The sequence below is a fragment of the Thamnophis elegans genome, chromosome 5 (genome assembly GCF_009769535.1).
Source record: "Thamnophis elegans isolate rThaEle1 chromosome 5, rThaEle1.pri, whole genome shotgun sequence".
Taxonomy (NCBI): Eukaryota; Metazoa; Chordata; class Lepidosauria; order Squamata; family Colubridae; genus Thamnophis; species Thamnophis elegans.
Window position 1 is genome coordinate 78195970 of NC_045545.1, and position 144179 is coordinate 78340148.

At 42.1% G+C, this 144179-nt stretch overlaps 1 protein-coding gene across 1 annotated transcript; it reads right to left on the bottom strand.

Moving 5' to 3' along the window:
- Positions 1-21920: 21920 nt before the first annotated feature.
- LOC116508734 (opsin-5-like) lies at positions 21921-55650 on the bottom strand. Its single transcript, XM_032217385.1, has 5 exons — positions 55563-55650; positions 45438-45600; positions 42832-42959; positions 26893-27221; positions 21921-22508 (listed from the first exon to the last, which is right to left on the bottom strand). Exons 1-5 carry the CDS (start codon positions 55648-55650, stop codon positions 21921-21923), a joined length of 1296 nt encoding a protein of 431 aa, XP_032073276.1.
- Positions 55651-144179: the final 88529 nt, after the last annotated feature.

A 144179-nucleotide genomic window follows, 5' to 3' on the forward strand; every position in this document is an offset into this window, starting at 1 on the left:
TTATTAGGTTTAGGCTTGGGGTCGCCTTTCGTCTTGAGCAAATTAGTAATAGGGAGCGCAATCTGAGCAAAAGAGGGAATGAATTGACGGTAAAAATTAGCGAACCCTAAAAATTTTTGCAATTGCTTACGAGTTTTGGGCGCGTCCCATTCAGTGACCGCCTTCACTTTTTCAGGGTCCATTTCAATGCCATCAGGGGAGATGCGGTAGCCCAGATAGTCAATTTTAGTTTGGTGAAACTCACACTTAGACAATTTGGCATAAAGGTCAGCGGCACGGAGTTTCTTCAGAACAGTGCGCACCAGATTGACGTGGTGGTCGTAAGTGCGGGTATAAACGAGGATATCGTCCAGGTATACGATAATGCCCTTGTAGAGATGATCGTGCAAGATCTCATTAATAAGTTGCATGAAAACAGCAGGAGCCCCTTGTAGGCCAAAAGGCATAACCCGGAACTGGAAACAACCAAGAGGGCAGTTGAAAGCAGTTTTCCATTCGTCCCCTTCCTTAATGCGTACTCTATAGTAAGCTTCTCGCAGGTCCAATTTAGTGAAGATGCGGCCCTTCCCTAGTTGCGCCAACAAGTCTTTCATTAATGGGAGTGGGTAGAGGTTCTGAGTTGAGACCGCGTTAAGATTTCGAAAATCACAGCATAAACGAAGAGAACCATCTTTTTTCTCACGAAACAGTACAGGGGCAGCCACTTTGGGGCGGGCTGGTTCAATGAAACCACGTTTCAAATTTTTGTCAATGAAAGAATGCATCTCCTCCATTTCCCTGGGCGACATGGAGTAAATCCGGGGTTTAGGGAGCTTAACCCCGGGTAAAATGTCTATGGAGCAATCAGTAGGCCTGTGGGGGGGCAGAATGTCCGAAGATTGTTCGCTGAAAACGTCCTTAAGATCCAGATATTCTTTCGGAATTTTCTCCTCTCCTGCAATTCTCTCCTGCCCTCTAGCGGCCACTTCAGGGGCGTCAGTGATAGGTTGGTCCGGAGAGCCCTCCCCCACTGGAGGCACCTTCGATCGAACGCGTAAGCGGCCTGTCCGCCAATTTATGTGAGGGTTCCACTTCCGGAGCCATGGGATGCCCAAAATGAGTGGCCTGTCCATGCCAGGTGCGACCACAAAAGAGATTAATTCAGTATGGGTACCCATCCTCATTTCCAAAGGCTCAGTAAAAAAATGGGCGCCCCCCCCCCGCAATGGAGCCGTCTATTTGGCAAAATACAATTGGGGTTTTTAAAGTGCGTAATTTGAGGCCTAATTTCTCCACCATGGCGGGATTGATCATGGATCGGGAACAGCCTGAATCAAGTAAAGCCAGGAGGGTGGCAGGTTTCCCTTCAGGGGGAACTTTTAACTCAATAGGGATTAGCAGGGGCCCCTTGTGTGAACTCACCCAGTGAGGCGATGTGTCGTCATCGGAATCTTCCGAAGAAGAGGAGTTAGCGTCCGCGTCTCCCTCTAATGGTTGGACCAAAGGAGGGGGGTTGGAGTCCCCAGCGAAAGCTGTTTCCTTCTTCTTCTTTTCAGGGCCTCTGCCAGACTTTTCCTCACATTTGGGAGGGAGTTGAGCAGAGAGAGGTAATTTAGCGCGACATTCGGGAGCGGTGTGCCCTAATTTTCCACAACGAAAGCATGTTACACGCTTGGAGAGGCCTGAAGAGGGCCCCCTCGCTTCACCTCGTCGTTTGAAGAGCGATTGAGTGGCTGGAGGGGGGAAGGGCTTGGCAGCCCTCTCTTTCCGCTTCCTTCTTTCCTCTTTAGCATAACGGAGACGGATTAGGTCGAGTTCAGCGTCCGCTGCATGCTCAAACCAAGTGATTAAACATCTCGGCAGGTTACGATTGACACATTGCTGATAAATGTCTTCATTCAATCCTTCAGCAAATCTGTCCAGAAGGGCGTCCTCCCCCCAGCCTCTCATGTATTGGGAAAGACACTGGAATTCCTGGATGTATTGGGCGACAGGTCTATCGTCTTGTTCAAAGGTTAAAAACTTCAATTTGTTCCGCTTCTCAGTTAAGGGGTCATCAAAACGTTGGCGGAAAGCCTCCATAAAGCGGTTGAAATTCCCCAAGAGGGGGGAGGCAGACATATGCAACGCAGTTGACCATGTAGCCGCCTCACCATCTAATGACAAAAGAACCATCCTGACTCTCATGATGTCAGTTTCAAAGTCCCGGCCATAAATCTCCATGTAGTTAAACACTTGCATAAGAAAAGAAGGCAGGCTAGCAGAATCACCATGGTAACGGACGGGCAAGGGAGGGATTTTAGCCATCCGATGTCGTCGGGGGGGAGGCCCTCCTTGATCAGCAAAACCTCTAGCCGCAGGGGGTGAAGCAGGCCGAGGGGGAGGGGGAGATGTCGGGCGTGGGTAACGTTGCCAATTTCTCCAGTCTCTTTCCTCCTCCCCCCGTCTTCCCTCCAAATATGTTTGACCCCAATAATCAGGTAATGGACTGCGCTGGGGTTTTCTCATGGGTCCCTGGAGCTGGTAGCTTCTGCATTCTTCATCACCTCCCCTTCTGTCCCCAAAGTACCTGTGGCTCCAATAGTCAGGGAACTCACTCGTCTGGGGTTTTCTCCCGGCACCCGGCTCCAGTGAAGCTTGTCGGGGTGGTCTTTGGGTGAGCCCAGCATTCCAGCTTGTCTCTGTCTCTCTTTGTCCCACCGAAGTTGACCATCGGGGTGGGGGCGGAGGGTCAGGCTGGCTGGAAATTTGCAGTTGAAATAAATCTTCGTGCAAGGATAAGTCAGGCGGGCTGGGCTCGTGTAGAGAAAGGTCGGGAGGCCCTAGTTCACGGGAGTCCGCACCTCCCACGGCCCCCTCCTCCTCTCTGATCGGAGAAGACATTATCTCCCTTCTCGGTAGACGAAAAATCTCCTGGAAAGGGGTTAATTAAGTAGACTTTGCTTCTTGTCAGGCATCACTCCACTCCATAATTAGGAAAGAAGACTAAGAGATTCCATGGATTGGAAATCAAAAGTACTTTTACTAATTATAAATGGTAAGCGAGCAGTTGCGAAGCAAAGTCTACTTAATTAGGCGCGAAAGCAATTGATATATAGAATAGCCCGTCCCCCCCCCCTTAGCTCCAGTCCAATCATAAGTCCTTCAAGTGTCAGGTGTGAGATAACTTCAAAAAGACAGGCCGAACGATGGAATGTCTAGGCCGTTGATGCAGGCGGGAAACACATAGGCATGCGCAATCCCAACGACTGGTACATCCTAGAACCTTCCTCCAGCACATCAATTAACCCCTCCCAAATACCAACCCCCCCTTCCCGTTTCATGGCAGCTGAAGCAACAGCAAGGCAGAAGCTGACAGGTAGCTAATTATTGAAGACACTGAAGTGATGTTTTCAATATTCCCCCAACACAAGTCTTACTATACCTCTGAGGATGATGAAGTGACAAAGCACAGGACCTTCCCAGCTATCTTTGGCTAATGCAGGAAGGCCCTCACCTCTCCAGTTCCTTGGTTTAGAAGTAGAAGTAGAATAACATTCAAATAACACTTTGAATGTACACTAATTGGCATATATTAAAATGAAAGTTCATTGCGTGCAGTTCTCAAAGGGTCACCACCTCCAATATACTACATACATAAATGTGACATAATAAGCAAGCAAGCAAGCAAACAAACAAACAAACAAACAAATAAAGTATGCATATACCCACATATATTATATGACACAGAGAAACAATACAGTCTGGTTTGGAAGTTGTACATGTACATGGCGAGAAAAACGAATCCTATGAGTTTACCAGATGGGTGGCATAGGGAACAAAGCCGTTACAGTATCTGGTAGACCTGATAGAAATACTTAGAAACTTCCTCCCAGAGGAGAGCCACAGAAACCTACCATTAAATGGATGTGTGGGGTCTCTAACAATGCTTTGAGCTCTAAGCGCCTAGCGCTTATAAGCAGTCTCCTGAATAACGGGAAATGAGCTTCCTATAATCTTCTTAGTTGTCCTTACCACTCTCTGCATGGACTTTCTATCTGCCACCAAACCAGACATCGGTGCAGTTTGCTAACATGCTCTCAGTCATGCCTCAGTAAAAAGTGGCCAGGACAGAAGGAGAAAGACGTGCTCTCTTCATCCGATGCAGGAAATGCAGATGCTGGTTTGCACACTTCACTAAGGATGATATGTGGAGGGACCAATTCAGATTGTTAGCACAGGTAGCCCTCAACTTAATGGCCACAATTGAGCCCCAAATTTTTATTGCTAAGTAATATATTTGTTAAGTGAATTTTGCCCATTTTATGATCTTTCTTGCCACAGCTGTTAAGAGAATCATTGCAGTTGTCAAGTTAGTAACATGGTTGTTAAGTGAATCTGTTTCCCTATGGACTTTGCTTGTAAGAAGGTTGCAAAAGGTGATCACATGATCCTCATTTATGCAAGCGTCATAAATATGAGTCAGTTACCAAGCGTCCAAGTTTTCATCATGTAATCATGGGGGGGGGGGGCTGCAAGGGTCATAAATGTGAAAAATGGACATAAATCACTTTTTCAGTGTCATCGTAACTTTGAATGATCACATCTATGATGATTCTTGGTCGTCCAGCTCAGGGTTGTCCAAAGGTGTTTTTTCAAGAGGTAACTGGACTTTCTAGTTTTTCTTTGAAGATGTTTCGTTTCTCATCCAAGAAGAAGGAGAAGCTTCTTAGATGAGAAGCGGAACATCTTCAAAGGTTTTTTTTTGGGGGGGGGGAAATCCTTTTGAATGCTCACTAAATGAACTGTTGTAAGTCATCCATCACATCATACTTGCCAGTGAGGCTGCTGATATTCCACACAGAAGATTTTTATAGATCCCTTCCTAGATCCCTGCACAACGCTGTCCTGTCATGTGATGGATCTCTGTTCTGACCAAGGCTTCCTGAGAGCATGAAGCAAACTCCTTGTCCTGACAAAAAAAACCTTTTATTAATTTACTATGAATTCTGCTCATTCACATCCAGCAAAGTCTTTCGAGGGAGGATTTACAGTCACAGACCTTATCTGGCTTGGAGAGCTGCCAGGCTGATATCTGCAAAACTTGGCAAGGAGTGTCGGAGAGTCATAACCAATTAAGTGAACTAATTGTCTCCTGCAAACTCCATTCCCCTTTCACTCCTCTTTTATGCTCCTGTTCGTCTACCTCACTGATATCTGACTCTGAAGGCAGCTGATAGCTGGCGTACGGCTCTGGCCCCCTCTCTGCCTCCGACACAGAGCCCTCATCAGAGCCTTCCCCAGACTCCAGTCCTGGCCCATATTCCTCCCCAACCTCCTCACTGTCCGAATCTGCTGCCAGCTCTGCTGGAAGGCCACAAGAATCTGTGACAATCTTCTGACCCTTCTTTATGATCTGCCAGCATGACTGCTCACAAGCTTGTGTATTCCATGCCAATGGTGATTTGTACAACCCCAGTTGCACAAATTATGATTAGTGGCCAGGTTTCATGCTGTCAGTGTCTAATCTCATGGTGTAAAAAGCTTCCTCTGTTTTTCACCATTTGTTTTTGATCAGCTGGTAACTCAGCACTAAGCTTATCCATACTAAAGAATGATTTTCTGGCAAACATCAAGGGGAACATAAATACCAGGGATACCTCTTCTTTAAAGAAGAAAAATTGTAAGATTAACCAATCTTTCTCCTGATGAAAAGCAGAAGTGTGATTTATCATCCACAAATGCAACCACAGGCTGAACATGTCTTATAAACTTAGCCAGGTAGGAAGGAAATGTGAATAATTTGTTATGAAGAAATTACACAGTGATTCGTTGAAGTGTAAATGCCAACCAACTTTCTATTGCAAGGATGGCTCAGGGCCCTTCCCACAGTTCAACAGAATTGCTCTCCAGCTAACTATGAGCTGGTAGAAAAGCAAATGGGCATAGATTTTTCTGGCCTCAAAGGAGAACGGTATCTTCATTTTCCAGGCAGGAAAAGCTGGTTCCCACAAATAGTCAACCTCAGAAAAATACCTGTCAGTCACAGCCCTCCTGTGACCCAGATTCAGAGTTCCCACAGCTGTCCCACTCCCTTGATCACATGATCACATTTTGGGTGCTTGGCAACCAACCTGAATTTGTCTGTTTATAGAGTCCTGTAGTGTTTTTAACCATGATGTACATTTTTTTTTTGCCAGCAAAAATAAATAAATACCCACTGTGCTTTCATTTAACAAATGCCCGCAAAAAGGTTGTAAAATTGGATCTGGTTACCTAATGACCTGCTGAACAAGTGGCATGATTTATGACCATAATTCCGGGTTCATTTATGGTAATAAGTCAAGCACTTCCTGCATTAAAAGTCTATTCCAAAATATTGTGTCATCTCAATAATTTAAAATAGATAATATTATTAGGAAACTTTGTATCTCTGCTAGAAAAGGGAAGCGTATAGAAAACCAATTACGAGTTTGATGATGCTAAAACCAAGCTCAGCTACTATGCATAACTGGCCCTACCCAGTAGTGGGATTCAAAAATCTTAATGCCGGTTCTGTGGGCGTGGCTTGGTGGGCATGGCTTGGTGGGCGTGGCAGGGGAAGGATACTGCAAAATTCTCATTCCCTCCCCACTCCAGGGGAGTACTTGTAGGGTTTGCTCATAGGGTCGGTTTAAGCCCTCCAGAGCCTTCAGGGAAGCCTCCTGAAAGTCCCTGAAGGCTCCGGAAGACTAAAAACGACCCTACGGACAAACCATAGGAAGGCCTCTGAAGGCTACGGAGGGCTTAAACTGGCCATACGAACAAACCAGAAGTCTGTTCCCGAATTTCTGGTTTGCCCGTAGGGCAGTTCTTTGTGCTCTGGAGGTTTTAGGGAAGCTCCTGAAGCTTCCGGGGGGCCTCCCGAGAGGGATGAGGGAGGCTGTTTTTGCCCTCCTCAGGCTCCTCTAAAGCCTCTGGAACCTGGGGAGGGCAAAAAAAGCATGCAAAAAATGGAGGGTTGCACCTGTCATGTGTGCATGCACACTGGGGGGGTCATTCATTGCATTATGGGTGTGGCACCCCCTTGCACGACCCCTCTGCACTCCCTCCACTTTTGGCACACAAGCCAAAAAAGGTTCATCATCACTGGGGTAGGGTGTTCTATTGCTGAAATTGTTTTTCCTGCAATCAAGATTAGAATTATATAGCCATCCCTGTCACAAAAATGTGACTCTGAATGGCGTACAACATAGCAACGATTTAAAACATCGTAACAACCTAAAACAGCCAGAGATAAATAAAAAAAAGCTTCAGCCACACTGCAGGGTTAGTCACTGAACAGCTGATTGGTCTGCTAGCCATTATGGGCCAGCTTTGCTGTCAGTCAGGTTGCAAAATTCCAGAAAATGTAACGACCAGCTTTTTGCAGGCTGGTCTGGGCCTGCTCCAGTACACCCATTTGCACAGATCAATCCTTAAATTGTCACATCTGTCCTTAAAAGCAAGAGCGCTGCGTTGAATATTGCATCGCTTAACGTCTCTGAGTCTGAATGCTTATAGCTTTTCTCCTGCGCGGGGTGTCCTTCGGTCTGCTGGATTGGCACTGCGGTAGGGAATAGCTCCCCTTCCCCCCATCTCCTGGAGCAGAGAATGAAATGGTCCACAGCAGGCCAAGACCACGTGGCGTGGAGACTGCAGGGGTGAGAGTAGCTGATGATCTCCTATTAAGGAGATCCTATCTGTCAGAGCGGATGGTCTGTTCTGCTCACTGATTCTGGAGAAAGCTGCAAAATGCTTCAGTCTTTTTGCCCAAAAAGCAAGTTGAACTTGTCAACTCAGGAGTTTGCTTCCTTGCCTAATGGGCAAGTGATTTCACTTCATCAAGGCTCACTGATGAAGGGTTACAAGGGTGGCCCAGCATCTGCAGATGGGTCTACGGGCTCAGATTAGTCGCTGTGTGAAAGGAACGAAAGAGATGGTGGAGAAGAGAAGGAAGCTGTGCCTCTGGATGGCTGTTATGGAAGACAACCACCATGGGAGGCATTAGGCTTTATAAAATCATCTCGACATTCAGGCAGTACTGAGTAGTCATTGCTGGGCCAAATGGGGACAACTACATTTGATAGTATTTGCTAGCCTTGCTCCAATGGGGAGGCACCATGATTCTAATGTGGGACAGACTGCTTCCAAATTTGGATAATGAATTGACAAATGTGGCCATTTTGATCCCAAATGAAGGAGTAGATAGCTGGGGCATTGGAATAGAGGAGCAGCCAGCTCTTTTGTCTTTTTCAGAGAGGTGCTTTGTAGCCGCCACTCAATGTGAAGTCTGTCCTTACTATTTTTATATCACAGTGATAGCGAACCTCTGGCATGCCAGAAATGCCATGCAGAGCCTTCTCTCCTGGCATGCCAGCCATCGCCTTTTGCTCTGCCAGGTTTTGGAAGACCAGGTGACCGGCGCGCATGGGCACACTGGAAACCGGAAGCTCAGCTCTTCAGAAACTGCTCTTCCGGTTTCCAGCACTCCCCCATGTGTGCGCCGGGGAACTGCTCTTCTGGTTTCCGACACTCTTCCGTATCTTCGCTGGGGAGGTACTCTTCCAGTTTCCGGCGCTCCCTTGCCCGTGTGCAAGCTCCTGTTTCGGCACTTGGGGCTGAAAAGGTTTGCCAACATTGTTATATCAGTACTATGATGGCTAGAGAGCTCTAAAAGGCACTATAAATTACTAGCTGGGATTCACTGCTTTCTTTCTTTCTTTCTTTCTTTCTTTCCTTCCTTCCTTCCTTCCTTCCTTCCTTCCTTCCTTCCTTCCTTCTTTCTTTCTTTCCTTCCTTCTTCTACCTTAATCATCAAATCACATGTTCATTCTTTTTATTTTTATGCAAAAAGTCCACAAGAGGTTTCTAGTTACCAATAAATGTAGGTAGTGTCTTTTCTCTATCAAATAAGTTAATTTATCCATCTCAGCAAGACCTGTGAATTTTGTTCATAGTGGATATTGAACCTTTCCTTCTCTATGCTTATAATCATATCATCTCAGTAATCATATATTGAAATAAACTTCCATGGCTTTAAAAAAAAACCTGTTTATCTATTACTCCTTAAAAGTTAAATTCTGGATTTAGTTAATTATTAATCTTTAAAACCCAGAGTTTTAAAGCACGCACATGCTTTCAGAAGCTGTGGATGCTCCAATACTTGAGGTTTGGAAGACGAGATTGGACAACTGTTCGTCTGAAATGGTATAGGTTTTCCTGCTTGAGCAGGGGGCTGGACTAGAGGACCTCCAAGGTCCCTTCCTGTTATTCTGTTACACCTTCAATGTTTTCCCAAAGATGCTTTTTCTGGAGGCAAGTGGACTTTCTTGTTTTTTCTTTTGAATTCAATGTTCAGTGTTCATAAAAAATGGTTTGAGTCTTCAATCCAGTAGTGGGCTACGACCACTACGCCCCGGTACGGGTGTACCGGTGCCTGCCGGGAGCACCAGGTACCATTCCGGTACAGAGCTACGGAGGCCCCACCTGCCCGCCCACGCTCCTTACCAGTATTTGAGGTTTTGGGGGCTTCCGTGCATGTGCACGGAGAGGAGGGTGCGCGACACTCCGCCGAGCAGCTGGAGCCTTGCGGGCGCTAAGTACACATGTGCGTGCTGTTTGCGTGTGTACACATGCTGTGCACATTCATGTGGTGGAGGCCTGGCCCCGTTGCACCATACCGGTGATCCGGAACCCACCACTGCTTCAATCCCATGGTTGGGGCCACCATCTTAATTTTTTAAATCTCTCCTGCAAAAGAGGGGGGGGGGACTGTTTAAAACCCATGACCTACCCGGATGGAATTTGAAGTGTCTTAACTTTTTAGTGCCTTGACTTCCACTTTATCTGTCCTGTTTTCTCTTCTTCCCACCAGTCTTGTTTGACAAGCTCCAGGGTTCTTCTTCTTCTTCTTCTTCTTTTTTTTTTGCCTCTGTCAACTGTTTATTTACATTTGACTTAGCTGTTCCACTTATCTCTGCTGTTACACCTTGATCTATTTGCCTCCCTCAGGATGTATTTAAGCTGCACTAATCGAGGAGGCACTGAATTTACCATGACTTGGCTTTGAAGGATCCCTGCCTTGGTTTGAGCTGTGAATGGCTTTTCTCTGCTGAACCCTTTCGCAGGCAATTGCTTTGCTCTTGGCAAGTCTTTTCTTCTTGTTTTGGAAGACCCCAGACCAGATATTCCGCTATTGATGCCTTGCATTTCTCTCCTAGAGTGATATTCAGAGCATGCTTCAAGTATGTAGGGATGATCGCCAGTGGTGGGTTTCATATTTTGTTATCATCGGTTCGCCCCGCGCGTGCCCCTTTTGCAGGCACACATGCCCCTTCCGCACATGTGCCCGGCCTTCCGCGCATATACTTTGCTCGCATGTGCACCTTTCACACATGTGTCTGGTCTTCCATGCATGCACTTTGCTTGCATGTGCACCTTTCATGCATGCACTCAGTTTTCTGTGCATGCACTTTGCTCGCATGTGCACCTTTCATGCATGTGCCTGGTCTTCTGCACATGCACTTTGCTTGCATGTGCGCCTTTCATGCATGTGCCTGGTGTTCCACGCATGCACTTTGCTTGCATGTATGCCTTTCACACATGTGCCTGGTTTTCTGCGCATGCACTTTGCTCACATGTGCGCCTTTCATGCATGTGCCCAGTCTTCCATGCATGCGCTTTACTCATGTGTGTGCCTTTCATGCATGCGCCTGGCCTAAATAGGATGGCATAATGCCGGGGCAGGTGGACCCACATGTGATTTCTGCTACCGGTTCGCGTGAACCGGTCCAAACCGGCTGAATACCACCTCTGATAATCACATCATCCTTCATCATTTGTCCAGTTTGAAGTCTTCTTAAATTGGTGGCTATTCCAGTGCAAAAGAATCATAGACTTCTCTCAGGGTGAAAAAGTCAACGTTTTGAGTCCAGGTTCTCCAGAAAACAAGGTCTCCGTGTTGGCCTCATCCTGTACATTAGGAATGGGCAACCTGAAACACATGGACTTCATGGAGCCTCCAATAGCTCCTGCCCAAGATGGCGAGACACAAATTCAGAACCCATGAAGCTTTATACAAGCAAAACTAATATGATAAGCTTTGTAGAACCCATTAATTGGACTCCTTATGGACATCCAACCTCACCAAATGCAGAATGGTGATTTGAAATGTTACAGATACAGTATAAAGCACCGTCTGTAGAAAAGGCAGAGCACCCCTTTTTCTTTCTTTCTTTTTTGGCACTAGGAGGTCTCTGTGGGCATAGACGTTGCATCTCTGATAAATCAATAAGCAGTGGAAGACAGTGGAAGAGAAGTAGAGGTTTAATTGTCCTTCTGTAGTGATCTCGGTTGCACTGAAGTCCATGATGTGGAAAAGAAGCTTTTTGTTAATTCAAGAATAGCAATAATGGTCAAGGATAGACATTGTGGTGGGTTACTTGTCAGGTGAGAATATTTCAACAATGGCCCCCAGCAGGAAAATCAGTTGCTTTTCATATGTGTAAACCCCCTTGAAATCATTGATAAAAGTTCATGCACGAAGGTTTCCAATATAACATATAAAACAGTCCAGGGGCTAGATCTGTGGATGTACATTTTAATTTCCCATAGTTGGTATGCTTGGTTGGTATGGGGTGAAGCCATCTACAAAGATTATCTAAGTTACAAAATTATTTATTTCTAGGTTGAATCTCTCCTTGATTAGTTTCCATCATTTGAATATTCCATATACTGCAATATTCATGTATTTCTTGCTTCAAAATAATGGGGAGCCATACCGGCTTGCTCCGAAACAGCTGACATTTTCTGCCAATTTGACATTCGTATTGTTTTCTTATTGCTACCTAATAATACAGTTGCTGGCTATACCATTTTTAAAATTCTCTGTTAAAGTAAGGGATATTTCCTCTCTTCAATGACTGGAAAGTTGAAAGTTTAATACTTCCTGATCTGATCAAAGTAGACTTTCCAGTTGACTGGGGGGAGGAGGGGGGGGAAAGGAAGTGTGCCTGCTTCCTTGCCTTAAACTGCACTTTAATGTTTGGAAAGCAAACACAGAAACACGGTTGAGAGACCGCCTGCTGCCAATTACCTCCCAAAGACCCATTAGATCACACAGAGCAGGCCTCCTCCAGGTTCCGTCTACCAGCCAATGTCATCTGGCTACTACCCAGGGGAGGGCCTTCTCTGTGGCGGCTCCGGCCCTTTGGAATGAACTCCCCGCAGAGATTTGGACCCTCACCTCTCTCCAGGCCTTCCGAAAAGCCGTTAAAACCTGGCTGTGTCGGCAGGCCTGGGGTCGATGAGTTCCCTTCCCCTCTCGAATCGTGTGGCTGTTGGTTGTTTTTAAATACCCTGTACTTTGTAGTTGTTGTGTTTTCCCCTTCCCCTCCTTGGGTTTGTGAGCCGCCCTGAGTCCCGCCGGGAATAGGGCGGCATATAAATAAAATGAAAACTCAAAACTCAAAAACAGAAGTTTCTCCCACTGACTGATCAGCCTTCTCCCACCATTGGCTCTGTCTCTGGTTACTGTGAAAGGCACAGCTACAGGGGCAAGTTGAAAAATGGACTCTCCTGGAATCTGAGCTTCATTAGTCATTGATATGCAGCCAAGACACTGAAGCTATTCTCAGTTCAGGTAAAATGAAGATTTGGTCATTCTGGGGATGAAAGGAGTCATTTGTGGAGAATATGAATTTGTCTCCCAACCTTCAGGTATGCTCCCGGTTGCGGCATTGCTGAGAACTGCTCTGTCCTCCCTTCTCCTTGAGATGGTGTTATTAAGTGTAGAAATTGAAACCTTCTCATATTCTTATGCCCCAAAGGCTCTTTTGTCAGCACTTCTGTTCATTCACTCAGCAGAAGGTGGAGTTCAGCAAACAGACATACACTTAACCAAACCAATGGCAAATCGTTTTGCACAAGCAGATTTATTTTGGAGAAAAAGGTACCATTTCTGCACAACAATTGAGTTCATAAGCAGAGATATTCATACAGGGTTTGGGTTGGATTATTTATTCATGTGGCAGGGGTGGGTAGTGCTGTAGATTTGGCAGCTGTAGCCCTTGATATTTTAACAGTGGCCACGGTGTAGTCTGGAGCGAGGAATTCAAGTTTTGGGTTGGGATTTCCAGCTTATAGAGAGTGTAAAAAAGCACCTGCAAACAGTTGGAATTTGCTCTTGTTTGTTTGCTTGCTAGCTATAGTGATTTCACAGTATTTTGTTCTTTGCATAGCACCAATAAGATTTGAAGCCTAGAACAACTTGTTTAAACCCAGCTTTCTGTTTATGTGGGAATCTCCGGGAAACAGGTTAGATGGCTGGTTAGATGTCTAAGGTCCCAATTGTGCAAAACCTTGCATGTGCGCTTATATTTGTCATACGGACCCAGCGTTGGGATAAGGAATATTGAGGTCCTGAACTAAATAATACTCTGGGATCTCACATCTATCCTATTTTTCTGTCTGGAATGGATTCCCTGTTGTGCGATTATGAAACAGTTCTGGGGGATGGAAGTAACATTTCCCCTTCAGTAAATTGCAAGGAACCACATACAGAGAGAAAGATGCTCCACACACAGCGTAGCTGGATTGCACAAGCCGAAAATTACCTATGTAACTTTTACATCGACCACCGAATCAGGCCTACCATATTACAGTTGGGTACGTCCTTGTAGCTGGTGAGCTGCTATACCTGAACATCTGGAGTTCTACATACAGGTGAAAAGCAGAGAATCCCAACTCTTGTGATTCAGGAATGGATGTAAGTACACAGGGTCAACATCTGGATTGCAACCCATTAATTTTATCCACACAAAACAGAGTTGCCAGCTTATTTGCTTTGACTGCCACAGACTGACCTACGGTCAGTGGGCAGTTAATTCTGGGTTCCATTCATTTTCTGGCCATGCCAACTACTTCTGCCCAATTTTACTGTATATACAGGCCAGCTCTAACCCTTAGGCACTGCAGCAGTAGACAAGATTCTTTCATATCAAGAGCCCTTTAGGACTCTATTCATCAGCAAACAAAGGCTGGTTGGCTAATATAGCCTTATGAAGTTGTTTCTGTGGATCCCAGTAAGACACATTATGGTAGTACAGTTGGCAATGTGTATGCAACTCTGCAAAATATGGACTTATTTGCTTATTTGCACATGCTCATGCACCCTATGTGTATAACAACAGAGAATCTGGTGCGCCCATTTGCATTATAATTCTGGAAATCTGAGACAAATTGGAAGTCCCAGCCCATTTTGTTCATGTGCCCCACTCACATAAAAGCCATGTGCTAGTTAAAATTGCAAACTAGCTGAGACTACCCGTCAGACCAATGCCTCTGCCACATTTTGCATGGCTCATGCTTTGCCATGCTTGCTAGAGCTATGACCAGTATTGCCATGTTAAAAAGGTATGCTTATACTGTACATCTAAGAAAGCTCCCACCATCCAGATGGATCCCAAAGTGCTTTGCGAGCCTCTGAGCGATTCGCTGATTTTTGTGCGTTTGGTTGTTCAAATAACACAGCGATCGCTTTTGCAAACACTGCAGAAGTAGGGTCACTTCTGGACTAAAGTGCAGCAACTGTCCAACAACTCAGAGCAAGGGCTACATGCTAGGTTTTAAGGACAGCAAGCAAGGAAGAATACTCTACCCAATGGAAATTGCACAAGAAAATTTCAGGCACAAAGCATCTAAATGGCAGCTAGGGATTCAGTGAAGACGCCAGCACAAATACATGAAGTGCTTGCAATATTTTGGTCTTCCTCTTTTCAGCCTAAATGAGACTAAAGCACGCAAGAGATATCATGAGGAGAAGTACAGCTCAGAAAGGGAATATATCAAGCAATCATAGCTAGGCAAACATTTTACTTTTGATCTGTTACCTTCAGGAATGGCTCTGGGAGTGAGAGGTGCAGCTCTAAGGACTAATTTGAACAGATTCATCACTAGGGTTGCCAAGTAACCTAGCACCAACATCCAGAAAATTGGTATCAGTTTATTTAGCATTAAACCTGATCTATACAGAACAACCATCAAATTTGCGCACAGCATAAGTCTTTACTGCATAGGAGGTAAATATTTTATATGGCTTTTTGAGATCTACTTTTCTAATTGCAGTTGAAGACAAAGAGATTATGCTGTGTGATGGTTTGAAAAGTTGGCAACTCTAGCTATTAGTCTTATTTTTGCACACACATCAAGGCTGCGGTTAATCATACCATGATAAATTTTAGCAATTAAGTTTCAAGCCACAAGGGTCTGTAGTTTGCATTCATATGGCAAACTTCAGTTTGAAGAATGCAACTGCTCGTACCTCCCAACTGATGGAAATTTACAATTCTGTCTCATGCAAGGACATATGCATTGGAGACAACCCACAACAATTCGGACTTTTTGTTGGGTGGTCAGTCCCAATCATTTTTCTCGGTACCGATGCCAACAAGGTGTGACCCAGAACCGTGACCCGACAAATGCGCGCCCAACAAATGCGCGCCGACAAAACCACCAAAATGGTGAAGTCGAAAGCATGCCCACTAAAGCGTGCCAACAAAACCGCGCCCACAAAAGCGCGATTAGGGTTTTTAAGGTTAGGATTAGGGTTAGGGTTAGGGTTAGGGTTGTTAATGTTGTTACCATTGTTTTCGCAATATTTTCTATGGCACGCTTTTGTCGGCGTGCATTTGTTGACGCACTTTAGTGGGCGCGCTTTCGATTTTGCCGTTTTGTTGCGGCGGTTTTGTTGGCGTGCATTTGTCGGGCGTGCATTTGTCGGTGAACCACCCGGAACAGCTCCCTACTTCAGTTGCAAACCTCATCAGTTAACCCTGTGGTGTCTTAAAGAGCCTTCCTAATTCGGAAACTTTTCTCAACTAATCAAGCACATCCAATGTTATCATTCTGTGTTTTGTCTCCCACACCCCTACTTTGGATTATATGTTTGCATAAATGTTGCTTTTGCAGAGAGGGGGTGCAGTAGCACATTCACCTAGCTAAGAACTGAAATGGCTAGCAAATGCCCAATAATATAATATCGTGGTCGGCCCTTCCTGGGAGTGTTAAGGTAAGGACTCCACGGGTGGTGTAAATTATGCCTCTCTGCTGTAAACAGCGAAGGAGGAGATGATGGTCTCCATCATCTTAGGTTTCCACACATGTTGCTTTATCTGGTAGATTTCTTCCCAGAAGCAAAAGCCATTGTAGCTCATATGTGTGTTGTTTTTCTGTATCCCTTCATCTTGTCTTCCTTGGATGTTGCTGTTCCTCTGACATTATCTCCCCATGAAGAGTAATGCTTCAGTGAAGCAGAGGAGATTACTTGCCAACAGTAACGTGCTTATGGATTTTGTGCTTGGTGCCCCAGTTATACAAGAGGAAAGCACTTCAGATATTGTCTGGTTTTTCTTTCTTCCCCCTCCCCTGGAGTGGCTCCCACTGAGAAGTTTGGTTTCTTTTGTTTTTTTGTTTCAACAAACTTCATTTCCTCCCCTTAGCTTTACCCCACGCTGAATGAATACTGTGAATGTAATCAAGTGGAAGTGAAGGCAGATCATTTTGAGGAGGTCTTAATTCAGTGGGAGGGTTACATGCTTTGCATGCAGAAAATCCCAGGTTTCATCCCCGGTGTTTCTGATTAAAATGGTCTCAGGTGATGGGGAAAAAATAATCTTTCCCTGAGACCTGGAGAGCTGCTGCCAGTCGAAGTGGACAGTACTGGGTTGGATGGTCCAATGATCTGACGTAGCATAAAACAGCTTCAGAAATTCTCCAAGGCATTGTAGGTTGGTGTGCCATTGGATGACTTTTTATGACTCTGCAGCTCTTCTTGACACAAAAATGTGTGAAAGTCGCACTTTTGATGCCAGGTATTTGTAGTTATAAGAGGGAGACTAAATCTCTCCTCCAGTAAGTCTGCAGTGGAAAGCCTACTTTAAGACAAGCTGTTTGTTCCCTGGCTAAATATTCCCTTTCCTCTGACTTTGGTGCTCAACAAAAAGGTACAGAACCAACTTTCTTCTCCAGGAATTCACACACACAATAACAGCATCTGTATCTGGACAGAATGAGGGGGGAATCAGATTATATAGAATACAGAAAGACAAGTGATTTGAAATGTATTTGAATATAATTAGCTCAGGTTGGTAGTTGAGCTATTGGTCTGAGCTCTGAGTTTGGCAATTTGGTTGCAAACATTTCATCACCATTCAAGAAGACATCATCAGTGTGCTTTGAATTGTGCTCGTCTGATGAGCACAATTCAAAGCACACTGATGATGCCTTCTCAAATAGTGATGAAGCATTTGCAACAAATTGCCAAACTTGGAGCGCTGACCAATAGCCCAGACAAGTAATTTATCCTATGCTGTGGAAAATATATATAGAGAAGAAGTACAGCTAGGGTGATGTGAGAAACCATTTTTTTCTTATGATTCAATGCAGACAAAAGTTTTCTTTTGCACACATTCCTATTAGAGGTCTTGGGTGAACTGCCATTATGAAATGGCACATCTGTCAGCTAGACCAGGGATTTCCAAACTTGGCAATTTTAAGACTTGTGAACTTCGACTCCCAGAATTCCTCAGTCAGGCATACTGTTAGATGTGGACTTGCTGGCTGGGGAATTCTGGGAGTTGAAGTCCACAAGTCTTAAAATTGTCAAGTTTGGAGACTTCTGATCTAGATCCATTTTTCCAAAATAAGTACCAGTAATATAATAAACCCATTCATTTTGCAATGGCAGCGTGTAATAGATTACTCACTGTAAGCCAATTTTGATAGACTTTTTAGGACAAAAGAGATGTGCAAAAATCCAGGAGAATTATTGTGACCCAAATTGTTCTAATTCTAATTAACAAGTTGGATATTAATTGGCAGTAGGCTAGATGGGTAGACCAATCCTCTACCCTGTTATAAAGCAATTCCATATGCTTCACTAAAACCAACAGTTTTAGAGATACCCTTAAGGACAATAAATATTTCCTCTGGATTCCTCAAAAGCTTCCTTGACACTCTCCCTTGATAAACTCAAGATGGGAGACAGTTACCAGGAGGAAAGACAGCTACAGCTACTAAATTTGTTCAGTAACAAATAACTCCAAGGGGAAAAATAAATTACGATGGACCAGAGATGAGAAACACCTTCACTACAGAAGGGAGGTGAAAATCTCATCTGGTTATTGTGACTTCTTCTACCTTTCAGCAGTCCAGCACTGAAAAGAGAGGCTGACCAAGGTTGGATTGAGAGTGGTTGGCATTTTTTTTACTATGAATGTAACACATATAGTGCTTAGTAGAAATAGGCTGAAGTGAAATTTGGTTGAGAATTAATTTTTTGGCATTGTTACACTGGATGTAGGCTCCAGACAAATGCTGGACCACTGTAGCTAGTTTATATTTTCACACCAAACCGTACAATAAAACTTAGAGATGGATAATCCTAACATTTGCTCTTCTGAGCCCTGGCATGTGCTGAACCAAATTGGATGCAGATAATACCATGATCAGAAGTGTTGGTCTCTGCTCTACTGTCAAAATAGCGATTATATTTTTTAAAAAGCAGAAACTAGATGTTGGATGTAACAGCTGACCAAAATCAGCAGCTCCATGTTTCTAGCTCAACTCCTATCTGTCTCAGAATGGCTTAGTAATTGAAAATATGTGATGAAATCAAATTGCCTGGCCATCCGTCTCTCTAAACAGAGGCCAGTAAATGAATGGGTTCATTAGGCTACATTTCAACTTTCAGATTATTGGATGTTGGAGGAAAACAGATGAAGAGACTCAGGTCTTCTGACCCTCAGAAAACATGTTGTATATACCCTATTCTACTTTTTGCCCATAATTTTAATCTCTCTCTCTCTTCCACCATGCCCTTTTGTCCATTCTGGCCAATTGTAAAGGCTGCTCTATTCTCATCTCCTTTTTTATGACAATAATCAACCTTTGCTGTTACTGAAGATCTGTTTCTGAGGCTGGGAAGACCACTCAGATAGCAACTGCACTTAAACTTATACACCGCTTCCAGATGAGGCATTCAGCCGGTTCGGTTAGTTAGCCCGAACTGGTAGCGCAAATCATGGGTGGGCATGCCCACCCGCCCCAGCTCTATGCCATCCTATTTAGACATGTTTTTGAGGCTGGGCACATATGTAGAAGGTGTGCAAGGGAGCAAAGTGCATGTGCGGAAGGCTGGGTGGAAGTGGCGTGTGCGCCCACGTGCGAGCGGGCATGCACAGAGTGAACCGGTGATAACAAAATGTGAAACCTGCTACTGACCGCTTCATAGTGCTGAAGTGGTTTACAGAGTCAGTATATTTCTCCCAACAATCTGGGTTCTCATTTTAACAACCTTGGAAGGATGGAAGGCTGAATCAACCTTGAGCTCATAGGATCGAACTCCAGACAGTTGGGAAGAGTCAGCCTGCAATATTGCATTCTAATTTCTGTGCCACCACGGCTCTTCACCATGATGATGATGCTATCCAGTTGGCAAAATTGAGTGACCTTCCTAGTCTAATATTTTAAACGAAAGGAAATGGGTTATAAAAATTAATTAAATCTCAACTATGAGATGAGTAACAATTAACTTAATTTTCTTTACTGGGCATTAGATCATTCAGACATAATACATGTGCCTCTTTTCCACTATCCAAAGGGACATTCATTTCTTAAGCTTTCCCTTAATTCCTACAAATGCATGAATGGTTCAGAATTTCATTCATCCCCATTGTTCTTTCTTGTAGAAAATAACTACTGTTCATGTCCCAATGTTGTTACGTATATCCGCCAAGTTTCTGTATTCTATATTTTATGAGGAGAATCATTAAAGATGTTAACAGATTGCTGTTTTTTTTAAAAAAAATACAGCAATCTCCTTATTTAAGATATACTTTAAAAAAAATAAAGGAAATGTTGTCCTTCCTTGTTTTAATGGCATATTTTTAAAATATGCCATTAAATATGTTGATTCTGTTGTACCTTTTAGAAAGTGGAGGTTGAGAAATAGGAGGGAATTAACCAGACACAACAACATTGCCGATGTCCTATTTGCTCCTTTTTTTTTGTTGAGCAACATTGCATAATAGCTGTCACCAAAAAGGCTCTAGTGAGTTTAAGCTATTTATTACAGAGTCCTGCCATTTCATTGGCACTTAGCTTTCTTAATATGTGCCAACATGAAAGGAATGGGATTGTCCTTTTTAGATGGAGAGAAATACTATATATTTTTTAAAAAAAATAATCTTCACATCTAGTCCCTCCCTTCTAAGGACATCCCTCCCTTTCCTTGTTGTTACGGTGATGACCAAATGCCTTGGGAGCTCATTATAAAACCCAGACTTTATCTTTATAGCCCAACCATAGAGAATGCTGTGTCCTTGGAGGCCATTATTTTCAATGCCGTGTTTTGGGCATGAAATGACCATTGGTCAAAATTCTTCACTATGTTTTGAGTAGTAGTTCTTTTCTCAGACGGTGATGGATTTAAATGAGAAGTAGTACTATTGAATGCTTACTTGCTTGAAGAACTGCAGTTTTTTTTAGGATGTTCCCTCAACTTAAGCCTCTTGTGTGAGGTAGAAAGATGTCATTTTTTTACCCCTCAGGTAAAATTGTGGAAACAGTAACTTTTCATGATTGAGTCCCACAACTGATATTAAGGCTGTAGAGGACAGGGTGGAACATCTGTTGTAATAGCACCTTAGATTTCTTAGCTTTCTACCATGTAATACTTTATGAGAAATCAATGTTCTTTATCATTAATAAACTGTCATAATCATCCTTAAAGGCGGGATAAATAGGAAAAACAAAACGTGGGAAATTAGATGAGTAATATCTGAGTCAACACACTGGATTGGTTCTGTGCTGGCATGAATTGATCTTTAAAAATATGATGGGCCTGAGGGAAATCTAGCTAAGATATTACAGCAAACATCAGCACTGTGACTGTAGGAGCCATAGAATCCACTGGAATAACAGATGTAAAACGTATCCAAGTTATTATGTAATTTTGTCAGCACATCTGATAAGCAAGTGATCCTACGTCTCTGAGCTCTTATCAATCTAATTTGATTGAATTATTTTTGTTTTGCAATTAATTATTCCTACTTTCAGCATCATCTGCGTGGATTGACTGAAAGTGAGCTATGCAAATAACTCACAGTGCAGTACAGATTGAACAGGTAAGAAACCTGCATGTGATACTCTGATGTCATAAATGCCAGAAGGATCTTTAGATCCTGTTTTGTTTGGAGGCTTGGCATTGTTGATTTTTTCCCCCCTTATAGATGCAAAATTGCCGATACAAAATTACATCTATTTAAAAAAATGTATAATTTGCAAAGAACATTTTGGGAACAATGGTATGTAAGGATAAAAGGTGATTTTTTAGGTAGATTAAAAAAAAACCCTTTCCCAGCTTTACCATGTTAACTGGGCATGATGAAAATGATAAATCAAATATCTGGATAGCTTTAGGTAGTGGAAGGTGGACCTGGATAGAAAGGACCAACCCCTGCCTTTGAACCAGGGGTGAAATGCTACCGGTTTGGATCGGTTCACCCAAACTGGTAGTAAAAAAGTGCTACCGGTTTGGGCGAACCGATAGTTCCAATGATCAGCTGTGCAACAATCAGCTGTGCTGCATGATTAGAAACCGTGTGGCACAGCTGATTGTTGCACAGCTGATTGTCCAGTAGCATTTTTTTACTACTGGTTTGGGCCAACCAGTAGCTCCAACGATCCGCTGTGTGACAATCAGCTGTGCTGTGCGATTGTGCAGCACAGCTGATTGTCACACAGCTGATCGTCGGAATGACCAGTTCACTTGAACTGGTAGCTCTGATGATCAATTCTGTTGGTGGCCATATGTGCGCGAAGCAAACCGGTAGCAGCCTTCAGAGCATTTCACCCCTGTTTTGAACCCTTTCCTCTTACCATGCTTACATGAGATCTCTCACAATGTTTGAAGGCAGAACATCTCCAGCCACATTCATAGTCCCTATTCCAGTCTTTTTTTTGGTCATGAGCACCATGACTTGCACAGTTCGCTTGAAACTTGGCCGGCAAGCTCTTCCATCTCTCAGAATTGCAAGAGGGTTAGTCTTGGAGGCTGTGTCAGATTTCTGGGTGAGCCTATAGCACCGGGGATAATTGCTGAAGCATTCAAAGGTGTCAGAACAGTTCCTACAGGATCCACGGTGGTCAGTGAAAGCAGTAGAGAATCTCATGGAAGCCCGGCCATCTGGCGTGTGGAAGGATCGGAGGGTGATGACCCTGGACCGGCCACAACAGCAGACTGCACACACTGCCTGGAAGAAGGAGAGGTCTTTAGAAAGGAACTTCTGGAAGTTGGGCTTGAAGAGCAGATACACCAGAGGGTTGTAGGTGGCCGAGGACTTGGCGAAGACAGCAGACAGGGCAAAGGCCAGGATTGGCACTTTGCTGGCATCGCCAAATGCTGCCCACATAGCAACAATGGCATAGGGGGTCCAAGCAGCCAGAAATCCAATGCACACAGAAACACTGAGCTGGAAAAGAGAGGGAAGAACCAAGAGGAAAATCGTAATATGCTCCACATTTTGCTTCATTTTAAGTTTATGTAAGGAGATTCCTACATTGCAATAAGATAGGGTGCGGCTTGATTGGTTTGGGTTAATGTAATACATAAACCCAGCCAATTATAATTTATTCAGGAAATCATGGTTAAGCAAGCAATGGCTTATTGTGATTTGTGACTCAAGTCTATAACTCAACCATCCATAACTTAGCCAGTCTTCATTTTGATTAAGCTTATACAGTAGAATCTAGCTGAACATTGAGCTTTGTGGCAGGCCAGTGCAGAAGTCTTACAATCTCTACTGAATATTTTAGGGTCAGAGTTACTACAAATAGGCATTAGTTTTAAATGACTGTAATTCTCAGGACTTCCTGAAACAATATAGAGCAGTGATAGTCAACCTGGTCCCCATCGCCCACTTGTGGGCATTCCAGCTTTCATGGTGGGCGGTAGGAGTTTTGTCTGATACTGAAACACTTTCCTTTTTTAATTTAATTGACTTCCCTACTTTATAAATCACCATTACTGTGGAACTGGTGGGTGGTAAGAAACTTTTACTACTAACAGAGATACAAAAGGTTGACTACCCCTGATATAGAGTGTGGTTATGCACTGAGAGTACTGAGATGTTCCTTAAAAATAGACAATCTAAATGTCTCTGTTTCCTGGGCTTCTTAGAACAAAAAGGTGACTTCACCATCAAGTATGTTGTACATCCAACCACATTAGTCTGCTTGAATCAATTCCAAACAATAGGGAAGCATTCTAGTATCCACACAGTCTTTTCTGTGATAAAAAATGGAAGGTTATCAACTTCAGACCCTTCCTTCCTTCCTTCTTTCCTTCCTCCCTCCCTTCTCCTCTCCTTCCTTCCTTCCTCCTTCCTTCCTTCCCCCTTCCTCCATTCTCCTCTTCTTTCCTTTCTTCTCCTTCCTTCTTTCCTCCTTCTTTCCTCCTTCCTTCTTTCCTTCCTCCCTCCCTCACTTCTCCCCTTCCTTCCCCCTTCTTCCCTTCCTTCCTTTCATCCCCTTCTTTCCTTCCCCCTTCCTTCTCCTCTTCCTTCCTTCCCCTTCCTTCCTTCTCTTCTTTCTTCCTTTCTTTCCCCTTCCTTCTTCCTTCCTTCCTTCCCCTTTCCTTCCTCCCTTTCAATTTTCCTTCCTCCCTCTCTCTCTCCCTCCCTCCCTCCTTCCTTCCCTTGTTCAGCATGGTAATGTCTATATGGGCATTACCTTTGCAGGTAATGTACTGAATGTGAAAACATTAGTTTCTTGCATTTCCTGTGCATGAAATTTTGCTTTGTTTCTTTAAAAGAAAAGGTAAAATCTCCCTGGAATTAAAACTGACTTCTGGGGATTAAATGGAGAGATCCATATTTTCTGGGCAACAGTAGAGAAGTGATTGCTATTGCTCTTTCCAATGTTTCCAGTTGCTTCTCCTATAGAAGCAGGACTGCATTAGAGCTAAGCAATGTGCTGCAGCTGAATAGCATCATCATAGCATCATTCTGTACTCAAGAGATCTAGCTGCCGGAAGATAAATAAGTATCTATCGCACTTCTGGAGAGAAACTATCTACCGCAGCTCAAAATAATATGCTGCTGGCGTGTATATTTAATTAGCCTGTAATTAATGAGTTAATTAATTCAACTGGTGAATTGGTTAGTGCATTCAACCAGATGATAAACAAGGCCTGGAGTTTCTCTTCTCTTTAGATAAGCAGGTTGTGATATGCTGCTGACATACTGCTTGCCGATCAAGAGGGTAAGGTGTGTACACATTTAAATTAAGTTGTCAAATCATGACAGGCAGCCGTGCAACATGAATGAGCAAATCATCCTGATGTAATAGAACTCTCTCTCTCTCATTTTATCTTTGCCTGCTGCTGTGCCTGATTCATCACGCCACCTCTGTCTTCCAATGGCATTTTTGTGGGGGAAGCATTTTTTTTTAAAAAAGTTCCCCAAATTGAAGATTCTTCATATGAGGATTCCCAGGGATTCTGGAAGAATAAACCATTGGCAAGAAAGGGTGCATTTAGACTAGCAGCAGGGATGTCACTGAAAGTAGATACCCCAGCTGTGCGACTTAGAATAGCATTCTAAGCAGATTGACACCCTCTTGAGCAGTGAAACATCTTCAAGGAAAAAAACAGAAAATCCAGTTGCCTCTTGAAAAAGCACCTTTGGGGGAACCATGACCTGGATGGCTGAGAATCTCCATAGACTTTTGTCATGGATGTTAAGAAAATCACTGCAGTCGTTAAGCAAATCCGACTTTCCCTATTGATTGTGCTTGTCAGAAGCCAGCTGGGAAGATTGCAAATGATGATCACCTGACTTCAGAAGGGTGGAACCATCATAAATACCATATTTTTGGACTATAAGATGCACCGGTGTATAAGAAGCACCAAGATTTTGAACAGGTAAGTAAGAAAAAAAAGGCAAAAACGTCCTAGTTTTTGCAAAAAACGGTCCATTTTTCGCCTGTTTTTAGCAAAAATGGGTTGTGGGGTTTCAGGAGGCCAAAAAATGGCTGTATTCAGTGTATAATACACACTAACACTTCCATGCTCTTTTAAGGGGTGGAAAGGTGCATCTTATACCCCACAAAATACAATACATTATGTGATTGTGGGAATGCTACGATGGTTTTTTTCAGGGCTGTTGTAACTTCGAATGGCTGCTAAAGGAATGGTTGTAAGTAGAGGCTTGCCTGTAAAATAGTTTGTTTCCTTTTGGTCAGAATGTTTTGTGACTCTAAGCTCTGTGGTTTGTAAAACATGGTTTAGGATTTAAATATGCTATGGGAACTCAGCCAATTATTGCTTAGATTATGTTTGAGGAAAACATGATTTATAGGTAAAGGTAAAGGTTCCACCACACATAGGTGTTTCCGGCTCTAGGGGGAGGTGCTCATCTCTGTTTCAAAGCTGAAGAGCCAGCGCTATCCGAAGATGTCTCCGTGGTCATGTAACTGGCATGACTAAATGGCGAAGGCACACGGAACGCTGTTACCTTCCCACCAAAGGTGGTCTCTATTTTTCTACTTGCATTTTACGTGCTTTCGAACTGCTAGATGGGCAGAAGCTGGGACAAGTAAGGGGAGCTCACTCCGATACGCAGTGTTAGGGATTCGAACCGCTGAACTGCCAACCTTCTGATTGACAAGCTCAGTGTCTTAGCTACTGAGCCACCACATCCCTCACATATCTTGAACCCTGCATAACAAATACATAACAACCCAAAGCTGAAAAAAGGGGTAAGCAAGCCCAGATATTTGTTGCAAAGGGAAATGATGTTGTATGCATCAGGACATCATTTTTGCAAATGATGTGAATTACAGTATGTATTTTGTATCTGTTATAGATGCATACTTTTTGAAGATACAGATTACAGTATTTTTCGGAGTATAAGACGCTCGGAAGTATAAGATACACCTAGCTTTTGGAGAGGAAAACAAAGGGAAAAAATCTGCCTCTGCCTCCCAGCATTTTGCCTCCTTGCAACAAACAGTAAACAGTACAGATGATATCCACTGTTTGTGGTGTTACATTTCAGACTATACTTGTACATATGCTGTTAAAATTGATGTGGGTTTCTGGAAGTATAGTTATTCTCTGTTATTTAAAAGAAGATACAATAGCATTGGGCTTCTTCAGATCAGGCATTTATTTTAAAAAGCTTCTTCATTTTGTTAAGTTGTCTAGAACAATAATAAAGCAGTCTTTAAAAACAAGTCTAATAATTTGAACATTCTCTAGGCATTTATAGTTATTGACTTACCTCTTTGCAGCAAGCAGCAAACAGCCTGATTAGCACAAGAAAAAAAATCTGCCTCTGCCTCCCAGCAATTTGCCTTGTGGAGCAAACAGCAAGTTTCACCTTCAATGATCGGACTTCCCGATCATCAGCTGTTGCAGGGATTGCCATAACCTATTGCCGCCTCTCCAAGCCTCATTTTCCCCGATTGCTGCCAGGAGGTAAATCGCTGGGAGACAGAGGCCAAAGGGTGGGGGGCGGTGGGTGGGTGGGGCTACATTCAGCGTATAAGACCCATCCAAATTTTTACCCTCTTTATACTCTGGAAAAAAAAATGCTATAGCTTTGGAAGCCCAGAGCCCGAGTTGGAATGGAGAGATTGGCTTTCCATCTTAACACAATTCATTCTCCCATTTGATGCTTATATAACATCCTTCAGTTGGTGGTTTTTGTCAGTAAATTGAAGTACTATTTGGGATTATTTCCCTTCTTGCAGGAAAACATCCCAGAATACAAAACCTAAAATTAAGAGATTTTCTAAAGAAACTGCTTCCATATGGGCATCAGAAACCTATCCACATCATGCTTCAATCCTTACCTTGACAATTAGACTATGAACACTGTTAGGTTTGCTCTGGGGTGACATGTGCTGTTTCACTGCTCTTCTGGACACTTTCACTGTCCAAAGGATGAGTGAGTAGGAGATGATTATCAGGATGCATGGAATGATGTAACAGAAGACAAAGAGGGCCATGATGTAGAATTTGGCTTCTCTGGTTGAGGCTTTCCATTTGATGCAGCAAGCAGTCCCATAGGGTTCTGGCCCATAACTGCCCCAGTCAGCCAGAGGAGCCGCTGCGAAGATGAATGCATAAATCCAGACACAGGCTAGCAAGACCCCAGCATATGGCGGAGAAAATTTATTGCCTAAAGAAAGAAAGGGAAGGAGACGGATCAGAGCTTTTCCCAATAAGGCAATCTGTTTATTCGTTTAAAGGATTCTTTGCCTGAAATGGAAAAAAGAAAACAGACAGGGCAGAATAATCAAAGCTAACAGTTTAAAACAGGGTTGTCAAACTCAAGGCCAGAGGGCCAGATCCGGCCCGCAGGGTGCTTAGATCTGGCCCGTGGAGTCGCCCTGGAAACAGTGAAGGACTGGCCCGCAGTGCCTCTGCCACCCAAAATGGAGCTTGGGAGGGCTGTATATGGCCCCCCTGAACTTTGTTTTCACTGGCAGAGGATTGCAGGAGGCTATCACAGCAGAAAACAGAGCTTGCGAGGAAGCACTCCCAAGCTCCATTGTTGCTGGCAGAGGGTTGCAGGAAGCCATCGCAGCCAAAACAGAGCTCGGGAGCCTGTTTTCGCTGGCAGAGCACTCGGACCTCCAGAGCAGTGGTGAAATTCATTTTTTTTTTACTACTGGTTCTGTGGGCTTGGTGGGCGTGGCAGGGAAGGATACTGCAAAATCTCCATTCCCACACCCTTCCTAGGGGAAGGATATTGCAAAATCTCAATTCCTACTCCACTCCAGGCGAGGGTCAATGCAAAATCCCCATGTCCTCCTGATCAGCTGGGACTCATGAGGCAGAGAATAGATGGGGGGGGGGGGCAGTCAGAGGTGATATTTGCCGGGTCTCCAAACTACATAAAATTTCTGCTACCGGTTCTCCAGAACCTGCCAGAACCTGCTGAATTTCACCCGTGCTCCAAAGGCACTTCCAACAGGAGTGATATCAAGCAGGTCACATCCACCCTGGCCATGCCCCCATGCCATCCCAAAGTCAAAGACAAACTCTGATGTGGCCCTCAATGAAATTGAGTTTGACACCCCTGGTCTAAAATATAAATGGAAATACATTTATTTTTACTTTTTAGCTCAGTGAGAAACTGAGGAAGTCAATTTTTCAACAGTGCTGACTGAAATGTCTTGGGATGGAAGCATCGATAGTCCACTACACTTACGACACTGGTAGAATAGTTTCACAATGTTTTTCTTGGTGGTTGTTAAATGAACATGATGTCATAAAGCAAATGTGACTGTTGTAAAGTGGATGCAATGGTTAAGTGAACCAATGGGTGCGCTTTTGCCAAACATTGGAAGTACCGTTTTTTTTCGCAGAGCCACCATAAAACACAGTCATGTGACTGTGGGACTTTGCATGGCTGTAAATGCAGGTGTTGCCAAGCACCTGAAGTTTGGTCACATGACCATGGAGGGGCCCATCGGAACATTGAATCTGGGTCGTCATAAGTCCCTTTTTTTTCAGGACAGTGGTAAATGTCTGGTTCTAAGCTGAAGACTATTTATACAAGGTCTTCTAATAGAAATAATATGGGAATCTATCTTCTGTCAACAGTGATGATGCAATCAAAATTTTGCCCATTTTCTGTGCATGTCACTTGGATAAGACAATCACAGCTACTTCATTGATTTTGGGAACCTGACCGAGGCTTCCCAAGAGCATGAAGAAACTCATCTTGATTAAAAAAAACCCTATTTTATTAATTTACTGTGAATTCTGCTCATTCACATCCAGCAAAGTCTTTCGAGGGAGGATTTACAGTCACAGACCTTATCTGGCTTGGAGAGCTGACAGGCCAATATCTGCAGAACGTGGCAAGGAATCTCGGAGAGTCACAAACCAATTAGTGAACTAATTGTCTCCTGCAAACTCCATTCCCCTTTCGCTCCTCTTTTATTTCCTCTGGGAGGGGCCATTGATCTTCCATCTGTGGCCTTACTCCCAAATTGACTTCTGTTCTTTAGTTGTTCCCTTCGGCGGACAACTCTGCGCATGCGCACACTGGGAACAGGCTCCAGCTGTTTGTCTGCCTCACTGATGTCTGACTCTGAAGGCATCTTATAACTGGCATACGGCTCTGACCCCCTCTCTGCCTCCAACACAGAGCCCTCATCAGAACCTTCCCCAGACTCCAGGACAGGCCCATGTTCCTCCCCAACCTCCTCACTGTCTGACTCTGCTGCCAGTTCCACTCACAATCCACAACACCATTTCTTAGTGATACCCTTGTCATAAACTATATTTCTATACTAATTCTGTCTGGAAATATCAGAGAGAAAACCTGGATCTAGTTGTAAATACAGCTTATGTTTTATCTCTAAGCTATATCCCTAAAGAGGAAACAAAGCCATTTTTAGTTAGGCACACCATGGAGGTTGTTTTTATGGAGTGAATGTTATAAGAGAAGGCCATTGCTGTCTTCTACAGATACCAAAGAAAAATGAGTCCTAGAAGTTGTAAAAAGAACAATGCAACAAGATAGATCGCTAAAGCTAAAAATGGGGAAACTGTTAAAAACAGATTCAGGTCTTACACATATGATATGCAGGTGAATTACTGAGGTCCCAAAATAAAGCCGACCCCATATTTATTTAAGGTGTACTATGAACCTCTTTTGCACTTTGTAAGAATTGTGATGAAAATTCACATATGAGTCATTCAAAATTGATTTTTTTCTAGTCCTTCCCCTTCCCATTGCTGATTCATAAAATAACATCTATTGTTACATCATGGATATGTATTATCCAGGGACAAAACCAGGTTTTACATAAAAGTTCCTCCTTCAATATAGTTGGGAAATTTACTGTCCAAGCCCCTGGTGGTATATCCTGATTATACTCAATTAAATGATTAAATGATAGTAGGTCAATATGTGGCAGCTTCCTATAGTAGCTCCCCATTATATGTTTTAAACGAGGCACCATAAAATTCATTTTGTTTCTTCTTGTTTTGGATCCAGAACCATCAAAAGAAAATCAACAGTGAATTAAAACTTAAAATTAGACCCTTTCTCTGTTGTTTATCTTTTGAGTTAATTCTTAAAGCTGAATTGCTTTATTCCTACAAAAACAACTTCCTAAATTCTATGCATGTTTACTGAGAAGAGAATCCTATTGAGTTCAGTGAAACAGTAACAGGTTTCAATCCAGTCCAGTCCAGTCCAATCCAATCCAATCTAATCTGTGAACCGGAGGTAAAGGTTAGTATCATTTTTATGGATCTTGTACTCTGTGAGATTGGTTGTTTACTGTCTATAAAACTGGAATGGGAAACTACTATCTGTAAACATGCAACAAATCCTACTCACCCTCAAACTGAAGGTGTTGCTGAAGATGTTACCTAGATCTGCACGCAAAACAATCAAGTAAGCTCAAAGTAAGCCAAAATCTCACCCCTCAATATTTCTCCTGCCTAAGCAGGCTACATGGAATGACTATAAAAAGGGAACAGAGTGTGTGAAGCATTTGAATTTGATAATTTGTACATCACTATCAAAGCTGACATCAGCCAGCGCATAGAAAAACTCAAAAGATTAGTGCAAAATTGGATGATGTGGAGAGACCTGGCCCATAGAATCACCAAGAGTGGGACACCACTGAATGGATAACATTAATTGTTCATGTAGTTCTGGATTTGGAAAGTATGTTTATAATTTGGAATACATGAGAGATTGGGGGAAACTGTCTAGTGAGAGGGAATCAACCTTGTGATCAGAGCAACAGTCATGTGATTGGAATATCACAATGCGTGGGGGGGGCAGGCTTAGATTGCAAGTGTGTGAGTGTTGTTTTTACATTTTTGACCCCCATCCCTGAAGTGGAGGATTGTTGTTGCCTTATCTTATTAACCGCTATTTCAGCCTTTACAATCACAACCAGTATCATTATTTAGAGTAACTATGATTATTCTCAGTTTTTGTTTTCCAGATAATTTGATCTCAGGGAACAAGTAATATACTAACCACCAAGGGAAAAGATTCAGTCTTTTGGTTCTGAGATTTACATAGTGCCTGAATGACCTTTTTTTCCCCCCAAAGAACTGCTGGAGATTATTTTTAAAAACATTATTTGCATGCACAGTTGTCCCTCTGCTTTCTTGCAAAAAGCTGTACCAACTATTCTGACGAATGGCCTTTAAACACAAAATTGCATATTTGTGTGGACATGTCAAGCTGCACTGGCCAGTATTTTCAGAAGGTCTTTTGACACATTATTTGTAATGTCAGGTTTGATCAAAAGATTTGGATTTGAGGACTGTATTCTCTTTGTATAATAAAAGTAACTTCTGTTTACTTCAAGGTGAGTGATTTTGTAGACACCTAGTGCCTGCTTTATAAAGCCAAGCATATATCATATCAATGCCTAATACAATAGAATGTTATTCATTATGTCCTGTTTTAGACTTGCTAGCTAGAAATAAAGAAGTTGTTTGGAATCAATTTGGGATAAGCAGCATAGGTGTTATTCAGCCGGTTCTGACCAGTTCTAAAGAACCTAGCAGAAAGTAGTAGTTCAGAGTAGTTGCTGAACACAGTAGTTCAGCAAATACTATGTCTGGATGGCCCCGCCCACATCTATTCGCTGTCTCCCAAGTGCCAGATGGGTCTTCTTTTGTTGCCCTGCCCAGGAGAACAGAGCTGGAAAGCAGATTAGTGGGGTGGGGAGAGAATGGAGATTTTGTAGTATCTTTCCCCTGCCATACCCACCAAGTCGCACCCAACAAACCATGCCACACCTACCAAGCCATGCCCACAGAACTGGTAGTAAAAGAATTGTGAATCCCACCACTGATAAGCAGGTGAAACCATAGGTTGTATATCAGAAACACCAAAGATTCTTAGACATCCTAACCCCCACAATACAATATCCACAGCTGTTTGCTATGATGCATCTGCTAGTCTTTGAATAGTGCAAGATTTGTGTTATGGACTAACTCCAGTTAAGCTACAACCATTTTGTCTATGGTGATTCTCAATCATCCAGTTGTCCCAAATATGCTTTTCAAAAGGCAACTGGTGAGTGCTGAATCATAAACCACCAAATAAGGGATTAATTTAATTAGTCAAATACCTTTGCATTCTCAAAATAAGTACTTTCTTGTTAAATTTCTAGCATTCTCCTTCTTGTTTTTTTTTTCCTCTCAAAGATTCTTTTATTACATTTTCATTTTCCTTTATACAATCACTTAAATACTGTGCAGTTAAAAAAAAAGGAACAATAAACAACTCATAACACTTCTATCCTACATACACCCTTCCTTCTACCCCTCCAACTTTCATTTCCCCCTTCCAACAATCCCCTCTTCTACTTCCCTTCCCCCTCAGCCATTCCTTTCTCCCCTTCCCACCATCTCACCCTCCTTACATTCCCTTCTCACTCCCTCTTAATTCCCCCCTCTTCTTTCCCTCTACACCTCGCTTCGGTGTATTTCTAGTATTCATTAGTCTATTTGTTTTGTACTAAAACAAAAGAAAAATAAAAGGAAAAGAACGAAGAAAAGAAAAGAAAAAGGAAAAAAAGCAACAGTATCCAAGTGCATTCATTGTTCTGAAAATTGAGTCTATATTTCCACCCTCCCCCCCCCACCCACCCCCTGAACCCCCCTACCTGACCCCCTTCCGACTTCCCAGGTCCCATTCCCGGCATCGTTCTTTATCAAGCAAAGTCTGGAGTATATTGAAACCAAATAGATTAGAAGTTACAAAATAAAAAAAAATAAAAAAAATAAAGAACAAAAAAGAAAAGAATAATAAAAGGAAAAAAAAGGGGGGGGGAACCCCCCCCCCCAAGAAAGAGAAGTCAATATACTCTCTAACATTAACCTCAGCTTCTCATTATTTTTAAAATCTTAAACAATATCTTTACCTGCTTCCGCATATAAATTCTATACCTCCCATCCTGCCTTTACCCGTGTCCGCATATATATTTTATCCTCATCCATTGCTCCTCCCATATTTACTCCACCCTCGTGTAGACTCTCCGGATAATCTTTCTTAACCTTGTATTCAAATAACAATTTATACAAAAATCAGCTTACATTCTGGATCAAGGTAATCTAATTGAACTTTCACTACCCTTCCATCTACCCCACGCCACCCGACTCCATTCATCCCAAACCACAATCCAAAAAAAACTATGATCTCCGCTCTCCTCGCCCCAAAGAATAGATCATGCGCAGTTTAAATTAAGATTCAAACAAGTCTTATATAAGTCCCATACAATATATGTCCAAATTCAGCACCGCTTCTTTCAGTCTCAATATCTCTTCATCGGTATACAGCTTTGTCATTTTATACCAGACAGGAGTCCTGAAATTTTATTCAAATTAAAAATTTAAGAAGTATTTTAAAGGCATAGCTGGATCTTTATTCTTTACTCTTCTGCCCTTCCGGAAGGGGAAAACAACACCCTCCGCCTTGTAGCCACATGTCCCGCTACTTATCTTCTCCTTCTCCTTGTCTTTCTCCAAGTCCAGGTAAGTCAGGAAGTCCCGCCTTCAGAGTTTTGTTGTAAAAATCTCGGGCTTCGCAAACAGAATTGAGACGATATTTTTGGTTCTCAAATGTGACTGTGATACCAGATGGCACTTCCCATTTATATTGTATCTGAGAATCTCTGAGTTTTTCAGTTAAGAAAGTGTAGTCTCTCCTTGCTCTTAATATTTCAGATGGTATTTCTTTAAAAACAATCAAGTCCTGTCCATCGATTCGCAGCCTGTTATTGTAGAACTTCTGTATTATCGCATTTCTGGATTCTCTTGTGGTGAAATATATAATTATGTCCCTCGGAAGCTGTCGTTGTTTTGCTACACACGAGTTCTGGCGATAAATTTTTTGAATCTGCCAATCAAAGTTAAATCCCGGACTTCCCACCGAACGTCTGAAAGCCTAAAAAAAGGTCTGTTTCAAGTTCTCCTGTTCCTTTTCATGCAATCCTCTGACTCTTATTGCAAACGCAGTCTTATTGTAATTTATCATAACGAGTTGTTTTTGAGCATTTTCAACTTCCTGTTGTAACGTTTGAATTTTAGATGTCAAATTAGAATTAGTTTTTTCCAAAAGTTCCAATTTGTCCTCCATTTCAGAAACATAATCTGTCATAACAGTCATAACTCAGATCGTATCTTCCCTTGTTTGAGCAATCTTGGCGTCCAGTTTATCATATAAGTCCGATAAAAGTTGTTTAATTTCCTGTCTGAACTCTTTAAGGGTTTCAAAAAGAAATTCTTGCATTAAGAGATCTCCAGTAGAGGGCGTGGGAGGCAAGGGCAGCGATTTTGTAACAATTTCTTGAGATGTATTATTAAGGAGACGCTTAGACTGCTTCGATTTGGGAGCCATTATAAAAAAACGCACAAACAAACAAAGTCTCTGCTCCCCTCGGTTTTAAATGGGATACTATTTATAGACTTTTAACAGTTAATAAGGAGAAGTCTTCAGGAGAATAGAGCTGATTGAGTGTGTCATATATCAAACGCAGAAGCTATAAAATCGGCATCTTGTAACGCAGCTGGATAAGAAAGCCTTTTACAAAATTGAAGCTGGTATTTTGAATAGTAATAAGAAAAAAATTTACAACTTCAAGTTAATATTTGGTTTTAAAGCCATTTCAAAATTTATCTGCCTGCAGTTAATAAAACTCTATTGCCTGAATATGCAGTTTTAAGTAAAGAGGCTTTTATTTTGAAGTTTAAGGCTTGGCAGAACTTTCAGTGAGTAAACATTGTAACAAGACCGTTCAGCAGATTCATCACCATTTAACTTCCAGATAAGCAAAGTTAATGAAGGAGTAGAAATGAAACTAATTAAAAAGCTTCTGCTGGCCTATTGTGAAACCAAAACATATGATAAGCAATCTCTTTTGTTTTGAATTCTTGTGAATTCTTGTGAGGATTAACAAAAAGTGTTCATTATTACCGGAGAAACCAGCCTGCTCGGCGCCATTTTAAAAGCCTCTAAGTAAATAATTTTTCGGAGGAGAAAAAGAAAAGAAGCTAAAATGTTGATAAACAATTATTGTCCACGGAAATGGATTCAGCTCGTGATAAGATTAAATCAAACAAAACTTGGAACTGAGTGGGGGAGACCTACTTTGTCCTGCACAAGGCAGTTTGAAATTCCCAGCACGGACAGCCGTTCTGCCTTGGGCTAGCCCCCCTTTCCCTGCAAGCACAAAGCTGCAAAAATCGAAGAGCATTTGCCAGCAAAACAATTTCTTCTTTCCTTCTTGCCTGAAGGATAAGAAAACCTGATAAGACGTCAGATGGAAGATCCTCTAAACAGGTACGTAGCCAGGAATTCGGAGGCAGCTGATTTTTTTGCTGCCACCACCAGCAAGCTCCTCCCAGGAAGTCTAGCATTCTCCTTCTTGACTTAATGGATACCTGGGTATCTTTAGCGTGGTATATTGGGGTTGTAACTATATTGAGGGCTACTTTTCACACTTGTAAAGCCTTAATTGAACCATCATATTGGAAAAAGGATATATAGTTTTCAGCAGCATTCCTCAATTTGGTGCTTTCCAGATGATTGATCTACAACTCCACCAGCGGTGGGTTCTGGCAGGCACTACTGCCGGTTCGCTTGTGTGGGCACTGCACGTGCGCATGCACTGCACATGCATGAGCAGTGCAATTAAAATTGTTCTGAGCATGCGTAGAACTGAAAAACAACTGAAACAAGATGGTGGTGCCTATAGTGCCACCCGGATAACCAGTTCAGGGGTGTGGCAGGCTTGGGTCACTGTCGGTTCTACGACCCAGGCCGCCAAACCACTACTGGAACCAGTCCGAACCCACCACTGAACTCCACCTATTGATTAAATGCCATTAAGTCACTGTCAATTCTTAGTGATCATATAGATTCTCCCCAGAATGATTTGTCCCCAGGAGGGCCTTTTAGGTCTCTTAATGATACATTGATTGCTCTTGTAATTGAATCCATCCACATTGCTGCTAGTTTCTTTTTTCTTTTAACTTTTCCAAGAATTATGGATTTTTAAGGGGATCTTTAGGTGATATATCTAAAATATTACAGATGGAGCTTCATCAATAGTACTTTCCAGGAGAATTCTGGCTTCATTTGTTCAATGATTCATTAGTTTGTTTTCCTGGCTATCCAGGATCAATGTCTTCTTCAGCACCAAAGTTCAACTCTCTCCTGTTTCTCCAAAGTCAGTAGTAGGCCTTGCATTCATGGAATGTCACAGAAAAATCTATTGCTGAATGATTCTATTTTTTTTCTTGGTTCAGATCCATCATTCCAAGGCTTTCATTGAAATCCTACCAGTAGCTAGTCTGAGAGATATTTCTTGACTTTGCTGTTGATGATCGATTCTAAAAAGCAAAGCTATCCACCACCTCAATTGATGTCAGTTGATGTATCTATTGTCATTTCTTTAGGCTTCTTTACATTTAATCTTAGTTCTCCCCCAACCCCCACTATAGTCTTTGATTTTCATTACTAGCCTTGAAGATTATCTACATTCTCAGCACTCAGACTGGTGTTATCAGCATAGCACAGATTATTGATGTTTCTTCCTCCAATTTTAAATCCGTGCTCATCTTCTTCAAATCCAGCTTTTCTGGTATATGTTTTGCATATAAATTGCATAAATAGGCAGGGAGTATGCAGACTTGCTGTTATTCCTTTGCCAGTTTGGAACAAGACTATTTCGCCTTGTTTCACAACTCCCTTAGTTATTTTCAGTGGTAGTTTGATACATCAAAAGAGTGCTAGATTAGAAGGGTGATCTATAGGCATGCTAGAAATTGGCCCCATGTTGGTTATGCACAAACTAGGATTTTTTGCTGGTTACATAACATAACTGCTGGGAGGTTTGAGGAGCAAATATTTCCTTTCATTCCTTTGTATCATTTCCTTTTTAAGTACAAAATACTTATTGTTCTACATTGTACAGTAACAATTACTCATTGTTCTACACTGTTTCTTTAAACAGGCAATAGATATAGATTGTATTATGGCAGGAATGGTTGGCGGTATCCCAAAACAATCCACTGCAGGTTGTAGCCATTCATTGAAGGTACAAAACAGCATTTTGTGGTGCGGCTGTTGATAATAATAGGATCACCAACACAGTCGCCAATGGCCGATGATGATTATGGCAGAAGAAGAAGAAGAAGAAGAAGAAGAAGAAGAAGAAGAAGAAGAAGAAGAAGAAGAAGAAGAAGAAGAAGAAGAATTATTATTGACTATAATCTACCATGTTGGTCAAGTGCACATTGGCAGATTGACTCATTGACTCTCACATATGTGTTTGTGTATGAGATAAAACTAGGGAGAATTAGCTCCACCATGATTTTGGTGCATTCAGTGGATATCAAAACTAGTGCCCATAAGGTTATGTGCACAAACGCTCTTTATATTAATAGCTCCTTTCTAGACTGCGTCATGGTGGCATGAAGAACTTAAACTAGAGAGGTTTCCCTTCATATGCATGGAAATGGTCAGGCAATTAGTCATCTCTCTCTCCCCACTTCTCTCTCTCCCTCCCTCCCTCTCTCTTTCTCTCTCTCTCTCTGTCTTCTCTTCCTCCCTCCCTCTCGCTCCCCTCTCTCTCCCCCCTCTCTCCCCCTCTCTCTCCCTCTCTTTCTCTCTCCCCTCTCTCTCCCCTCTCTCTCCCTCCGCCTTCTCTCTTTCTCTCTCTCTCTCCATACTCCCCCCCCCCCAAGCAATACTCTTTTTTGCTCATAATTAAGGAAAAGACTACAGTATGGCAGAATTAATCAAGTATAAATCCCAGGCTGAAACAGTTGGAGGACAAGAAGCAAAAATAAATGTTCAAAGTAGTTGAGGAACGGATTGAAATCATGAAGCCATATCAGCCGCATCATTTAATTTTTTTCAGGAAAAAAGGTTATCATTTTCAGATTGAAAAAACTACTCCTAGATTGTATTTGTAATTGGTAAATCTGTTTTTTAAAAAAAAAAACTGCAGAAGACAACTCTATTTAAAAATGTTGTGCTGGTTAATGACCACTATAAAGTAATTTATTTATATTTAAAAATGTAACACGTGACCAAAAAAAGCAGAGACTTTGTATTATACCCAAAATCAAACTCTATAAATTGAAATTTGTTTCCTAAGAATCGGTGTGTGCCAGATTCCTTTCTACCCTTTTCATCTCTTTCTTAAATCTTAAACCCTTTGATTCTTTAAAGACTTAAAACTCCAACCCTCCCTCCCTATTCACCATTCAAGTCTTCAGACATATATAGGAATAACATTTCTTTGAAACTAAGCAATTTGAGATATGCTGACTTTACTCACTGCCTCATGGGAACGAGCTAATGTGCATTAGAGGAAAGATAAGCTATTGAGGCCACAAAATTATTTCATGGTACTTAGAAGACAAGCCAAAACTGCACAAGGGAGAGAGGCTGGTTGGTGGCTGATGGTTAATAGCTAAAATTAGTCTTCGGCTCTTTCCTCCATTTTTCCCAGTCAACTTTGTAATTTGGAAGAATGGGCCTTTAAGTACCGTCTTGACTGTGTAAATGAAGTTCCTCATGATAGATTTTCAAAAGGAAAGTAAGATGTATACTATTATAAATAGTGACATAATAGCAATATAGTATGTTTGCTATGCAAGCATTTCTCTATTTTTAATTTATTTCACTAATTTTGGAGTTAGCTGTAAGAATTGGGCTTATTTGGCTACATTTGGTTTCACCTACCGCCCCTCTTCTCCAATATTTCCTAAACCTTTGATACTGACTGGGCTAGATCATTTTTACTGTGGTTTGTGGAGGATTTTCCCAGTTGGCTCAGAATAAAAGAAAGGCTGGTCTACAATAATAAAAGGATGAGTGGTTGGAGAGAAGGAAAAAGAGGTGCTTGTGCTTGTACAGCATATTTATTTTAAAAACTGTGCGCCAACTTATAAGTTTTCTTTTTGATCTTATCAAATCAATCACCAGAAACCCCAAAGTACAGTTGACACAAATCAACGTCCTCAAGTCATATCGGAATCCTGATATGTGATTTTCTTGGCAAGGATTTGGAAGTGGTTCATCACTGACTTCTCCCTGGATGCTCTTTGCTGCTAGCTTAAAGTCTGATGTTTCTTGCTGATCTCCCATTAAGTAATAACCAGACCCAGCCATGTTAAGAATTGGAGTATTAAAGGGAAACAGAATAACAGCGTTGGAAGGTAATCCAACCCCCTCCTCAGGCAGGAGGTCCTATATCCGGGATGGCGAACAGGTGGCACGTGGAGTCATTTGTCAGGGCACGTGAGGCATTGCCCTGTCAGCTGGCCAACATGCATGTGCGCTGGCCAGCTGACTTCAGCCTTTTTTTGAGGCCATTTTTCGCCCTCCCCATGCTTCAGAGTTTTTATAGGAGCCTGGGGAGGGTGAAAACAGCCCCCAGCCCCCGAAGACCCCCCCGAGGCTTCAGAAGCTTCCCTGAAGCCTCCAGAGCACAAAAACCCAGCCCTATGGGCAAACCAGAAGTTCGGGAACGGACTTCCAGTTTGCTCATAGGGCCGGTTTTAGCCCTCCGGAGTCTTCAGTGGCCTTCCGTAGGCTTCCCTGAAGGCTCTGGAGGACAAAAAAAGGACCCTATGAGCAGACCAGAAGTCACTTCCGGTTTGTCTATAGGGCCATTTTTCATCCTCCGGACCCTTCAAGGAACCCTCCGGAAGGCCCCTGAAGGCTTCGGAGGGCTAAAATCGGTTCTACGAGCAAACCGGAAGTCCATTCCTGAACTTCCGGTTTGCCCTTAGGGTCGTTTTTTTTTGTGCTCTGGAGGCTTCAGGGAAGTTCCTGAAGCCTCTGGAGGGCCTCCGGGGGGGGCAGGGGGGGCTGTTTTTGCCCTCCCCAGACTCCTATAAAGCCTCTGGAGCCTGGGGAGGGCAAAAAAATCATGCAAAAAAAATGGGGGGAGCGCTGGTCATGTACTCATGTGTGCATACACGCTGGGGTCATGCATTGCATTATGGGTCTGGCACGCCTGCGCACGCCCCCCCTGCGCTTTTGGCATGCGAGCCAAAAAAGGTTCGCCATCACTGTCCTGTACATTTCTGGACAAATGGCTGTCCAATCTCTTCTTGAAAACATCCAGAGATAGAGAGCACACACAACTTCTCAAGGCAAACTGTTCCACTTGTTAATTAGTCTCACTGTTAGGAAGTTTCTCCTTAGTTCTAGATTGCTTCTCTCCTTGGTTTGTTGTTGTTGTTGTTAGTTGCAAAGTCGTGGATTTTATTATAGATTTTAGTTGTTATTTATCATTTTATATTAGAATTTTTAATTTCTATATATACTGAGTGTTTTTATTTGTTCTATAGTCTAAGACTATAATAAATTGATTGAAAGTATATAGAACTATTTCTACTTTGTGATGATTTCTACAAAGGCACATCATCTCTTCAGTTTAAACTCAGTCCACCGCCCATATTCTGATTCAATCAGGTTTAAAATGTGTTACAAATGTATGCAAAATATATTGATGCACATTAATGAGAATAAATAAATCTGGTATCACACGTAGCATAGGATGGATGGCCGCCGACACACAGATTTGTTGACTAAAGTCTGACTCTGTTCATTCCAGTTTGATTTGGAAGAAATGTATTAGACATAATTCCCAGAGTTTGACTACAAATTAAGCCATTTTCCTCTATCTGGGATATATTTTTCTTTCAATCCATTTATTCCAAAGCTTATATACTGTATTTGCTTAGTTTGTCTACCTAAAGAACGTGTGCATTAAGTCTTGCCAAAGGAGTCCAGTACATTCTGAATCCCCCACTTCCCTTTTAGTGATTGGTACTCTTTCTGGTTGGTGAATAATGTGAAAAGATCTATACTGATGAAAGCTGCTACATGGGCCAATTTTTCCACTGAATTGCTGTCCAGAGAAATTAGCACTGACTGACCTTTGCAAGGGAATTCTTTAAGTTTTTAGATTCCGTGATCCTCCCATCAAAACATTTTTTGGATATGAGCAATTTTGGATTTTTATGTCATCATCATAAATATGAAAAACTTTCTTCCAGTGATGTAACAAGTGATTGCATTTAGTCTGGATGCTGGAAAGAGACCAAAGATGACAGAAGAGGACAAAAACTATAAGATACCCCAGGGATTGGCAGGGGAAAAAAAAATAAGTTGCCTCTTCTGTCAGATCCTTAAAACTTACAGGTTAAATGCAAAAAAGCCTGAAGTCTAATCTACATGCTGTGTTGTGGCCTGGCAGGAGCCGGTGGAGCTGCAAACAGACTCCGACAGTGAGGGGCCCTATGAGTCGGTTCTGGAAGAGGTGGAGGAACCTGGTCAGGGTTCAGACTCCGAGCAGGGACCAGAGAGACTGGTTGGCCACCAGGAGGTGCCTGAGGCATGGAGCAGCGGTGAAAGCCAAAGGGAGTTGGTCCCAGACACCAGGCAAAGGCGGGCAGATAAGTGCAGAGAGCAACTACGCAGATACAGAAGATAATTGGACCCAGGTGGTTGTACTTATGCTCCTCTCAAGAGAGTATATAAGGAGAGACTTTGGGAGGAGGCTGTTTGCAGGATTCAACTCATATACCAATGCTGGAGAAGCTCTCGTGTGTATTTCTTATCTTGGAAGTCTGGATTGCTGCCAAAGTCTTGTCGGTGTGTTTAATGTACTGTGAATAAATTGTCTAGCAGTAATCTTGTCTTGGAGTGCCTTGGTGTACGGAGGGGGGGGGGCAGAATAATACTGTATGCAAATGAAAAGGGAAAATTGGAAGCTGCTGGTTTTCTTCTTTTTTTTATGCCAATTATTGTTATTTCAAAGGCTTGATGAATAGACTATCTAATGGAAAAATATCCAAAGGAGATATTGCTATGAGATCCATGGCTGTGTTTTTGTAGAAATGGCTAGTTTATATTATTATGGAAAAGTAAAAAATTCAGGTTTGATGTTAAATCTTTATTCTACTGCAGCATAGTGAATTGGAAATCAACCCGTTTTTTTCAGTGGTGAAATGTGAAAGTTTTTGCCACCAGTTTTCTGGGCGTGGCTTAGTGGTGGATCATGTGACTGGGTGGGTGTGGCCACTTTTTAATTTTTAAAGCATTTTTTATTACCTACTTGCCTGAACCAGTGGTGGGGAAAAAAAAAGATTTAGCTGTGCCGTGCGATCGTGAGAATCTTTTTCCCCCACTTTTTAAAGCATTTTTAAACTACTGATTTGGGAGAATAGCTATTAAAAACATCTTTAAAAAGTGAAAGAAAAGGTTCCCATGATCGCATGGCACAGCTGATTGTCATGAAACCCTCCCCCCCTTTTAAGCATTTTTTTCCTGCAGGTTCAGGTGAATAGACAGGAAAAAAATGCTTTAAAAAGCAGGGGGGAAAGCTTCTAATGAACGCGTGGCTCACAGCTGAGCCGCACGATTCTTGGAAGCTTTATTTTACTATCAGTTCATGGAACTAACGACAATCATCCCTATTAGTTCATGCAAACTGGTAGCATTTCACCCCTGTTTGTTTTCCTTTTCTCCCTCCCCTCTCATTTCTTTCCCTTTCTCCTCCCCAGTGTGTCCTATTATTTGCTTTTGTATTTTTGTACTTTATTCTATAATCTAATGAAATGTTTTGGTTTTTTTTTTTTTAAAAAGAGATCCATGATTGTAAGATCCTGGGAAAGGGTTGGGATGATGGAACAAGGGCCAAGATGAACAGGACTCAGATTAAGACAGTTAGCAAGGGAAGGGCATTTAAGACGCATGTCCCACCTACCATAAGCTGGATAACAGACCTTCATGCAGCAAACGGTGCTCAGTGCAGTCAAGCTGGTGAGGCTGCACAGACCAAAGAGGACTCCACAGAAGGCATAGAAGGTACACATGGCATGGTTGAACAGCCACCTTGAAAAAGAGATAATGGGAAAGTAAATGACCAGAAGAAATTATGTCTCCAGTATTCTAATTGGAAAGAGATGTTTTAGCATCTAAGAAAATGTCCAGTAGTGTCAATTCTAAGAGCAGTACACATCTCCATCTTTTAGTTGAGAGACCCAGCATTGTCCTAAGATATTTCCCTGGTCATATGGCCAGCATGCAGGGGTGGGATTCTACCGGTTTGGACCGGTTTGGACGAACCAGTAGCTCCAACGATCAGCTGTGAGCAAACCAGTTCGCTCCGACTTTGAGCTGGGCCCGACTGCCCCACCCGGTGCTATATTCACCTATATTCCCTTTTCTGAAGCCCAGCTGATTGTTGCGGCCCAGTGGATTGCTGCACCTCACCTGTTTTGCACTGGGGCTGCAGTAGAAGGTAGTAAGTATTCAAACTCACTGCAAACCAGTTGTTACACCGGTTGAATCTCACCACTGCCAGCATGACTATATGCCTAAGTGCACAGAACTATGTTACTTTCCAACTGATGTGGTAACTATTTATCTACGTACTTGCATTTGCATGCTTTCAAATTGCTAGGTAATGGAAACTAACCTGGTCACCCTGCACTTGGGTCTTGAACCTGGGCTGTCAGCTTTCCAGTTGACAAGCTCAATGTCTTTAACTACTGAGCTATTGCATCCCCTTGTTTTAGCATCTGGGACCTCCAATACATGTCCAATGGGCATCAATTTTCCCATCCATGCTTCCTAAATGTCTGCACTGCCACACTATCTACTGTATGTAGTTCTCATTTTTTAAAACATTTCTTTTGGGAGGGAAATGGAAACATTAATATACTACTAAAGTAAATCACTATTCCCTTTGTGCCAATGAAGTCCATATAGAGGCCAAGCATTGTTAGAATAGGCCTTTGAACAGTGGTGCTGGAGAAGACTCTTGGGAATCCCTTGGACTGCAAGGTGATCAAACCTGTCAGTCCTAGAGGAGATCAACCCTGACTGCTCTTTAGAAGGCCAGATCCTGAAGATGAAACTCAAATACTTTGCCCACCTAATGAGAAGGAAGAACTCCCTGGAGAAGAGCCTAATGCTGGGAAAGGTTGAGGGCAAAAGAAGAAGGGGATGACAAAGAATGAGGTGGCTGGATGGAGTCATCGAAGCAGTCGGTGTGAGCTTAAATGGACTCTGGAGGATGACAGAGGACAGGAAGGCCTGGAGGAACATTGTCCATGGGGTCACAATGGGCTGGACATGACTTCACAACTAACAACAACAATTGTTAGAATAAAATTAGTGGGTAATTACAGCTCAGTATCCTGACAAGAGTGCATCCACCTTCCCAGAAAAATAATAATAATAAAGGTAGGCTAAGATTGTAAAAATCTTCCCAGAAGGTTTGAGAAGGGAGGGAGTGTAATCTTAATAGTTTAATTTATGATTGACAGGTCCTTTGTAGCTGACTGTGTATATCACTCTCAAACATCTCCCACCCATAAAAACGATGGCTGTTCTGGAACATCTTTGAATCCCAATTGGTGGGAATCTTCAGTGTCAGGTAAATTGATGTGAAAGTGTTAATATAGTGTTTAATTCTAACTTTATACTCATGGATATTTATTATTGCATTGGCTTTATTGCTGTTTCTCTTTCTGTACCATTTAAAGAATTTCAAAATTTGGAAAGTTTAAACATTATACACACACACACACACACACACACACACACACACACATGGCTGTGTGTGTGTGTGTGTGTGTGTATGTTCCAGCATAACTCTGGAACGCCTCGAGCAATTTCAACCAAACTTGGTATGCAGATCACTTGCTCTCTGGAAACAAATACTGTGGGGGTAAGACACCCCTAAAACCCCTCAGGGTGTGCATTCTGTTAAGATACAGCCTGTTGTGCCTTAAAATGGCTTCTACTGTGCAATGCAGTGAATTTGCCATGGTAATGGCTTCACGGTACTCCACAAGGGGGCTCCCTCTGGTAAGTGGGAAAATCCAACATTAGAAATTACATTTGATCTGGACATTTCCCCCCTATAAATAAATGCCTCCCTAGATTCTAGCTTGGTTTGATAACTTCTGCTTGAACATCATTTGACCAAGTCAGTTTCCCCTAAGTTGGAATTTCCAGACACATCGTGACTACATTTCCCTTTATTTATCCTGAGGCAGCCAAAGTTCTTGATTTTATCCCACATTATTAATAGTTTGAAAACGAGGTCATGGAGGAAACAGCTAAACTCCATCATTCTCTGCTCTGGATCTACTCTTTCTCCCTTCTATCTGATTTTTTTGTAAGCATGTACGGTATATGTTGTTGAGGTCTTCAAAACAATCTACCTATGTTAACTCCTGATTACCACGCTATTGAAAAAGTACCAAGAAGAAAACTGAGTCAATGGAAACCACACTGATCTTCTGAAGGGAAGAAAGAAATCCAATTATATTAATTAAACGGCTGAATGCAGGGAGCTACCTGTGTGCAAAGAAAGATGGTGTAGCCAGTGGAAAGAGGATCAAAGTCATGCCTATGTCACTGATGGCAAGATTCACAATAAAGAATTCTGCAGGCTTCAGCAGGGCTCTTTTTCGGTAGGCAACCCATAGGAGAAGCGAATTTCCAAAGAGGGACACTACACCTGAAAGCAAATCAAAATTGTGATTTAGAACCTGGGAAAAGAAGATGACACATTCAGCCACTATATTTATAAACTGTTATGAGTTGCATAAGAACTGCATCCACAACAACATCTAATTGCAACCATTATATAGTCATGAGAATTACAGCAAAGTTTATACATATTTAGGGTACTCCTTCCTGACCTGATATTTTCATGGTGCGTCATTGGCTACGTTGGCTTGGGATTTTGAGAGATGTAATCCCAACATTTCTGAAAGGCATCGGATGGGGACAATTTATTTTATTTTATTTTAGTTAGTTAGTTTGTCGAACATGTACTAGATAACAGGTATAAGTATAAACATGGACATGAACAAAAGAAATGAGTACAAATAAACAGGGACAGTAGGACAGGGATGGAAGGCATGCTGGTGCGCTTATGCATGCCCCCCTTTACGGACCTCTTGGAATGGGGTGAGGTCCACGGTAGATGGTTTGTTTGTATGTATGTATGTTTGTATATACACGGTATGACCCTGGCTAATGACCACAGGTCGGGCAAGGAGCTGGTTCTGAAAGATACCTCTTTCAGAACAGGACAGTGGAAAGCTTTTTCAAGAAGTAGACATATAATCCATCAGGGCCAATAGATAGAGATGGCTTTAGGTTGCATAGAGCCTTTTTAACGGTATCTATTGTAACAGGAGGGATGTGGTGGCTCAGTGGCTAAGACGCTGAGCTTGTCGATCAGAAAGGTCAGCAGTTTGGCAGTTCGAATCCCTAGTGCCGCATAATGCAGTGAACTAACATTACTTGTCCCAGCTTCTGCCAAACTAGTAGTTCGAAAGGATGTAAAAATGCAAGTAGAAAAATAGGAACCACCTTTGGTGGGAAGGTAACAGTGTTCTGTGTGCCTTCGGCATTTAGTCATGCCGGCCACATGACCATGGAGACATCTTTGGACAGTGCTGGCTCTTTGGCTTTGAAACAGAGATGAGCACCACCCCCTAGAGTCGGGAATGACTAGCACATATATACGAGGGGAACCTTTACCTTTTACTGTAAAATTAATATGTAGCAGATCGTTGCAATTAGTTGTGGTACGACTAGGAAAAGTGGCACAGAATTGCTTTATAGTGTGAATCTTCTTTTGTTTCTTTCTTTGCAAGAGGATGGCTCTGTTCACACAATATGTTTTAACTTAGTTACTAACCCAGTCATAAAATCTTACTACTGGTTGACTTGGGCAATGGAGCCAGTCAGTATTAAAAACATATGTTCAGTATTGCAAGGATTTGAAACTGAATTGTAAAAGGGAGAGTCTTACTTTTTCAGCCACTGCAAATCAGTGTTTCTCAAACTTGGCAACTTTAAGATGTGTAGAATTCAACTCCCAGGTCAGCAGAGCTGGCTGGGGAATTCTGGGAGTTGAAGTCCACACATCTTAAAGTTGCTAAATTTGAGAAACATTGCTGTAGAGATTATTCAGTTTCTTTTGGATTAAATTTAATCTCCTGGAGATTAGTTGACTAAATCAATTAACTCATTTATGGTGTTCCCACAATAAATTACATCCTCCTCACTTAATATAGTTAAATTTGTTATAGGATCTGGGCCAATGTTTCACAAAGGCTATCTTTACCAGCAATGTTCTTTTCCTATTTGATCCTATTTCCCAAGCTTTCTGATATATGGCCATTGCAACATCTAGTTTAAGTATCCATTTCCATATTTTATCCTTTCTCAGCCTGGTGCCTCCATTTCTGTTGCACTTAAATTCCCATAAAATGTGGATAAGACAGCTGTTAATTATAAAAGTTTGTCTTGCTTGGTCCTTTGGCCAAAACTATATTAATCACAACATTTCTCAAGTAGAATTCAGTTAACTTTTGTTAAGAATCAGTACCCTACTGAAAAATGCTGAAAAGAATAGTGTTTATTTTGAGTGGCTTTGATTGCAAGCTTCTTTCTAATTAAACAGCCATTTGCAACCATTTCTGGCAGAGATTTATTGTACTGGTTTGAAATAAATTATAAGTTAGTGCTCTCCCTCCCTCCCTTCTCCCTCCCTTTCTCTCTCTTTCTCTCTCCCCTATAGAATTATTTTATACAATAATATATTGCATGCCAAAATAAGTGAAAAAGATGAAAAAAATATTATGCAACTGAAGCTACAGAGACAAGATGTTATTTTGTTTGAACATACTTGAGACAACGCTGGTAATTAAAATTTAATGCCTAGGATTTTCCTTTTCCATTAAGTCAGGTTAATTTCATTTAAAAAGTGTTTTCCTACATAATTCACCAAGGAGCCCCCCCTCATTACTCCAAGGACAGGTTTGGGGTATTTAGAATCACTGCCGGATAGATTGGGTTGCAAATTAAATATTATGATAACGGTAACATGCTGAAGATGGAATATAGCTGCTCTAGTGATTTTATCTTAGCCAAACTCCTTTGGGGCTCATTCTTACTCAACATGTATTGGAATTCTGAGTATAAATCACTTCAGTTGAAAAAAAAAGGGATCTACATATTCATGTTTCCTCTTCATAATTTTTGGACACACTAATTCCTTATTCGTTTACTCAGAACTTTATTAAAATCTAATACGAAGAGTGCTGAGTTTTGATAAGCAGATATCCTATAGTTCTACCATATCTGTGATTGCATAAAGCAAGATACCCACTCAATATATCTCTTATCTACCTTCTACCATCTTCAGATGTCCCAAGGTACTTTTGCAAAGGGCAACTGGACTTTCTTGGGGTTTTCTCTCCCGTTGTCTCCAAGAGGATCTCAAAATTGTGGACCTGCTTTGATTATTATTGAGGATTTTAAATTGGAAATTTAATCTAGGCAAACTGCCTAGATAGAGACAGTACTACATAATAAACAAATATCTGCTAATAACACTGCAAACATGCTACTGACTGCTGCATGAGAATGTTCTTCACAAAAGGGCACAGGCAATGTTAAACAAAGCGGCTGGACATGAGTCTGCAAACACAATAAGGACAGAGAATCATACATGTTTCCCTGTTACTGTCACCATGCTCTAGGAATCTTTCATTCCCTTCGTCTCCACTGGTTCCTTAGAAAACCAATGAGTCCATCAGGATCTGTGAGGAAGGAGATGCAACTTGGGGGGTAGTCTCATCCAAATAGGCTCGCAACTGCCATCTTCCAGAGGTTAGGAATAGAATAACAGAGTTGGAAGGGACCTTGGAGGTCTTCAAGTCCAACCCCCTGCTCAGGCAGGAAACCCTATACTATTTCAGACAAATGGTTGTTTAATCTCTTCTTAAAAACTTACAGTGTTGGAGCATTCACAACTTCTGGAGGCAAGTTGTTCCACACTGATTAATTGTTCTAACTGTCAGGAAATTTCTCCTCAGTTCTAAGTTGCTTCTCTCCTTGATTAGTTTCCATCCATTGTTTCTTGTCTTGACCTGAGGTGCTTTGGAGAATAGTTTGGCTCCCTCTTCTTTGTGGCAGCCCCTGAGATATTGGAACACTGCTATCATGTCTCCCCTAGTCCTTCTTTTCATCACAGTTCCTGCAACCATTCTTCATATGTTTTAGCCTCCAGTCCCCTAAGATCTTCTCTGCACTTTTTCTAGAGTCTCCACATCTTTTTTACATTGTGGTGACCAAAACTGAATGCAGTATTCCAAGTGTAGCCTTAGGAAGACGTGCAAAGGGATCTCCCTAGAAGATTAGTGGATAATTTGCCAGATTTTTTCAGAAAACCCAATATGTCTATCTGATTGTCTGGAGCAGACCATCTTCATCAGTTCTTCACTCTTACAGAATTGAATGCAGTCTTACAAACATCACTCAATATGTTAAGATCATCTGTCCATAGAACCGCCATTCCGTGCAGTCATTGGAAACCAATATGTTCAAACTTCTGCCACTGAAATATCTTTTATGTCTATCTGCAAATCTGAAGAGATGTCACCTGCCTTCTCTGACCCTCATGCCCTCCAATTGATGGCCAGGGATTTGGGAACCCAATACAGCTGGAAGGCTGCCTTACAGTAATCAACACACTTGTCTCACAGTTAATGGACTTCAGGTTTCAGAGTGCATTCTCCATTATATGAGCATGTTGACATCCTTCATCTTTAAGTCCTATGGAATCAAGTGTTTGTGCCCTTAGAGTCTTTCAAGCACAAGATTGTCCGTTCCTCTTTTCTTTTTTTTTCTTTTTTTTAATATATATTTTATTATGTTTTCATTCTATACAATCACATATTCACTGTGCTTAATCAGGGCATATAACATTGAATAATAAACACGGCCCTCACTTATATAGAAAATGCCCTCTACAATACAAACCCAGTATACCACCTTAGCCTGCCATACACCCTCTTTCAACCCCCTCCAACTTTCATTCTTCCTTCTCACACACCCCTCTACGCCTAATTCCCCTCCCCTTCTTTCTAACCTTAACCCTATCACTCCCTCTCCATTCCCTCCCTCCCTTCTCCTCCTCCTCTCTCTCACCCTCTCCACCCTCCTTCTTCTTTCACTCGACTCTTTCCTTCGGTATCTATTACCTTCCAGTATATTCGGTTTGTTCTATTTTCGCACTAACATTGAAAAGCCACAGTATACAAATACAATCATGGAATTTAACACATATTGTATTTCCCCCCTCCCCCTCCCCCTAAATCCCCACCTCCCTTCCCTCCCCCCGGCTTCCCAAAGACCATACGTGGTATAATTTTTGAATTTCCTCTTTTCTTAAAGTTTAAAGCAGACAAGGTATAATACCTGCCTGCTACACAAAGTGTCCCCGGGAGGACACCTGTCTTTTACTGAGGCTGATTTCCGAATAAACTGAAAACATGGAGTGTTGTTGCAAGGATCTTGTCAGTCAGGCTCACAATGTTGAGATGATTGCTAAAGGCGAAAGATTTGGTGGTCAATGACAAATTAATGCAGGTCGTTAGAAAGTCATTCGAGGGAATGGAGGTTAAACAAGCTGCAAGGACTGTTGGAGTAACTTTCTTCTTTGGATCCATTTTTTCTCGCTCACCCAGTTAGCACAGTATATTCAAAGTCACATTCTAATTCTAATTTGGTAACAGAAAGGCAGACAGTTCTATTTTTGGCCAAAAAGTGATAGCTATTTAGGACACATTTGTGGAGCACTTTTGAAAAACATTTTGAAGTTTTGTGGAATATACACTTGAGATCCTCCATCAGAAATGCTTGGAGGTGCTGAGGGTCTCCAGGATTGAACCTATTATTAGGCTGAGTGAGCTGGAGGTGTTACGAGGTCTAGGGGTGGAATTAAGAGCAACAAGAGCTAAGCACTGCAAATTTTCCTGTGATCCTCAAGCTGGCTTGCTGTCTGTTTCTTTTAGGAGCAGTGGGAACGGGGTGGGATTCAGCCGGTTCAGACTGGTTCAGGCAAACCAGTAGCTCTGACGATCATGTGCCCCCCCCTTGCGCTATACTGACCTACCATCTTTTTCAGAATATAAGATGCTCCGAAGTATAAGAGGCACCTAGCTTTTGGGGAGGAAAACAAGGGGGGGGAAAATCTGCCTTTGCCTCCCAGCAATTTGCCTCCTTCCAATAAACAGCAAACAGTACAGACAATATACACTGTTTGTAGTGTTACATTTCAGACTATACTTGTACAGATGCTGTTAAAACTGTTGTGCTTTCTGGAAGTATAGTTATTCTCTGCTATTTAAAAGAAGATACAATAGCACTGGGCTTCTTCAGATCAAGCATTTATTTATTAAACTTCTTCATTTTGTTAAGCTGTCTAGAACAATAATAAAGCAGTCTTTAAAAAATAAGTCTAATAATTTGAACATTCTATAGGCATTTTATTTATTGACTTACCTCCTTGCAGCAACCAGCCTAATTAGCACAAGAAAAAAAAATCTGCCTCTGCCTCCCAGCAATTTGCCTGGTGGAGCAAACAGCAACTTTCACTTTCAATTTCAGCCTGGGCTTCCCGATCATCAGCTGTTTCAGGCTGCAGGGATTGTCATAGCCTATTGCAAAATCCGCAAGCCCCATTTTCCACATTTGCTGCCAGGAGGTAAATTGCTGGGAGGCAGGGGCCAAAGGGTGGGGGACAGTGGGTAGGTGGGGCTACTTCCAGTGTATAAGACCCACCCAAATTTTCGTCCTCTTTTAGGGGGGGAAAGGTGCATCTTACACTCCGAAAAATACAGTATATTTCCTTTGTTTGAAGCCCAGCTGATAGGCGTGGCAGAGTGGATTGCCGTGTGCCTCAGCTGTTTTAATCACCGGGGCTGCAATAGAAGGTAAGTTTTTGAGCTGTTTTCAAATGCACTGCGTGTGATCAGTGAACCAGTTGTTACACAGGTTGAATCTCACCACTGAGTGGGAAAGTTATGCTTCTTTGCTAATGTTGAATTGAGTCCCTATATATATCATGTCCCATTACACTATAGCTCCCCAACCTTGGCAAGTTGAAACCATGTGGACTTCAATTCCCAGAATTCCATGCTGGCTGGGAAATTCTTGGAGAGGGTCCATTTGTCTTGATGTTGCCAAGTTTGGGAAACGGTGCACTACACTGACTTGGAGTATAGATATGTGAGTTTGTAAATGAAATAATTTGAAACTGACATTAAAGACTGCTCAGCAATTATGAAAAAAAGAAAGATGAAAGGGTCACCCTTTTGGGATGGATGGAAAAGTTATATCTCTAGGATTATGCATTGAATTGTGTCAGCTAAAGACTATGGAACAGTAATATATTGCATACAAAATTATGCCAAAGAAGAAAGCTGTGCAAATATAATCAGTTTCATTAATGTATGCAGACTGCAGAATTCAGCTGTGCTTGCTGCAGAATATGAATATTGAATTCCTTAAAAGCGAGACAGAAATTGAATAGACAACCCGATCCTGATCAGAGTGATCTGGTTATGAGTACAAAGAAATTTGCTTCCAAGATGTTCTACATGAAGATGAAATAAAAATAATCATTATCGTCAGCAGCAGCAGAAGCCAGAGCAACATCTTTCTGAAGATGGATATCCTTAATAATTTTTATGGCATACACCATTAAATATTTCCACATATTTCCAAATTAGATATTGATACTAGAAAGTGGTGCAGTGGCCTAGAGGTGGAGCGCTGGCCTCACGATCAGGAGGTTGTGAGTTCCATCCTAGGTAGCGGCAGGTATTTCTCTCTCTGGGCACCATGAGTAATTATCTACTTCGAACTCTGCATTGGCAACAGGAAAGGCATCTGGCCAGTAATCATTCAGCTCCATTCAGTTGCCCTGACTCCACCCCAGTCATTAAAAGGCAAAATAAATACATAAATATTGACACTAGAAACCTGGGACCTGGTTGACTTGTGCCCTGAGATCTGGATTGCTTGCCTGATCAGACTCCCAGTTGATCCCTACATTTCAGATTTTATTTTTGCTAAAGGACCCCATCAATCTCTTTTCACTCTGACAGCAGTGATTCCCTTTTTCAGTGCATCATTAAGCATCTCCAAGAAGCAGACAGGACTGTCACTGATTAATTTCTACTGCTGCTTCTGGAAGACTAAAAGAGACAAGTCCCTGGGAAGGCAGAAGACTGGTTTTGTGTGCATTGGGTTTCAGTTGAAATCTTATTCTATTCATCCAGTTCTAACCGGATGTGTGATGACCTGGGGTGTGGCATGAGAGAACACAACCACAGAACAGGTCTAATTCCCCTTTATTGCTCCAACTGTATTTAAAGCAGATATGGTTGCTTTAATAAGTAGATTTAAAAAGTGGGTGTCTTTTTTCAGACTAGCTCAGAAACCTGATAAATGCATTTGCCTTAAGAACAAGCTGCACTCACACTTTCCTGATTTTTTTAAAAAAAGAAAAACTTTAACTGCATCATTTAGATGATTATAAAAAGACTCGAGATCATATTATTATAAAATTTGGAGTAGACTGTACAAGTGGAAGAGAATAGAAGCTAAAATAAGGAATAAAAGTTTTGAAAACGATTGAATATACTATGAAGAAAAATGTGATATGTACTATACTGCTATATTATAATATAATTATCATCTTATCATTAGAATTGTTAAAAACTAAGAGATGGCAGTAACTGAAATGTAAACTACAAAAGCAGGATATATATATGCTGATACAAAGTAAAAATATAAAAATATTGTTATGTTGTTTGTGTTTTTATCTGTTTTGTATTTGTTTTTGTATTTGTTTTTGTATTTGTTTTTGTATTTGTTTTTGTATTTGTTTTTGTATTTGTTTTTGTCTTGTTCTTTTTAAACTTGAAAATGTTTAATAAAACTATTTAAAAAAGAAAGAAAGACTTGAGGTCTCGACCTTCTTTTCTAGATATTCTCTAGAATATTCTCTAGGATATAGAACACTTGGCCGACCTCTCTGGAAATGGCTGCTAATTATTGCTACCACCAGCTATCTTTCCGGACAAAATTTTCATCTTCTGTATTTTCTTTAAAACACGACATGTGGGATGGGCAAGGACCCCACAGCCATCATAACTCACTGGCAACTGGTGGGAAAATAAACTCAACAAAAATGAAATAAACTTTTACAACATCACATCCTTGGCCTGTAGTGTGAGATGAGTAGCATCTCCCACTCCATTTGGAAGATAGATCACTGTGACAAGTAGTACAATTATTCTTTTAAAAAGGGAGAAGAGAACACTCCCCACCCCGCATTCAAGTAATCATATGTAAAACATTTCATGGCAAAGGGAGAAATGTACAGGTATTTTAAACACCGAAAGTTTCTGAAATGAATTTTCCATAGAGATGCTATAAAAGATAATATCCAATTCTTGGCAGACACATTCTACTCATAATGAAATAACTCCGCTGGTCCAGGGGACATAAGTATCTCAATCATTAACAGGCAGACTTCGTGACATTATAAAGTCGGTACAGAAAGGAAATTAAACTTGGTGCCACCCTTAGTTAATTTTTCACTTGTACCCCCCCCCCCAAATAGAATAGAATAACAGAGTTGGAAGGGACCTTGGAGGTCTTCTAGTCCAACCTCCTGCTTAGGCAGGAAACCCTACACTACTTCAGACAAATGGTTATCCAATTTCTACTTAAAGACTTCCAGTGTCGGAGCATTCACAACTTCTGGAGGCCACTGATTAATTGTTCTGTTAGGAAATTTCTCCTTAGTTCTAAGTTGCTTCTCTCCTTAGTTAGTTTCCACCCATAAACTTCTGAGCAGATGTGGCCTCTGTTGCAATAATGGTACCTGAACATTGTGTTTCCTGCAAGTTCTAGTTTAAATTTGAGGAAGGGAAATGGAAACAGTGGTTTCCAACCTCTTGTTCAACGACTTTGCTTTATTTTTAAAAATACTAATCATCTTTCATTCTAGCTAATAGGGAGGGTTTCAGGCCATCTGCTTGTTGAATAGACACCCAAACAATGTATTTCTACTTGAGATGGAGATGTATACTGAGATGTGTAGCCTCAAGGGAACTTGCTCTCTGTTTATTACAAGTTTTATTAATAAAAAAAACACTGAATCCCTGATGCCTAGATTTTAATTCTTAAGAAAATTTAAATTCTGACTGCTCTCTTAGCCAGCATGGCCTTGATCCACTAGATTTTAAAATCTTGTGATTGATTTTCCATCCATGCCAACTAGTCAAGTACTTGCAAGAAAATAAGAGGCTTCTTGAACCAAATTCCAAAATCCCAATTTTTTTTTTAATAAAAAAGAATGCTTGCAATTTCCTGGAGTTGATGGGAGGAAGATTTAGAACAGTCCCAAGAATATAATAATTTGCCCAGCATGTACCATAATGAACCTATAGAATTTATTGTCACAATGATCACTAAGTTGAATCGCTTTAAAAGACGGAGGGGGTGAGATGTGGAGTAATACAGGCCTTGGCCTCATCCAGCAGGGTGAAAGAGCTCCAAATTGTTTTCTTGCAAGAATGCTTCCCTTCCTCCCAAGCTTACCAAAGAATGAATAGAGAGTTCCAAAGATCAGATCTTCTCCTTCAGATAAGGTTGACAAGAACGCTGGGGCACTGGAGGCATTTTCCATCTGGAGATAAATCAGAAAACAGAAAAGGAAGCAAAGGCCTGTCAGCTTCAGTTTGGTCAGATGGCATCATTCAACACGCTCCCCCCCCCCCTCCTGCCAACTCTCGAACAGAACTTTGTCCAAAAGCAGCTGGCTTCGGCTTCCACCAAATCAACCATGGGATTGCAAGCACACTGCAGTGAAGAAAAAGATGAACTGTTCATAGGGATGCTGGCAGTTAGATACGGGCTGTGCAGCCGGCAGATAATGGAAACTGGCTGGGCCACCCAATTTGCAGTAATCTTACTTAATTATGGCTTTGTATATTTAATAATAAAATATGTTAATTAACATATATACTGTATTATATATACAGTATATATGTTATTATATATTATATAATATATTATATTTTATTATATATATGTTATTATATATTATATAATATATTATATTATATATTATATATTATATATTATATATTATATATTATATATTATATATTATATATTATATATTATATATTATATATTATATATTATATATTATATTATATATTATATATATATAATATTATATATATATTATATATATATATATTATATATATAATATTATATATATAATATTATATTATATATATATATATATATATATATATATATATATATATATATATATATAGAGAGAGAGAGAGAGAGAGAGAGAGAGAGAGAGGGAGGGAGGGAGGGAGGGAGGGAGGGAGGGAGGGGGAGGGAGGGAGGGAGGAAGAAGAGGAGGAGGAGGTGGTGGTGGTGGTGGTGATTTGGGCAGAAAAAAACACTAAGTACATTCAGCTGCTGTGCTTTCATGAATACTGTTTGTTCCAAGTTTGCCAAGCTTCTGGCTTCCTCTGCTCACATATACTCTTGGGCTGTGTTGCACTAAGCTTTACCTGCTTAATCTAAAGAGAAGCAGGTTTTTCAGACAGATGCTTTGGAACCTCTGTACCCCGACTAGATTAAAATACATCTTTAAGCGCAACTGGACATCCCACCATCCATAAGCTGCCTGATTCTGGTACTTATCTTCCACTTCCACCCCTTCCTAGAATGGATATATGGTAGGGAAATACTGAAATGTGTCAGCTTTCACAAAGCTTTTTTGCAGGGAGAGGGGCGGGGGATTGTGAAGTTTTCAAACAAAAGAGATGTACTAAGCTTTTATTCAGCAATTTTGTGTCCCCCCCCCCCAGTTTATTTTTCTGTATCTTTTCAAGCTTTTGATAATTGACTAATTAATTTTGGAATGGGGCAAACTTAGAAGGATAGTGCTGTGGCTTTGAGCATCTTTGGATGTTACCAATAAAAAGGTAAAGGTTCCCTTCGCACATGTGTGCTAGACGCTCCCGACTCTAGGGGGCGGTGCTCATCTCTGTTTCAAAGCGGAAGAGCCAGCGCTGTCCGAAGAGGTCTCCGTGGTCATGTGACTGGCATGACTAAACACCGAAGGCACACAGAACACTGTTACTTATCCACCAAAAGCGGTCCCTGTTTTTCTACTTGCATTTTTACATGCTTTTGAACTGCTAGGTTGGCAGAAGCTGGGACAAGTAACGGGAGCTCACTCTGTTACAGAGCACTAGGGATTCGAACTGCCAAACTGCCAACCTTTCTGATCAACAAGCTCAGCATCTTAGCAACTGAGCTACCGCGTGCCTTTCTGCATCTACAGTTTGATTGTATGATGGCTTTGTATAAAAAACATTAATATTAGCAACTTGAGTTTATGTATTTTTTCTATTACTCTGTACTTTTTTTCCTCATAGAATCCACACTGAAAACAATCATTAAAAAAAAAACATAAAAGAGATGTAGAAAAACTAGGTACAAGAAGAAATAGTTGCAGGGGACAACTATTTGTTTACACACTGCAAACAATACAAAGAATGCATTGAGTATTGTATGAGTTTACAGATGTTGCATTCTAAAAGGAAGGAAAAAACTAGTTAAAATTGGTTGAGGTGACTTATATAATAGTTTAGACTGCCATGGGCAGCATCGAGGCCTGGGCTCTTCTCATTTTTATCTTTCACTGGACTTTAATTGAGCAATCTTCTAAAGAGATATTTGTCCTTTGCAAGGATCAAAGCTGTATATTTCAATCTTCAAAACAAAGATTAGATATTATTAGTTCTGAAGTTCCACCCACACATTATGATAAAACCATCAATTTAAAACATGCTCTGTTCCTGGAGATAAATATTTATAGTGCATCATGCAGGTCAATAAAACTGATTGAATCTACATCACTTTTGGACATTTTGTAAATCTCCCCTCCTGATCCAGCTAAAGTTAAACACTTGTTAAGTATCACTGATTTCAGTGATCTCTTCAGTGATAAGCGTGTTTTATCTATCACTTAACTGAAATCAATGGGATTTAAAAGCAATGCTTGTCTGCATTCATAAAACAAGTAAAAACTGTCTCAAATATTTGAGTAGGAACGTTAGTTGTATATTCCTGGGTGTTCCCTTTGGAGGAAACGGGCAAGAGGGAACAAATGATAAAAGTGCAGAATGACAACATAATTTAAGTGACATGACTTCTGTACGTGAATCAGGTGTTGAGATGCAAGGACATAATGGCAGTATTTTCATTACTATGCAGGTGTCACCATTTTAGCATACCTGCAATTTGCTGCAGAAGAGCAACAAAGATGATTAGGGGAGGCTAAAACATATGAAGAACGGTTGCAGGAACTGGGTATGTCTAGTTTAATGAAAAGAAGGACTAGGGGAGACATGATAGCAGTGTTCCAATATCTCAGGGGTTGCCACAAAGAAGAGGAAGTCAAGCTATTCTCCAAGGCACCTGAGTGTAGAACAAGAAGCAATGGGTGGAAAATAATCAAGGAGAGAAGCAACTTAGAACTAAGGTGAAATTTCCTGATAGTTAGAACAATTAATCAGTGGAACGGCTTGCCTCCAGAAGTTGTGAATGCCCCAACCCTGGAAGTTTTAAAAAGGATATTGGATAACCATTTTTCTGAAATGGTGTAGGGCTTCCTGCCTAGGCAGGGAATTGGACTAGAAGACCTCCAAGGTGCCTTCCAACTCTGTTATTCTATTCTATTCTATTCTATTCTATTCTATTCTATTCTATTCTATTCTATTCTATTCTATTCTATTCTATTGAGAGATGCCACTATTGCAAGAACAAAGGAACTCAGAAAGTCTAATATCCTGAGTCCCCCCCCATCCCAAAGCTATTGTGTAAAAGTATGGAGTAAAGTACACACTATTGCTGCATAATGTTGGAAAATATATTTTTTCACCCTCAATTGTGTGCTAGCTTGTTTCTACCTCAGTCTGAAACACTCTTTAGAATTTCCTTAGAACTTATTATTTTGATAGTGCTCTTCGTTACCGTTTTACCATTTGTTTTCTGAAGTGGGATATTCTCTGCACTCTTTCTAGATTCTCAACATCTACCTCAGACACTTATTGTTGTGGAGAAAATAGGAGGAGGAGGAGGAAGTATTAGATATGTTCACCACCTTAAATTGTTTATAGAAAAATATATCTGGGATATAATAAAAATAAATAACCCACTTCACTACAGAAGTAATTATTTCTAAAAGTTCTATAAATCAATATTCAATGAATTAAAATCAAGCGAGCCATTCTGATTTCAACACAAATGTGAATTTTCAGGGAGATATTTTTGTGCAATTGCTCTATTTGAGCAAATGTTTGTGAAAAGAAATAAAATACATCAAAATCTGAATGCCCCTCCCAAGATATAGAGCAGCATGACATATCATAGAATACTGGGCATTTGAAGAAAAACCAAATGACTATTTCTTCCTGGTGTCAAATTGTATTTATAGTGTTAGCTACAGGCTATGAAATAATATATTTCTACAGCTATTCTGTTATGTACAATCTTCCCTACTAAGAAACTGAATTGATCTGGAAAACAGATATGTCTCTGAATTTCTTAATCATTCTTATATAAACTAAAAAAAGGGGGGGGGATATTTTGAATTAACTTCTACATTCATTTTACCCCTGAAAAGATGTCTGACTCTCATATGCTACGTTTTATGAATCCTCTTAACAGAGGAAAGATTTAGATCATCAGAATTCTAACATATCCTTTTGCTTTATATTGCTTTTATAGTGTTTGTAAACTGCCTCCAATATATTGTTTTTATTCCACTAAAGTAACTACAATCTTGTGAGCCCCCAGCCACAATCTGAAGTGGTTGCAATTCTCCAAGTGAGAAATAGGTTTCAGTCTCATTACAACTGAACAACTTAATTGCAAAAGCAACAAAGCTTATAGAACCTGCCCTGACCAAAAGACAGGTTTGCCTGAAGCATACTTCTTGATTTCATCATGAACATAATTCAATTATCTTCAACCTACTATTCTCCTTGATCTAAGCACATAATAGTTTGGGGCTAACTTTCCCCAAATATATCGATTACAACCTTTGTTATTTGACAGTCGGCATGTTTTGGGGAGAATGGAAATTGTAGTCCATTGCATTGTATTTCAAGAGCACTAAATTAAGGAAGGCTGCATTAGATCATTTCAATGCTTCTTCTGCTTCCAGTGGGGGCAAAGCCACAATATCTACATCTGTACTCCTAAAATCTGTATCATGTTCATCATTGATCACATGCCTCATAAACCAGGTAGTTCCAAGCAGGGGTGGGTTTCAGCTGGCATTACTGCTGGTTCACTCGTGCATGCGCTTTGTGTGCATGCGCAGTCCAATAGAAATTGTTCTGCGCATGCACAGAACTAAAAAAAAAAAGATGGCGGTGGTGATAGTGGTGACCAGAGAACCAGTTCGGGGGCGTGGCCAGCCTGGGTCACTGCCTGTTCTACGACCCAGGACAGCATACCACTACCAGTTTGCCTGAACCAGCCTGAACCGGTAGGTCCCATCTCTGGTTCTAGGAGATCTGTTCTAACCTAGGCTTCCCCAAAAAGCACGAAGCAGAGTCCTGATCCGGACAAAACCCCTTTTATTAAACGAATGTGAATTCCTCTCATTCACTGTCAGCAAGGCCTGCCAAACAGTCTTTCAAAGGAGTTATTATGACTACAGACCTTCTATCTATCTTGGAAAGCTGCCATGTAAATATTTTCCAAATGAGCTGCTGTGCAAGGAAAGACTGGGCACAGAGTCTCGGAGATTCACAGACAGATTTTCCCACTCCTGAAACGAATCTAACGACTGACAAATGAATTGTTTCCTGCAAAAGCCAACTCTCCTTTGTTCCTCTTTTATTTCCTACGGGAGGGGCCAATCACTTTTCACCTGTGACTTTACTCCCAAGTTGACCCTGATATCTGAGTTGTTCTTTTCTTCTGGCAGCTCTGCGCATTCCTCTGCCTCACTGCTGTCTAGCTCCATAGGCACATGATTACTGCCAGGCAGCCTTGGCCCCGTCTTTGTCTTCAACGCAGAGCCCACATCCGAGCTTTCCCCAGCCTCCAGGACTGGCCCATGCTCCTCCCCAACCTCTTCACTGTCCGACTCTGCTTCCAGCTCTGCTGGGGGGCCACAACAAGATCCTTGTGCTATCCAATTGCTTGGAGATCCTTCCCTTGACTCTTTTATAAGATTTGGAAACGAGGTGAGACATTTCAAGCTACCTATAACCAACAAACCAACTTCACTACAGTTAACACTAATGCCACTAAATGTGTTGTCTTGTTTTAATTTGGGGATACTCACCTGCTTTATTGAACAAAACACTGCAGCTACTTGTCTAGACACTTTCCAGGATTCAATACTGACTTGAAGGCATGTGCACAAGCACACAGACAGACAAACAGACAGACAGACAGAGACAGACAGACAGACAGACAGACACACATACACTTTGTTTTTATTATGTTATGGAATACAAAGAAGAAGAGACCTAATGCTTTCGGTTTGAAGGTACAGTTGCCAAAACCTAGAAGGCCTATTGCCTTTGCAAACTCTATGTATTTGTCACAGGAATAGCAGCTGAAGCTGTCAAGGCCCACAGCTTCACCTGTTGTTGCCATATTGTTCTTGCAATATTTCTGGGCACCAGGACCTGAAGGATGCCCTATATAGAATCAGCTATGCAAGTTCCAAATAGGACCAGTTATATACTGCCTCCTGATGGTCAAGATAAATAAAAATACCATTCAGGATATACACTGTGTAAAAATAGAGACATTCCTACCCACGGGGAGAGGAACTATAAGTCTTGTTAAACTCAATAGAAAGGGCACACAATATAACATTCACAAGTAGTCCTCGACTTATGACCACAATTGAGCCCAAGATTTCTGTTGTTAAGTGAGGCAGTTGTTAAGTTAATGTTGCCCATTTTGTGATCTTTCTTGCCACCGCTGTTAAGAGAATCACTGCGGTTGTCCAGTTAGTAACTTGGTTGTTAAATGAATCTGGCTTCCCCGTTGACTTTGCTTGTCAGAAGGTCGTAAAAGGGGATCCTGGGATCCTGGGATGTAGCAACGGTCATAACTATGAACCAGTTGCCAAGCATTGAATTTTGGTCACATGATCTGCAAAGGTTGTAACTGTGGAAAATGGTCATGTCACATTTTTCAGTGCCGTTGTAACTTTGAACGGATGCTAAATGAACTATTGTAAGTCAAGGACTATCCATACATGTCTCTGTCTGAGAGCCTAGGAAAAGGAAAGGGAAATACATATACTATTCTAAGCTGTATATACCAGGGGTGGGTTACGGCTTCTTTTACTGCCGGTTCACTCAGGGATGCGTTTCGGGCGCACCTGTGCTTGATGCATGCTATGTGCACATGGACAGTACTGAAAAATTGCTTCTGCGCATGTGCAGAAGCAAAAAACAAGATGGTGGCACCTATGGCACTGCTGATAAAACTGGTTTGGGGGCATGGGCGGCCAAATTGCTACCTACCTGTCCAAACCAGTCCAAACCAGTAGGAACCAGGGGTGGGTTGCAGGCGGTACACCCTGGTACGGGTGTACTGGTGCCTGCCGGGAGCACTGGGTACTGTTGTGTATTGAAGAAAGTCCTCGCTGTTACGAATGACAGCTCGGAAGCAGCCAGGTGCGTCTTAGCCAATCAGACGTGCCTGTCAGTTGCCGAGCTGTCATCAGCGCGAGCTGTAACACGAGCCAGGTGATTGCAGTATAAAAGGCAAGCCGTTTAAACAGTTAACTGTCTTGTTAAAGCAACAACCTTGTTGATTGCTCTATTGTTTCAGCTGTTCCTGCAGCCGCCCAGCCGGCTTCATTTAATACATTGTTGCGAGTTTTGTTACACTACTTCAGCTACTGAATAAAAGGTTACAGTGTTTTAAAGGACCTGCCTGGTTTTTTCAGTTATAATACTGGCGACGAAGACTGGGGACCTGTAACCTGAAGAAAATCAACTGCAATTTTCTTCTCTCAGTTGTTTAGAGTTCTCCTCACCGTCATGGCTGGTATGCCTACTTTTGCACCTTTTGGAGTCGGAGGTGAGACTTGGGAAGCATTCCTGGAAAGGTTTGAGTGCTTCCTGATCGCAAATAACCGCCAGGGTTATTCTCAAGCGCGAAAGTGCGGATTTTTTCTTACAGCTTGCGGTCCGGAAATGTTTGCAACTGCAAGGTCTTTTGCCGCCCCAAGAGCGGTTTATGACCTCTCGTGGCAAGAGCTCACAGATGGGCTTCAGGCTTACTATGCCCCTACCCCCTCCCAAATAGCAAGACGTTTTGCTTACCGCAGGCGCGTCCAAAAGCCTGCAGAGAATGTCAATCAGTTTTTGCAAGCTTTAAGAGTTGCTGCAGCACAGTGCGATTTCCCTGACTTAGAGGCTAATCTTGCAGAACAATTTGTCTGTGGATTAAAAGACATTTTCCTCAGACGCCGGCTTTTGGGCAAGCCTAAAGTCACGTTAGTTTATGCCATAGATGAGGCTCGTGCTGCGGAGTTGGCAGATTCATCATCCAGCGAGATAGAACGTTACCTCGCGCAGATGACAGTTGCTGGCAGTTTACCAACGGGTCAAGCCTCAACTGCCTTGGTTCCTCCTCCACTACAACAGCCAACGTACATCACCAATTTAATTGATGAGCTTGCCCCTCTTCCAGACTATTTACTTAATTTACAGGTGGACAGGATTGGGGCACAGCCCCGCAGACAGCAACCACGTCAGCAGCAGTCTATCAGCCGTCCATTTTCTAATTCAAATGCCTGTTTTAGCTGCGGTGGTCCGCATGCCAGGGCTTCCTGCCCCTTTAAGGCTGCAGAGTGCCGCCGTTGCGGGAAAAAAGGACATTTGGCCAAAGTTTGTAGAGCTGCTCAGCCTGCTACAGCTGCATCGTCTGCTCCTCCACCTCCTTATGGGGCAGCTGCTTCAAACAGAAGTCCTCAGCCCCGCGCGTCTGCTCAGCGACAGGATAATTGCTTCAACGTCAAGCAAGCTGGCCTGCCACTTCCTGATGTCTCCATCAATTCTTCCTCAGAGGGTACGAACAAGATCATTGTCACTCCATTGATCGAAGGTCAACCTTGCAACATGGAAGTAGACTCTGGAGCTTCCAAATCCTTGTTATCGTGGGACAAATTTTCTCTTTTGTGCCCCCATGTTAAACGCTGTCACCTTTCTCCTCCTGACTCTATCTTAAAGGACTATCAGGGGTCTAGCATTTCTATTGTTGGTTCCTATAATGTCAGAGTTTCTTATGGGCAGCATTGTACAACTTTGCCTGTTTTAATTGTGCTTAAGCCCTTGCCATCCATTCTAGGTTTGGATTGGTTCAGCCCACTGGGTCTCTCAATACATGGAATTCATTCCATGACAGACACTTCTGCTGATGTGGCATTAGTTTTGTCAGATTACGCTGACATTTTTGATGGCCAGCTGGGCCGGTACAAGGGTAACCCTATCTCTCTCAACTTGGATCCCCAGGTTGCTCCCATCAGACTGAAGGCCCGCAGGGTGCCTTTTGCTTTAAGGCCCAAGGTTGAAGCCGAGCTCGACAAGCTCGTGGCACAGGGCATACTGGAGCCAGTCGACCATTCACCGTGGGAGACCCCAATTGTCATTCCAGTGAAGCCCGACGGCTCCATTAGGGTCTGTGCCGACTACAAATCCACCATCAACCTCGCCTTGCAAGCAAACCCATATCCAGTCCCTGTTGTACAACATCTGCTCCATTCCCTGGGGCAGGGTTGTATTTTTGCCAAACTGGATATGGCGCAAGCCTACCAGCAGCTTCCTGTGGATGACGATGCGGCGGCTGCCCAAACCATCGTCACCCACCGGGGGGCTTTCCGTTGTCGCCGCCTACAATTTGGCATATCCGTTGCCCCGGGGATTTTCCAGAGTCTCATGGAGCGGTTGCTCCATGGGCTTCCAGGAGTGGTACCATATTTTGATGACGTCCTGATCGCTGCAAACAGCCGATCAGACCTCATCAAAGTTCTAAGGAAAGTCCTCGACCGTTTCAGGGGCGCGGGACTTAAATTGAAACGCAGCAAGTGTTTCTTTGCTGTTCCCCAAGTGGAATTTCTGGGCTTCACAATTGACGCCCAGGGAATTCACCCTACCCCTTCAAAATTGGCAGCTATCAGGGACGCACCTGCTCCAACTTCCAAGGCGCAGTTACAATCGTTCCTGGGGCTTTTAAATTTTTATGCACCTTTCATTCCACACAAGGCATCACTGGCCGAGCCCCTGCATCGGTTGCTGGACCGATCAGCGCCTTGGCAATGGGGCAGCCGCGAAGCACAAGCGTTCGCAGCTGTCAAATCCCTGCTGACGTCAGATGCAGTCTTAGTCCAATACAGTGACAAGATGCCTCTGACTCTAGCATGTGATGCCTCGCCCGTGGGTTTGGGAGCCGTTCTGAGCCATGTCCTGCCCAATGGTTCAGAAGCTCCCATAGCTTTTTACTCCCGGACACTGACATCAGCAGAAAGGAATTACAGCCAAATTGACAAGGAGGCTCTAGCTGCAGTGTCAGGAATTAAAAAATTCCACGATTACTTATACGGGCGGCATTTCACCTTGTTTACAGACCATAAGCCACTCCTTGGGCTTTTGGCAGGTGATAAGCCGACCCCTCCTATTCTATCCCCAAGAATGACACGATGGACGGAATTCTTAGCGGCGTACTCCTACGCCTTACGATACCGTCCAGGCAAGCAGATAGGGCATGCAGATGCCCTGAGTCGCTGCCCACTTCCATTGAAGGAAGTTAAACCAGTTCCTTGCCTTTCAGTTTTGGCAATTGCAGAGCTAGAATTGCCTTTGTCTGCTACAGACATAGCAGCCCACTCTCGGTCTGACCCTACTTTGGCAAAACTTCTTACTTGGGTCCTGAGAGGTTGGCCTTCTGGTACATTACCACCTCAATTCAAACATTTTAAAAACAGACAAGCAGAGCTTTCAATTCATTCCGGCTGCCTGTTGTGGGGCGACCGTGTGGTTATCCCAACGGTCCTGCAACAACAGATTTTGCAACGCCTTCATGAAAGTCATCCTGGGGTCAGTAGAATGAAAGCTCTTGCTCGCAGTTTTGTTTGGTGGCCAGGGTTAGATGCCGACATTGAAGCCTGGGTTGCCAAATGTGAGACATGCCAACAGTCTCGGCCTTCTCCTCCTTCCTCTCCCTCCCGGGAATGGGAGATGCCTCGAGGGCCTTGGTCTAGGTTACATATTGATTTCGCTGGTCCATTCCATGGGCAGGTTTTCCTTATAGTTGTGGATGCGTACTCTCGATGGGTGGAAGTATTGCTAATGCACTCCACCACATCTGACAGCACGGTGCGAGCTTTGCGACGGTTGTTCGCAACCCATGGGTTGCCAGACACAGTGGTGTCTGACAACGGCCCGCAATTTACAGCCACAACTTTTCAAACTTTCCTGGCTGAACTAGGGATACGACATGCGCTGGTTGCCCCTTACCACCCGGCAAGCAATGGCCGAGCGGAAAGGGCGGTTAGATCGGCCAAGGAGGCTTTGGGCCGGCTAAACCGTGGTGACTGGCAGGCTAGGGTGGATGCTTACTTATTGGCACAGCATTCCACACCTTGCCCTCTGACACAGAAGAGCCCCGCGGAGATGTTGATGGGCAGGCGCCTGCGGACCACCCTGGATAGATTGCATCCCGTCTATTCAGGAATTCAGTCTGGCAACCTGGGGCCTCCAACCCCATCCCGTTCTTTCCAACTGGGGGATCTAGTTTGGGCTAGAAATTATGGAGGGGACTTGAGATGGGTTCCAGCAGTTATATCACAAATAACAGGACCCGTTTCCTATAGGGTTGACTTATCCGATGGATCCTCATGGCGAAGACACCTGGATCAATTGAGGAAACGGAAGACAGCAGCCGTAGCTTCTCAATCGGATGTTCAAGGGTTTCAACTGCAAGTTCAACAAAATCTAGCCGGTGTAAATGCTCCTCCCATTCCAAGGGTTCCAGATCCTTATATATATAGCCCAAACCCCTCAGAGGCAGACTACCAGCCTCATGCCCCTCCAGCATCATCTGCCACCATGTCTCATCCACACACTTCACCTTTTAGTTATGCAATTCCTCCACAATTACCACAAGGACATCGTTGCCAGGATCCGCCTGCAATAGAATTAAGGCGGTCTGAGCGAATCCGTCGTTCCCCTGCTTATTTAAAAGACTACGCGTGCTTGCGCACAGCTGGGGGGGAAGAAGTGTTGTGTATTGAAGAAAGTCCTCGCTGTTACGAATGACAGCTCGGAAGCAGCCAGGTGCGTCTTAGCCAATCAGACGTGCCTGTCAGTTGCCGAGCTGTCATCAGCGCGAGCTGTAACACGAGCCAGGTGATTGCAGTATAAAAGGCAAGCCGTTTAAACAGTTAACTGTCTTGTTAAAGCAACAACCTTGTTGATTGCTCTATTGTTTCAGCTGTTCCTGCAGCCGCCCAGCCGGCTTCATTTAATACATTGTTGCGAGTTTTGTTACACTACTTCAGCTACTGAATAAAAGGTTACAGTGTTTTAAAGGACCTGCCTGGTTTTTTCAGTTATAATAGGTACAGTTCCAGTATGGTGCTCTGGAGGGCCTACCTGCCCGCCCGAGCTACCTACCTATATTTGATGAGCCGAGGTGGCGCAGTGGTTAAATGCAGCACTGCAGGCTACTTCAGCTGACTGCAGTTCTGCAGTTCGGCTGTTCAAATCTCACCGGCTCAGGGTTGACTCAGCCTTCCATCCTTCCGAGGTGGGTAAAATGAGAACCCGGATTGTTGTTGGGGGCAATATGCTGACTCTGTAAACCACTTAGAGAGGGCTGAAAGCCCTATGAAGCGGTATATAAGTCTAATTGCTATTGCTATTTGAGCTCTTTGGTGCTTATGCGCATGCACACAGCGTGTACGGCACCTGCACGATGCTCTGCCAAGTAGTTGGAGTGTAGCTGAGGCGTTGAGGAGGCATTGCGGAGGTGTCACGGAGGCGTTGCGGAGGCAAGGATGCCTGTATGTGCGCGCGTGCTGTGCATGTGCATGTGGGGAATGCTGGGCCCCGTTGCACCGTATCAGTTGCACAGGGATCCAGAACCCACCACTGGTAGGAACCCACCTCTGGTATATACCATTCTTCTGCAAAACACTTTTGCTCCTTTCTGGCTTCAAGCTTTTCCTTTCTGTTGTTGACTGCAAAGTAATTTCTCATTACAAAGTCTTGCAACTTGCTAATGTGTGCTAATGTGTAAAGTAAAGAGAAAATAAGAAAGGGTTGCTCACTTCCTCTGACTTCCTCTGACTACCTGACAAAAATCATCATGCTTTATTGCCCTAATTAGTTTTCTTGGTATTTTATGCAAAGGTTCCAGGGTGCTTAGAAAGTTAATAGGGGGTAATGGAGTGGAACTTATGGAATGTCTTCTCACCCCACAAAGCACTCCTTTCCCTTGCTGATAACAAGTGTGTGTGTGTATTTGTGGAGGGGGGGGAATTCCTTTTTTTTAAGGAACAAAAGTTCAGTGAGTTGGGGGAAGCTGGTTTCATAATTAGCTCAAAATTACTAACGCCTGCATTAGTAATGTCCTACACCTGCATACCACTGCAGGATATGAGACCCAGGTCCAAAGTATAATGCGAATTTCTGCCAATCTCTGAATCAAGACAAAAATGGGCCAGCATAATTTTTCCTGCAACTGAGCTCTATTCTGCCTTAGTAATAAGCCCATCACTGGTACTGTCCTTATAGGATTAAGGATAATATAGGATAAATGCAGAACAATGATGTCTGGATTCTCCTTCCTTCCTTCCTTCCTTCCTTCCTTCCTTCCTTCCTTCCTTCCTTCCTTCCTTCCTTCCTTCCTTCCTTCCTTCCTTCCTCCTCCCTCCCTCCCTTTTCTAGATAGCATAAAGATTAAAAACCTAAAACCAAAAAAGTTTGGCCAAAAACATAATGGGACAACAAACACACCTTATCCAAAAAAGTAGACATTGCATATCAAATGTACAGGACATAAGGAACAACCTTGAAGGGCAGGAGGAAGGACCACTACCAAGGCAATGATCAGATAAGTGGGGCTTGAGTCCCAGCCAAGAAACTATTTTGAGAAAATGTCTCAGACAAGTGAATGTCTTCCCCAGATCACATAGGGATAAAATGGGATGGGCGGGAGTACATTTGACTTGCAAGATTCTGTTATTTAACGTTACCATAAAAGTAGTCCTGATCTACACTGCATTTGTTTCTTAGTTTTGTATGTAACTTGCAGGCTTTGTATAACTGAGTTCATCCAATTTCCCCCAAAGCTTTTTTTTGGGGGGGGACGACGACGACGACAGGTTTTTATATATCTTGTCAAGTGTTGCAGGATCAGATGGTCCAAATCTTCAGTTTGTTATGAACGAAAGAAAGAAAGAAAGAAAGAAAGACAGACAGACAGACGGAGAGACAGACGGAGAGACAGACAGATAGACAATAAGTTAGGTTAGGATAGGATAGGATAGGATAGGATAGGATAGGATAGGATAGGATAGGATAGGATAGGATAGAATGATGGATGGATGGTTGAATGGATGATAGATTAGATAGATAGGTAGGTAGGTAGGTAGGTAGGTAGGTAGGTAGGTAGGTAGGTAGATAGATAGATAGATAGATAGATAGATAGATAGATAGATAGATAGATAGATAGATAGATAGATAGATATAGATAGATAGGATAGGATAGGATAGGATAGGATAGGATAGGATAGGATAGGATAGGATAGGATAGGATAGGATAGGATAGGATAGGATAGGATAGGATAGGATAGGATAGGATGATGGATGGATGGATGGATGGATGATAGATTAGACAGAGAGATGATAGAATAGAAAAGAATGATAGACAGACAGACAGACAGACAGACAACCAACCTTTATGGTTATTTTTACTGTGTGCACACTCACACACATTAAAAATGAAATTCTGTTGCCTGCTCTCAAAAGTGTACACACATATAACACACTTATAGACATCCTACGCAGTACATATGTATATATCTACACCCCTACATATAAATATTAATCACTGTCCATCTTGAATACATAGCGGAAAGAGGAAACTTGAGAATTCACAAAGCTGACATGTAGGGAACAAAACTGTGACTGAATCTGGATGTTCTGCTTCGGATACCACGAACCTCTTCCCAGAAGGCAACAAGGAAAACAGGCTGTGAAGAGGATGTGTAGCGTCTCAGGCAATCCCACCAAGCCCTGTTCAAGCAAAGCAGGGTTGTCACAGAGAAAGTGCGATTCTTAGGCCCTTTCAGACAACATTGCCTAGGGCAGTGATGGTGAACCTTTTTGCCATCACGTGCTGAAAGTGGGGGGAGTGCAAGGGGATTGTGCGTGAGCATGCCCACACCCATAATTCTATGTGCGTGACACACACCCCGTGCACACGTGTGCGACCCCTGCCCTGCTCCCCGCTTCCCTGAAGTCTCTGGAGGGCGAAAAACAGCTCTATGGGCAAACCAGAAGTTTGGGAACAGACTTGCATGTGGTGCTGGAGCTGACAGGGCAAAGCCTCGCGTGCCCTAACAAATGGCTCTGTGTATCACCTGTGGCACGCTTGCCATAGGTTCGCCATCTTGGATCTAATGGGATTTTCAGATAACATTCTCATCTGGTATCTCTGTGATGGGAACCAGTAACTTTGGATATTTGCCTCAAACTGTGAGATGGATGGCATATAAATGCAATAAATAAATGCAATCCTCAATCAATCAATCAATCAATCAATCAATCAAACTGATAGTGCTGCACTGAGCACATCTTTCTCAATTTGGAACTGTTATTTATCTTGATAGTGTAACTTAATAGGGTACAGCATGGGAAGAATATAGATACATACAATACTTGGTGCAGCACTTAGAAACAAGAATAAAAATAATGTTTATTGTTCACCTTTAAAAAGCCCTCAAGGCAGTTTGCTGTAGAAACATTCATATGAGCCATTATTATTAATTTGCAAGAGTTCTATAGGAAATCAAGAACTTTTAATTGAAGATGTCAGAGATTGAATCTACCACCTTCCATTTCCAAAGTTTGTTTACTACCACTGATCTAAAGGTAAAGGTTCCCTCACACATATGTCCTAGTCATTCCCAACTCTAGGGGGCAGTGCTCATCTCCGTTTCAAAACCAAAGAGCCAGCGCTGTCTGAAGATGTCTCCGTGGTCATGTGGCTGGCCTGACTAAACACTGAAGGCACACGAAATGCTGTTACCTTCCCACCAAAGGTTGCCCCTATTTTTCTACTTGCATTTTTACATGCTTTCGAACTGCTAGGTTGGCAGAAGCTGGGACAAGTGACAAGAGCTCACCCCATTATGTGGCACTAGGGATTCGAACCGTTGAACTGCCGACCTTTCTGATCGACAAGTTCAGCCTCTTAGCCACTGAGCCATCATGTCCCTATACCACTAAGCTACACACCTGTATTAGATATCTAGTTGGTTTTCTGAATTTATCTTGACAATTTGTATGACCAGGAGAACATGAAGGTAAGTAAAAAGCATGTTTATTCTCATATAAGAGGTTTTTCCTTGGCCAACTGCTTGCGAGCAAGACAAATATTTCTTCCCGAGCCTGCTTCCAAATAAATATTCTCCTTTGGATTTAAATTTGGCATGGATCCTACTTCGTAGTGGGGAATCCTCTTTATTTGGAGAGACAGCAATTCATCTTTTCTGCTCGAAGATGGTTTCTGTTTGAATGTTTTCCAATCTAAATCCAGATTTGAGGGGGTGGGGAGAGAAAATACTCCTGTGTCAATAGTTACTATTATTGAAAGCATTTTACTCTACAGTTGTTTTTAACTGAGAAGCAAACTTTTCAGTTGAGCCCCTAGGTAGCAAAATGAGCAGGCTATGCAGATCATCTAACCACAGTTTTCATTATGGTGAGATCCTTTATTTATTTATTTAATTTATTGGCCACCCATCTTACTATAGGGTAACTCTGGGTGGCTCGCAGACATTAAATTAGGCTTCTGTTTATCTTAAAATCAGTCATCAATTCAGATTTTTCATCTGCATTAATTTCCATTAAAAAAAAATCTGTACAAATGGCGTTTCCTCCTCCTTTCTCTTTCCATTCTCTATAATTGGGTGTCCCTGTCAAGTAAAAACAGTAGAAAAAAGCAGGAAAATATTTTTCCTAAAGAACTCTAGCTTACAAAGCAATGCCCACACATCTTTTTTCTCAACGAAGCATGCTCTTCTATAGGATTAATTCTTGGAACAGTGGACTATTATCAGAGGTGGGCTGCACATACGTTAACAACTGGTTCACCAGAAATGTAAGCGCACACGTGGCTTCCAATTCACAGCAAATCCTCTCAGGGAGCTGCAGTGAGTAGAGCAGGTGAGGCATGATTATCAGCGGGGCTTTGTGGGTGAGGAACAAAACCAGAGAGTGAGATAAATAGGACAGGCTAGTGCAGGGGCGAGTGGGCGGGCCCAGCTGATGGTTGGAACTACCAGTTCGCCTGAACTGGTCCAAGCTGACAATAGCCCACTCTGATTATTACTACTGTATTTTACGGAGTATAAGACGCACCAAGGTTTTGAAGAGGCAAATTAAAAAAAAGGTTCGACACTCTGCAGACCTCCCAAAAACGGCCCATTTTTTACAAAAAATGGCCTGTTTTTTTGCCAAAAAGGAGGCATGGATAGCCTTTATAGAGTGCTCCTGGAGCCCTGGGGGGGGGGGGGCAAAATTGAGCAAACAATGGCCCTGTTTTGCTCATTTCTGTCCTCCCCAGCCCCCAGGAGCTCTCTGAAAGCCTCCTACAAGCTATGCATGGCCATTTTGGTGAAGAGGGCAGGGTTTGGGGAGGCAAAAAAAATGATGTATTCGGTGTATAAGACGCACCCAGATTTTCAGCCTTTTTTTTTTTGAGAAAAAGGTGTGTCTTATACTCTGAAAAAATATGGTAATTCTGTAAATTGATAGTTTTTAAGGAAAAATGTATTTGTTTCTTTATTTATTTATCACATTTATTAGCAGCCCATCCGACAGTTCATGATAGGGAGTAAAGACATAATTAGGTTTCCCAACTACAAGTCCTCAAAAAATGATGAACTATGTTTCCCATTGATTGAGGTTGACCTGTATTATAATCCAAGATAGTTGTGAAAGAAGATTGGCTAAAACAATCATAACTGTCATGCACCATTGCTCCAATTCAAATAGCAATCCACTTTGGCTGTATAGTATCCAGCTTTCTTTCCTTTTGGGAAGGTAGGTTAAAAGCAAAAAAAGAAGATCAAAGCAAATCATTCCCTTCAAAGCTTCATTTCTACATTGAACCCATAGTAATGTCTCATCATCCATTCTAATAACATCTCTGGAGAGAAGAAAGATTTAGATTTGCTAGGACTCTATAAGAATATTTATTCCTTACTTCTTTTTGTAGTTCTGAGTTGCTTTTGTTTTTAAAAAGCTGATTCTAATTTTAGGTTTGAAAAACAAATAGGGGAAAAAAAACCCACATTAAAGCCCCGAGTAAGTTTCCTCCAGACATCCAAATGTCAGGTTTGGATTACATTTGATATGTACCTGATTCCCACTGCAATACTTACCTCTCTGGGTCATGCTCCTAATTATAGACTTTGATGAAACTTCTAAAAAGATGCTTGACTTCCTAGAACATTTCCTAAACTATTTCGTTTTCACAAAGTGCCTGATGATTTTTCTCTTTCACAAATGGAACAACCACAAATTGTTATTGTGACTCTCTGTCTTTTTAAAGTCAAGTTCAGATTCAGCCCTCTACTTAGACAGATGGAGCTAATTACTTCAAGTGGCAAGCAAATTGGCTTAGAGAGCAAGAGTATTTTAACGCACTAATTGGTGTTAAACTGCCAATGCCTCCTGCCAATGGATTTTAACTGGACCCCATACAATACTTGGCTGCACATTGCTACACTGGCAGGACGTTGGCCTTCAAACCAAGGGGTAATTATCGTTTGGGTCTTTTTGACTTCATGCAGATGATTAGGAACAAATCTGGGGGAATGAGGGAAGCTTTTGAACTAAGAAAGAAATCTACTGCTGAATATTGCTAAGGGTAACTTGTAGATTTTATGTAACTTGCACAAGTCATGCTTACTTTTGAACTTAGACAGACATATTCAAGGCAGATATATCAACATAAAATTAATTTGTGCTTTGGGGTGTCATTAGGCAAACCCTACCTATTCATGGGACATGGTAGCTCAGTGGCTAAGATGCTGAGCTTGTCAATCAGAAAGGTCGGCAGTTCAACAGTTTGAATCCCTAGTGCTGCATGATGGAGTGAGCTCCCGTTACTTGTCTCAGCTTCTGCCAACCTCACAGTTCGAAAGCATGTAAAAATGCAAGTAGAAAAATAGGAACCACCTTTGGTGGGAAGGTAACAGCATTCTGTATTCCTTTGGCATTTAGTCATGCTGGTCTCATGACCACAGAGACGTCTTCAGACAGCGCTGGCTCTTCAGCTTTGAAACAGAGATGAGTACCGCTCCCTAGAGTCGGGAAGGACTAGCACATATATGCGAGGGGAACCTTTATCTTTACCTATTTACACTAGTGCCCCTATATCACAGCTGTGTCAAACTCGAGTCGTTATGGCAGTGTCACGTGACATATTGGGACTTCCCCCCCCCGGATGTGGGCTTTGCTAGCATGTGACGCATACAGCCCGCGGGCTGGGAGTTTGACAGCCCTGCTATATCAAACATTGGGAATGTAAAGCACAGAGTTTGTGTCATAACAACACACTGCATGTCTTGTCACTCGCCCTCCCTTACCATATCCCACAGCTCTCTGCCTTTTCTGCCACTTACCGTATTTTTCAGAGTATAAGACACATCCTTTTCCCTCAAAAAAGAGGGTAAAAATCTGGGTGCGTCTTATACACTGAATACAAATTGCAAAAATGGTCATGCATAGCTTTTAGGAGGCTCCCAGAGTGTTCCTGGGGGCTGGGGAGGGCAAAAAATGAGCAAAAAATAGGCCATTTTTGCTTGTTTCTTCCCCCCACCCAGCCCCCAGGAGCACTCTATAAGCCTCCTAAAGGCTCTGCATGCCCTCTTTTTTTTGACAAAAAATGGACCCTTTTTTGAGGTTTGCAAAGTGCTTTTTTTTTAAATTTGCCTCTTCAAAATCTTGGTGCGTCTTATACTCCGATGCATCTTATAGTTTGAAAAATTCGGTACTCAGAAGACTTTTTCCCACAATGTTAGAAGTAAACAAGTGATGGCTGTTCTAAATCTCCAGCTCCAGGACTTCATAAGAGCTCTACTGACTTTCCACTTCCTAAGCAGCATCTTCAGTCTCCCACTGGCTATGTCACATGGGGCATCTTGCCCAGAGACTGGGCACTTCCAGAAACTTACTTTACTCTGCAGGCAAAATAACCAGGCAGTGTTAAGACTCCGAAACCCCAATCTTGTATGAGGCTGAGAAAATGCAGAAATCTACCGCCTCCACCCAATCTTTCTGTTGCTTAATGTGGATAGCAATTCTAGTGAGAATTAGATGTTAAATGAAGTCATGGCCCTTTGCTGTTGATCACACAGAATCTGAAGAGCATCCTTTAAAACCTGCCAGGCTCACTTTCCATCCTTCCCTCTTACTTGCTTTTTATGCATACTTCTTGGAAATAGCTCTACTTTCCAGTGGGGAGGGGGGAAGAGTCTGCAAATTATGCAGGTAGTCCTCTACAACAGTTCATTTAGTGACTGTTCAAAGTTACGGAGGCACTTGAAAAAATGAGTTATGACTGTTTTTCACAACCATCGCAGCATCCCCATGGTCAGAGGTGGCATCCTACCATTTTGGACTAGTAGCGGAAATCACAGGTGGCCCCGCCCACCCACCCTGGCTGTACGGCATCCCATTTAGGCCCTTTTTTTAGGCAAAGCAAATGCACGGAAGGCAGAGGGCATGCGCGGACACATGCACGCTCACATTTGCAAACTGGTAGGGAAGGTAAGTAAATACCATCCTTGCCCATGGACACGTGATTAAAATCCGGACACTTGGTAACCTCCTGATATTTATGACGGTTGTGAGGTAATACTTCAGACTCAAAAAGTGATTTCCAAAGGAAAGGAAACCCATAAAGGCTCTGAATAACCAGATGGGGATGATGAGTGCCTGACCCATAATGATACTTTTTTTTTCTGAATCAATGATCTTACTCCCCAAATGTTAGGAGGTCTTCACTGTTATGTCCTCTGAGATACAACTGGCATCTGGACCAATCAGGGCTTCTTCCTGATCCTTTGGCAGCCGTCCTTGGAGATATGACCGGCGGATGCCGAAGGATCAGGAAGAAGCCTTGATTGGTCCAGACGCGGGAGAATTGCTGCATTCCCATTGGTTCCCCACCTGACAGTACAAGTATAAATAGCTGTCAGGCGGGTGCTGTTCTGTCCTGTTCTTAATAATACTGCTGTTGTGAGTTAATAAAGAGTTAGTTATCAATAGCAATAGAAGTTAGACTTATATACCGCTTCATAGGGCTTTCAGCCCTCTCTAAGCGGTTTACAGAGTCAGCATATTGCCCCCAACAATCTGGGTCTTCATTTTACCCACCTCGGAAGGATGGAAGGCTGAGTCAACCCTGAGCTGGTGAGATTTGAACAGCCGAACTGCAGAACTGCAGTCAGCTGAAGTAGCCTGCAGTGCTGCATTTAACCACTGCGCCACCTCGGCTCCTAGTTGAACCAAACGTTCCCTCAGTTATTCATTCACTAAGGACTTAAAACTGACATTTAGCTTGTAATGCACATGTGTAAAATAGGGGTATTTTGGTACACAATCAAGGTCAGAAATCAGATATTGATAAAGAGCAATGATAAGAAGGATTCCTTGATAGGAGAAGGAGCTCAGAATAGATGGAAATTCTTTTTTAAAAAGACAGATATTAAAAGAAAACAGGTCAGGATTGTATATAGTTTCAGGAAAGTTGAATGAGTTGAGGTGAGCCAAAAGTGAGATCTTGTGGGTTCAAAATGAAAGGAAAGAAAAAGAAAGAAAATACCAGCTGCTTGGTGTAATATCACAAATAATAAAGATTAGTTATTCATTTCTTATTTGACTCTGATGTCTCTGAGAAGAAGATATATATTACGCCAGCCAATTATGAACCGCTAGTTGAAGGGAAAGGACTTTAGCTGGTGCTTGATAAAAAAAATACAGTGAAGGATTTCTTGTGACTTAAATGAGTTCAGATATCCAGAGCCAGATTAATTTCCTTCTATCATACTGAAGGAAATTGCTTATGGTCTAGCCATGCTTTTATGAAAACTCAGGAGAAATCATTACTCAGAATTAATCATGAATCAGAAATTATGAACCAGAATTAACTCAGAAAAAAATTGCTCATCAATGGTCAGCAATATCTCCTTGACAAATTAGAGGACAATCTGAAGTGGACTATCCCAAGGATTCATTTTTTGGAAGTAGGACTCTTCAGTGTATTCATTATAGAGTTGATGAAGGGAATGTTTACCAAATTTTCAAGTAATGTAAAACCAGTGGGATAGCTGAAGCTTTCAAAGAGGGAGACAAAATTAAAAATGAGCTTGCTAGGTTGAAGCAGGCTGAAATTAACAGAATGAAATTGAATAGCAGGAATATGAAGATATTCAGTTGAACAATAATTGGAAGGAGCAAATATAGGGTGAGGCCATGATGGCAAACTTATGGCACGCATGCCACATGTGGCACGCAGAGCCATATTTGCCAGCATGGCAGCCCTCAGCAGCCCTCAACTCTGGCATGCATATGTGTGCTGGCCAGCTGATTTTTGGCCTTCCAGAGGGCTGGGGGAGGCTGTTTTCGTCCTGCCCAGGCATCAGGAAAGCTTCCAGAACCTGGGGAGGGCGAAAACCAGGCCTAATGGGCCAACTGGAAGTTCGTTCCCAAACATCCGGTTGAGCCGTTGAGCCTGTTTTTCGCCCTTTCTAGGCTCCAGAGGCTTTCCTAAAGCCCAGGGAGGGCGAAAAATGGCCCAACAGGCAAACCAAGTTCATTCCCAAACTTCTAGTTGGGCTGTTGGGCCTCCGGAGCCCGGAGATGGTGGACATTACTCCCCCCAGTGCGGGGGTCGCTCGTGTATGCACAGTGGGGGTTGCTAGCACATGTGCTGGCGGGGTCTTGCGCATGGACAGATGGTTGGGCATGTACGCGCGATATGCAAGTGTACACAGTTTTGGCACACCTTTAGAAAAAGATTAGCCATCACTGGGGTAGGGGATGCCTAGGTTAAAAAAAGTAATTGTGATTTTGGAACCGTAGTGGATGAAAAGCTAAACATACAGGTGGCATCTATGTTCATATCTAGCCAACTTAGCCTAATGTTAAAAAAACATTCCTAAGCAGACTTAGACATTGTTAGTAATGGAACTAGATTAGAAAATGAGAAAATGACCAAGAATAAGATAAGAGTAAACTATACTGTTGCTAGGAAAATAACATGGATATATCTATCAACTCCCAGGAATCAAATCCGAAGGAGATTTTATTTATGGAAGTATACTTTCCAGGTCATAGCAGTTCCAGTATATTAGATATTGAATGGACTGTACATCAAATATTGTGTCCAGTTCTGGACATTTTATTTCAAGGAAGAGTTCAAAAAATTGAAACCAATTTGAGAACGTAGGTGATTAGGTGAACCGGGGACTAGAAATGAGGTCTTATGAGGAAAGACTACAAGAGATGGGGGAGTTTAGCACTGAGAAAATAAGTTTGTCTAGGATGGATTGGGGGGTGGGGAGTACAGGAAGGATTTTTTTCAGCTATCTGCAGGAATCTCACATAGAAAGCCGAGGTCTGTCCCAGGCTGCAGATACAGAATAATGGTAGTGATAATATCAATCAATCAATCAATCAGAATAAAGCTGGAAGGGACCTTGGAGGTCTTCTAATCCAACCCCTGCTCAAGCAGGAGACCCTATACCATTTCAGACAAGTGACTGTCCAGACTTTTCTTTAAAAAAAACCTCCAGTGATGGAGCTCCTACAATTTCCGAAGGCTGTTCCATTGGTTGATTCTCTGTATTTCTAGGTTGAATCTCTCTTGTTCAGTTTCCATCCATTATTCCTTTTCTGGCCTTCAGGTGTTTTGGAAAATAGCTTGACCCCTTCCTCTCTATGGCAGCCCCTCAAGTATTGGAACACTGCTATCATGTCTCCCCTGGTCCTTCTCTTCACTAGATTAGCCATTCCCAGATCCTGTAACCGTTTGTTGTATGCTTTAGTCTCCAGTCCCCTAATCATCCTGGTAGCTTTCCTCTGCACTTTTTCTAGAGTCTCAACATCTTTTTTATAGTGTGGCATCACTTAAACGAGAGATATAAATGAGACTGGAAAAAATGGACTGATTAAATGTGGATAAACAAGACGGGAAAAAAATGGATTGATTATATACAAAATAAATACGGGACTAAGAAATTCCAGATAGCTTATGATTAAGATCAGGAATGATATAAACTGTTTAAAGTTAGCCTAGCAAGGAGGAGCTAAGTTCAATGTAAAGATGTTATCAATCTTCTATCCTTTTTCCCCCAATATATTTTAGACTGTTTTTGTTAAAGATTTATATCGTGTATGGGTTCTGGGAAGTCGGGGGAGGGAAGGTTGGGGGGGAGGGGGGGAGGGAGGGAGGTTTGACGAGGGGTGTTAGATTTTAATGTAATATGATTGCACATGTATACTGTCTTCTCTTATTTTTTCTTTAGAACTAGGATATGTTAAGTATATTGTTATGGAAGTATACCATCAACATAGATTGGAGTTTGCTCAGAAGCGGAAATACACCAAGGAGAGGAAGAGTGGGAAACAGAAGGAAGAAGAAAGACGGGAAGAGAGGGATAGGAGAGGGTAAGGGGGGAAGATGAGGAGGATAAGGAGGAGTGGAATGTAGAGAGAGGAGAAGGAGAAAGGAAGGGGAAGTAGGGTAGGAAAGGCTGCTGGAGGGAAGAAAGGAAGTAGGAGAGAGGAGAAGAAAGAGGTGTATGGAGAGCAGAAGAGCTAATAAGGGGTCTTTATCTTTTTGGGGTTGATGACGAGGAATTGATGTAATTGCCACTTAATATAATATGATACTGGCTATGTAATAGTATACATGTGATTGTATGTATGTTATGAAAATGGAAAATAAAAAAGTATGTATTTATAGTGTGGTGACCAAAACTGGATGCAGTACTCTAGGTGTAGGTCTTACTAAGGCTTTATAGAGTGATATTAGTATCTCACCTGATCTTGATTGTATCCCTCTTTTAAGGCAGTGTAGGATTGCATTGGCTTTTTTGGCTGCCCCTGCACACTGTTGCCTCATATTTAATTGGTTGTCCACTAGGACTCCAAGATCCCTCTCACAGTCACTGCTATTAAGCCCTGGTTTTACCCAGTCTACATATGTGCTTTTGGTTTTCGCTTTCCTAAATGTAGGACTTTACTTTTCTCTACATTGAATTTCATTTTGTTAGATCGGGCCCAGTGTTCAAGTCTTCCTAGTTTTACAAGTAGTCCTTCCTGCATTGACTTTGTTTGTCGAAATTCAGTTGAAGAGATTGCAAATGACAGTCAGATGATTGGGGACACTGCAACCATTGTAAATCTGTGTCAATTGCTAAGCACCCGAATTCTGATCACATGACTACGGGGATGCTGTGATGGATGGAAATATGAGGACCACTCATAAGTCATTTTTTTCCATGCTGTAACTTTGAGCAACTGCTAAACGTTGTAAGTCAAGGACTACCTGTTATTGCTTGTAATGTAACAGAAAATAATCACCAAATCACAGAGCATTTCCATTTTCTCAAAATTGTTTCCAACATATATCAGATTTTTATAATATGATTACTTTATTGTACAAAAGTCATCTGTACCCACTCAGTGACATTTGATAGCAAGAGGGAAAATTTCTAGCTTTTTCTCCTTAACTATAAATGTAACAATGTCTGAAAAATAGCAGAAGATACAAACTGTCTTCACGCATTATCTCCCATTGTTTCCAATTAAAAACAAATAGATTAAATCTCATGTCAAAGCCACATATTTAGACTCTGGTTTCTAACATTGGTTAGATAATGAAGCAGAATCGTGTCGTTTGTACCAATGCCATTACAGAATCTTCTGTTAGAAGAAAGTCATTTGATGGGACTTAAGAAATGTGTCATTTCTGTTCTGGTGCTATGCAATTCACAGCCTCCCCCAAGATCTGGGCGCTTCAACTCTCTTGGCTCCCCAGAAAGCTGACTTGTCTCTTCTCCAAGTGTTGGGTTGGGAGATTTGCTGAGCCTAGCCACAAACACAGTTGTATGGATTCTTTTAAAAATTTGAATTAGGTTGGGGTAGGGTTAAGAAAGCATCCCCTTGTGGCACCTATTTTCTATTAACCACAAGGATTCTGGTCAGAGGTAGGTTTCACATAATCTTACCACTGGTTCACCGCACACTGAAAATGTGAGTGTGCATGCCTTCCATGTGTGCGTGGCTTGCACACATTTATGCGGCTTTGAAAATGGGATAATGTAGCACTGGGGCATTTGGGTGTGTGAGCAGGCCCACTCGGGCCACCTGCAGGTTGCCACTACCGGTTCGCACGAACCAGTCCAAACCGGCTAAATACCACCATTGATTCTGGTAATTCCTTAAGTAAAGGAGATGGGTAGGCTGAGCCTGAAGGTGGGGTTAAATGCATCATCAGTTCAGAATTGCTGCACAGTCACAAGAGACCCAAGGCCATCCCTGAGAATTCTGTTGACCCTTAGCTAGTGCCAATTTGGTTTGACTGTTAGTAGACCAGACTCTTGTGTATGGGTAGCATGTAATAAACATTTAGTGCTTTGAATTCAATTGCTGTTCCTAGTTACTTGTGCCTGACATCAAGTCCCTATTAGCCTCTATTTTAACTATAATGCCAAAATATATGCAATTACTATTTTTTTCTCTGATTTTCTACCTTGTTCTCAAGATGCTTGAAAACTCCTGTATTTTGATTATACCACCAGTTTCTCTTGTTTCAATGATTGCATAACAAAAATATTCTGAGCATGTGCTATGTATTGGTGGGAGACAAAATGATAGAGCACAACCAAATGTGATTGGGCTTCTTGGAGGTCCAAGAATGAATGAGAATATTGATATGTGAATTTAATAAACACATGAAAGGGTTTTCAGCATGTGGAAGAAATGACTTTTGGGTGTTATCAAGAATGGATTTGGAGGAAAAATGAACACAGAAGTAACAGAGAAAAGGAGTGGAATAAATAAAAATGCAAGTCCTGTATTTTAAGATAAAACAGAATGAAATAGAAAAAAGACATAAAGAATTATTATACAGAAACTACTTTGAATAGAGGGAAAACAGTTATTAGAATAACAGAGCAAGGCATGGAGTAGTATGAAAAAAGACGATTATTATAAGTAATTACTACGATGAGAAAAATTCATATAAACTGATTCCTGCAAAAGAACAATGAGATAATTATTGTAAAGTTAATAGGAGAAAAAAGAGAGCTGCGAAGAATGTAGTCAAAGAAAACAAGAAAGATTAAGGTTAAAAGAAGCAGAGAAAATGCAGAACAACTATGATGGAAATCGATATGATTTTGGAAGCAGTTGGAAAAGGCTAAACATGGAGCCTCCAGAAGAGGGAATGCTGTTTAATTAAAAGGGATGGAATTATTTGGGATGAAACTAAAGTGAAGGAATGCTGGAAGGAATATTGTATGAGAGTTGTAGTGATTCATTGACGAGTAGAATCAAAACAAATATTATGAACGTCATTATCCAATTAATATGAATAAAAGGAAATTGTAAACTATTAAGACTGCAGGAGTAGATGGTATAAGGGTAAAATTTTAGGATGTTATTTTCTTATGGAATAGTTATATGGCTTGATGTGTGTGTGAAGATTTAATATATTCCTGGTGACTGAAAGAATTAAGTATCTTTCCACTATTCAACAAGAGTAGCAAGTTTAACAAGGGTATCAAGAATGAAAGCAAAAAATATAGGAGAATTAAATGACCTGGAAAAGTGGTTGGCAGAAATTTAACTATACGTTATAAGATGTGACAATGAGAAAAGTTTGGTGATGTGGTTTTCATGCTGAGCAGGCCAGATCTTCACTCTTTACTTCTTGCAAACCAGGTATTTTTTAAAATAAATAATTGAGAAATATAAGAATGTAAGTTTATTGTGCATTTGTTAATCATCATTTGAGCATATGATAATATAATCAAGTAAATAGGCTTGAAATATGGAATGTTTTGTGAGACATGCTTTTGGAGCAGGGAATAAGACAAGGATGTGTGATATCCCCATGTTTATTTAATGTATTTGTGGATGGTTGCAGTTACATTAGAAGTGTGTAGGTTGGAAATTGAAATATAGAGTGTGTATATATATATATATATATATGTATGTATGTATGTATGTATGTATGTATGTATGTATGTATGTATGTATGTATATGTATATATATATGTATATATGTTTTGTATGCAGATGACACCTTGTTGTTTACTGAAAACCTAAATGATTTGCAATGAATATTAAATAGACTACATGTTCCAGTGCAAAGTATGGATCTGCAAATTAATATGTTGAGGATAAAAGTAGTTGTCTTTGGCAAGAAAATGAAGTGAATGATTGCAAGTTATGCATAAATAACAAAAACCTAGAGCAACTTAGAGAAATTTGTATGCCTTGATAGAATATTTATTAAATAGAGAATAGAGAAACATGAATAGAGAAACATGAAGATATGCTGGTAAAAAGGTAGCAGGTAACATTTGGTTTGTTGTAAAGAATGATTTTTTAAAAATTAAAGAAACAAAAATTGCCCTGTATATGAGCATGTACCTACTTACTTTATAATTTGAAAGTGCAGATGGGTGTCATGGGACAAATATAAAATTAAGTTGACTACAGTGGATATGAGTAATTTAAGAAGAATAAGGAGGATTGCAGAAATAGTAAAACAAGAAGAGTTACATTTAAGACTGAATGAATGACAAACAAACCTGCAATAGAAATACGTTGGGGTGATTTCCGATACAGATAGAATGGCAAAACATATATATGAAGGAAGAGGGAAGACCAAGACATCTGCAGATGGATTGGATAGATGAAATCATGAAAAAGAGAGAAGTAGATAGGTTTTAAGAACAATAGGCAATGTGTGAAGTATTATATAAATGTGGCGGAAGTACAAAGACTTTCCAAAGACAGAAAGCATGAAGAAAATCAAGTTTATCTACATTTTCTTTTTCTTTTTGTCTTATATCATGCCTTCTGGTTCTTTGATTTCTGATTCCTTTTCTGCAAAACACTCTACTCCTGCAGGGATTGATATGAAGGGTATACATTTGTGTAAAGACAGAACACATACATACAAACCTCTTAACCAACCTGGTACATAAGTTCCAGAGCTACATCTTCTGCTCGTAAGAATTCTCATAAGAATCAAAATACTCTTCTCTTTCAAAAGAAATCCCAAAGCAAATTCTCTTTCTTTAAATTCAGTGAGAACTTAAGAGGGAGAAAAGCTGTATAAAATATCTATTTAACATTTTCAGCAAAATTCTGTTAAATTCTCCTGGCAGAACATTTCTGCAAATGGCACAGTTCAGTGATGAATTATATCTATCTGCAGACTTGTGATCATCCCATTTTTGAAAAATAATTGAAGTATTCTTTCATAAAACAAAAATAATATAACCAGGTCTTTCAAGATCTCTCCATTATGACAGACCTGATGCCATTTTAATCATTTTTGATATGTTTTTACCTTTGGGCAGGTGTCCATAACATTGTATAAAGCAGTGCTTTTCAAACTTAGCAACTTTAAGACATTGCCTGGGGAATTCTGAAAGTTGACGCTCACAAATCTTAAAGTTGCCAAGTTTAAAAAACACTTGCTTAAGGCAGCACAAACAACTTTTATTTGTAACAGTTACACCCCCACAACATGGTAAGCCATAACGTGGTCTTGCTTTGCTTTGTTTTAGCTTATCAAGTGTGATGACTAGTAAAGGTAAAGATGAAGTTTCCCCTTGCACATACGTGCACCGACTCTAGGGGGCAGTGCTCATCTCCGTTTCAAAACCGAAGAGCCAGTGCTCTCCGAAGAGGTCTCCGTGGTTATGTGGCTGGCTAGACTAAACGTTGAAGGTGCATGGAACGCTGTTACCTTCCCACCAAAGGTGGTCCCTATTTTTCTACATGCATATTTACATGCTTTCAAACTGCTAGGTTGGCAGAAGCTGGGACAAGTAATGGGAGCTCACTCCGTTACGCGGCACAAGGGATTCGAACCACCGAACTGCTGACCTTTCTGATTGACAAGCCCCACATCTTAGTCTACAGGGCTAATCCTTCTTCCTCTATGAAAGGCAGTAAACAGCCAATAATCCCTAAAGCCTTGTAAAGGCCTCTGCTGCCTACTAAACCTTACTGAAACAAGAGGTCTACAAGGGTGAGAATACTGATGTGGTGGCACAAGGTTAGAACGCAGCATTGTAGGCCAACTCTGCCCACTACCAAGCGTTCGATCCTGCCTGACTCAAGGTTGACTCAACCTTCCATCCTCTCATGGTCTGTAAAATGGGGACCCAGATTGTTGGGGACAATAGGCTGACTCTGTAAACCCCTTAGAGAGGACTGTAAACGACTATGAAGCGGTATATAAGTCTAAGTGCTATTGTTATTGCTTCATTTTTACTCTCTGTAGAAGATCTGATAGCTCCTTCCCTTCTGGAGCCGTGACTTTCATTGAGGTAATGCATTTGTACTGGAGACCTTTTCTGTCAGGCTTCCTGCAGGTACAATTTGATTCATGATTCTTAAGACACTCAACTCCCATCACTGCATGCTCTAGCTAACAAACAGCAGAACATAATGAACTCAGCACATAGAAACTTTATTAGAAATTGGAAATCATCATCTATGCTGGAGATCACCTAATACCAAGGAATCCAGCCCTACATACTGTGTGTGTCAACCCTGGTGTTTAAATGTTGGTCTCTTCCTCTTTTTCTTTCATAGTAATGGGCAGTTTTTAAAATAGAGTACCCGCACCAGGGGTAGGTTCCGGCTGCCAGCTCAATGTCATTCGTGTCAGAGATGCCTGTGGTGGCCTGAGCGCTCTGCCAGAGAAAACAGTCTCTTGAGGTCTGTTTTTGGCTGCGACGGCCTCCTGCAATCCTGTGCAGAAGTACTGTGGGCTGGTCCTTCACTGTTTCCAGGGTGGCCCCATGGGCCAGATCTAAGCACCCCTGGGCCTTGGGTTTGACACCCCTGAAATGTTCCATGTATAAGTTTTGAAACTAGCATTTTAGATAAATCTGAACACAAACTCAAACTCTGGCTTAGATATGTTAGATACTTTCGTGATCTGGCCATATGGGAAAGAAAAACTGGACAACTTCCTCACACATCTCAACAGCCTACACCCCAAAAATCAATTAGCTATGGAAATAGAAGCAAACAACCAATTTCCCTTTCTGGACGTCCTAATCTACAAAAAACCCAATGGCTCCCTAGGGCACGCCATCTACCAGAAAAAAACACACACCAACCGCTACTTAAACGCACAATCCCATCACCACCTTGCACAGATCAACTCTGTAGCCAAGACCCACATCTCCAGAACCAAATGCCTAGCTGACAAAGACCACCTGAAAACTGAATTACACACTCTCACAAACGTATTAATCTCCAATGGATTCCAAAGAAAAACAATTACCAGCCTAATCCAAAGGGATACTCCCCCCAAGAACCAAGACACAGAACAGGACAACGGCATCATCCTCCTCCCTTACATCAAAGGCACCACAGATAAAATCAGCAAAATTCTCCACAAACACAATATCAAGACAGCCTTCAACATTCACCAAAAAATAGCCAAAATCTTAAGAAACCCCAAAGATAAAACCCAGCTAGAAAACCAAGGAGTCTATGACATACCTTGCAAAATCTGCCCTGCCACATGCATTGGACAAACTAATAGGAGAATAAATGCACACATAACAGAACACAAGAACGCAGTAAGAAAAAAAGAAAAAACTTCCTCCCTTTTCCAGCACCTTAAAGCTACAGGACATGAAATTAATTTTGAAGGAACCAGGTTAATCTCCAAAACTGAACACTTCAACAAGAGAATAATTATGGAAGCTATCGAAAGAGAGGAACACTCCCACAACATGAATAAATGTGACAATACCTCCCACCTATCAGACATCTGGAAACCAGCCCTAGTCAACAAACGAGCCCCACCCACCACCCAGGTTGTTACAACACAAAAGAACAACGGACACCCAGCCAGCACCTCAGCCACACAGGATGATACGAAACAGCCGACCAATCTACAAGCATCAACTCCATCTACCAATCAGGATGCAACTACACAACCAGTCAACCCAATTACAGCAACAAAGCCAGCACTCCATACCCCCACCAAGATTTATAGAGAGATAGCAGCTCCAACCATGCTTTACTCGCACAAGCATGAAGCTGAAAACACCAGACTAAAGATGGCGAGTGGGACCTTGCCAAAACATTGCCAAAACAATCTCAATCTTACATGGGAAAAGACCCGAATACAACAAGACCAGCATATATGTATGTATGTATATCCATATCCATATCCATGTACACGTACACGTACACATACACATACACATACACACACACACACACATATAAAGAAAAATAAATTTTTAGCAAGGGGTTCTCTGCTGGGTGGGCGTGGCCACGGTGGGCGTGGCCTAGTCGGCCTCCTGCAGCATGGGGGGGCTTTTTGCCCTACCTGGACTCTGTACCTTCGGGAGGGCGAAAACAACTTTCCCAGGCTGGGGGGGCGGGGCTGAACTGGACCTGTTTCTAGCCTTCCCAAACTTCTGGTAGGCCCATTTTTTGCCCTCCCCAAGCCTCCACACACACACTGCATCCAAAACAGGTCATGTGGGGATTCCTGGGAGGGGAGGGGCATGGTGGGGCCAGCCAGGAGTGGGATTTGGATGGTCTCTGAACTGCACAGAATCTTAGGTAGAGGTTCTCCCAACCCCCCGCGAACCCCCAGTAGCCCACCCCTGGTTGTCTGTACATATATATGCGCACAAAGTTAAACCTTCAAACAGCCATGCTAATCCTTCCACACTTCAGAGTTTATGCCAATGCTCTTCACAAAGCACCCCTTCAAAGGCTCTCATTTGAAAACTTTTGAAATGATATCAGAAGATCCCTCCAATCAAAATGAAAGCCACAAATCTAATTTAAAAAAAAACCAAACATACAGGATAACGGAGGACAGGAGACCTCATGAATCACCAGATCTTGTGACAGATTCATGTGGAACTTGCTTGCAAAGTCTCCCAAGAGAACGTACAAGATTTTACACAAGTAATTTTCCACTCCTGTGTGACAATTATGTAAAATCTCAGGGATGAGAGTGCTGAACTCTCATGAGATATAATAATAATGTAATTAGATTTACAGGCAAATTTTGCAGACTTTATTTGGTGGAGTGCCCCTGTAAGTTATATTCTGCAGTATTATATGCTTTCATGATGCACTGGAAAAGTTCACTGACTTCTGGGTGTAATTAGATAATACAGTTTAATTATGCTTCAGGTACGAACCCAGACATTCTGTTTTGGAAATCATGATTTCTGCATTACAGTTCCATATGAATCAGACCTTGCTAGTTTCAATGCTTAGAATAAAATTGCAGCTTTGCATGTGTGGGAAGCCCCCACCCCACCCCAGAAGAATGAAATATTTTGGAAATTATTTTAAAAAGGCAGAATATTATATTTCCCTAAATGAGAAATTGAGAAACATGTTTTTTTAGAGCCAGGAAGCAGCCCCCAAGTCTTTCTTAATAGGCCACACTTAAGAGCTAAAGAGCTTATTGAAAGAGGAAGATGAGTATCTAGATAGCATCAGTGACGTGCGGTGAGGTTTATGGCTGGTGAGGCAGTCCTCTCCCCCGACACCCCACTGTCTAAAACGCTTTCTTTCATCTGCCTGAGCTCTGACAGGCTCGAGGCAAAGCTCAGGTGGGCAAAAGAAAGCGAGCTGGCGGGCTGGCATTTTCTTTCTTTTGCCCAGATGCGGGCAGCTCAGGCGGGCTGCCGCCTCTGGGCAAAAGAAAGAAAGCGCCAGCCCGCCTGAGCTGCCTGCCTCTGGGCAAAAGAAAGAAAGCAGCAGCTGGCCAGCAGAGGCAGGCAAAAGACCCGCCTTTGCTGGTGGGTTGCCCCGGACACAGAGAAAGAAAGCTGGTGGGCTGCCCTCCCTGCCTTTCCTACCCACTTCCCTCTCTTCCCTCTCAAACAAACTCTCTCTCAAATTGTTTGAGTGAAGAAACAAACACACGCACAGACATACACACAAACAAATTACTTACAATTACTTACAAATTACATTAATTTTGAATTCCTCCCCCTCCCTCCGACCCACATGCCTTTTCCAGCTGTTTCCCAGAGGATTTCAACTCTGCTCTTGCCTGCCATCATGAAAATGTAAAAATATAAAAGGTAAAAGGCAAGAGCTGCTGAGGTCAGGCTGGGCTAGCTGCTGTCAGAGTCCCCAATGGATGACTCTGCTTAACTGTTTAAAAAAGCCTCTAAAAAAAGCCCTCTACAGGAGGAGGCAAGAGAACCACGTGCCTCATCTACATAAGGAATTTTTCAGCTTTTAACCCTTGCTTAACTCTGCTCGAGTGATCATAAAGTCAGACTAAATGAGGCACATGGTTCTCCTGCCTCCTTCTGAAGAGGGCATTTTTAGAGGCTTTTAGAGGCTAAGCAGAGTCATCCACTGTGACTCTGGCAGCAACTATCTCAGCCTTTTTCCTTTTACATTTTTTTTCTTTTCATGATGACAGTGGTGGGGCTCTGCCTCCTCTGACTGCACGTCACTGGATAGCATTATTCATAAGCAAAGCAAATACTGTAGGCAGAAATCCATTCAAGACAGGATATTTCTAAACTCCTTGGCCGAAGGGTAGGATTAGAAAGCAGACCCTCGCCCAAGATCCAACAGAGGACAAAAGCCATTAGGCACAAGAGGAATTGCCTAGCACCCTTTCAGAGCACAAGCTCCTTCATTGCACGCACGCGCGCACGCGCACACACAAACACACACACACCTCCACAGCAGTCCAAACGTTAAAGTCACAGAAACCTGGCAGCTCAGATAAACAATAAGCCAAAGGTTGACAATATGAGCTCAGACAAAAACCTCGGATTTGCATTTCCTCTTTTGCCTATAGAGCCAGCTATGACCCCTACATAACATCTACATGATGGCCCCATAGGAATCTGACAACAGCCAATAGAATATTAAAGGACCTCTTCTTGCACAGGAACAGGAAGCTCAAATACAAAGCCCAAAGAAGATATAAAAACCACCCACTCTGATCTCCATTTTGTCAGCTGACCCAGGACTGCTGTAAGTTGTGTTCATCATTAAACTTTCTTTCCTTTTCTTCTATATTAAATATATAAGTATACATTCAAGAGCGAGACATAGAGGGGGGGGAACATAACTAGGGCAGACTAGTGAAGGTAAGGGAATAAGAAATGATACTAAATTATATTTGACGGAAATACCACCCCAAGGAAACATAAACTGAGACCTGAAAGAGACACCTACAATAATAAAAAAGAAAGAGAGAGAGGAGGAGAGAATGAAAGGGGGAAAGAAGAAAGAGCTAAGGAGAGGAGGATGGTAGAGAGAGGAAGAGAAAGAGAGAGAGTAGGAAGGGGAAAAGGAAGAACAGGAGAGGAGAAAGCTAAGGAAAAAAGGAAGGGGAAGGAAGGAAGGAAGTAGAGAAAGGTGGGAGGGAGAAAAGAAAAGGAAAACAAGGAGGTGTTACAAAAGGAAGATGGTAAATAAAGCAACCCAAACTGTACATTATAACTTATTAAATGAAATAATAAATGCATAAGAATGATAAATGTAAAGAAGAATAACAATTATGTGAATGTATAGTTAAAATGGTATGCAAGGTAATAAAAAATTCTTTGAAAAAAGAAACTTTCTTTCCATTCAGCCTCTATGTTGTTTCCAGTGTTTTATTTCCCAGCTTTGAACTGGACCAGATGGGTATTTCTTCCAACACATGATATGTGCAGTACAATCAGTTTCTGTTTTAGAGTGCCCATACCTTCTTATGGTAAATGTGGGGTAACTCCATGTTTATTGCTAAAAATAAATTCGTCTTCATATACTAATTAATAGTGTTAGGTGCCTACTTAGAAAACGATTGCTATGATTTAATTGCAAATGCAATAGGGATCTCCATGATGCTGGTATCCCCTGTGTTCTAGCTACTTGGGAATTGCAGGAGTGCAGAATGTATCAGTATCACTATATCTCAAAATATTTAGTGTGTTCTATAAATATGCTTTTTAATTTGAAGACACTATCTCCGACCAAAAAAATGGTAGAATTCTCATGTAGTGTTTTGCTTCCTTTACAGAAAAAGAAATTAACTCTGGCCTTGAAATTGCCAACATTTTATTGGCCTAACTGCAATCTGGCGTATAAAGATTAAACAAGTGCAGTATTGCCCACATTTCATTTCCCTGCTGGGAAATTTTTGGGTAACGTCAGGTGCTTTTAATAGGGCCAGAGCCAATAAAAATATACCACCCTTCAGCTCCCAGCCTTCTAAATTTAAAGTCTGAATAAAGTGTCTTTAATTAAGGCTAGCAAAACTGGCGGCAAAGATCTTTGATGACTCGGGGGCAGGACAAGGTTATAGGTTTCTATATCTCATTGCTGCCAGGAAGGCTTATCTGATCGAAGGCGAGAAGGAGAAGGAGAAACTGCGGAGGATGAGATGGTTAGATAGTGTCATCGATGCAATGAACATGAATTTGGGCAAACTCTGTGAGACAGTGGAGGACGTATGTGTGTGTGTGTGTGTGTGTGTGTGTGTTTGGGGGGGGCATACTATGGTCCAGGACAGAGCTCTTCTAACTTGGCAACTTTAAGACTTGTGGACTTCAACTCCCAGAATCCTCCAGCCAGCTGGCCAGGTTTGAGGACCTCTGGTCCAGGGGATTGCGGAGAGTCGGACATGACTTAGCGATTGAGCAACAACATTTTATTTATTCATTTATTTTAGGAAATTTCAAACATGGCAACTCAAGGAAGCTTGCAAGAATATAAAAAGCTCATTTATAAAACGAATGAAATAGAATAATCATATAATAAATTAATAAAATAATATAATATAATAACACCCCCCCAGCCCCTACCAGAGGTGGGTTCCTACCAGTTCGGACCAGTTGGGGCGAATAGGTGGTAACTTGTCAGCCTGGGTCACTGGAACCAGCAGCGACCCAGGCCTGCCATGCTTCTGAACTGGTTCTCTCGGTGGCGCCATGAGCGCTGCCATCTTGTTTTTGGCTTCTGTGCATGCGCAGAAGCATTTTTAAAGTACTGTGCATGTGTGCATAGTGTCCCTGAGTGAACCGGCAGTAGCAGCAACCGGAATCCACCCCCGCCCCCTTACCCTGGCGACAACCCATCACACGAGCCATTTAATGGGCTCCATCCCACTCTGGGTTCCCCAGGCCTGCTGGCAGAACCAGGTCTTCAGTGCCTTCTGGAAGAGTGTTAGAATGGGGGTCATTCTAATCTCTGGGGGAAATGATATTCCAGAGAGAGGGAACCACCATGGAGAAGGCCCTCCTTTTGGGTCCCACCAGGTGTATCTCCCTCGGGATGGGACCCACAACATTCCTTGCCTCCCTGCTCTTGTGGGTCAGTAGATGTGACCGGACCTTCAGATAACCTGGTCCACAGAGCTTATCTGAATGTTTGCTGCTCAAATCCAGCAACTTGATTTTAACCACTCTGTGAAGGTATATAGCAAACATTTAATTGGAACACTTAGGAATAATGGCCTAAAGGCAGAATAAATTGATCAGACATAGAACATAAGGCTTAGCAGACACAAGTGTCCTCCTATTCAAAAGGAATCTCTCTTTTTGAACTCCAGAAACAGAGAGTCAGTTTGATAAGTGGACTATAGACCATACCAGGGGTGAAATCCAGCAGGTTCTGACAGGTTCTGGAGAACTGGTAGCAGAAATTCTGAGTAGATCAGAGAACCAGCAAATGCCACCTCTGGCTGGCCCCAGAGTGGGGTGGGAATGGCAATTTTGCAGTATCATTCCCCTGCCATGCCACCAAGCCATGCCCACTAAGCCACACCATGCCCACCAACAATGATCACAGAACCGGTAGTAAAAAAAAATTGAATTTCACCACTGGATCGTACCTTGAGACAATTGACCAGGGCCACCAACCTGAGATGTTGCCTTTACTGGACAATCAGTTGGTGGATAGAGGAGAGATAAGATGAATGGGTCAGCTTGCAACACTCACAATTTTGACAGGCAGCACAACTTTTGTAGACTGCTCCTTGCCTATGGTACACCTTGTGTTTGTATGCATTGGTAGCAAAGGTGGATTGTTTCAGTTGGCCAGTATTGGGGCAGGAGAATAAAGTTACACGGAAGCGTTTTAATCCAGTTAATTTGCCCTCTGGGCCTGATTTGCTGGCATGACATAAGCACCGATGATGCTAAATACACTTTTGCAATGGATAAAAGTCCCTTACCCTCAACCCTCTTCTTACTGCAGCAAAGCAAACAGTTTAATCCCCACAGCTTGTTGAGCAGCAAACGGCCAATTTGTCTTCTTCAGTGCCCCCATTTGTCTCTCAGAGAACTGAATGAAAGCGTTCCTGGGCAACAGGTGGGCATGTTTCCACTGCACTTAACCCAGACTTCTGCCTCTGTTGTTTTTAAAAATGAAATTTCATTTTGGCACAGACAAGCTATTGACTTTGAGACGTGAGCCAACTGCAAATAGGCTAGCTTCCTTCTGCAACAAGTTTTCTTTGCAAGGCAATTTGACTGGAGTCCAGCACCCTGCTTTGATAGAAATTGGGTCTCCACTTTTCTCTTTTGCACCGTCCTCTTCATCCTCAGATGACTCGGAAAAGAGGATGAAAAAGGAGAAGCAATGACCAAACTTGACGTTATCTTCCTTGTGCAAAGCCAGGCTAGAAATTTGTCCTATGAGATACATTCAAAGTTGACTTCAAATAAACCCTGGCCTTCCTTGGGCTTTGATAGCATCCCAAACTTAACTGTATGAAGTATTTTAAATATATGAATGTAAGTATACTTGGGTTTGTATGTCACACTCTTTTCAGAAACTTAGGTATGAGAAGTTTTAAGGTTTTCTGAACATGTTACATGCTTCTTTTTTCATTTGCTCTTCGGTTGATTTGTTTTCCATTGGCCCAAAAGATGTCAAACAAATTAAAGGCTTTTCTTAACTTTTCATGTGACCTACAGCCTCACATATTTTGAAGAAGTAAACGAAGCCCCAGAAAATATGGACCAACATGGATGGCTCTGGAATATCTGCTCACTGAGTAACAATGTTGGCTGTTTCATAACATGCTAGAGTGTTTCCTTTTTTCTGTATATATAATGTGAACCAAAAGCCACTGATACTTGCCACAGATGCTGGAAACATATACAGATAAAGTTCCAGGGACCTCTGCTGTCTTAGCAGAAGAAAAGCAAGTGATGTCTAGATAATTTAGCAAAGGACTCCTTTCCTTTGCATGGCAATTAATGCAAAGAAGCTGTGTTTGGAAATTCAAAGAAATAAGCCAGAGCCTTAACCAGGCTTTCTTTCAAAACAGTTCTGGACTAATACACTGTTTTTTCACTCCCTTGCCTGCATCCACCCACAAGGATTACATTTAGATTTTTTTAAAGGAAATTCTGAGCATTTACTTTTAACCTTTATGAATGTCATCACCATATATAGTTCTTTCTTTATGCCACTTATTTTCCTCCTGACCAATAAAATAAAATAAAAAATGGCAGTCCGTGACCTAATTAGGAGAGGGAATTCAGTAACCATCATTTATATTTGTCATTTTTCATTCTAGTCAATTGTTAAATTTTATCATCTGTTTATGCTGCTCTATGACCTCAATATGGATGTGATTTGATACAATCCGTCATTCTGTATGGTTGCACTAAGATTCAATTGTATTTTGAAGTACAGTACGTACGTTTTAAAAGCAGTGTGGCGTAATAAAAGAATAACCAAGTTAGAAGGGATCTAGTCCAAGCCTCTGCTCTAGTAGGAGACCCTATACCCGTGATGGCAAACCCATGGCACGCGTGCCACATCTGGCACGAGGAGCCCTCTCCACGGGCATGTGAGTCGTCATGCCAGCTCGGCTCTACTATGCATACGTGCGCTTGTCTCCCACCAGTGAGCTGATTTTGGGGTCTCTGCCATGCCCCGTTTTGGGCCTAGCAGGGCTCCCTGAAGCCTCCTGGGACCAAAAACGGGGCATGCCCGGTTTTTGGTCCCAGGAGGCTTCAGGGAGGCCTGCTAGGCCCAAAACGGGGCGCAGTGGGGTTGCACGCAAATACGCAGTTGGAGCGGGGTGCGCATGGGGGTATCACACAAACATTCCATTACTTGTGGGGGCATGTGCGCATGTGCTATCACGCATATGCGCTTTCGGCACGCAAGGACAAAAAGGTTAGCCATCACCGCCCTATACTATTCTAGATAAGTCCCCTCCGGGGAAAAGGGCGGCATATAAGTGCAATAAATTCAATTCAATTCAATAAGTGGCTATCTAGTCTCTTTTAAAAGCCTCCAATGATGGAGCAACCACAACTCCTGAAGGCAAGCTGTTCCACTGGTTAATTGTTCTCACCCAATTCCTGCAACTATTCTTCATATGTTTTAGCCTCCAGCCCCCTAATCATCTTTGTTGCACTTTTCTGCACTTTTTCCAGAGTCTCTACATCTTTTTAATAATAGGATAACCAAAACTGGATGCAGTATTCTAAGTGTGGTCTTTCTAAGGCTTTGTAAAGCAGTAGTAGATCTTATTGTGATCTTGATTCTATCCCTCTGTTAATGCAACCTAGGATTGTATTGCCTTTTTCGGCTGCTGCAGCAGTCTGCTTATCAGAAGGAATAAATATGTCTATTCTTCTTGTTTACTCTGTAACATGTTTCCCCCCATTTATAGATTGAATCAACACTTCTACATAAAAACACTGGTGCAAAAATTCAAGAATTTCTGTTGCTTTCTTTCTCATACTTAAGGGGGAAAAAATCTTCCATTGTCCAGTGCCACTGACAAACAAAGATTCAGAATATGTATCAAAAATCAGTGATTAAACCATCTTATCTCCCATGAAATCTGACTCTTTCCTCTTGTGCATAGTAATCTTACCCAATGTTTTATGAATCACTATAAAATATAAAATAATCAATATTAAAACCACTGTGGGATGCAATGGCTCAGTGGCTAAGGTGCTGAGCTTGTCCATCAGAAAGGTCGGCAGTTTGGTGGTTCGAATCCCTAGCACCGCGTAACAGTGTGAGCTCCGGTTGCTTGTCCCAGCTTCTGCCAACCTAGCAGTTCGAAAGCATGTAAAAATGCAAGTAGAAAAATAGGAATCACTTTTGGTGGGAAGGTAACAGCATTCTGTGTCCCTTCGGCATTGAGTCATGCTGGCCACATGACCACGGAGATGTCTTCAGACAGCACTGGCTCTTTGGCTTTGAAACAAAGATGAGCAACACCCCCTAGAGTCGGGAACGACTAGCACATATATGCAAGGGGAACCTTTACCTTTATAAAATGACCCTTATAACTGTCCTATAATTTCCTAAGGAATGAGCAAATCTAGATTCTCTTACTTTTACCCTGCCTTCATTCCCTGGTTATGTTAGGGGGGGAAAAAGGTCACTCACAGATTAAATCAACCATGAAAATCTGTTGTGAACTGCAAGTCGCCCAACTGGTTTTTGTTGTAGATCACAGTCCTAAAAAGGAATAGCTTCAGGGATCATCTGGATGTTGGCAACCTTCCCCAACTGCAATCACATGGGCTATACTCTACACCTGGAAGCAAAGCATGAAGCAACTAGAAGGACCAGATTAATTCCTGATGTTACCCATGAGGAGTCCTTGATGCTATCCAGTTAAGCAGAGCTACACAGTGGAACCTAAATGGATCCCCAGGTTACATTTATGTGATGCACTTAACCACAATTTATTGAATACACCACCACATCTAATTAGACTCACATAAGACACTAAGCCATAAATTGCTATTCAAACCATAATAGTGTGTTCACACAATATGGTTGACCTATGAAAAGCACACTAAATTTTGATTTAGCATGCTCTATGACTATAAACTTACATTGGGTGACTGTTGGTACATCAGAACAAGGATCTTGTACCAATTCAAAAGCAGCTCTGAACCTCTGTGATTAGTGGTGATAGAATTCTGTGGTGGAAGATTCATTTTTGCAAGTATACTTGCTGCTTCCACCTATTGACTCCTGGACTTCAACCCATAATATACCTGAAAGGAGAAACATTCTATCATCTGCCTGCCTGCCTGCCTGCCTGCCTGCCTGCCTGCCTGCCTGCCTGCCTGCCTGCCTGCCTGCCTGCCTGCCTGCCTATGGAGATTCTCAGTCATCCAGGTCACGGTTGTCCCAAAGGACTTTTTTCAAGAGGCAACTGGACTTTTTGTTTTTTCTTGGAAGATGTTTTGTTTGTCATCCAAGAAGCTTCTTCAGCTCTGAAAAAGCTTCTTGGATGAGAAGAGCTGAAGAAGCTTTCTGGATGAGAAGCGAAATGTCTTCAAAGAAAAACTAGAAAGTCCAGTTGCCTCTTGAAAAAACACCTTTGGGATATCTATCTGTCTGCCTGCCTGCCTGCCTGCCTGCCTGCCTGCCTGCCTGCCTGCCTGCCTGCCTGCCTGCCTGCCTGCCTACCTACCTACCTTATCTCTCCATCCATCCATCCATCCATCCATCCATCCATCCATCCATCCATCCATCCATCTATCTATCTATCTATCTATCTATCTATCTATCTATATCCAGAACAACAACTCCAGAACCCAGATTAAAAATACAAAAAAAGTCAAATAACACTCCAAAATGAAGCAAAGATTACCACATTGGGACACAAGAAAACCAACAGAGCTTGAGCATCTCCATGTCTTCTCGGTTAAGGTTCTCCTAAAAGAGAGCAAGGTTGGGGCTTTTTGGATCTCAGGAGAGATGCTGTTCTAGAGAAAGTGCTGAAACTAGAGAAGATTTTTTTTCCTGACTCTTATTAGGTGACATTGCTTGATGGATGGGACCTGAAGCAATGCTGATTCTGTTAGATCTTATAGCATGGACAGACACTACGAGAGAAAGATGATTCCTCAAATAACGAGACTATGTGTCATAAAGGGCTTTATAGTCTTCTACGGGTGACCACCAGTACCTTGAATGGTAACGAGGAGCCTACCTGTAATCCACACATAGCTGCCTTGTCATCATGTGCTGGATAAGATGAAGCTTTAAGAACGGTCTTCTTGCAGTAATCTGAATGAGATTTAACTAAGGCATGAGTCACCAAGTAGTCCCCAGATCCAGATGCAAATGGGGCACAGGAATGGATTTGTGCAAGGCCTTCCTGGGTTCAGCTGCTCCCCAAGGTGCCTTGATACATTTAGAACTTCACCTCATAGAACCATTTGGAGTTTCCCACCCCCACCCCCTCATATATCTGGCAAAGACATGCAAAACAAATTAAAAACACGGAACAAGAGTTGCAAGGAATTAAAGAGCTCTGGTGAGGGACATCCACTACAGGTTGTCCGCAAGGGGATATGGGGTCAACATGTTAAGATGGTGCCTCCAATTAAGGATCAGAGTCAGGTTAATGAATTTTGTTCTTGGTTGTCAACTTGAAAAGTTAGCAAGCTTGGGAAGGATTACAGATCCTTTACAGCTTACTTGCAGATAATTGATAGATCATTTATGATGATAGTTTGGAAATGTTTCACAAAAGGAGGAAAGTTGTTTTAGTCCCCAAACTGCTAGTTTTGCTGGGTATAAGTTACCGAGAGAGCAGTACCAATTGACTGTTGAACATGGTACCTTAATGGTCTTAGCATTGCTTTCTTGGCATGGCAATAGGTATAACTTGGCAATAACAGTCATACTGTAGGAAAAGTAAATGATGGCAGGAGCCATCCTGGCAACCGAGACTCCCTGAGTAGCAGTTTAAGAGGTCCCTAAGCAATCACTATAAACCTCACAGCTGCAAAGCCAAGAGTTTGATCCAGGCACTTAGCTACACCAAAAAGAAATTTAGAGTTTTGTGGGAATTTAAAAAAAAAATCACTGCAGAGGAGTTTGATTTAATTTCGCAAACAATTAAATTAATTCCACCCACATAATCATGGTGCAGGAACCACAAACGCCAATCAATAGTTCTGGTTTAACTGGTAGCCTTCCAAGAAAAAGAAGTGGAGGAAAGAAATGAAGGAACGCCAGTTGCCTTTTTGATTTCATTCTGTAATCTTAGCAAGCACTAAATATGCCTCCTAAATGCTTGTGGGCTTCAGGGATGAGCCAAACCATGTGCTTCTGGTTGCTTGAAGTCATTCTTCTTGCAAGCAACCAGTGATAATAATGAAAGGGGGGGGGGCAACTTTGCCTCTAGCACCTGTGCTCCATAAATATTCCTCAATGAGCTCATGTTCTTCAAAAGTAAATTGACAATACACTCTAAACTAAAGTATCTGGTTTATGAGCCACAGTGGTGCAGTAGTTAGAGTGCAGTACTGCAGGCTTCTTCTGCTGACTGTCAGTTCCCTGCAATTTGACAGTTCAAATCTCACCAGGCTCAAGGTTGACTCAGCCTTCCATCCTTCCGAGGTGGGTAAAATGAGGACCAGAATTGTTGGGGGCAAAATGCTGACTCTGTAAACTGCTTAGAGAGAGCTATAAAGCACTGTGAAGTGGTATATAAGTCTAAGTACTGTTGCTATTCTCAACCTTAGCAACTTCCAGGTTGTGTAGACCAGACTTCTCATCAATGACCATGCTGGCTGTATAAATTAAAGTCATTTATCTGAAGATGCTTTCCAAGGTTGGGAGATACTGGACTAACAATGCCAGCTAGGAATCTTTTCAATGCAAATGATAGGCAGGGAACAATGTCTGCTTTCCTTGTTTTCCAGGGCCTTTGCATCCTGGATGCTCAGGTACCCTGAGCTTATTTATAGAGGTTCCTCTCATGCTCTCCAATTTCCCTCATCTTGAGTTGCTCTCTGTCTCATGTAGGTCTGGCTAAGAATGTCTGCCTTTGAAGATCACGCTGGTCGCGCTGATCAATGATCTCTGGTGAGCCAGGGATAGGGGTCAGTCCTCTATCCTGGTGCTCCTTGACCTCTCAGTGGCCTTCGATACCATCGACCATGGTATCCTTCTGCGATGGTTATGGGAGGTGGGAGTGGGAGGCACCGTTCTTCGGTGGTTCTCCTCCTACCTCTCAGACAGGTCGCAGTTGGTGTTGGTTGGGGGGCAGAGGTTGACCCCTAGGCTCCTAAATTATGGGGTGCCGCAGGGCTCGGTCCTGTCCCCCCTCCTATTTAACATCTACATGAAGCCGCTGGGTGAGATCATACGGTGGCACGGGATTAACTATCATCAATACGTGGACGATACACAATTGTATCTGTCCGCCCCGTGCCAACTCAGTGAAGTGGTAGAAGTGATGTGCCGTGCTGTTAGGGTCTGGATGGGAACGAACAAGCTTGCGCTCAATCCCAACAAGACGGAATGGCTATTGATGTTCCCTCCCAAAGATTGGCAAACTATTCCATCTCTCAGGCTGGGGGGTGAAATTATACACCCCTCAGAGAGGGTTTGCAATTTGGGAGTCCTCCTGGACCCACAGATGACTTTAGATCACCATTTGTCGGCTGTGACCAGGGGGGTCTTTGCCCAGGTTCGCCTGGTGCACCAATTGCAACCCTACCTGGACCGGGAGGCACTTCAGATAGTCACTCACGCCCTCGTCACCTCAAGACTGGATTACTGTAACGCGCTCTACATGGGGCTGCCCTTGAAGAGTGTTCAAAGACTTCAGCTAGTCCAGAATGCAGCCGCACAAGCAATTGTGGGTGCATCCAGGTACACCCACGTTACACCTATCCTCCATGAGCTGCACTGGCTACTCATTGGTCTCTGGACATGCTTCAAGGTGCTAGTCGTTACTTATAAAGCCCTGCATGGCATCGGACCTGGGTACCTGAGAGACCGCCTCCTGCCAATTACCTCCCAAAGACGGATTCGATTTCACAGGCTTGGCCTTCTCCGGGTTCCATCGGCCAGCCAATGTCGGCTGGCAACCCCCCGGGGGAGAGCCTTCTCTGTTGCTGCACCAGCCCTCTGGAATGAGCTCCCCATGGAGATCTGGACCCTTACTACCCTCCCGACCTTCCATAAAGCTACCAAGTCCTGGCTGTTCCAACAGGCTGGGGGCTGTTGAAATATCTAGCCCCGCCTCAATTGTGAATGTTGTGCATTTTTTAAATTATTTGTATTGTCCTATTTATTTCCCTTTCCCTGTTTATTGTGAGCCACCCGGAGTCCTTCGGGAGTGGGCGGCATACAAAACTAAAAAACAAACAAACAACAACAACAAGAAGATGCTTTTCTTCCAGATCATTTATTTTCCCTGCAAGGATGATGGTGATCATTATCCTTCTCGCGGGGCCATATTTATCAGCTTCAACAATAACACCTCAGCAGAAATGATAGGCTGTATAAACTTAGCTCAAGACATTGAGACATCGATTAAGCATGGTTGGTCAGGAAACATTACATGGTACCAGGAAATCCTACTTGCTTGCCTAATTAGCACTTAGCAATAGCACTTAGACTTATATACCACTTCGTAGTGCTTTTACAGCCATCTCTAAGTGGTTTACAGAGTCAGCATATTGCCCCCAATCTGGTCCTCCTTGTACCCACCTCGGAAGGATGAAAGGGTGAGTCAACCTTGAGCCTGTTGAGATTTGAACTGGCAAATTGCAGCTAGCAGTCAGCAGTCGTAGCCTGCAGTATTGCACTCTAAGCACTGTGCCACCTCGGCTCTTAAGTCCTAATTAATTGCCCTCTATCAGAGTGGAGTTCAAATACTCTCTTATTCAAGCTTAAACCTGTTGCCTTTTCTTTCTGCCATGTGCTTTGCTCTTTCACAGCTTTGAAAACAAACAGTTGTGGGTTATTTATGAAATACTTTTGAACACCTGCCTTGGCATCTTCTAATTCTGAGTGTAACGCTCACAATCTATGGGGAAGACTGACTTGAGAGTGGAAGAATGATGGGAGAAGCCTTTTGGAGGTGCCTCTGAGTTTGCAATCTGTTCTCTAAGACTGCGAGCAAGGGGGGTTTGTACAGGTAGATTGGATGGTGTGCGGGATCCTTTGGGGAGGGGCTTGTTGGGAAGGCGAGGGACAGCAGAGACTGACACTGAAAATGAATGGAATTATAGAATAGAAACTAATCAAGGAGAGAAGGAACCTAAGAACTAAGAAGAAATCTCCCAACAGCAAGAACAATTAACAAGTGGAATTGCTTGCCTTCAGAGGTTGTGGGTGCTCCATCCTTGGAGGCTTTTAAGAAGAGACTGGACAACCACTGGAATGGTGTAGGGCCATGATGGCAAACCTATGGCATGCGTGCCACAGGTGGCACGCAGAGCCCTCTCTGTGGGCAAGTGAGCCGCCGCCCCACACATGCTTCTCGCTGGCCAGCTGATTTTCGGGTCTCTGTCGCACATGTGTGGGGGCCAGGGAGGATTGTGGTGGTTGTGCATGCACGTGGGCGAGTTGGGGGAGGTATGGGCCCCCGTGACCCATTTTTGCTCGCAGGAGGCTGCAGGAAGACCTACTAGGCCCAAAGTGGGGCATGGGAGGGGGTTCGCATGTGCATGTGTGGGGGGAGGGGAGTCACTGGGGGTCATGTGTGCATGTGCGTGGGGGGGGGCAGGGGGAGTATGGGGGTCACGTGCACATGCGCAGGGGGGTGGGGCGCACACACATTCCATTGTGGGTGTGGGCCAGAGGTGGGTTGCTCCCGGTTCAGCCTGAATTGGGCGAACCAGTAGTAGCCTGCATGCACAGAATTGTCGCATGCACACGAGCAAGCATGCCGGAACCAGTAGTAAAAAAATTGGCAACCCACCACTGGTGTGGGCATTTGCATGCTGTCACGCATGCGCACATATGTTTTTGGAACGCAATGACAAAAAGGTTAGCCATCATTGGTATAGGTTCTCCTGCTTGTGGACTAGAAGACCTCCAAGGTCCCTTCCAACTCTGTTATTATGCATAAGTTGTTGTATACACTGGTGTCTGGATCCATCATCACCAATATAGTTGTTTCTTCTCCACATTTTTTATTTATTTCAGGATATCGAAAGATGTCAGAAATCTGCTTTCTTCCTGCAAGGGATCAAGGGATAGTAGGCAGTTTCTGCAGAAAGCTGGCAAGAACTCTTTTGTACCAGAATTATGATTTTTAAACCAGTGGGTCTTCCAGTGCCTGCCAAAATCACTGACGAGGAGAACGGATGTATGAAGCACATTTTGGGAAAAGGGGTAATGGTTTAAACCAGCTGTTAGGGATGTACTAATTAGCCTTGATCTAATCTGAATTTGAAGTAGAATTAAAACGCTGAATAGAATCAATGCAGAGTTGATTAAGATTCAAACTGGATTGGATTGGTTTTCAAACTGAAAAACTGAATTAATGTAGACGTCCCGATGGGATGTCTACATTAATTCAGTTCAGACATTTGAATCATATCTGAAAAAAAAATGGTTTTGCTGGTATTTGCACAGATCTTGGTGTGAAATTCTTACCTTCGCTACCGGTTTGCAAATGTGAGCATACATATGATCACTTCACTCACATGTGCCACCTCTGCACATGCATAGGACCTTCCATACATACGTGGAGCATCAAAAACGGTATGTGGTGACATCAGGGCAGGTGGTGGGAGCCTCCTGCTGCCGTCGCTATTGGTAGAAGTGGCTGAATTGCACTACTGGTCTGATTCTAAATAACTTTGGGGACCACCGTTTTGTTTGAAGATTCAAATCAGAAATGTGATTGAATCATCAAATTGCTTTTGAATCACATTTCCTAATAAGATTTTTGCACAACCCCTCAAGTAAAATCATCTCTGGGAACACGTCAATTCCAAGCTGGACTGAAGACTTCTACGTTTTTGGGCTTGTGCTGGATCCCATGCTCAGGGTTGAGGATGGGCTCCAGCATGAGTCTGAAAGCTTGGAAACCTTGGATCCAACAGATTGGATCCTTCAACATTATCCTGGGACATGTGTACAGGTAGTCCTCCACTTACAACAGTTAATTTAGTGGGCAATGTTACAGTGGCACTGAAAAGAGGGACTTGTGATTATTTTTCATGCTCATGGTGGCGTGAAAGAGAGCCGAGGTGGCATGGTGGTTAGAGCACAGTACTGCAGTGCTACTTCTGCTGACTGCTAGCTGCAGTTAGGCAATTCAAATCTCACTGGCTCAAGGTTGACTCAGCCTTCCATCCTTCAGAGCTGGGTAAAATGAGGACCCAGATTATTGGGGGCAATATACTGACTCTGTAAACCGCTTAGAGAGGGCTGTAAAAGCACCATGAAGCGATTTATAAGTCTAAGTGCTATTGCTATTGCTATTATGACTGTTGCTTCCCCATGGTCATGTGATCAAAACTCAGATGTTTGGTAATTGATTCATATTTATGACGGCTGCAGTGTCCCATCATGTGATCAGCTTTTGCAACCTTCTGAATGGGGAAGAGCCACATTCACTTAACAACTGTGTTACTAAAAACTGCAGTGATTCACTTAAAAAACAGAGAGGTCATAAAATGGGGCAAAACTCACTTAACAACAGAAATTTGGGGCTCCATTGTGATCATATATTCATTCTTTAGATGCACGATTTGGGTATTTTTGGGAAGCATTCTGCCTCCAGATGAAGACCCACAGGTTTGTTGTAAGTGCAAATGCTTACATTTACAGCTAATTGATGTCATTAGTTTGAATTCAGGACCAATGTTGTAATTGTAATGTGATCCGTGTCTTCCGTGTTTGTAAGATCTTTCAGCTTTGATTGACCTTTAGCAGGCAAGAATGCCAAGACAATGGAAAAACAAACATGGGAAGATACACCTCCCTCCTCTTCCACGGAGGTCAGACTCAAGGAGCTTCTGAAAAAAAACCATGAGCCCTTTGTTACTGACTGATTGTATAAAGTAGGAATCTCCTACCCAAAATACAGCAGAAGGTTTTTTCTTCTCTGTTTTGATATTTTCAAAGTGGTTAGAATGAAAAAGCTGCTGTGCAGTATTTAAATTTACAGCTAATGAAAAGCTCAGTGTACGATACATGATAAATGTCTACAGAAGCTCACCTCTTGTGTCGTAATTATTGAAACTGATGCTAAATTTAAACTTATTAGACCATCTCAAGGGCATTAAGATATATAAAGGTAAAAGATAAAGGTTCCCCTCGCACATATGTGCTAGTTGTTCCTGACTCTAGGGGGCAGTGCTCATCTCCATTTCTAAACTGAAGAGCCAGCGCTGTTTGAAGACATTTCCATGGTCATGAGGTCAGCATAACTAAATGCAGAAGGTGCATGGAACACTGTTACCTTCCCACCAAAGTGATCCCCATTTTTTTACTTGCATTTTTACATGGTTTTGAACTGCTCGGTTGGCAGAAGCTGGGACATGTAACGGCAGCTCACTCCATTATGTGGCACTAGGGATTTGAACCATTGAACTGCCAACCTTTTACCACACCACAATTCTTGGTGTCAGAGAAACACAAAACTTTATTTTTTTAAATCAATGAGATACTTTCCTACATGAAATATTCCAAGGTATCTCTACTTGCATCTTTAGATTTGAGTGTTGTGTCCACAAATCTGCATTTTGGGACAGACAATATTTAGATAAGGTTCATTAGTTTATCAGAGATCTTACGTTCAACTCCTGGCATTTTTGGTAAAACCTTTATAGATAAGACATGGGGAAAATCTCTCCCTGATATCAGGACTCTGCTTCTTATGAAGAACAGATTAAACTTAGTCTAAAGTTCTCAGAACAAGAAAACTTCATATTGTTATCAATGTTCCCTCTAAGCTGCGCGGCTGCGCGGCCGTGCACATAACAAGAAAATGCCGCACAGCAGTTTCCAACTGCCGCACAGTGTTTTTTAATGTCTTAAAATATGACTTAAAATATTCCCTCTCCCTCCCTCCTCTCTCTGCACCGAACTCTCTCCTCCAGCAGGTGAAGTCAAGGAAGACTCTGCCCGGAAACCGATGACGCTGCAGAAGGGAGAATTCCCATTGGTTCTCTGGGGCTTCGTCGGTTCCTGGGAAAATGCGATTTGCTGGTTGTAGCCTGCATTTCTCTGCACATCCCGCGTTTCTTAGGCATTGTGTCATCTGAAGGCCCGTTGTGGGCTCAGAAGCCTTTCTGCGATCCCTTCGCTTTGCGGAGAGAGGGAAGCAGCATGGAGTTGGACCGCCTGAGCCAAAGGGGTCCACGGAATCTTGAGACTTGATTTTTGAGCAGTACCAATCCATTCCACTCTTTCATTTCCCTTTCTGTCCTTCTTCTATCTTCCTTTCCTTTTCCTTTTCCTTTTCCTTTTCCTTTTCCTTTTCCTTTTCCTTTTCCTTTTCCTTTTCTTTTTCCTTTCCTTTCTCTTTTCTTTTCCTTTTTCCTTTCCTTTTTCCTTTCCTTTTTCCTTTCCTTTCTCTTTTCCTTTCCTTTCTCTTTTCCTTTTCTCTTGTTTTTTTCTTTTCTTTTCTCTTCCCTTTCCCTTCCCTTTCCCTCCCTTCTTCATCTTTTACTTTTCTTCTTTCCCATTTCCTTTCCTTTCCATCCCCCCTTCCTTCCTTCCTTCCTTCCTTCCTTCCTTCCTGGGGGGGGTCTGAGGGAGGGGACAATTTTCCTCCTTGCCCCCTCCCCAACATCTGCTCTGATGGCAATTATGGCTAAAAAAATTCAGGTGCTCAGGCATGAAAATGTGCTGGTCAAACACTAGACTTTTCCGCACACACTGAAAAAAACTTAGAGGGAACATTGATTGTTATCCCAATCCTTAAACTTGGGATATCATCAACATTCACAGCCAGTATGGCTCTTTTCTTTGGGAAACCCTGTTGGAAGAATCCAACAAATGAAGGGATTTTTATAGAATATTTTAATAGAAAGTAAAATGCAGGTAGTTCTCGACTTACAACAGTTCATTTAGTGACCCTTGAAAGTTATAACAGCACTAAAAAAGGACTGATAACCATTTTTCACACTTGACTGTTGCAGCATCCCATGGTCACAAGATCAAAATGCAGACTCTTAGTAACTGGTTCATATTTATGATGGTTGCAGTATCCTGGGGTCATGTGATAATCTTTTGTGACCTTCTGACGAGCAAATTGGACAGCCAGATTCACTTAACAACTAAGTTGACACTATGTAAAAAAGATGTTGAGACTCTAGAAAGAGTGCAGAGAAGAGCAACAAAGATGATTAGGAGATTGGAGGCTAAAACATATGAAGAACAGTGTCTGGAATTGAGTATGTCTAGTTTAATGAAAAGAAGGACTAGGGGAGACATGATAGCAGTTTTCCAATATCTCAGGAACTGCCACAAAGAAGAAGGAGTCAAGCTTTCTCCAAAGCACCTGAGAGTAGGACAAGAGGCAATGGGTGGAAACTGATCAAGGAGAGAAGCAACATAGAACTGAGAAGAAATTTAGATTTAGATTTTTAGATTTAGATTTTATTAATATTTGTAGGCCGCCCTTTTCCCTGAGGGGACTCAGGGCGGCTCACATAAAATCAGGGAAGGGAATACAAACAGTAACATAGAAACATATAATAAAAGTAATAAGCAACATGCATTCATCATTCGGGAGGGGCGGCTATCCTTGTCCCCAGGCCTGTCGGGCTAGCCAGTTCTTCAAGGCTGTGCAGAAGGCCTGGGCGGTGGTGAGGGTACGAATCTCCACGGGGAGTTCGTTCCAAAGGGTCGGGGCTACTACTGAGAAGGCCCTCCTCCTTGTGGTTGCCAGCCGGCACTGGCTGGCTGATGGAATACGTAGGAGGCCCAATCTATGTGATCTAATTGGTCGCAGGGAGGTAATTGGCAGGAGGCGGTCTCTCAAGTATCCAGGTCCACTACCATGCAGGGCTTTATGGGTGACTAATAGCACCTTGAAGCACATCCGGAGATCGACAGGTAGCCAGCGCAGCTCGCGGAGGATAGGTGTTATGTGGGTGAACCGCGGTGCACCCACAATCACTCACGCAGCCGCGTTCTGTACCAACTGAAGTCGCCGGATGCTCTTCAAGGGCAGCCCCATGTAGAGCACATTGCAGTATTCCAGCCTAGAGGTCACAAGGGCCCGAGTGACTGTTGTGAGTGCCTCCCGATTCAGGTAGGGTCGCAACTGGCGCACCAGGCGAACCTGGGCGAATGCCCCCCTGGTCACAGCCGTCAAGTGGTGGTCAAACGATAGCTGTGGATCCAGGAGGACTCCCAAGTTGCGAACCCTCTCTGAGGGGTATAGAATTTGACCCCCCAGCCTGAGTGATGGAATCTTGATCGAATCTTTGGGAGGGAAGCACAACAGCCACTCGGTCTTTTCTGGGTTGAGCACAAGCTTGTTAACCCTCATCCAGTCCATAACGGCCTCAAGGCCTCAGTTCATCACGTCTGCCGCTTCATTGAGTTGGCACGGGGCGGACAGATACAACTGGGTATCATCCGCATATTGGTGGTATCTGATCCCGTGCCTGCGGATGATCTCTCCCAGCGGTTTCATGTAGATGTTGAATAGTAGGGGGGATAAGACCGAGCCCTGAGGCACCCCATATGTTAGGGGCCTAGGGGACGATCTCTGCCCCCCCACTAACACCGACTGCGACCTGTCCGAGAGGTAGGAGGAGAACCACCGCAACACGGTGCCTCCCACTCCCACCTCCCGCAGTCGTCGCAGAAGGATACCATGGTCGATGGTATCGAAAGCCGCTGAGAGGTCAAGGAGGACCAGGATGGAGGAATGCCCTCCATCTCTGGCTCTCCAGAGATCATCGGTCAATGCGACCAAAGCGGTTTCTGTGCTGTAACCGGGTCTGAAGCCTGACTGGAAGGGGTCGAGATAGTTTGCTTCCTCCAAGGACCGTTGGAGCTGAAAGGCCACCACCTTCTCAACAACCTTCCCAAGGAAGGGAAGGTTGGAGACTGGGCGATAGTTATTGAGAACAGCTGGATCCAAAGATGGCTTCTTTAGGAGGGGTCTCACCACCGCCGCTTTCAGTGCGGCGGGGAAGTTCCCCTCCCGAAGAGAGGCGGTTACAACCGCCTGGATCCAGCCTCGTGTCACCTCACTGCTGTTAGTAACCAGCCATGAGGGACACGGGTCCAGTACGCAGGTGGAGGCACTTACAGCCCTCATGGCCTTGTCCACATCCCCGGGGGTAACATCCTGAAACTCAACCCAGAGATGTTCCACCTGATCCTCTTGTGTCTCGGCTGGAACTGCGGGGATGGAGTCCAAGTCCGACCGAAACCGAGCAATTTTGTCCGCTAAGAATTGGGCATAATCCTCAGCTCTGCCCTGCAAGGGTTCCCCCGCTTCCCTTTTATTCAATAGGGAGCGGGTTATCTTAAACAGGGCGGCTGGGCGGGACTCAGCGGACGCAACCAAGGTGGCTATGTGAGATCTTTTCGCTGCCCTAAGTGCCCTGGTGTATTCCTTGGTGCAGGTGGTTACCATTGCTCGGTTCGATTCGGACTTATCGGACCTCCATCGGTGCTCTAGGCATCTCCTCCTGACAGTTAGAAAAATTAATCAGTGGAACAACTTGCCTCCAGAAATTGTGAATGCTCCCACACTGGAAGTTTTTAAGAAGATGTTGGATATCCATTTGTCTGAAGTGGTGTAGGGTTTCCTGCCTAAGCAAGGGGTTGTACTAGAAGACCTCCAAGGTCCCTTCCAGCTCTGTTATTCTATTCTATTCAGTGTCACTAATTTAACAACTGCAGTGATTCTCATCAACTGTAGGAAGAAAGATTGTAAAATGGGCAAAATTCACTTATCAAATGTCTCAGTTCACAACAGAAATGTTAGGCTCAATTGTGGTCATAAGTTGGAAAGGGCTATATTCAAAAATTAGTAATGAAACCTTTTAGCCTCTCATTGTGGGATAGTCCTTTTTGAACAAAGCAACTTCCAAGATGCATTTTTACACAAAACCAGCAGTAAATGAAGAAACATCACTATATGCTTAATGGCTGGAAGTAATTTTTGAATAGTCATAATTCACCCACGGAAGCTTTGCAATATGAGATAGGCAGTCTTCAGAAGGTGTGGTTTTCTCCTGGAAAATTCCACTTTCTTTCCCAACACAGATCAGCCTGCATATTTACAGTTCATTGTGTATTTCCAGAAATGTCTCTTTCAAAACATAAAGTGGTTCTTGATATTCTGGATGTGATTATTCATCCAGTTGATCCAGGAAGACAATAGGGTGGTTGGAGTTGATGATAAATTAGGCGGGGTGACATATTGTAAATCTATCCATAAAGTGGCTACTATTGTAGATCTGGCCACTCCCAAAACATTCATTTATGAAAACATATGCTGATATACCAATTTGTCTGGCTCCCTAAAAGATGATCATATCACCCATTTCAACTTACTTTTATATACCATTCCAGGATATGCAGGAAAACGTGGATTTTGCCTAATGGCATTCCAGCTTTAACTGTATTAATTACAATAATATATTTTTTTAAATCAAGAGGTGAAGAAGGCCAGTCACTCCCTCTCTCAATCCAATTCACCTCACAGAATTGCTGATGTGGGGAAAATAGGAGGACAGAGGAGTATGAGATATGTTAGCTGCCTTGAGTTATTTATCAAATAAGAAAGGTGGAGAAAGAAAAGGAAGGAGAATTCCTTTATGAAGAACAGTTGCAGGAATTCTAGTTGGATGAAAAGAAGGACTAGGGGAGACATGATAGCAGTGTTCCAATATCTCAGGGGCTGCCACAAAGAAGAGGGAGTCAAGCTATTCTCCAAAGCACCTGAAGACAGAACAAGAAGCAGTGGGTGGAAAATAATCAAGGAGAGAAGCAACTTAGAACTAAGGAGAAATTTCCTGACAGTTAGAACAATTAATCAGTGGAATAACTTGCCTCCAGAAGTTGTGAATGCTCCAACACTGGACGTTTTAAAGAAGATATTAGATAACCATTTGTCTGAAGTGGTGTAGGGTTTCCTGCCTAAGCAGGAGGTTGGACTAGAAGACCTCCAAGGTCCCTTAAAACTCTGTTATTCTATGAGAACAGAGGATGCTGAATTCCTAGAATTTCTTTCACTAAAACCTCCTTGTTGACATCTCCATCTTTGATTCAAAGCAACATGTGTCGTAATGCCAGTGGCATGCTGCTGCGAAACCAATCTGGCAAAAAATGAGTCCAGGAGATGAAGTTCTATTTCTGATACGTTGCGTCAGATGTGTCTGTTTTAATGGTTATGCTGAAGCCATTTGTAAGGTATTCATCTATCACTCCAGCTATTACAATGAAAGGCATGTCTGGGCCCGAGTGATAGATGTGCTGCTATCATTAACAGTAAGGTACACTTACTGCAAAGAAGTTGTTGAGAAACAAAGAGATTTGTCAATTTTGCCACTGAAGGGAGACAGTAAACTTAGAAACTTTCTTGTACCACCCAGAAAAATAACCAGGAAAGGTCTGATGGTATTGCAGGGGAAAGTGTACTGGGAATGCCGTGTGTCCATTGTGTTGCACCACACCCTTTATGGTAGAGATTTTAAAAACTAAAATAAAATTTATATCTCTCTGCATTGAATCCTCACTTCTGATTACCCCGAACGTTCAGATCAGGGGTGGGTTCCTGCCGGTTCTAACTTCTTCTATAGAAGAGGTTTCACAAATCTACAGTGCCGTTCAGAACCAGTTCCAGCTCCCTCCCCTCACCCATCGGCCCATCATCAAGATGAAGAGCAAGAGGAGGAATTCTGGGAGTTGAAGTCCACAAATCTTAAAGCTGTCAAGTTTGAACACCCCTGGGTTTTTTCTAAAGAGGTGCAAGGGTCTTGTAACTTGACAGCTTTAAGACTTGTGTGCTTCAAATGCCAGAGTTTCTGAGCCAACATTTTGGTTGCTAAGCGCCAAGCCACTCCCACTCGGTCACATGGCTGGCAAGCCACTCCCACCCAGTCACATGGCCAGCACGCCACTCCTACAAAGCAGGACACACCTACAGAAGAGGTTCTAAAAAAAGAGGTTCTAACCCTAACCCTAACCCTAACCCACCACTGGTTCAGATGCTCTAAAATTGAACCAGGATGAACTCCAAAGGACAATCCCATTTTGGAAAAGCATCAGGCCTTGAAGTTGACACAAAGTGATAGAATGGGAGAGATGGATTTGGAATCTAACTGATTCAAGGAAAAAAGGTGAGATCAAGAAGATATCTCTTCATGTCACCTTTTGTCATTGAAGCAGAAAGCTCCAAATGTCACTGCTTTTTTTTCCTTCTATAAATAGGACTGCATAGAACTTCTACTCATAGTTGCTGCATATTAGAATAGAATAACAGAGTTGGAAGGGACCTTGGAGGTCTCCTAGTCCAACCTTCTGCTTAGGCTGGAAACCCTACACCACTTCAGGCAAATGGTTATCTAATCTTTTATATTATACTAGCTGATAACCCGGCATTGCCCGGGTATTCATTCATCCCAACCCTCCTTCCATGAACGCCGCCACCATTTCTAATGTTGGATTTTCCCCTTTAGCAGAGAGAGAGAGAGCCCCCTTGTGGAGTGCTGTGAAACCGCTACCATGGCAACTCCACAGCACTGCACAGTAGAAGCAGGGGTAAAATGCTACCTGTTTGGACCGGTTCACCCAAACCGGTAGTAAAAAATGTCGAACTGGTATTTCTGATGATCAGCTGTGACATGTGATTTTATTAGCTAGAATTGTTGCATTTCCTGCTTTCTAGCTAATCTAAATCATGTGGCACAGCAGATTTCTCCCTCACCCCCCGCTGTTCTACTTACCTTTGCAGACTCAGAAAGCTTCAAAATGTTCCTTTTTTTAGCGCTGCATGGGTGCACCTCAGGTGCACATGCACGTGCTCGGTAGCAGACTCACCAAACTGGTAGCAGACTTCAGAGGATTTCACCGCTGAGTACAAGCCATTTAAAGGCAGTACAGTAGAAGCCGTTTTAAGGCACAACAGGCTCTTAACAGAACATGCACCGCAAAGGGATGTTAGGGGTGTCTTACCCCCACAGTATTTGTTTTCAGAGAGTAAGTAATCTATGTACCAAGTTTGGTTGAAATTGCTTGAGACGTTCCAGAGTTATACTGGAACACACACACACACACACAGAGTGCCATTTTTATATATAGATATAAGAGATTAGATTAGATTTTATATTATATATTATAGTATATTATACTGTATTCGCACACATCGCATGCGAAGCATGGAATTTGAAGGAAAGTTCCTGCTGGATTCCACAGAGTTTTGCTTAAAGCACAACAGCCAAAACTAATTATGGAATCAGGATGATGTAGTGGTTAAGAGTGCTAGACAAGGATAGAGGTCACAATGAGATGCACGTGGTATTAGTTGGCCTTCCTATATCCTGCCTTTTTAAAAAAAACTAATCTTTATTTTCTTTACAAAATAAATAACCAATGGGAAACATCATGCTTCAAAGCATACTGCTAGCCTTTGGCACTATGATTATTTTTATTCTGAACCCTGTATGAACACGATAGGCATTTTTACAAAACAGCTTTGTGTGGGAATGTGCTCATCTGCCCAATAATAAGTCATGTTGCAAAAATGCCCACAGTCTTTTGAATCTTCCAACCTACCACAAAAGCTTAGACACTTCTAGAATAGGACTGTTGAGACCACTTAGCCACGAAACTCACCTTATGTCGGTCACTGCATTGAAGTTAATATCCCAGGATGGTTGTGATGATCAAAATGAGGAGTGGGAGGCACTCTGTACACTTCAAAGGGATGCTTGGATGGGAGCAGACCAGGTTTGACCACATAGTGCCTTGTTTTCTTGAATGAGCACCGTGAAAGGATGAATGAGCCCATGATACAAAAAATGGCAAGGACCATAATGTAAAAAGTGGAGGGAGCATTTTAAACCATGGAGGAAATAATTACAAATCATAACACTCAACATTCTTTTAAATGGCAAGATGATCAAAGGCCTGGAGATTAAAACATATGAAGAACAGTTGCAAGATTTGGGTTTGACTAGAATCTAGAGAAAAGAAGAATTAGGGGTGATATGATAGCAGTAGTCCAATATTTGAGGGGTTGCCACAAAGAAGAGGGGGTCAAATTATTCTCCAGGGCAGGACAAGAAACAATGGATGCAAACTAAAGAAGGTAGCAAAAGGGGATGTGTGTTGGATTCCAGGCAGTATGGCCCAGTACGGGCGTACCGGTGGTAGCTGGGAGCACCGGCTACCATACCGGAACCTGCCTGCCCGCGTTCCTTACTTTTTAAGACAAATGGGCCAATTGCGCACACACGCACAACGTGTAGCACCTGCGCAACTTCTGCCAAGCAGCTGAGTGTCGCTGGGCAGTGCCATGCACATGCAGTGCACATGCCTACAGAGAACACCCGGGCCCATCACAGCATACCGGTTGCAAGAGGATCCGGAACCCACTACTGGATCACATGACTCTGCGACATTGCAACTGTCATAAGTATGAGTTAGTGGCCAAGAGTCTGAATTTTGATCACATGACCACGGGAATGTTGCAATGGTCATGTGTGAAAACGGTCATAAATCTCTTTATTCAGTGTCATGCTCACACTTATGACCATTACAGCATCCTCATGGTGCAGTGATCAAAATTCAGTGCCACTGTAACTTTGAATGGTTTCTAGATGAACTATCGAGGGCTACCGATAATTACATGTTTATTACCTATTCAGTTGCCTTTTGCTTAATAAATTGCCAGTGCTGTGCCTCCAACTCCAAACAATTTTTCAAGGGCTTTCTTAGGCAAGAGCGTTGTACCGATCTCTGTCCCGTTATCCATGTGGAAAGCATCGATGTTGTTCCCAGTAACTCTTAAGCAAGAGGGTTTTGATATAGGAACTTCTCACCCAGTGGTGAAACCTAATTTTTTTTACTACTGGACTCTTATTTTATTGAAGATGCTATTTGGAACCCTGACAGATATAATATTGGAGGAAAAGTAGGATTAAACCATATGAATTAATGTTAAAGGCCATTAGTCGACCTCTTGTTCATGCTTTACTACTGAATCAAGGTTAGCAATCACCAATTGGAGGAATATGACCATCCCTTGAGTTATTTTCACTGTTGCCACCAACAGTTGCCACAGTCCTATTCTTCCCCTCAGCAGCAGTTGAGTTTTACATGCAATATGTCAAGACCCTTATAATGAAAATACAGTGGTAACTTACCATTCAGAATGTATATTATATAGCTGATAGCCTGGACTCTGTGAAAAAGCAACCCCTAAACATCTTTGCTTTCCACTACTCAGTTGAAAAATTGAACTGGAGCAGTTAAATATTTCTATTGACATCCCAAATTAATATTTTGGAAATCAATTTATATGTATAGGTATTTCACTCTAAAATCTGACATTCTAGTCTGTGAAGCAGGCAATAATAGCTTTTGCAGTCTCTGGGCTACAGTTTTTTTAATTGGGGTGTATATGTGTTAAAAAAGCACATGGCCATATGTGTATCTTTTAAGCATGAAGATACTAGGTGCAGCATATGAAAAAATGGAGTTGGCTCCACTGTTTTTGAATTTCTGCTGCTTAGACTCTTTCTAAAATGAATGAAAACTTGGTGGAAAATCAGTGATAAATTAAAATATTTGTATTTAATGCTAAATGGTCTAGGGGATGACAGAAAGAAGCCTTTGTTCACTGACAGATGTTAGTTTTCCATGGAAATGATCCTGTGTTTAGTTCCCAGTATAGTAAGGTTTATTGATGTCTCGATTAAAACCTATTGGAATTGACAGCAACTGTGCAAGTCAGTATTTCTCAACATTTGCCATTTGAAGATGTGTGAACTTCAATTCCCAGAATTTCCCAGCCAACAAGAATTCTGTGCATCTTCAAGTTGCCAAGGCTGACAAACACGGGTTCAAGTGGAAAACTGTTTTGACCTTGTAAAAGGTAAGTTTGAGGAGAGAGAATTTTAATTCTGGTGTAACGTGGAGGCATGAAATAAACCATTCACAAGACAGTCAATGCACTTTCTTTCTCTTGTATAGCCAACACTTTCTGGAATGTTTTTTGTCCTCAGTTTTAAACACTGTCTGCTGTGGATTTATAGCATACAAATATCCCATATAAATGCAATAAATGTAATTCAAATATACAGAATGTGCATATACTGTATATTCTATGCATCTTGGAACACATAACATTCTCCAACAACTAGGAAGACAAGATAATGTGGGAAGAAGGCATTCATTCTTCAATCAGATGTTATTACTAATGACACATTATTGAACCCAATTCTTTCTATACATTCATGCAAAAAACACACTATTTTATTCAAACAACAACCTTGCAAAGTAGCCTAGCCTGAGTATTGCAACAATCTAACTTAGTAAAAAAATTTTTTACCCAGCTCCATCCTCTCATCAACACAGAGCATAAACTTCAACTGATTAATTGGTGGTGGAGATCAATTTCAAGAGAGGTAGGGAAGTGCTAATCACCAGGTCTGATTAGAAGTGCACAGGTTTTAAGTGGTTTACTAATGGTGTAATGAAAAAAGAGTGAGAGAATGAAAAAAAATTGTAATATTTAAGATTGCTTCTCCTTTCAAGCAAAAATGGGGAAACTTTTTATTTATGAAAATTGCAAGTTATTTTGCATTCTTTGCAACACCCCAAAAGAGACATAATAAAGTTTGGTGATATGCAAATGTAATGAAATTTCATCCGTGCCATGAATTGATTGATGAGTTAGAAAGCAGAGGGTTAAGTGGCTGAAGGCTCCTTGAAAATACATGCATAATGCAGTTCTGGGAGCCTCCAGTATCACAAATAAAACCATTCCAGCAGCAAACGTTGCTTCCTGTTACACAGAAGAGGTCAGAGACAACGATGAATGGATGCTTCTCTGCCTGCTTCTTAAGAAACACCTTACCTACTTGTACCTCACAAATAAGATGCCCACTTTAAGAAGGATTTAGAAAAATGGGACCAAGTGCAAAGAAGAGCAGCAAGAATGATCAGCAGACTAGAAACAAGATCCTGTGAAATGACATTGAAAAATACTGCAGCTGTTTAGCCTCAAGAAAAAGTTGAGAAGGGATGAAGCAGATCCATTGTTACATCCTCAAAATCCCACAGCTTCACCCTTAAACTGTCTACCGTGGACCTCACCCCATTCCTAAGTGATCTTTAAGGGGTGTGCATAACGAAAGCTAGGGCTTTTTGGCACCAGATAAGAAAGTATTTGGAAGAGATGCTAAATCAAAAGATGGAGTTGAGGCCAAAATTATTTCTACTAGGGATCACAAAAGAAAAACATGGCAAAGGTGGGTTATATTGAATGCTGCATATTTTAACAGCAGCAAGACTGGTTTTTGCACAAAAATGGAAAAATAAGGAGACTCCCTTGGAACAAGAAATAATAAATAAGATACTGATGTGCTCAGAAATGGACAGACTGATTCTAGAGCTCAAAGACAAGGGTGAGACGGAATATCACGAAATCTAGGACAAATGGTACTGATGGTTAGAAATGAGGGAAAAAGGCTGGGAAAAAGGCTGGGACAGAAAAACACAGACAAGTTATGAATTGGAAAATATGCTATTCAGAATGTGTGATAGGAAGGAATTGGATGATTAATAATTATATATAATAAAGGATCAACGGACAGGTAATCTGACTGACTATACACACCTATGTAATGGGTATAAAATGTAATTGTTGTAAAATCTAATCTCTATATGGAAAGGTTTATGCCAGAAATGTCACATTATGTCCAATGTTTTTAATGTTTATCTAATAAAAAAAACTTTAAAAGGGGGAGGGCATGCATAAGATCACCAGCGTGCCTACCATCCCTGTCCTACTGTCCCCATTTATTTGTATCCATTTCCTTTGTTCATGTCTTATACCTGTTTGCTTATACTTATACCTTTTATCCTGTACGTGTTTGACAAACTAAATAAATAAATAGTTCTCTTCAAACACTGGAAACCTGCAGTGTGTCTCAACCTGGGTAGCTTGAAGATGTGTAGACTTCAAGTCCCAGAATTCCATCAAGTTCTCACACTGGCTGGGGAAGTCTGGGGGCTGAAGTCCACACCTCTTCCAGTGACCAAGGTTGAGAAGCACTACTTGAAAGGATGTGGCACAGAAAGCAAAAAGTCAAAAGTCTGGTGCTCTCTTGCGAGAATAATGGGTTTGCTTTGCAGAAGAGATTGCAAGTGAGCCTTAAGAAAAAGAAGAAGAAAAACTCAAGTCCTGGCAATAGGAGAACCAATGGCAGCGATGTGTTTGTCAGGGGTGTTTTAATTTGGGTTTCTGCACTCAATTCAGGTCCTTCCAACTCGAAGATCTTGCATTCCTTCCAGTAGTGGCGTGAACCACGCTTCATCTTTAACAGCACTCCTCCACCTGCACTTCCCCCCAACGTGGCTCACGCTTGTCTTGGATTGCCTATCCCATCGTCCTCAGCCTAGGTACCCATGGGCCAGTCCTGTCTGGAGGTCCCCGAGAGAGCTGGAGGTAAGATGCACGCGAGAACCCCAGGTTAGTAAAAGCTTCACCCACCCCGGTCTCCTTATCCAGCCAACGATTTACACACAGTCTCACATTTTCCCCCTACGAAGAACGAGAAAAAGCCTAAGGATCTCAAGAAGAGATTTCTCCACTAGATTCTTCCAGATGAAGGGAAGACAGCAGCTTTGGCACAGCTTCTTCTTCTTCTTCTTCTTCTGCCGCGTCTTTCCCAAAGATACACCTCCGAAATCATTGCGTCAGAATTGAGCTGAGTGAGCGGCCGCGTTTGCGTCGCTTGGGGAGGAAGCAGAAAACAACACAAGAGTGCAAACACCCACACAGGCAGACGCACACGCGCGCAGAGACAAAACAAACACAAACTCGGCTCTGGTGCTCCCCCAAATACATCTCCGTCCGGGGGAAGAGTCCGTGCACACCGGCTTACACACTTCGCCCCCGCCCTCCGTTTCGGCGCAGAGAACTCCGCAAGGCGCCGCTCCTTCCGAAGAGGGAGGGACGTGCTTGTTACACCGTCCGCGCTCTCGGCGCTTCGAGTTCTTCTTTCATCCTTATCTCCGACTTTCAGATCCTGCGTTCTTAGCCTTTGGGGAAGCGTCCTTTTCTCCGACGCTTCGAGCTCTTAGTAGACCTACTGCGGCTACTCTCGCGGCTGCTGGGTTCTTCGACTAACTTTCCTCAAGAATTGCGTTCACTCACGCGGTCACTAGGCTACACGAGCGCAAAGTCAGTTGGAGAAGCAGCATTGCTCTTTGGGTAGGATTTGGGCGGTTGGCCTGCCTTGCGCGAACTCAGCCTGTTGGGTGAGCCCATCTGGGGTTCGGTTTGACTGAGGAAACTCAAAAAATGGACTAACTTGGTAACCAAAGGAAGCGTTTTGGGTGAAGGCTGTCCTTATGAGCTGAGGACTTGAAAACATGGGCACAAAAACTTGACCATAGAGACAACACACTGTTTAAGTAATTGGATTTTTTATGTTTAATAAAAAAAAATTAAAACTTGAAAAAAACAACAACCACCTGTCCATAGACTCTGGTGTGCATTTTGGACATGAAGTTCAAATCCAAATGGCATTTTCATTCTCTCTCTCCCTCTCTCTCTCTCTCTCCCCCCCTCCCTCCTTCTCCCTCCCTCCCTCTCTCTCACACATCTCTTGGCAAAATAATAAATATAAAATAAAATAAATTCCCAAGAATCATGATGGGGCAGTGAAAAGTATTGAATTAAGGTCAAGAAGAGACATGCTGAAATATTCATCCAGTCACAAAGCCTGGCCTTTGTTCAATCCCTGACTCTACGCCTGACCTGCTGTGGGGAGGGGGTGTTGTTGGGAGATATGAGGCAACATGCACATCCTTTGATCTTTTGGAGAAAAAGTGGAGTACAAATGTAATAAATCACGCTACCTCTTCAATTTCTAAATTCCCTAGCTAACCTGGTACAGTGAGGGGCACCCTATTGTTCAACACAAGGACATATGTGGAGGGTAAATGGGAAGGGTAACACAATTATTTCAAGAGTTCTTTTTTTATTCATACACAGACTTGCTATATCTTACTTACAAAGATCCAGATGGCCACTAGATGGTAGCAAAGTGTTGGTGCTATCTGTGTCTCTTTGCTGCCCTCTAGTGATTACTTTAGGTCTTTGCAGAATAGATATAGTAGTCTGCAATATTCACATTCCATGCCAGGAGACAAGAGGCTGTTCCCCATAGATAGACCCATTTCTGACTGGTGAACCACATAGATTAATCTCATGCTGCATAAAATATGCAACCCTCAGGGTGGACGTTTCAGCAATTGTAGATTAATCTGCCTTTCATGGGAGATTATGTCTCCCAAGCACCCCACAACTCCTATTTAAGAGACTAGAGCTTTCGTAATGAGCAACTAAGTTTACCATTTCCTGACCTGAGTTGGTCTGTTAATGCAAAGGAACAGATCCTAAACCAATACACACTTACACATTCCTCTTCTCTGGCTATTTTTTTTGAAGAAGTTTTGGAAAAACTAGAATTACTCTGAAGGATTTCCCATAGACTTTAGGATGGGAGAAAGTCTGTCCGTGGTTCTTGTTATTGAAGAGAAGAAAGTACATACCACTTGTTCTATGTGGTCTCCTCAATTCCCCAGCTTCAAGCCTAATGAAGATATTTGAAGTCCACCACCCCAAGAATTTTATACAATTCTTTCAAGACCAAAAATATTTACAAATCAAAACAAACAATCCAGACACTTATTATATACAGTGTATATGGCTCTATTAACTGTAAAAAATTCATTTCAGCTTTTAGCTTCTGCTTCAAAGATGCTGAAATGGAGATTAAAAGCAGCTAGCATAGTAGTCATGTTGGCTTACATTACTATCCATGCATACAGCATCCCTGTGAGGTAGGAGAGGTAGAAAGATAGTAACTATCTCAAGGTCAACCAGTCATCTCCATGGCTGTGCAGGTATTTGAACAGGGCCTTGTGCATCCTCCTCCAATGATTTAACCATTACGCCATCCTGAATTTCATTATACTGTCTTTTGTATGAGAGAGGAAAGCTACGGATTTCTAACAGTGGAGCAAATCCGACTAGATGTGTTCAAGACCCCTTGGGCTATCATTCTCACAATCTACAGGTATCTCTTAGGTTACAGATTCAGAAAACATCAAATTAGGCAAGGCTGCTTAAAGGCCTCGTCCTACCTGATTCATTCACTTCTACAGTTATATAACTGCAGTGTCCCCGCTGATAAAACTGATGTGGCATTAAAGGACTATTTGTTGTGCAGAATTCAACCCTCTTTCTACAAACACACAACATACAACTTATTTTACTCCTTTTATTGTTACATGCACATAAAACTCCCAGCTCCTGCAACAATAGCTTTTTCCTCTTGTGGACTGCTAACCTTCTGGTAAGAGTAAATGATTGCGTCTCATGAGCTTTTGGTGAGTGAGGTTGTGATGGTGAAATAACTATAGCCAACCTCTGCTCTACAGGGTTTTTTTTATTCCCATCCTCTCCCTTTCCCATTTGCTTAGCAATGTTCTCTCTTCAAATGTCTCCAAAGTTATCATGTGTTGGAAAGCTGGAACACTACTCAATAGCTTCCTGCCTTGCTTTATCATCTTTCTTAACTTAATGTACCGCAACTCACGCCATCCCAGCTGTGATCTGGAAGGGCAGCAGATTGGGGTAGGCTGCTCTGCATTAATAGTTCCTCATTGGTACTTCCATCTGGTTGGCCATGCATGAGGATCGCACCCCTTCTCCTCCTCCTCCTTCTCTTAATATGCACTGCAACCTAGGTAAGAAATCCATTCCGACTGCCTGCTCTCCTCCGGTGGAGTACAGTACAGCCAGGAGCCAGCCAGATAAAGTGGGTAAGCAACTCGGGGTAAGCTTTGGTGCCCGCCTGGGAGACCCTCGTTTCCCTTGTTTCGACAGGTTTGGAGGTCGCCGCCCCCCTCCAGAGAGAGTTGGTGCGCCTTATTGCTTCTTCTAGACTTTCCCTCCCTTCTCCTCCATCAAACGACCCTCTCCTTCCTCCTTACCTTCTCCGAGCGGAGAGGCCGGGGACTTCTGCGCGCTTGCTCCTTCAGCTGGGCTCTGTCCTGTGCACCGGGAAACTTTGAGGTCCGGCAGCGGCGCCCATGGCAGCGCCTGCTCGGCTCCCCCCTCCCTTGCCCGGGGCTAGCGGAGTGGCGGGCGCTCCTGAGGGCGGATCAGCACCACGAGGGAGCGGACAGCGCTCCTCGGCAGCTGGCGGGCAAGAGTAGCCTTTCCGCAGCCTGGTGCTGTCGCCGCCACTGCGGCGCCGGACTGCGCGCTGCTGAGCGAGGGAACCGAGTGGCGTGAGGTCTCCCTCTGCTCGCCACCCACGGAGAGCGGCGGGTGAGTGCCGGGACCACGAGAGGAGGGACGAGGCGCCGAGGGGTGGAGAGAGAGAGAGAGAGAAAGAGAGAGAGAGAGGAGGGGGGGCGGAGGGGGAGGGGAGGGTCGCGGGGGAGGGGGAGAGAAGCGGAGAAGAGGGGAGGACAGGCGAGAACCGGCGCGTTCTCCCCCTCCCCTCATTCGCCTTCTGTTTACTCCCCCGCTATCTCTTGATTAAAAGGGTTTCCTCGTGAGCCTTTGAATAGATGTTGAATCCAGAAAAATCGGTTTGTTTATTGGTGTTTTTTTTAAAAAGGCGAGTTCTGAAGGCGGGAAGACAGCTACTTTCTTCCCTTTTAGGTAAAGCCCGGGCAACGCAGTGTACTTGAGAAGGGGGACACGGGAATGCCTCTGCAAAGGGGGGAAACTGGCCAGGCCTGGATAGATTTTCGGAAGGGGTGCTCTTTGAAATAACGGCTATGGAAGTCTCCGTCTTAAGAAGAATGAGCTTTTGAGTTTGTGGCAAGGTTTGCTTTGGGACTGATGATCCTCTCTCTCACCATAGAGACACCGCTTCCTTTTTCATGCTTTCTGGGCCACGAAGTCATCAAGAATTGAGCTAGACTTGAAAGAGACTTGGGTCCATCCATACTTTGGTCCAGATGAAACCCAGCCTCTGATCCTAGGATAAGTTATTGTAACAGATGGACCAAGTCTTGTCATTTCAGTGCTAGGTCAGCCTAACACGTAGCATTGCCTGAGAGGAAGGAGAAAGGAGGAAGGAGAAAATTGGCACACTTTGTCCCCTCTGCCCAAGTTCACAAGTTGACCATAAGGTAGTAGTAACAATCTTTTTAAAAAACAAACAAACAAAGGGACGTCTTTCAGCATATCTCTGAGTGGAGAAAATGAATAGGGTGATTGGCAAGCAGGATGGCCCATGCAATTGTCTCCCAACATCTGGCCTTAACACTTCCCCATCTAATTGAATTACCCCCTTTCTGAGGTTAGGGGTGGCTTACATTAAATCCAAAATTCTTTCTATACCCAAATTGTTACAGGAACAGTATTAGATTTCAACTGCCAGATATCACACGACTGGGAACTCTAACTAGGAAAAAAAAGATGTTGAGACTCTAGAAAAAGTGCAGAGAAGAGCAACAAAGATGATTTGGGATCTGGAGGCTAAAACATATCAAGAACGGTTGCTGGAATTGGATATATATATATATATATTTAAGTATATATATATATATATATATATATATATATATACTTAAAGTCACAACCCCTGGTATGCCCAAGTATGGGAGGAAGGTCACACTTCCACTCTCTGTCATTAGGCTCGTCACAAGAGACCATCCAGACAGAAACCCAATATTTTTTACTGTTGCCTTTTTGTTACATTTGCTATACTTATGCTGATAAATAAGGCAATAGAGCACAGGTTCGATTCCCAAAACTTGGGTATGGCTAGCTGATGAGAGCTAAACAGCTTGAAATAGATCTATACTAGTCTCCCTTTATTATTTATCAGCATAAATATAGCAAATGTAACAAAAAGGCAACAGTAAAAAATATTGGGTTTCTGTCTGGATGGTCTCTTGTGACGAGCCTAATGACAGAGAGTGGAAGTGTGACCTTCCTCCCATACTTGGGCATACCAGGGGTTGTGACTTTAAGTATATACCTCCCACCCTGGCTGGCTGATAAGGAGTCATTCTCTGTAGCTCAAATGGTTAACTCCCTGCCTGGGAGGCAATAGAGCACAGGTTCGATTCCCAAAACTTGGGTATGGCTAGCTGATGAGAGCTAAATAGCTTGAAATAGATCTATACTAGTCTCCCTTTATTTATTTATCAGCATAAATATAGCATATATATATATATATATATATATATATATATATATATATATATATATAATATATATATATACATACATACATACATACATACATACATACATACACACACACTATACATACATATACATACATACATACATACATACATACACACACACATATATATATATATATATATATATATATATATATATATATAATATATATATATATATATATATATATATATATATATATATGGTTTGATAAAAGAAGGACTAGGAGTCATATGATAGCAGTGTTCCAGTATCTCAGGGGCTGCCACAAAGAAGAGGGAGTCAACTATTCCCCAAAGCACCTGAGGGCAGGACAAGAAGCAATGGGTGGAAACTCATCAAGGAGAGAAGCAACTTAGATCTAAGAAGAAATTTGCAGGCAGTTAGAACAATTAATCAGTGGAACAACTTGCGTCCAGAAGTTGTAAATGCTCCAACACTGCAAGTTTTTAAGAAGAGATTGGATAACCATTTGTCTGAAGTGGTGTAGGGTTTCCTGCCTGAGCAGGGGGTTGGACTAGAAGACCTCCAAGGTCCCTTCCAACTCTGTTATTCTTAAACAAGAATAATTGGAGCTGAAATCCAATGTGGGATGTCCAGTTAGAAAAGAAAATGGGAATCCATCTACATACCTTCAGTTCTATTATTGTTTTATATCAACACGGTTCTCCGGCTTGTGCCACAGTTACTTATTATTGCATGCGTCTAGATTACAATCATTTCCAGATGCTTTTTTAAAACTTTTTTTTTTTAAAAAAAAGCCAAATTAAATTCAATTTTGGAATTCACTATCCCAAGGTATAGTATTACCACCAGCTTGTTTAAAAAAAAATGGTTGAAACCAATTCATGGAAGTCATGAGACTTGCTGTTTATTCACTGGATGCTTCTGCTGGAAGACTAGTGGGCTTGTTGTGTAGTTGTGTAGCAGCCACTAGACTGCTAGACTAGATGAGCAGGTATCCAAAGCAGCATGACACTTCTTATGTTCTTAAAAGATTCTATCAGCATTCAGGCATCTGATAGGCCAAAGGCCTGCTAATTGCTCATATTGATAATTAAAAGAAAGTGGCATAAATGTGGAAATTGAACTCCTGACCAAAACAGTCTATCCCTATTTGCATAATGCTTAGATAAGAAGGGGGACACGGTGGCTTGTTGATCAGAAAGATCGGCAGTTCGGCAGTTCGAATCCCTAGCTCCCGTTACTTGTCCCAGTGTCTTCCAACCTAGCAGTTCGAAAGCATGTAAAAATGCAAGTAGAAAAATAGGAACCACCTTTGGTGGGAAGATAACAGCGTTCCCGGGCGCCTTTGGCGTTTAGTCATGCTGGCCACATGACCACGGAGGTGCCTTTGGACAGCGCTGGCTCTTTGGCATTGAAACGGTGATGAACACCGCCCCTTAGAGTCAGGAACGACTAGCACATATGTGCGAGGGGAACCTTTACATTTACCTAGCTTAAGATCGTAGTTTTCAGAGAAATGTGCTTTCTGCTTTTTTGGCAAAGTCCTGTAAGCATAAACAGAGTTATCACAGAATAAATACAGCTAAATCCCATAATCTGAAATTGGAAATAATGGGTTCAAAGCAAAAGATGTGGGAAGCTTTGAGCTCCAAAAATTGCCCAAGTGTGAAAGAAACCTTTCCCAATTCTTTTATTTTGTAATCCGAAGGAACAAAGTAATTTATCTCCCACCACTGCAGTATGTCAAACATTCTTCCAATATCAGTCTAAAATCTGTGCCTTGAAGCTCTACACTTACCTTTACCATGGTAATTTTCTACAGCTGCAAGCCCAATTATTTGATTTTTTTTATTCTGCACCTGCAATAACTTCAGTACAACCATTCCTCTCTCACTTTGATCTACCCCAGTGAACATGTTGTGTTTGTGCAAATGCTAGTGGATCAGAGCAGCATTTAGGTGAGTTCCAAATGTGAGGAATACCAGAAGAAAGTTAGTGAAGAAGGTGAACTTTGGAGTTCATCTTGCTCCCTTCCCTGCAGCTTTTCTGATCCTTCAGGGCAGCATGAAAGACAATGAGGCAAGAGGCTACAGGGGAGAAATGAGATTGGCAAAGTACACTCTTGCTCCACTTCACTCCACTTGCTGGACCTGCCTCTGGATCTGATTACCTGTATGTGCAAAAGGTACACACCCTGGGAAGGTTATAATGGAATGGAATAGAATAGAATAGAATAGAATAGAATAGAATAGAATAGAATAGAATAAGAGTTGGAAGGGACCTTGGAGGTCTTCTAGTCCAACCCCCTGCTTAAGCAGGAAACACTATACCATTCCAGACAAACGGTTATCCAATATCTTCTTAAAAGCTTCCAGTGTTGGAGCATTCACTACCTCTGGAGGAAAGTTGTTCCACTTATTAATTGTTCTAACTGTCAGGAAATTTCTCCTTAATTTTAGGTTGCTTCTCTCCTTTATTAGTTTCCACCCATTGCTTCTTATCGTACCCTCAGATGCTTTTGAGAATAGCTTGACTCCCTCTTCTTTGTGGCAGCCTCTGTGATACTGGAACACTGCTATCATGTCACCCCCAGTCCTTCTTTTCATCATACTAGATGTACCCAGTTCCAGCAACCATTATAGAAAGTCCACCACAGATTTTTGCAAGACTGAATTGCCAGGACCTGCCAAGTTCAGGCTAGCATGAATGAATTAGTCCAGAAGCATCTATCTCTGATCAAAAAATACACAGTATAAAATGTATGAGCTTCGAGAGTTGCTTTGCAACAACGTTTGAATCGGAATGTTGTTAAGAACTGTGCATCAAAAGCTGAAATTACACTTTGGAAGAATAATTTATATTGGAGACATTAAGCAAAAGGATTTCTATCAGGGAAAGTACCTATTATTTTTTATGTAAAGATCTGCCCCTTTCATATATGAATATAACACCACAATATATATACAAAAGAGGTAGAACTACTGATTTGTCCTTTGTTCCTCTTCAGCCCCCCAATGCGCGCTCTCTCTCTCTCTCTCTCTCTCCCTCTCTCTCTCTGTGTGTGTGTGTGTGTGTGTGTGTGTCTTTAACTCAGTCTTGTCTCCCTGTCACTGCCTGGGCAAGTCCCTGCAGTTTTCTTGATAAGACTTCAGAAGTGATTTGTCCTTGCCTCCTTTGGAGAAACATGACCACATCCTGACAGTATATTATTAGCGCACTCTTAACTCTTCCTTAGGTTGATTTGATTTGATTTAACATCAATTAGTAATTTTGGTTCCCTGCATTAGGATTAGTAATTTTAGAACTCTAGAATGAAGATTAGTCCGTATTTTTTTTTTTTCAAAATGTAATCTTTTTTTATTTTTCTTTAAAAAAAAAACAAACACAAATATATCATCATTTGTCAATCATTAAGACATTGAAATACAATTTTTTTGGTGTGTGTACCCCTCCCTCCCTCCACCCCCCCATCCCCCCTCCTCCTTCCCCCCCCGACTTCCCAGAACCCGTACACGGTATGGATTTTTAACTAACACAGTCTAAATCTATTGAGAAAAAAGAAATAAAGAAATTATGACATTCTAGATTGAACTTAGCTTCTTCTTACTGAACTAACTTTTAACAGTTAAATCATTTCTGATCTTAAGCATAGGCTAACTGGAATTTCTTAGTCCCGTATTTATTTTGTATATAGTCAATCCATTTTTTCCAGTCTCGTTTATATCTCTCATTTGAATGATCTTTAGATATGCCGATATTTAGCCATTTCAGCTAAGTTTGTTACTTTCAATGTCCATTCTTGGATTGTAGGCAAGTCTTCCTTCTTCCAATATTGCGCCACCAACAGTCTTGCTGCAGTTATCAGGTGCAGAATCAATTGGTCTCTACCACTGTAAAATCAGTACATATACCTAGTAAAATAACTGAGGAATAAACTTTATCCTTTTTTAAAAACATTTTGCATGACCCACCATATTTTTATCCAAAATGCCTTAACCTTTTGACAGGTCCACCATATATGATAATATGTAGCATCGAGAGAACCACACCTCCAACATTTAGGCTGTACATTCGGATACATAGAAGCCAACTTTTTAGGATCTAAATGCCATCTATAAAACATCTTGTAAAAATTTTCTCTCAGATTTTGAGCTTGTGTAAATTTCACATTTCTTACCCAAATTCTTTCCCATGTATCCAACATTATTGGTTCCTCATATTTTGAGCCCATTTTATCATACAATCTTTAACTAATTCTGTTTCCGAATCCATCTGTATTAATACATTATATATCCTCTTTATATGCATTAAGCTTTGATCTCTTATTTGTTTAAACAGATTATCCTCACTTGAATAAAGCCAATTTTTTGATCTATTTTCCACCTAGCCTGTAATTGCCCATACTGGAACCATGTTTGAACTACCTTCTCCTCTTTTAATACCTCTAAAGATTTTAATTGTAATACCCCCCTTTCCGAGGTAAGAAGCTGTCTGTAAGTAAATCTATCCTGTTTTGTGCTGTATTCATATTTTCAATTGCATGTCTAGGAATTGCCCACATGGGTATCTTGTCATTTAATTTATATTGGTATTTCTTCCAAACCCGCAATAAAGCATTTCTCAAAATATGACTTTTAAAGTTCTTATCCAATTTTTTGTTGAATAACAGGTAAGCATGCCAACCAAATACCAGATCGTGTCCCTCAATGTTCAATATTCTATCATTGGTTAAATGAATCCAATCACTAATTACAGATAATGCCACTGCATCATAATATAGTTTTAAATTAGGTAGTTTCAATCCTCCTCTCTCACGTACATCTTGCATTATTTTCATCTTTACCCTCGGCTTCTTTCCTGCCCACACAAATTTGTTGATACCCTTCTGCCATTCTAAAAGGTTCGCATCTTTTTAAGTATAGGTAACATTTGGAAAAGAAATAAAAATTTTGGTAAAATGTTCATTTTCACTGCCGCTATCCTGCCCAGCAAAGATAAGTGCAATTTCTCCCATTTTTTCATCTCTGTCTGTATGCTATGCCAAAGTGGTTCATAATTATGCTTATATAATTTCCCATTTGAAGTTAAATGTTAACTCCAAGATATTTGACTTTTTTAACTACCTCACATCCTAGCATCACTCCTATTCTTCCTTTTGTTTAATATTCATATTTATAGCTAATATTTTGGTTTTTCCTAAGTTTATTTTAAAGCCAGACACTTGACCATATTGATTAATCGTATTCATTAAACCATACTGGATTCCTGCGGTTGTTCCAATATTATGACCAAATCATCCGCAAAAGCGCGGACTCTATATTCTTGCTGCCTAATCTTTGATCCCTTTTAAACCATCCAAGCCCCGTATTTTATTCAACAATACTTCCAAAGTTATAATAAACAATAAGGGGGACAAAGGACAACCCTGTCTTGTACCTTTTCCAATTTGAAAAGAGTCTGTTAAACTTCCATTGACTATGATTTGTGCTGTTTGCTGTTGGTATATTGCTTTAATTGACTGTAAAAAATTATCTCCTATCTGCATTTTTTGCAATATCTTCAGCAGAAATTGCCAGTTAACTCGATCAAAGGCCTTCTCAGCATCCAAAAATATAAACGCAGCAGGGATCTGGTTGTTCTTTCCCAAATATTCTAATGCATTAATAATTAATCTGACATTACTTTTCATCTGTCTCCCTTGTATAAACCTGTTTGGTCCGTATGTATCAATTGTTGAATGACCAACATTAACCTATTTGCTAATATTTTAGTAAAAATTTATATCTACATTCAGTAATGAAATGGGTCTATAATTTTTGGGTTGAGTAGTATCTTGATCTTCTTTGGGTATCAAAGATATAAACGCTGTCTTCCAAGATGGAGGGACTTTACCTTCCGTTTGAATCATATTAAATAATTCTCTAAGAGGTTCTACCATTTCTAACTGTAAATTTTTGTAGTAAACCGCTGTCAAGCCATCTGTACCTGGTGCTTTCCCTGGCTTTAATTGCTTAATTACCTGCAGGATTTCCCCCGAGGTTATTGGTTGATTCAATTTTTGCCTGTGTTCTTCTCTAACTGAAGGTATTTTCTCCTTGTCTAAATATTTGTCTATGTCTAAACCATTAATTTTTTCCCCTTTATACAGTTCTGTAAAAAATTCCCAGAAAGCCTTTTGAATCTCTTCCTGTTGGAACACCTCCTTCCCTCTGTAAATCAGTTTAGATATATTTCGAGTTTTCCTTTTTTTCCTAATCTGATAAGCTAACCATCTGCCAGGTTTGTTTGCATTACAAAAAGTATTGTGTTTTGCATATAATAAATTAGTAGCTACCTGGTCAGAGATCACATGTCAAATTGAGATTTTAATATGTTAATAGCTTCCTTAACCTTTGTATCGTCTGGTTTCCTTGTTAACTCCAGCTCTTTTCTCTTAATTTCCTCTTCCAGTTCTGTTCGTTTTAGCCCTTGCTTATTTCTATGTGTTTATTTATATTCATCAAAACTCCTCTCATATACGCTTTGCTTGCATCCCATACAAATTCCATAGATGTACCCTTATTCATATTCAAAACAAAATATTCAGATAGTAATTTTTACAATCATTAATATAGTTTTCATATCTAAATAAATTTTCATTCAGTCTCCAAGACCTTCTTGCCTGCACTACCTTCCCAACTCCATCCAAACTGGGTTATGGTCCGAAAGGACTCTAGCTGCAATCTTTGTTTTCTTGACCCTAGGAAGCAAATCATTAGTGGTTAGAATAAAATCGATCCTTGAAAGGGATTGATGCCTGTCCGAGAAGAAAGTGAAGTCATATTCCTCTGCATTTCTTTCTCGCCAGATATCTCTCAATTCAAAATCATCCATAATGTCAAAGAAAGATTTGGGTAACTTTGCTCGCATCTTGGTATTTAGGCGGGAAATCTTCTTATCTCTCTTAGTATCTATCACTCCATTCCAGTCACCCAATAGTATACAGGAACTATAGTCCCACTGTACTAATTTAGCATGAAGATTTCTATAGAATCTATCTTGCTGTTGATTGGGAGCATAAATTCCCAAAAGTAATGTCTTTTTCCCTTCTAAGATTAAGTCTAAAGCAATATATCTTCCGAAGGGATCTGCTTCTATTAATTCAGCTTTCATATCTTTTCTTAAGTATACAACTATACCATTCTTCTTTTCCATAGCAGAAGCTGCAAAATGTTGACCAAGTTTTGAGTTGATCAATATTTTGATCAGTTGACTTGATATGAGTTTCTTGCAAACAAATTACATCGTTCTTAAACTGTTTAAGATAATGAAATATTTTCTTCCTCTTCTGTGGAGAGTTCAGTCGTTGACATTCCATGTTAAAATCTTAGTTGTCATCTTTGGTTGGTTGAAGCATTTTTAGAGCTTCCTGCACGGCCTGTTTAACCTTAGGTCTAGCTCCTCCCACTGCTTCCAGATTTGTTGTTGTAGTTCCTTGATCGATGGCCGATGATTGTTGATGCTGTTGCCTCTTAGCTTGTTTCTCCATACGTCTAGTAGTCATGCGGCTAGGTCTTGGTTCCATAGCACCTTGCACTTCTAGAGAAGAGAGATGCTCCATCTTGTCTGGTGGTTGTGTAGTTTGCTGTCTATCCTGTCCTTCTTGTGGTCTTTCTCAGGTCCAGATGGTGCAGGGTGTCCGGCCTTCAATATATTATAATAAAAATCTCGGGCTTTCCATACAGAGTTGAGGCGGTACCTTTGCTTATCAAATGTAAATATGATGCCAATGGTGCATCCCATCTATACTGTATCTGACGATTTTCTGAGTTCTTCGACCAAAAAAGCGTAGTCTCTTCTGGCTCTTAACATTTGAGGTGGTATCTCTTTCAAAACAGCCAGGTCTTGACCGCCAATTTGAAGCTTAGTGTTATAAGACGCTTGCAGTACCATATTTCTGAACTCTCTTGTAGTAAAATATATAACGATGTCTCGAGGAAGCTGCTTCTGCTTTGCCAGCCAGGAGTTAACGCGGTAAGCTTTGTCAATTTGCCAGCCTTGGTTGGTCCCTGGTCTTCCCATCAGGCGGTCAAAAGCTTCCGATAGGATCTGTTTCAGGTTCTCCTGTTTTCTCCTCACGCAGCCCCCTTACTCTTAATGCGAACTCCATTTGTCAGTACTGTATCATAATAATTTCTTTTTCAGCATTTTCCACTTTTTGTTCCACCACCTCTGTTTTCAATGTCAAGTTAGCATTGGCATCATTAAGAACCTCTAGAGTATCTTCCACTCCAGAAATATGTTCTGTTAATACAGTTACAAGACTCAGCATGTCGTCTCTAATTTTATCAACCTTAGCCTCAAATTTCTCATACAACTCCTGTTTAAGGTCCTTTTATTTCACTTTTAATTTCACTTTTAATTTCTTCTTTCATTTCTTTTATTTCCTCTTTTCTCTCCTCTCTATTATCTCTAAATTTATCTTCCATTTTAATTGTCTGTGCATTAAAAGCCTCGCTTAGATTACTCAGAAAAAATTCTTTCGTTAACACATCCCCAGCAGGGGGCGTAGGAAGCGGAGGCTGCAGCTTTGTACCAGGCACTGAGGATGTGCCCCTGAAAGTAGAGGGTGACGTCTTCAAGTTAATATTTGGTTTTGAGGCCATTTCAAAATTGTCTGCCTGCAGTTAATAAAACTCTATTGTCTAAATATGCAGCTTTAAGTAAAGAGGCTTTTATTTTGAAATTTAAGGCTTGGCAAAAGTTTCAGTGAGTAAACATTGTAACAAAACCGTTCAACAGATTCATCACCATTTAACTTCCAAATAAGCAAAGTTAATGAAGGAGTAAAATTCTTCTATTGTGAAACCAAAACATGTGATAAGCTATCTCTTTTGTTTTGAATTCTTTTGAAGTCTTGTGAGAATTAGCAAAAAGTGTTCGTTATTAACCGGAGAAACCAGCCTGCTCGGCGCCATTTTAAAAGCCTCTGAGTAAATAATTTTTCGGAGGAGAAAAAGAGAAGAAGCTAAAATATTGATAAGCAATTATTGTCCTCGCAGTAAACGGATTCAGCTCGTGATAAGATTAATCAAACAAAACTTAGAGCAGAGTGGGAGAGACCTACTTTGTCCTGCACAAGGCAGTTGGAAGTTCCCAGCACGGACAGCCGTTCTGCCTTGGGCTAGCCCCCCTTTCCTTGCAAGCACAAAGCTGCAAAAATCGAAGAGCATTTGCCAGCAAAACAGTTTCTTCTTTCCCTCTTGCCTGAAGGATAAGAAAACCTGATAAGACGTCAGATGGAAGATCCTCTAATCAGGTACGTAGCCAGGAATTCGGAGGCAGCTGATTTTTTGCTGCTTCCACCAGTAGGCTCCTCCCAGGAAGCCCGATTAGTCCGTATTTTTGAAGTCTGGCATCCCAACAGCTTCTGTTATCTGCAGATGATGCAAGGTAGAAATGACCACAGGACAGGAATGAAAAAGAATCCAAAGGGGAAAATGAAAGAGAAGAATTCAGGCTGAGAAGCCACAAAGAGAAAATTCTAAGCGTTCCGAACTCTTTAAGGCTGCAGGAACCTCCTATTTGGGAAGAAGGTGATTTCGCTTGCTCTGTTGATGGGGTTTCTGTAGGAGATAGATAGATAGATAGATAGATAGATAGATAGATAGATAGATAGATAGATAGATGATTGATAGATAGATAGATAGATAGATAGATAGATAGATAGATAGATGATAGATAGATAGATAGATAAATAGATAGATAGGTAGGTAGGTAGGTAGGTAGGTAGGTAGGTAGATATGGTAGACAGACAGACAGACAGACAGAAATAGAGGGGAACCAGAAGGCATTTACATGGATGTCAACTTGGTTTCTAAGAATTGCCTTTTAACTCTTAAAATGGTCATTTCAATCAGTTGCTTCAATCAGAAAATAGAGAACTTAAGCATATAACTAAACCTGTTTTGGTGTCAGCCACTAACTCAATTGCTCCAGAATGTATTCTAAATCCATATCCTGCAGAGGATTCCATGCTTGTATTGGAAATGACCAGAGATGAACTAATCTTGCAGCAATGCAGAATTTTGCTCCAGATTGCAATTAATCCTCTTAACGAGGGCAGGTGGTCCAGTAGACAAGCAGTACTACATTCCCTCTCCCAACTTCTTCTCCATAAGGGCAGTAATTCTCAGTCTCAGCAACTTTAAAACGTGTGGACCTCAACTCCCAGAATTCCCTAGCCATTATGCCAGCTGGGGAATTCTGGGAGTTGAAGTCCACACATCTTACAGTTGCCCAGTTGAGAAAGAACTGCCACAGAGCATATTCCAGTCATCTTACAGAGACTTCTTGGCTTTCTATATGGCATGGGCTTGAAAGAATAATATTGACTTTTAGGCACGTCACATTCCTTTCCATGATTTTTAAATTTAAAACTTTACAAGTTTTGTAAGGGGATTTCAAATCACGCCTATACGTGTCTTTCACAATAGCAATGTACAGCCTCTGCTAACTTCTGGGAGGGGAGCCAAACCTGTGAGGGAGGATGGCATAAACCCCAACGTTCGTAATCTCAGCCAGCAACTACCTACACCGCAGAGTATTCCACCAACTCCAAGGTCAGGACCAGATAAGCACAGGAGACATAACATTCTTGATTTAATTAAAGGGAAGATGCAGACATCAGTCGACCCGACTGGAGGATGAGGAAGAACTAGCTGAGTTGTTTGGCACTCTTTCTACCGGAGAACAACAAACAATTATAAGCAAACTTGAGGCAGTGAAATCAATGTTTCAGTCAGTGGCTGCTGCATCTGAGTTCCTCAACACTTTATTGCCCTCCAGCTGTCCTCTTGTTGAAATGCTGAGAAGTTCATTCTCTGTGCCTAACACCTCCAGAAAACAAAAAGAAGAAGATGCTCCATCTCATTCAGACAAACGAAGGGAACACCAAGTTGATTAACCTAACACAATCCTTCTCTAAACTCCCAGGTGATCATCCCGCAGGTAATAAAATAATCTCTTACAACTGGACTGTAGAAAACAGTCAGACTATAGCCTCATTCCCACTGGCTCCCTCCTGTATGGATCCTGATATATTTATTGAATGGCCATTCCATCTACAACTTGTTCCTTCTTACAAGTGAAATCTCTCCATAGTAGCCTCCAACATGGTCAATCCTCTTCCTCTGATATCCAGTCTGGCTTTATTTGTTCTGCCCATGGAACTCCCCCAGATTCAGGATGCCACACACCCTAATTGGCAATGGATGGCCTGCTCTCTATCTCATTGACAGACTTGAACATTAGGCACTATCTAACAAAATGAAATTCAATGGTGAAAAAAGTAAGGTTCTACATTTAAGCAAGAAAAACAAAATGCACAGGTACTCTATAGGTAGTACCTTGCTCAATAGTAGTAACTGTGAGAAGGATCTTGGAGTCCTAGTGGACAATCATTTAAATATGAGCCAGCAGTGTGCTGCAGTTGCCAAAAAAAGACAACACAGTTCTTCAATTCTGCTCTGCTGTAACAATGCAGTCCTTCTCCCCTTTTCTTATATAGTCATGGAATGGGCACTAAGAACCTTGGCATACTGCTGTAACAAGGAACAATTAGTAATCAATATAGAGTTTTAGGTTTTTTCCCCAACAAAAAACAAAGGCACAAGTGGACAATTGATTTCCATCAAATCAAATGTTTTAAATACTTGGCATAGTATTTCAGGCCTCTAGGAAATTAACAGCCCAGATAAATCATGCCGCGTCTATGGCCCAAAACTGCATACGAGTAGTAACTAAATTTTATAGGCAATGTGGCAAATTACATTCCAGCAGGGACTTGCAGTCAGGGGAGGCAGGGGAGGCAGAGCCTCACCACTGTCATCATGAAAAAAAAAGATGTAAAAGGAAAAAGGCAAGAGCTGAGGTCAGGCTGAGCTAGTTGCTGCCAGAGTCACTGTGGATGACTATGCTTAACTGTTTAAAAAAGCCTCTAAAAAGCGCCCTCTACATGAGGAGGCAAGAGAATGACGTGCCTCATCTAGTCTGACTTTAGGCGTTTTATGATCACTCGAGCAGAGTTAAGCAAGGGTTAAAAATTCCTGACATAGGTGAGGCACGTTGTTCTCCTGCCTCCTCCTGTAGAGGGAGCTTTTTTAGAGGCTTTTTTAAACAGTTAAGCAGAGTCATCCACGGTGACTTTGGCAGCAACTAGCTCAGCCTGACCTCAGCTCTTGCCTTTTTCCTTTTACATTTTTTTTCTTTTCATGATTACAGGCAAGAGCAGAGTTGAAATCCTCTCTGAAACAGCTGGTAAAGGTACGTGTGGGTTGGAGGGAAGAATTCAAACTTCATGCTCAAGTGTAGATCCCTCCCCAAGTGTAGTTTGATTGCAGGCAGAGCCACATTGCCTTTTCAAACACACACACACACACGCACACACACAAACAGCTGGATAAAACTATATAAGCCCAGTTTCACTGATTACAAGTTTGAAAAGGCAACGTGGCTCCGTCTGCAATCAAAGGCTCGGATGGGAAGGCAGCAGGGGAATGGGGGGGGTATGGCAGAGGAGCTGCTTTTAAGCCATTGGAAAATATATCCAATCCAACTTCTGTGTTTGTGTTTGTTTGAAAGAGAGTGAGTGAGTGAGAGAGGAAAAGGGGTAGGAGAGATAGTCCAATCCAACTTCTCTGTATCCGTGTGTCTGTTTGAGAGGGGGGGAGGGAGGGCGATAGGGAGGAAGGAGGGGGAGGGAGAAGAAAAACAATGAAGGAAACTTTTTTGCAAAGGAGAAAAACAAATGCTGTCATTTTAAATCGGAACTGAGCATGCCTGGCTGTGGAATTCTGGGAGTTGAAGTCCACAAGTCTAAAAAAATTAGAAACCCACCACTGTGTCAGTGCCTCACCAGCCATAAACCTCACCGCACATCACTGCATTCCAGCAGCTATCAAACTCTTTATGGCTAAAAACTATTATATGGGATACAACTTACAAACCTAAGGGTTGTGAAACTATTCAATAAAATTTCTTGGGACTTGGTTTGGTACCCCCAAATGCCCTCCAAATGCAGTCTTGAGGCTTGAAGGTAATGTGCCAAGCATTAAGACCAGGATTCTAATCTCAGGAATCAGAATCAAGCTTGGTCTAAAGGTCTAACACCAGTGGTGGGATTCAGCTGGTTCACATTGCTTCGGGCGAACCGGTTGTTAAATTAACACACAGGCATACCCGCATTATCAAAGTGGATCCTGGGCACTGCGCTATGCTGCAATGGAGAAACGGGCAATGGAGCAGCTGGCACAAGGAGAGGAGAAGGCCGCTTTCCCTCTTTCTTCTCCCTGATCCTCCTCCTTCCCTCGTGCTGGCTGCTACATTGCTCATTTCTCCATTGCAGTGCAGTACAGCACTCAGGATCCACTGTGATAGCAGGATAAATGCAATTTAACAACTGGTTCATCCAGGGTCAGATTGGCCATTGCGGAGGCTCATCCCACATGTGCAGTGAAACTGGAGGACAGGGATGTGCCACGCCTCCAACAACAGGCAACCTGACCCTGAGTGAACCACTTGTTAAATTATTTGAATCTCACCACTGTCTGACCCCTCTGCTGTTTAGATTCTCACCGGCATTGTATCTATGTATAAAAAACTTTGATCTTGGCATCTTTGATGTATAATTAGGCCAGTTAACCCTTAAAAAGGTCAGTTTACATTCCAATTCCAAAGAAGGGCAATGCCAAAGAATACTGCACCATTGCACTCTTTCACATGCTAGTAAAGTCATGCTCAAAATCCTACAAGCTATGCTCCAGCAGTATGTGGATTGAGAACTACCAGAAGTACAGGAAAGCTTTTGAAGAGGCAGAGGAACTAGAGATCAAATGGCCAATATACACTGGATCATGGAGAAAGCTAGGGAGTTCCAGAAAAACATCTACTTCTGCTTCATTGACTATGCCAAAGTCTTTGATTTTGTGGATCACAAGAAATTGTGACAAGTTCTTAAAGAGATGGGAGTACCAGACCATTTTATTTGTCTCTTCTTGTGGGTCAAGAAGCAACAGTAAGAACTGGACACGGAACCACTGATTGGTTCATAATTGGGAAAGGAGTTCATCAAGGCTGTATACTGTTGTCCTGCCTATTTAATTTATATGCAGAGCACATCATGAGAAAGAGGCTAGATGAATCACAAGTTGGAATTAAGATTGCCGAGAGAAATATCAACAACTCAGATATGCAGATGATACCACTCTGATGGCAGAAAGTGAAAAGGAACTAAAGAGCCTCTTGATGCGGCTGAAGGAGAGTGCAAAAGTTGGCTTGAAACTCAACATTAAGAAAACTAAGATCATGACATTCAGCCCTCTCAATTCCTGGCAAAAAGATGGAGAAGAAATAGAGGTAGTGACAGATTTTATTTTCTTGGGCTCCAAGATCACCGCCAATGGGGACTGCAACCAAGAAATTAAAAGACGCTTGATCCTGGGGAGGAAAGCTGTGGCAAATCAAGACAGCATATTAAAAAGCAGAGAATCACCCTGTCAACAAAAGTGCATATAGTCAAGGCTATGGTTTTCCCAGTTGCAATGTATGGCTGTATAAGTTGGACCATAAGAAAGGCTGAGCACCAAAGAATTGAGGCCTTTGAACTATGGTGCTGGAGAAGACTCCTGCGAGTCCCTTGGACTGCAAGGCGATCAAACCGGTCAGTCCTAGAGAGATCAACCCTGACTGCTCTTTAGAAGGCCAGATCCTGAAGATGAAACTCAAATACTTTGGCCACCTAATGAGAAGGAAGGACTCCCTGGAGAAGAGCCTAATGCTGGGAAAGATTGAGGGCAAAAGAAGAAGGGGATGACAGAGAATGAGGTGGCTGGATGGAGTCACTAAAGCAGTAGGCGTGAGCTTAAATGGACTCTGGAGGATGGTAGAGGACAGGAAGGCCTGGAGGAATGTTGTCCATGGGGTCACGATGGGTCGGCCACAACTTCGCAACTAACAACAACAAAATCCTTAAGAAAGCCAAATCAATGACAAAAGAGTTAGGAATATTGATAGCCAAAATGATGTCAGTGCTTCTGAATTCTACCACCCAATGTTAGATAGCTGCAAGCCTTTTACTTCAGAGCATCTATATAATCTAATCCTAAAAACATATAGATGGGCCTTTTAGTACCTTCCCTTCAGCACTGCTGGTGCAATCCTTATTTACAGAGACTTTGCACATGTGCATCCAGGGAAGTAGAAAGTCTTGCCCATGTCCCCATATGGCATCCTTGTTATGATGCCCCAAGATATTGTTTGATCTCTTAATCATCTCTAAATTTGAGAGACATATTAATACATTCCATGCTGATTGCTTTTTAAAGGATGCTACCTCTACTTTCACATATTAAGTGACCAAATATCTTCAGCAAGTCATACAATTGTGCAAAACATTTAACACTTAGATAAGTTGTTTTATTGTCTTGTAGTTTTCAGATAATGAATTGGGTCAAACTATTTCCCTTTTCCTATTGTAAAAGCTGGTTAAAGACCATAATAAAGAGTGATTTGATGTACTTTGATGCATCGGATTTTACTAGTATTAATAATAACAACTGTTCAAGTTATTTTATTAAAAAAATAGAAATAATGTAGGGCTTATATATTAAAAGTGAGGACAAGAAACATCAGGGGGAAAAGGTGAAAGGACTATTTCAGCTCACAAATACAGAAGTGTTAAGTTAGAATCTCATCACTATTTGCATAAATAGTCCCTTGAAGGCTGTTTCTCTCCAGAACTATTACCGTATTGATCTGTTTATCAGATCATTTAGACCCTTTCTCTCCTGCCAAGTTTTCAAGCAGGGCAAATATATCTCAATCTTAATTTATCCATTTATCTATAGGTACATTCCATGAACATTTCTGAGACCCTGCAGATGGAAATGCTAAGTACATCTATCATTTCACTTACCATGAGAAAGCAACAGAGTTGAGAAGGAGCCCCTGAAAAGTAGGTGGTTAGTTAACTCTCTGTCTATTATTTCTTCTATCACATTAATAATGTTCTTCATTTTCTTGCTTTCTGCCTCTTACACAGACAAGCACCCACACATGGTGGGGTGATGGCTAATGTTTTCTATGATGTGCCACTTTATCCATGAAGTTAAAAACCTTATTTTTTTGTGTTCTTCTAATCTATATATGTATATAAAAGCCAAATACCGCTCACTCGTCATGAAATCTCCAGAACCGTAAAGCCTACAAACTTGAAATTTGGCATGTATGTTCCTCTTGGCTTCTAGGTGCTCGTTAAGAAAGGATTTTTTGAAATGACCATCAGTATACTGTATTTCTTATACAGTAATTAACATGCTCTGGTGTTAAGGATTTCTACTCCCCCTCCCCACCTAAAAAGAACTCTGTTCCAACTGCCAGTTGCCTTATATTAACATGCTCTGATGCTAAGGAGTTAGACATTCTACTCCCCCTCCCCACCTGACAAACTCTGTTCCAACTGCCAGTTGCCTCACATTCCGTTACCTCAGTTCAAACTGGCAGGCGTTCCACTTCTTCACTTAGGAGCAGTCTGGGACTCCTTACAGTACTAAACTTTGGTACCTCACCAAAATGTCTATGCCTATAGAATGGCTTCTGGACTCAAGGTGGCAGGAGCAATATTCCCTTATGTGTTTCAATCACCGAGCAACGGATTGTGAACTGAATTTTGCCTGCATAGCCTGATCACATAGTTTCGTTGCAAAGCACAGGTACCCAGCTATTAGTATAGTATAGTCTTCCTGTACTTAATCTGGGGTAGCTATGATGCATACTTGGATAGAAAAAAAGGCAGTTCCTATAACAGGTAGTCTTCGATTTACAACAATTCATGTAGTGACTAATCAAAGTTACAACAGTACTGAAAAAAGTGACATGACCATTTTTTACAATTATGACCATTGCAGCATCCCCATGGTCACATGAGCAACATTCAGCCGCTTGGCAACTGACTCATATTTATGATGGCTTCAGTGTCCTGGGTCATGGAATCACCTTTTGTGACTGTCTAACAAGCAAAGTCAACGGGGAAGCCAAATTCACTTAACAACCATTACTAACTTAACAACTGCAGTGATTCACTTAACAACTGTAGCAAGAAAGGTTGTAAAAGAGGGCAGAGCTCACAACAAATGTCTCATTTAGCAACATAAATTTGGGGCTCGATTGAGGTCATAAGTTGAGGACTTACATGTTTCATAGCTTAGGGTGAAGAACGATGGTTATGCATAATAAAAGAAATAAAACACAATGTGCTTATTCAAAAATAATTCAAGGTATAGCTTAATTTATTACCTCCCATCTATCTATTCCTGCACACTTTGTGTTCGTGTTGATCATGAATTTGCTCCAGGCTATTCATTCCTTTGTTCATTTTTTTCCCCTGAAGAAGCTTATCTGAATAATTATGTGTGACAATTTTTACATGAAACATCCTTGCATTTTATTTCTTATTACAAAATTGTAGGTTGGAAAATAGTTAAAGTCAGATTTTAGCCGTAGCAATATAGGAATATTACGACAGGGTGAATTTTGATCATGAATAAGTTTATAAAGCAAAAGGTAAAGTTTCCCCTCGCACATATGTGCTAGTCATTCCTGACTCTAGGGGGCGGTGGGTCATCTCCCTTTCAAAGTGAAAGAGGCAGCAAGGCAGCACTGTCTGAAAATGTCTCTGTGGTCATGTGGCCGGCATGACTAAACGCTGAAGCTGCACACAACACTGTTACCTTCCCACCAAAGGTGGTTCCTATTTTTCTACTTGCATTTTTACATGCTTTTGAACTTCTAGGTTGGCAGAAGCTGGGACAAGTAACGGGAGCTCACTCCCTTATGCAGCGCTAGGGATTCAAACCACCGAACTACTGGCTTTTCTGATCGACAAGCTCAGCATCTTAGTCACTGAGCCATCAGGTCCCTGCTTAAAAATCATGGTTGCACTTCATTTTTAAAAAGATACATTAGAACAGCAACCCCCAACTTTTTGGGTACCAGGGATCTGTTCCGTGGGGAAATATTTTCCGTGGACCACAAGGGGCATGGATGGGGCTTTGCTTGTTTGTGTAGCCCGTTTGCTGGCATGACGTGGCCCAGTGCTGGTCCATGGACCAGGAGTTGGAGACCCCTGCATTGGAAAACAAATGCCAGCCTCTCCTAGTTTTGCTGATTATCTTCTCCTTGAGTTGGCTTATTGAAATATATCAAAATGCAAGCAAAATGTCCAGCAAATAATGATAAACATTCTGATTTGAAGAATTAGGATAACCAAGAAAGAAAGATCAAAATCATTATTTTTATTTAAAAGATACCCTGAAGTTTCCTTTTCTCCATATTTGCCATGATGACTTCAAGACTTATTGCAAAGTGATCTGGAACAGTATTTTTCAAACGTGGCAACTTTAAAATGGGTGGACTTCAACTCCCAGAATATTGGCTGGTGAATTCTGGGAGTTGACATCCACAAAACTCAAAGATGCCAAGTTTGAAAAATAGTAGGCTAGAGTGCATCTTCCAAATTTGTTTTGTTCTTTCCAGAGCATTCCATTTTTTTCATGGGAACTAAGCACACAAACAGCACCTGCTGTAGCTCCTAGCACACAGTGCTGTGTCAAATGAATGTTAAATATGAAAATAAAGACAAATAAGTGTTCAAGGTAAGGATATAGCTAGTTACCATTGAATTGGCCAATTGGTTCAGTTCCTTTTGTGAAAAGGGATATGTGAGTGGCTTTAGTGATCGGTTGTTCTCATACAATGCAGAATCATATTGTTTGTTTATACTGCAACTTGGCTTGGCTTGTGTTAATTAAGTCAAATCAGTTGTTGATTCTGTCCAGCTTGGCAAGTCTCTAGTCACGACTATCACTTATATGTATTGCTCATTCTCTCTCCATGAAAATATTTTCTCTGGTTGCCAGTTAAATATAGGAAAACTTACTTACTTCCTTCCTTCCTTCCTTCCTTCCTCCCTCCCTCCCTCCCTCCCTCCCTCCCTCCCCCCCCACAAAGATAAAAGTTTACCTGTCCAGATGAGTGGTGCTCATCTCTGTTTCTTGACCGAAGGAGCCAAAGTCATTTTTTTCTGGTCATGTGGCCAGCATGGCTATATGCCAAAGTCATACAGAATGCTGTTATCTTCCCACCAGAGTGGTACCTATTTATCTACTTACATTTGCATGCTTTCGAACTTCTATGTAGGCAGGAGTTGGAGCAAGAACGGATGCTCATCCCCCTGCATGATTCTCAAACCTAGGCTGAGCATCACGCATGCATGTATATACAAATGTACACTATGTCTCTAATATTTTTCAGTGCACAAACAATTACAGATGCATCAAAATATGTAACATTTGACAAAAATACAGCAATCTAGTCAAGATTGGCAATGCAATCCTAGTTATGTCTAGAATATTTCTACTGAATT

Excerpts from the sequence above, each read along its gene's own strand:
- LOC116508734 (XM_032217385.1), bottom strand. The coding sequence starts at position 55,650 with ATGGAAAATGCCTCCAGTGCCCCAGCGTTCTTGTCAACCTTATCTGAA. Across the intron at positions 45,601-55,562 it reads AACTCTCTATTCATTCTTTG|GTGTAGTGTCCCTCTTTGGA; the intron begins GTAAGCTTGGGA and ends ATTTGCTTTCAG. Across the intron at positions 27,222-42,831 it reads GGTCTGTTATCCAGCTTATG|GCAATAAATTTTCTCCGCCA; the intron begins GTAGGTGGGACA and ends TTCTTTCTTTAG.